This window comes from Strix uralensis, chromosome 1 (genome assembly GCF_047716275.1).
Source record: "Strix uralensis isolate ZFMK-TIS-50842 chromosome 1, bStrUra1, whole genome shotgun sequence".
NCBI lineage: Eukaryota > Metazoa > Chordata > Aves > Strigiformes > Strigidae > Strix > Strix uralensis.
Genome location: NC_133972.1, coordinates 148,677,357 through 148,802,307, shown reverse-complemented (window position 1 = coordinate 148,802,307; position 124,951 = coordinate 148,677,357). Strand labels below are relative to the sequence as shown.

General features: G+C 39.8%; 4 protein-coding genes across 18 annotated transcripts; 3 read left to right on the top strand and 1 right to left on the bottom strand.

Moving 5' to 3' along the window:
• Positions 1-5,234: 5,234 nt before the first annotated feature.
• On the top strand, positions 5,235-32,442 carry VIRMA (vir like m6A methyltransferase associated). The gene is made up of 24 exons (XM_074884681.1): positions 5,235-5,316; positions 8,073-8,188; positions 8,433-8,519; positions 8,924-8,972; positions 9,560-9,728; positions 10,654-10,776; positions 11,318-11,602; positions 12,318-13,470; positions 14,767-15,258; positions 15,993-16,147; positions 17,571-17,653; positions 18,099-18,192; positions 18,328-18,872; positions 19,455-19,690; positions 20,449-20,701; positions 22,402-22,619; positions 23,866-23,998; positions 24,597-24,749; positions 26,621-26,781; positions 27,022-27,118; positions 28,160-28,326; positions 28,492-28,823; positions 29,683-29,826; positions 30,280-32,442. The coding sequence occupies exons 1-24, from the start codon at positions 5,254-5,256 to the stop codon at positions 30,435-30,437; spliced, it is 5,466 nt and encodes a 1,821-aa protein (XP_074740782.1). The 5' UTR covers positions 5,235-5,253; the 3' UTR covers positions 30,438-32,442.
• Positions 32,443-33,823: 1,381 nt separating this feature from the next.
• On the bottom strand, positions 33,824-49,904 carry LOC141950137 (RING finger protein 151-like). 12 transcript variants are annotated; one of them, XM_074884658.1, is made up of 9 exons: positions 49,782-49,904; positions 47,758-47,859; positions 46,365-47,495; positions 45,325-45,440; positions 44,155-44,380; positions 42,780-42,919; positions 40,807-40,969; positions 39,546-39,666; positions 33,824-38,594 (listed from the first exon to the last, which is right to left on the bottom strand). In XM_074884658.1, the coding sequence occupies exons 5-9, from the start codon at positions 44,358-44,360 to the stop codon at positions 38,358-38,360; spliced, it is 867 nt and encodes a 288-aa protein (XP_074740759.1). In that variant the 5' UTR covers positions 44,361-44,380; positions 45,325-45,440; positions 46,365-47,495; positions 47,758-47,859; positions 49,782-49,904; the 3' UTR covers positions 33,824-38,357. The 12 variants fall into 12 exon arrangements, with proteins under 12 accessions (XP_074740759.1, XP_074740694.1, XP_074740736.1 ...); XM_074884593.1 differs by lacking the exon at positions 49,782-49,904 and adding exons at positions 49,287-49,454; positions 49,531-49,766 and having other exon boundaries at positions 46,365-47,859; XM_074884635.1 differs by lacking the exon at positions 49,782-49,904 and adding an exon at positions 49,531-49,766.
• Positions 49,905-50,124: 220 nt separating this feature from the next.
• On the top strand, positions 50,125-117,811 carry RAD54B (RAD54 homolog B). Of its 4 annotated transcripts, XM_074884526.1 has the most exons (15): positions 50,125-50,198; positions 53,707-53,860; positions 54,523-54,697; positions 91,785-91,985; positions 95,121-95,408; positions 97,937-98,099; positions 98,833-99,058; positions 105,876-106,083; positions 106,622-106,761; positions 107,356-107,646; positions 109,036-109,211; positions 111,571-111,832; positions 113,119-113,185; positions 113,506-113,706; positions 117,375-117,811. In XM_074884526.1, the coding sequence occupies exons 2-15, from the start codon at positions 53,723-53,725 to the stop codon at positions 117,590-117,592; spliced, it is 2,754 nt and encodes a 917-aa protein (XP_074740627.1). In that variant the 5' UTR covers positions 50,125-50,198; positions 53,707-53,722; the 3' UTR covers positions 117,593-117,811. The 4 variants fall into 4 exon arrangements, 3 of the variants coding, with proteins under 3 accessions (XP_074740627.1, XP_074740638.1, XP_074740651.1); XR_012630926.1 differs by lacking the exon at positions 117,375-117,811 and having other exon boundaries at positions 111,571-111,848; positions 113,506-113,530; XM_074884537.1 differs by lacking the exon at positions 117,375-117,811 and having other exon boundaries at positions 113,119-113,215; positions 113,506-113,597.
• On the top strand, positions 69,385-76,486 carry FSBP (fibrinogen silencer binding protein). Its single transcript, XM_074884562.1, has 2 exons — positions 69,385-70,708; positions 74,982-76,486. Exons 1-2 carry the CDS (start codon positions 70,338-70,340, stop codon positions 75,505-75,507), a joined length of 897 nt encoding a protein of 298 aa, XP_074740663.1. The 5' UTR covers positions 69,385-70,337; the 3' UTR covers positions 75,508-76,486.
• Positions 117,812-124,951: the final 7,140 nt, after the last annotated feature.

Sequence of the window (124,951 nt, the reverse complement as noted above, 5' to 3'; positions counted from 1 at the left end):
CCTGGGAAGCGCGCAATGGCTGCGGGCTTTTCAGCGCGGGGCCGCGGCCCTACCTGCCCCCCCCGGCCCACGTGGTGCAGGTAGCACACACCTGGCGCCGCCCGCCCATTGGCCCCGCCGAGCGGGGACGTGGCAGGCGCGGGGGGGGGGCGGGGGGCGGAGTGGGGTCTGTGATTGCGGGCGGGGCGCCCCGCGCGGGGCTGGGGGGCAGCGGCGGGACGGGCCGTCCGGAGCCGCTCCGGCCCTCTGAGCAGCCCCCACGTGCACCGACGGCGGCCCGAGCCCTGCCGGGCTGCGCCTCCGGCCGTCGGGGCGCGCTGCCCGGGAAGGTGGCGACTCCCCACCGCTGGGACGGCGGAGGGGAGCGGGGCCGCCCGCTCCTGCCGGAGCAGGTCGGCCCTGCGGCCGGGGGCGGCCCCGCGGCCCCCTCCGCCCCGACGGAAGGGGGAGGGCGGGCGGCCACACCGCCCGCAGCCGCCCCGGCGGGGGGCGGGCGAGCGAGCGCGGCCGCCGGGGCCGGGACATGCCGTGCCGGGGATGCCCCGCCGGGAGCGGCTCCTGCCGAGGGAGCGGCGGGCGGTTGGAGCTTTTTCCTCCGTCGTGCTGCGGGCAGCGGCGCGGCGGGTCTGGCCGCGTGGTGAGGGGTGGCTGGTTCGGACGTCGCAGCCTTCCCGCCATGGACCGTGGTGATGCGGCTCCTTGCGACAGCCCCCTCCCTCCTGGTGACCGGTGTTTCACTGGGAAGTTTATGTTTTAAATGCATATGGCTCAAAACACGATTTTTTCATGACAAATAACTGGAATGTCACAATGTAGGGTAAACACTTAACTTTCCCCGAGGAAATCCTGTACTACACCTCATTCTTTAAGACCCTGGTTGTGTATTTCCAACTTCACTGTGACGCCGCTTTTCTCAATTTTTACCGAGATGATGCTTTTCTTCATTGCCATTCCTTGTGCTGCTGCAGGTTGACAGCTTGCACTATCTTTTCTTAACACGTGCACGTTTGTTGGCTTGGCAGGAAGGGAGACAACGTGTTTCACAAGCGTTGGGGATCCTGTCAGCCACTGAACTGGCCATGTAGCGCCCAGCAGCCTCGTCCGGCCTTGCTGTGGTTTGGTGTGGCGCGGGTCTCCTTCCAGGGACTGCCACCAAATCCCTGCTTGATAGCTTATGTGCTTCAACACACAGCCTTGGCATGACGGAGGGTGGCTGGAGTAATTTTCTCCCTTTTTGGTATAAGATTTTGAAAATGGCATTCACTGATAGCAGATACAGCGATTTGAGGGGTAAAGATGGCAAACTAATTCCTTCCGTTTTTAAAAGTGGTAGCTAAAGTTGGCATCAGGAAACACCTGAGCTAATCGTGCTCCTTTTGTCAGAGGGTTAGAGTGCCTCGTTTCCTTTGTGCATTTGTCTTACGACTTTCAGATGCTCTGAGTAAAACGTATGTGAAGTGGAGCACTGGGGTGTGTGTCCTGTACTCAGCACCTGAGGAACGGGGCTGGCCCTCACACAGGGATTTTGCTTTGTGACTTTTGACTAGCCCAGAGCAGAGGGATTCGATGGTATAGAGAATTTCTTCGCACGGTTTCCCTTTTAGGTCTTAGTTTAGTACAACCTCTTCTTAAAAAACCCTTTATACTTTAGTAAAGAAGCCCCGAAGTACATTTCTGGAGTATGCCAGATAGATGGTGCTTGCTTGGTCGGCTGGTTGTCTTTCAGTGAAACTTGGTCATCCATTCTAGACAGTGTCCTTCCCAATGCCTGCTTGGCTTTGAGAGGCAGCCCTTATCTTTGTGAGAACGATTTTTCGATGGGTACCTGTTCCTTTACTTGTGATTTGTTGTGTTCAGGCTTACACATTTCTTCTTTTCTTCCCTCTTATTCCTCATTGTCTCATCCTATCTTGCCTCTTTCCATCTAGGAGCATCAGACTCCCCATCTTACTGCTGCAGCAGGCTGTCATTACATATAGGAACCCCTTTCATAGGTTAAGCTGTACCCTAAAAGTATTTTTAACGCCCATTATGTCTTTTGGGTTCTTGATTAATCTGTGGTTTATTTAGTTAGTTAGTTTAAAAGCCACTTGCCACTAATTGCTACTGTAGTGCCATTACCTTTTATTTTTCTCTTTCTTGGGTAACACATTCCCTAAAATGTCTGTTTTCCAGTCACAGTTCCCATTCCACCCTCTTTCTTTCATGCCTGCAGTATCTGGTCTGACAACATGCACCAGTTGTTCAGGTTCCTGTGTTGCGTTGCTCAGGCTCCTGGCGTTTGTGTACTCCCATTCCAGTTGCTTCTCCCTGGCTGTTCGTTATCCCTGGGCCTCATTAAGCATAGTCTTTACATGAAGTGTCACCTTCCAGATGACATCAGTGTTGTTACCTACAGGAATGTATACTAGGGCGCTTTGGGGCATGACAGCCTCTCAAGGCTCCTCCCAGCACTTTGTTGCTGTATTTCTCTCTGATATTCCGTTTCCTGCCTGCTGTCTGTCTAATTTCCAGTCCCTTTGCTAATCTCGGTGTAACTGTTTCCCTGTCATTTTTGTATTAGTTCTGGTTTCCCACCGAGTGTCCTTTTGTGCCACTTATTGTTTCAGGACATTTCTGAAACTACTCACACCTTCCCTCGTGCCAAGGAGCTGGTCTTAACACCACCCCGTGACAACAGCGAGAGACCCACATGCACTCTTATTTTTTTTCCCCCATGTTCCTGAAGCTTCCTCCTCTCATCCATTGACCCCATTCCTCCCAGTTTATTTTGAACAAACCTGTGACTTGGCACATCTCACTGTCTCCAGGTTTCTCCTATGAGTTCTGTGTCTCCCACCCTGCTTTATTCCTCTACAGGAGGGTTTTCAGTTCACCCCAGTACCACCTGCAACTCTGTTATCCTGTCCTGCACAGACCTTTGGTCCATGCCAGGTCTCCCACCTGTAACACTCTTCCCCATCAGTGCTCATGTTTTCTTTTACAATATCAACTTTTTACAACTGAAATGGGAGAATCAGCAGAGCCGTATTATTTTCTTGGAATGTGTTAATGGTTACCACCAACTGTTTTTTTAATCTAAGATAATTGCTGCTGCTAACCAAGTTCTGTTTTCTCCACTTTCATCGGTCAATAAATAACATTCTACCAATACCCAAATCGTTCCCTGAAATTGTGCAAATGTGACATTCAAACACTGCTGCTTTACCTTGCAGCAAAGAAATGCTGCTGACTTGTAAGCCCAGCCATGTGCTGAAATCACTGACATTGCATTCAGAGCCATCTGAATTTAATCCTGAAAAACTGATTCTTCTCACATCCAGAGCCATAGCTGCTACTGGCAGCGAGGGAGTCACTGCAGATAAAAACTGCAGGGCTCAAAGTCCCCTGCCAGTTACTGAAACTACTTGCGCTAGCTGACCTGGTTGCAATGCTGTTCCAGGCTGTCCCCAGAGAGAAGCCATCTGACTGGGACTGCGCTCCTCCAGCACAGTGGTACATGTGACAGTGCCCATGTTTGGAGTAGATCTGCAAAGCTACTCTCACATAGAAGTCTCCAAAGAGCCCATAAACATAACCAAAATAAGCCGTGGCAAGTGTCACTAGCAGCTGTAAGGCGTTGTGCTACTTTAGCAAAATACGTATAAAGTTTTTTGCTTTTCTGCATGAAAATTTTATATTTAACTCCAGGAGTTTATATCTATTTATCCATCAGGACGAGAGAGGGTCCCTGCTCAGAGCAAGAATGAGTGTGCAAACCTACCAGCACAGGCAAGGAGGCCCCTTGAGTCTCAAATTCTGAAAAGTTTCTGTGAAGGGATTTGCAGTATTTTAACTACATCTGTTAAGATAGTATGAGGAGGCAGTGCCATGTTTTCAGTGGATTTGGAAGCAATTCCAGTCGATGAGTCTCTGTGCACTGCCACAAAACGCCTCTTCAGGTGTGCCAATAAAACTGGTTGTGGAACTGCGCGTTGTGGCCCAGCTCTCCAACACGCAGTGTGGGGACAGGAACTTCCTGAACTAGTTTCACCACTGAAAATGGATATATCAAACTACAGCCTTGTTTAAGCTGATGAAATGTTTTCATGTAAAATCCAACCTAGAGGACTGCCACTCCTGGTGCAAGTGAAACTGGAGCGCTGAGAATGCAGCAAGCTTAGCTACCGAAACAAAAAGGGACTTGCCAATTCCTGGTGTGCACATAAAACAGCTTAGTTAATTAAGAAGCTGTTCCAGAAACAAGACGCAGATAATAAGGTATAATTATCACTGTTAAGGAAAGAGCAGGTATGTGGTGAGGCTCCAGTCGGCAGTTCAGAGATGTTACGCATCCTTTTCTAGACTTCCTCTAAAGGCACGTGGTGCAGTTTTGCTTTTATAGATGTAGATCTCGTACACAAAACTTGCGTAACCGCACACCGCTTGTGTAAGATCAATTCCCCATCGTTCTCCTGGCCACAGGCTGACTTTGGCTTCATGGTGTCTCTAATGCCCGTACAACTTGAAGTTGCTGTTGCAGAAGGGTATTGGATGCTAAACAAGAACATCAGGAGCTGTAGAAAGCTTGTGAGGAATTGTTCTACACGAACTTGAAAGAAGTGACCATTTCTTACATCTGCAAAGGGTTAGTTCAAAATACAGAAAGGCTACAAAGGAGATTTATCAAGCAGGAGTGAATTTAGTCAGTGTTGAGCCAGAGCTAAATCTTGTGAAACCAAGTAGAAGCGAGGCTTGGAGCAGACTGCAGTGGCGCCCAGACAAATTCACGGCGACGCACACCGAGCTGTGTCCCTGGAGAGCCGGGGCACCACCCCCCTGCTCACAGGCTCAACCTGCAGGCAGGAGTGCAGCGGCAGCCACCCCGTTCCCGTCGCTGACCTCAGCTGCCTCCGGCGGGCAGCCGTCGCTGAGGGAGGGGGAAGCCCGCCCGGCTTCCCCGCTCTCCTTCCCCGAGCCTTTAGTCCAGTACAGTTGGCAGCGCCACGGGTGACCCCGCACCCCTCTCGAGCCGGGGGGCAGCAGGTCTGAGGCCCCGCCCGCCAGGAGCCCCGCACGGGAGGCGGCGGCCGCCGGCTGCCCCCGCTCTGCTGCCCCTCAGCCGCCCCGCACAGCGCTGAGGGCGGCGGGTTCCGCGCTGGGGGGCAACTGTTGGCGCCCGCCGCGCGCCGCAGCCCCGCCCGCTCGGGCACGGCGGCGGCCCGGAAGCGCTCGCGCTGCCGCCCGGAAGCCCTTCCCCTCGGCCGAGCCAAGATGGCGGTGGACACTGCAACCGAGCTGCTGTTTTTAGACACATTCAAGCACCAGAGCGCGGAGGTAACGTGGTGGGGGTGTTGGGGCCGCCGCGCTGCTCCTCTTCCTTCTTCCCTGCTGCTGCTGGCGCCCTCCTACCCGCGCTAGGGCTTCCCCGGGCCGCGGCGGCTGCGGGGCGCGGAGCGCCGCTGGGGCGAGCGTGGCTGGGGTAGGCCCCGGCGGCGGCCCTCGCTTCAGCGGGTGGCCGGGCAGGAGGGAGCAGCCCCTGGCCAGGTGCCCGCTGAGGGGGGATCTCCGCCTTCTCCCCTCCTTGCCCCTGACGCCTCGCTCGGGCTGCGGCGCCGGACCCCGCCCGGGCGGCTGCTGTCAGGGGACCGTACCGTGGTGGGAAAGAAAGGAAGACTTAGAGGTATTGAGGAGGAGAGGCTAGCGGGAAGCAAAGAGGGTAAAACCGATTTAAGAAGTCCATAAGGGAGGAAGTCACAGAGAGCGCCGTACCTGGTGAGATACCTAATGCTTTTCTATAGCTAATGAGAAGGAGTATTTGTGTGTATGCGAGATGTTCACTTAAATCTATGCAATCTACGTGCATCGTGAGCAAAATGAGTATTTCAGACTTGGTTTCGCAGTGGGAGATTGTGCAAATATTCCTCTTCAAGGCTGTTGGGATCCTGAGCATCCTTGAAGCTGCTTGTGTTGCAGCAGGTTTGCCCAGGGCTCAGCCTATTGTGCTGTTCAGGAGGGGAGAAGGGGACCATCAGGGGGAAAATGAAAAGTGTAGTGTAATGTGAGAAAGATGTTACAGAATCACAGAATATCTCAACTATGTCCATAGACAGGCATTAGGGAAAGAAAATGAAGTATTTTGAGCTGATGTTGCAATTAAAAACACATGAGAAATTATTCTGGAGTCCTTCGTAGTTGCCAGGATCAGGGAGACCCAAAAGTGTTTTTAATTCTACTATTTAAGATAGTAGTGGCAGGAAATGCTAGCCCCTGCTGTTCCCCTGGGTAGGAAACACTAGCCACTTCTGTTCCCCTCCAGGACAGTGTGTTCTCTTATTGAACATTTTTAATTGTGTATAATGTTTTCTGTCACTTTCATTTTTGTAAGTGACATTTTTCAAACCTGAACCATTTTGAATCTTTATTAAAGAAAAAAACAAAATGTGTTTTACATGTAGAAAAGCTTTCTTTATGTTATGCTTATTCTTCAGCTAAATGGATCATGAATCTTGCCTTGGAACTTGCAGTTCTTGACAAGTCCTGCTGAGTTTGCTAATAAAACTATTTATTTGGCTTAGCTAACTTTAGCATGTTTTGAGCTGTTCTGATGTGGTTATTTTTTTGAATGTTTTGGAAGGAAGGTGGATGGAATTTGCTTGCCATCCTGATGATGTTGGTTCGTGGCTGTCAGGGCATAATCCTATATCACTTAAGCAGGAATTTGTCTGTCTTTGGGCAGTGCTGCTGGATGCCTGGATACGCAGCCTCCTCAGCAGCACGTGACACGTATACCTTTGTTAAAGGCAAAGCAAAGAGCTTCCACAGCCCTCACTCCTCACAGGCTACAGTCACGCCATCCCTGTTAATAAAGCTGTGCTCACTGTCATAGTGGGGTTTCTTTTGTTCTACCAACCTGCTTGTAATGCGTCAGCCCTTAGGGTGAGATGTATTTGTGTGCAAAAGGATGCGTGTATAGATTTCTTATTTAATAACACTGATATGTGCCCAAAAGCACACACTTATTCTTTGCTAGTGACTATTTATTTATTAGCTTTCTAAAATCTTAGTACTTTCTTGCCTTATGCTGGTAATTTTGGGGTTTCATTTGCTTTCTGATTGTGGTGAAAGTTATATAACTTTTGACTGCAGATCAATTTGGTTTTTCTTTTTAATTTTTTAGTTATGTTGGTAGACACTTAGATCAGGTGGTTTTTTTTCCTAGCAGTCTGCTCATTCAGTTTGTGAGTTGGAAACATTCAGTGAGAAATGTGATTCTGAGCTGTTTGAGAAAGTCTTTATATGCTTAGAGTTGGACATATAGTTGATATATGTGTACTGTTTTGTGAGTCTATACATGATAGAGATGATGTATAAATATAATAAGAACTAACATAGTGAGTTTAGTGAGAGGAGACTTTCAGCATTAATTTAGTGGCTGCTACATGGGAAGTCACCGACTTTATGATTACTTCCTAGTTTGCTCAAACATCTTTCAGGAGTGCTGAAACATAACATTTCTTTATACCTGCTATTTCTGTGTTGTAAACAGTAATGTTATTTGCAAAAGGTTTTCAGATGTTATTGCAAAATTGGAGAAATAAACATCATATGGAATTTTTGTACAGGTCTAGCAAAACATAGTATCTTTATTATTTCTAATAGTACATTTGAAATACAACGTTTGTTAGTGTTTAAAATTAAAGCGCGCATTTTCTTTTCTCTTTAGTTATAAATTTGATATGTTTTATTAAAAGGGAATTATATACTCAGTTTTTCTTTAGTAATTTAAGTTCCAGTTTTCGCCCTTACCAACATACTTTGTTAGAGTAAAAGTTGTTGCTGTTTAAAAGATTCTTGAAAATAAAGGGAACTAATGATGTAAACAAACCAGTAACACTTTGTATGAAAAAGTGTTAAATATATAAAAGTGCCAGAAGAAAAAAAATCTTTTTAGTTTAATAGTGTTTAACATTTTACGTAATTGAATTTTGTAATTATTAGGATTGCAACCTTAATTTGGTTAATAAAGAATATTGAGTACATTATGTTGTTTTCATTTTACAATTCTTAGACTTTCTTTTTTTTTTTTGTAGCAAAGTACCAATATAGATGTAGTTCGTTTTCCATGTGTGGTTTACGTAAATGAAGTACGTGTCATTCCTCCAGGAGTGCGGGCTCACACAAGTTTGCCTGACAATAGGGCTTATGGGTAAGTGAAAGATACTTGGTGTCTGATTCAGGAAAACCTTCCTGTTATTTTTTTCTCAAACTTGTATATCTCAATAGAACCTTCTATATAAAAAGGTAAAATGCATTTATGTATCTGCTGAACTTGTAATTATTTTGGGGAATTATTTAAATAGTATAATTTAAAGGGTTTTTTCCCTTGTTAGTCCTACTTACTCTGATAAGGAGATCAAAGGGTTTAATTTTTACTTTTGTTCTGTTTCCAGAGAGACATCCCCACATACATTTCAACTAGACTTGTTTTTCAACAATGTCAGCAAGCCAAGTGCCCCTGTTTTTGATAGGCTGGGGAGGTAAGTACTTTCAGGATTTGTGCGTGACTTCATCATCTACCTTTTCTTCCTGAGAATTTTTTATAGTAGAAAATGCGTGATAGACAATCTGTATCTCCCATGTTTTTCATGTTTGGTCTGGTTTTTGCTAGTTTGTGTTCTCGCCCTTTTCCTCTAGTCTGTGTGGGAGGACAGGGGATCATGCTTAAAAGAAGAGAAGATTCTGTTATTTTTAAACTTATAGAGCCCATATATGTTAATGAAAAATATTTTCTAGAAATAAGTGATTTCACACTCTTGTTTTTAAGAACATGTATTTGTTCAATGTTTTATTATTGGCTTATGTGTTTAGTACTGCTCTGCTTAATTTTTGTGAACATGCTTTATATTAATGGAAAAATAACTTTGTATATTTTATTTAACAGCCTCGAATATGATGAAAACACTTCAATTATTTTCAGACCCAATGCAAAGGTAATGCAATGTGATTTAAACCTCCTCTTCTTTTCTACATGTCTGTCATTTAGGTATAAATATGGTTGTGTGTGGTGCTTTAGCACTGTGTAAAGCATTTTTTGTATAAGATCTTATTCTAAAACTTGCCTGTAGTTCAGATATTCATTACTTTAGAGTCTGCATCTACAATGGCATGATTTGTAGAAGATTGGATTGCTTGGCAGTTCCTATGGAGATTACCAACAGAGCTATGAATCAGAACATTGTGGCTGCAGGCCAAAGCTAAGCACCTCATTTTCAGTTCTGTTTGGATTTATTTCATTCAAATCAGTGTTTGTGTGACCCACAGTAATGGTTTTTTTCATTAATAGGCTGTAGTTGATTAGGCCATATATTGCAAGGAATTGAATGCTTTCAGGGAAAGATTATTTATTTGTTGTAATGACTGATATATTTAAAGTTTTCTCAGTTTTCAAAATGTGGGGTAAAGAGATATTTTAATTTTGGGTATCTTTTATGCAGATACTGATACAGTGATATTAAAATAACTTTTCTGAAGTTGTCTTGTGTTAGTTTTAAGTGCTTTTTCTTTTTAAAAAAAACAGGTCAACACAGATGGATTGGTTCTAAGAGGGTGGTACAACTGTCTGACTTTGGCAATATATGGCTCAGTTGACAGGGTAATAAGTCATGAGAGAGAGTCACCTCCTCCACCCCCGCCTCCACCACCACCTCCCCAGCAACAGCCTGGTTTGAAAAGAAACCCGAAACATGGTAAGCGTTGTGAGAAGACATAGATTTTTAAATTATTTTTTAAAATCAACATCATAGTATCCCATCTGAAAAAAAACCCCACAATTCTTTCACATTTTAGATTTCAGTGGCTTTATTTTTCTAGTTTTATGTCTTTCTCCTTTAGTTTTGTATTTTCTTTCAGATTTATGTTGGATGATTCTAAGTGGATTCTTGTCTAGTGCTTTTTTTGAGAGTGGGTTATTTGATCTATTGCTAATTACTTATGATGGTCAAAGTGCAGTTTGATTTCTGTGAACTCATTAAAATTTAGATGATTGAGATCTCAAAAAAAGTGATTGGAATAGTATTAAAATCATAAGAAAATTTCACAGTCATAATTAACTTTTCTTTTGTGACTTGTATGTAAAGTACATTACAGAATAGTGTTTGCTTTCCACTGGTGTTAGAATGGCCATGAATAGAATTCACGATCAAGTTTCTGCTTCAATTTTGGTTTTAGATTTAAAATTAGAACTGTCTTGTTCAAGGTACAGCTATTGGGCTGCAAAATTTGAATACTCTGTGTAGTAAAAAGCAGTTGTAAACTATAAAAACAGGTGATTAAATTGTAAACTTTTAAAAGTAACTCAGATATTATTGGTAGAGTTAGAATATTGCTAGTGTCAAAGCCAAAAATGGCCATTACCCATGTTAATTTTAACCCAGTATTATATCAAAAAAACATCAGTGGTGTTAATAAGCTTGCTTATTGATGTAGTTCTTGTTTACATCAAAAGTGACTTCAGAAAACTGCCTCATACACTGCAGGTGCAGAATACAGATTAAATGACAGCTAGGAAATTAGGTGTTCTCTAGTCAAAAGTAGCACTGAAAAACTAAAATTTCCTGCTTCTATTCCCGTGATTGCATTAAATGCAAGTTTTTATTTTCACAATAAACATAGTTGATGGAGAGAAAGAAGACCAGTTCAATGGCAGCCCTCCAAGACCACAACCTAGGGGACCAAGGACACCTCCAGGCCCTCCCCCTCCTGATGATGATGAGGATGAACCTATGCCAGTGTCAGGTAGAATGAGAACAGACTGTATTTTATCTGCTGCGCTTCACCACTTCATGGAGGCAGAATTCTGTATTGCTGCCCAATGTGAGGTTGCCTGTCTGCTGTTACACTTGCTGGACAGATTCAGTTTTAGGAAAGGGATTTGAAAGCAAATCTGTTGGCTATGTTAAATTGTATCAGTTTAAAAGTTAGTAGATTTGAGAGTATCGGTTGACCAATACATTGCTTGAACATGCTGCTTATATTTTATATAAATGTTCTGTAGACTCCAGTATTCATTGTCCTTCCCCTCCATACTTCGGCAGAGTCTGCCAAGTTCTCTGGTCTCCATATGGGTTAAAAGTGCCAAGAACGCTTTACATGTTTCTTTATAATCTTACTGAACCTAAGTGATTGTTGCTTGTGTTCAGTCAAATCAGCTGAAGATTTTCTTTAAGATACTTTTTCTGTATCTCCACTATGTGTAATACAAAATTCTAAAACCTATTATTGAGCATTGGATTTCAGAGAAGTACTCTCATTTCTTAAATTTTGTATATGTTTTTAGTGGTTGGGGAAAAAGAAGATGATGTGGACCATAGGGAGGATTACTTTGAACCCATTTCTCCTGATCGAACATCCATTCATCAAGAAAGCCAGTATTCTGATGATGGAGAAGTGGAGGAAGATCAACCAGAAGAAGGAGAAGATGAAGATGATGTGGATGTTGAGGAGGAGGACGATGAGGATGATGATGATGGGCATACAGTAGAGAGTATTGCTGATGAGGAAGAGGAAGAGGAGGAGGAAGATGAAGATGAAGAGGAGGGTGAAGAGGAGGAAGAAGGTGAAGGTAAGTGAAGTTGTAAAAAGTTAAGGAATGAAAGTCAGTTTTATGAAATTTTGATGGCATTACCATTATGGTGACTAGGTGTGAAGAGAACTGGATCTTTTTCCCTTGGTCACTGTACCATTGCCTGCCTTATTTATGGTTCTGACATCTCTCGAGAACAGTATTTTGCTGTGGAATATTTATTCCTTTATAGTAAATCTTCCTGTCACTTTCTATAAATAGAGGAAAATAGATACAGCTTTTATAAGTCAGAATGAACATTCAGTCTTGTTATCTGTTTTGTTGACAAGCATAGGAAAGCGGTGAAAGACATTATTTCTTAATTAAAAATCAAATAAAGTTGTTTATGTAATAATGTCAGTAGTCATTTTCTTATGTTACTTAAAGTTCCCGTGCACACCTGTGCAAAATTTCAGGCTAGAAGTTTTATGATAGATGCAGTCATAGGAAGAAAGTTAGACGATGTTCTTGTAATACTTATTTGTACCCTAGTTCAACTTCTAGCTTTATATGTTCTTTTACATGTCTCTGTTATTACAATAAAAATCTATCAACTGGAGCTTTCACTTATATCTGAAGAGAGAAAGCTTTCTGTATGTAAGTGTATGGTTGTTCTTTAACCAGTAATATTTGTATTAAATTATTACTTTTTTATTTTGAGCAGATATGCGTTCATAATTGATTTTATTTCATAACTGAATCTTTTTGTTTTTAGGAGATGATGGATATGAGCAGATTTCAAGTGATGAAGATGGAATTGCTGATCTGGAACGTGAAACATTTAAGTATCCAAGCTTTGATATTGAATATACTCCTGAGGATCTGGCATCTGTGCCTCCTGTGACATACGAACCTTTTGAAAGGGAGCTTGGACCTCTTTTATACTTCAGCTGCCCTTACAAGACGGTATTTGAAAATGAAGTTGGTAAAATAAAGGACCAAGACCCAGAAAAAGAAAATTCAGGGGTGGTGGAAGCCTCGGTGAAATTAACTGAACTGTTGGAATTATATCAAGAGGAGAGGGGTGCAAAGTGGGTCACTGCATTGGAAGAAGTTCCGAGTTTAATAGTAAAAGGATTGAGCTACCTGCAGGTGAAAGACACAAAGCAAGACTATATTACCCAGCTAGTAGACTGGACCCTGCAAGCTTTAAACCTTCAGGTAGCTCTCAAGCAGCCCATTGCTTTGAATGTCCGACAACTCAAAGCTGGGACAAAATTGGTATCGTCATTAGGAGAATGTGGGACTCAAGGAATAACGGCACTCTTGCAGGCAGGAGTTATTAATGTGTTATTTGAACTGTTGTTTGCAGATCATGTATCATCCTCCCTTAAACTTAATGCTTTTAAAGCTCTGGACAGTGTTATTAGTATGACTGAGGGAATGGAAATGTTTCTAAGGGGTGGCGTAGATGTACATGAAAAAAGTGGTTATCAGAAACTCCTGGAACTCATACTGTTAGATCAGACTGTGAGAGTAGTTACTGCCGGTTCTGCAATTCTCCAGAAATGTCACTTCTATGAGATTCTGTCAGATATTAAAAAGGTGGTTGATCAGTTAGCAGAGAACACTCCTTCTCTTCCTAATCACACGGAGCCAGAACAGGACCAGGACTTGGCAGGACTTGAAAGGACCAATCAAGAATACGAGAACGATGTGGAGGCTCCTATGGACATGGATCATCTTTTGGAATCTTCTAATATAAGTGAAGGAGAGATGGAAAAACTTGTTAGTCTTCTTGAAGAAATCTTCCATTTGATGGAAACTGCTCCTCATACAATGATTCAGCCACCTGTGAAATCTTTCCCAACCATGGCACGCATTACAGGCCCTCCAGAAAGGGATGATCCTTACCCTGTCCTGTTCAGGTATGGCAGTTGCAAGTTCACTTTCTAGAGCGTATTTCCTCCAGCTTGATAGAGATTTTTTTTTAGGGATGACCTTGCTGACTAACACTTTTCTAGATGCTTCACTTTGTACTTTATTGGAGGGTTCTGGGTTGTGCTTATGAAGTTTGAGAGAGTTTGATAGCTAATGTACCTGTTATTCTGTTGGCTTTCAATTGACCTAGCATGCATATAGCAAGAAGTTAACCTCTTGTTATTACGGGTGCTCTGCTAGCACTTCAGTTGCATTCATAGATCCTGGCCAGTTGTGCTAGGTCTTGTACAAGTGCATATTTGGAAATTGTTATAGATCTAGAGTGTTTTCCCTTTGTCATCTTGGAACACGTCTGTGCGTATGCATAAAAAAGTCTGGAATATCTCTGTCTGTATGCTGAGTTGGCAAGATACAAGCCAGCCCTGGTTAGAAGTTGTGCAGTTGTGTCAGCGTAGCTCGCTGTTTCACAGCACAGCAGAAGAGCTGAGGCTTGCCTGCCTTCAGCCATTTAAAGGATCCCATGGGTTTTTTCTCTGTTAGCAAGTTTCTGTCTAGAAAGTAAATGCCAACATGTTTCTTTGGCAGTAGTGGTGTACGTCATGGCTAAACATAAGTATCTACATGCAAAGAGTCTTCAAATCACCTCTTACATACGCTGTAATGATTGATTTCTCAGCACACTTAGAACGTTTAATGCAGCATTGATGATGATTCAGATACAGCAAATTCAATAAAATATAAAGTGTTATTTTGTTTGTAGATAACCATAGAATGGTTTGGGTTGGAAAGGACCTTAAAGATCATCTAGTTCCACCCCCCTGCCATGGGCAGGGACACCTTCCACTAGACCAGGTTGCTCAAAGCCCCGTCCAACCTGGCCTTGAACACTGCCAGGGAGGGGGCAGCCACAGCTTCTCTGGGCAACCTGTTCCAGTGTCTCACCTACCTCACAGGAAAGAATTTCTTCCTTATATCTAATCTAAGTCTGCCCTCTTTCAGTTTAAAGGTGGTTTTGGTGAGGTTTTTTTGGTTCGTTTGTTGTTTGGTTTTTTTTTTTTTTGAGATCAGAACTTTAGGGATTTATTTCTGGTAAATGCTATAGCATTTTGTAAGATTAAAATTTTGTACTACGGAATTAGTTATTATTTCTTATAGTCCACAGAGCAATAAGTACTGAGGCTAAGATGCATGTAGTGTCATATAATGTTGTTATGGAGTGTTGACAGATGATTGTAATACTGATTAGTTTCCTGTTCATTGCTTTTTTTTTTTTTTTTTTCCAGATATCTTCATAGTCACCATTTCTTGGAATGCATTACTTTGCTACTGTCTATTCCAGTGACAGGTGCACATCCAGGCGTGCTTCAGGCTATACGAGATATACTGCGTTTCCTGGCACAGTCACAGAAGGGTCTTCTTTTCTTTATTTCTGAGTACGAAGCAACGAACTTGTTGATTAGAGCACTATGTCAGTTTTCTGATCCAGATCAAGAGGAAGGTCTCCAATCAGATGGTGCCAATGAGGATACTTTTGCCCTGTGGCTCCTGCATTCAACACAGACGTTACAGTGCATTTCAGAATTATTCTGCCACTTTCAGCGGTGTACAGCCAGTGAGGAGACTGACCATTCAGATCTGCTGGGAACACTTCACAACCTTTATTTGATTACCTTTAACCCTGTGGGAAGATCTGCTGTGGCTCATGTATTCAGTCTGGAGAAAAATCTCCAAAGTCTTATTACTTTAATGGAGTACTATTCCAAAGAAGCTTTAGGGTAATTTATGCATTTATTTATATCCTTTAGGTTTTTACATTTTAAAAGTATCTATATTTTATAAATAAATCAGTAAATCTAAAATATTTCTTTCCTTTTAGATCATGATGTTTTTATTTAAAAACAAACCAACTTTTAAGTAGAAGAATGTAACAGAAAATCAGGCCTGTCGTTTGTAATCAAGTACTTAATACCCAGAATCTGTGTAGGTCATCCACAAAGGTGTTGTAATATAGGTCAGACTTTTGGCTATATGAAAAAATCAGTAAGTAGGCAGTTTTCATTCAAGCATAAAATTTGTCTGTAAAACAAGAAAAAGATTTGACTGGGGAAATTGGACACTGCACACTTCTCTGGGGTGGGAATCTTTCAGCTCTTTAAGTTCATATAAGGGTTAAAGTCATTTTCTCTGAACAGGCAGTTTTACTACTTTAGGTAGCAGTATTTTTAAAACATCTGTAAAACAGACCAAGTTACGGAAAATGATTTGTATGCTGCTTGACTAGCTCTCCTCTTTTGTGGATGCTGAAATACGGAGTCGATGTAAAAGAAAGCTTTCACTCTTCAAAAAGCATAGGAGAAAATTGTGGTGGTGTTTTGGTTGATAATTATATGGGGCCATCCTTGGTGAAGGTAAAAGTTCTGTATGTAGATTTTTAGGGGTCAGAGTATGAAAATCTACATATCCAGTTGTATTAGCTGAGATCTAAAGAAAATCCTTATTGTTATTTCAGAGACTCAAAGTCTAAGAAGTCAGTTGCTTATAATTATGCCTGCATCCTTGTTTTGCTGGTGGTTCAATCCTCCAGTGATGTCCAAATGCTGGAACAGCACTCAGCGCCTTTGCTGAAGCTTTGTAAAGCAGACGAAAATAACACCAAATTGCAAGGTACAGTATGTGTCATTATCAACTGAATTGTTTGAATGTATAGAAGAAACCTTTTATATGTGGGTAATTGGTGCTTCACTATCATCTGGTTTGGATAACGAAATTCTTTTTCCAGCTGCATCTGATTAGTTGAGTCACTGAGATAATGTGTAATTTTTTTTTCTGTTAATGAGAGGTAAATAGGAAATTCTTTATAGCCAAATTATTTTTCAAGTAATATTAACTACCATGATTTTTGGATAACTACAGGAAGTTTGAAATTATTTCTGTGTTGAAAATAGGAGAGCAAATTTTAGTAAAAATGGACTAATTAGTCAGTGAGCTGACACTTATTTTTGTTGTTCCCTTTAGTGATGTAGCCTTATAGGGTCTTCATATACTGAAAAATAATCCTGGGACTGTTTTCTGGCACCAAGGCCAACTGTCATGGAATAGTCCGTGTTACCCTGTTACTAAATCTTTTGACCTCCAAACTGTGTCTTGGTGTGTTCCCTGGCTTATGTTGACTCACAGATCAGGCCCAGGTCATTTGGAAAAAGCCTTCTGGGGACTATTCTGACACCTCAATATTGCAACTCTGATGTCCGGAGTTGTGCTCTGCACTGCTTAACTGACTGACGTAGACATACCAATGATTTCTTACAAAACTTAAATGCACTCAGAGAAATCAGAATTCTTCAAATTTTTAGTTTGATTCCCTCCTCTGCTATGCTCTTATTTCTTTGCTCCTCACCTTATCATCAGATAGTTTCATGAGAAGTGGGGCTAATTTATTAAACCAAATCATGAAATCAGTCTGAGAGTAGTTGTCAATTCATATCCAGTCAACCTTGAACATTCACATTCTCTTAAAATATTTTCAGGAACAATGGGTTTTAAAACTTTAAATCTCTTGTCCCAGAAAATTGGGACTTTCAGGTTATTCTGGACAAAGAGATACTTAATCTGTAAGGATTTCCAAAGTGAGTATGTGTTACTGGTGCAGAGATTGGCTCCATTCGGGCATTTAATAGGAGATTTGTATTCAGTTTGTAATAACCTGTTATGTATGTTAGGGGGAATGTGCTTTGATCTTTGCTCTTCGTGGCTCTTTCTTTAGTTGACAGTGGGACCCTTAGTGTCTTTTATAAAATATGTTTGGTTACAAATAATACAGATAATAAGTTGAAAATGATTTGAGTGTTCGGGTTGACGTGAGTCAAACTTTGTGTACGTGAGGTGTATTGCCTGTTCTGAAGTCTTGTTTTTCTTGATGCTTTTCAGCTGGCTACAGCTGCAATGTATGCCTCACAAATTTCACGCTGGGCCTTAGTGTCTGTTTTGTAAATTAAGTACGTTTTTTTAAAAAAAAAGTTTTATGTTCATAAATGCACTGACAAGTTACTTGATTAACTCTCTTTTTTTTTTTTTCTTTTCCTCCCAGAGCTCAGCAAGTGGCTTGAACCTTTGAAAAATCTTAGATTTGAAATAAATTGTATTCCAAATCTCATTGAATATGTCAAGCAGGTTAGTAAAATACAGATAGGTGCTATTTTTTAGTTGTGCTCTATAAGCTTAGATCTTTTGTAGTTTGATATTTTATCTTAGGTATGTACTACCATATGATATAAAAAAATATATAGTATTATCCAAAATAGATGTTTTTATTAAAGCTTATGATCTAGGCTAGTTCTTGCACTCATTTATTGAAAGAAAATCTCAGCTAACTGCGTGATGCAAAGATCCAACTGTTAAAACCTTTTAGCCCCCTATAAAATCACAATCCAGATGTTGACCCTCCTTTTTTTGCTTCTGCTGTATTTGTGACTTCTTTCCAAAAGGTGGAATAATTGAATTTAAATTTTGTGATTTACTGTAATCAAATACAGAATTTGAACACTAAGCTAGTGATATACTTGTTTTAAAGTCCTTCCTTGTAATACAGCTTCTTTCCTTTTTTTTTCCCCTTAAGAATGTTGACAGTTTGATGACCCCAGATGGAGTTGGTCTTCCTACTGCACTTCGCGTTCTTTGTCATGTTGCATGTCCACCGCCTCTGGTAGAAGGTATGGCTGATGTATTTGTACTGCTTAACATAGAAATCTTAGTTTTCCAAGTCTTCTACTTAAACATGTGTAAAGTGTAACTGTGATTGCCCAGGAGAAATTAGACATACAGAAATGTTATTTTTTTCCATACAGGTCAACAGAAAGACCTTAAATGGAACCTTGCAGTTATTCAGCTCTTTTCTTCTGAGGGAATGGACACCTTCATCCGGGTATTGCAGAAGCTGAACAGCATACTTATTCAGCCTTGGCGACTCCATGTCAACATGGGCACAACACTTCACAGAGTTACTACTATTTCTATGGCCCGCTGTACTCTTACTCTCCTTAAAACAATGCTAACAGAACTCCTGAGGGGTGGATCTTTTGAATTCAAAGACATGCGTGTTCCATCAGCACTTGTTTCTTTACACATGCTCCTGTGTTCTATTCCGCTCTCAGGCCGCTTAGATAGCGATGAACAAAAAATTCAGAATGACATTGTTGATATCTTACTGACTTTTACTCAAGGTGTTAATGAAAAACTTACCATTTCTGAAGAAACTTTGGCGAACAATACTTGGTCTTTAATGCTGAAGGAAGTTCTCTCTTCAATTTTGAGAATTCCCGAAGGGTTTTTCTCTGGACTTATACTGCTTTCAGAGTTGTTGCCTCTTCCACTGCCCATGCAGACAACTCAGGTATAATTTAGATTTATTTAGTTTTTAAAGAATTTTAAATATGTATAACTCTTACACCATTTCCGTAGTTGTGGGGAAAACAGATATGTGAAAGGATAAATTAAAGTTTCTGTAAAGCATTTGTGTTCATATAGATTCTTTGAAGATACATCTTTATCAGAAACAAAATTATTATTATTTGGAGCATCTTTTAAAATTGGCAGTCATATGTTGTTCATTTTCCCCTTGCGAAATTATACAGACTCGCATTCTATTACTTAAATGATTGACTATGAAGCCTTTGAATTTAACCCTGAATGCCAAACTCTTGGTATATTAAGGCTCTCCTTTCTTTTGGCATGGATCTTGAATTTGTGGTCTCTAATAAATAAACATAGAAGGTATGTGACAACCGATGCTCCCAAAGGAATGCCTAATTTGCTGGAATTCTACCCTGTCATTCAGTGATAATAATGAAAATGGCATTCCATGTTTTTGATGAGGACAGTATTAGTACTTAGTCTTTGTTTACACCTTTTGATAGAATTTGGGTTTTATGATAAAAGTTGAAAGGAAAAACCTCCTGTCCTTCTGTTCCTGCAGGTAATTGAACCACATGATATTTCAGTGGCACTCAACACCAGGAAGCTGTGGAGTATGCATCTTCATGTTCAGGCCAAACTCATACAAGAGATAGTTCGATCTTTCTCCGGTTCATCTTGCCAGCCTATTCAGCATATGTTGAGACGTATTTGCGTTCAGTTGTGTGACTTGGCTTCACCTACTGCTCTTCTTATTATGAGGACTGTATTGGATCTGATTGTAGAAGACCTGCAGAGGTATCTTTGTGTTCTATTGCAAAGATTTCTTTAATGAACTCTTAAATTCACCTTGGTTCTGTGCAGTAGATTTAGCAGGAGGAAGATACTTTCAGAAATATTACTTACCCATTATGAACTGAATGAATTCTCAGTCCAGTGCTATATACTGTGTCCTGATAACTTAATGTTGCCAAGGAACCATCTCATACCTTTAAGTTTTGATGTAGACAGTTTCACATTGTATGTTTATGGTAAGTATTTTAGGAAGATTTTCTTCAGGCTGTCTCTATAAAGCCTTATCTTGTTTGTGAAGTGCTTCTAAAGGATCTGTCTGATATAAATAAGAAAAGCAGGCCAGTAAAGTTTGCTACAGTGGAATTTGCATGCTAAAAGGAGAATGTGTAGATGTTTGTAAGCTGGAAGAAGTTGAATACTACAAATTTTGTGCGTTTTGAACCAATGAGTACTGTTTATTATAAAGTGTAATTATCCACATAGAATTAGATACTGTTTGTATAAAAGCATATTTTTCCGTATACAATTAGATGCCCTATAGTATGTTAAATGCATAGTGGATTAGTTAATTTATGATGCAACCAGAAGTCATTTAGTGAAAGTTGAGCAGTTTTCAAAAAGTAAGTGAAACTAAGTTTAAGTATGTAAACTAGGTGGGTTTTTTAAAAATGCAGAATTATATGACTCCTATAATAGTTGTTTTTATAGTTTTTTTAGATCACTTAAAACAGCTTTTTCAAAATGCATTGATATCCTTTCAGCAACACAGAGGATAAAGAGAAACAGTACACTGGACAGACCACTCGATTACTTGCTTTACTGGATGCCCTGGCTTCACATAAAGCTTGTAAATTGGCTATTTTGCATCTTATCAATGGAACTACTAAAGGCGATGAGAAGTATGCAGAGGTTTTTCAGGAGCTCTTGGCTTTGATGCGATCAGCTGGGGACAATGTCACTCATCAACAGTGTGCTGAATATGTCACTTCTCTTTTGCAGTCCCTCTGTGATCAGGTATTTTCTATATTTAAGGCATAATATGTGGTGATAATTGTAGGAGACAAACTAAATGAGGTTGTTTCTCAGGTGCCTGCTTTTTTTCCAAAAGAAAAAAAAAAATCAACTTTGTTAAAACACAAAATGAAAAAATGTGTATGGTTGGCTGCTTTGGGAGACTTGGTGTCTTGTTGCTCTTGAATGTAAATACTTTCCTTTTATGCTATCTCTTTTGCGTTATGTGCACCATTTTGATAGCTCATTAGAGACCACAAACTGAATGGCACAAAGACTGACTGTCCCCTCAGCTGAGAGAGCGGTGTCATTTCTCTCTGTGGGCCACTGGCAAACTTGAGTTGTCACTATTCACCTCTTACCTGGTTGAATAAATATGTATCTCTCAGTTCGTCTAACTGAAACCTCTTGTAAATGTATTTCAAATATAAAGATATAAATCATGTGCCGCTACCATAAACCTCCACCGTTAAAAAAACCCCACATACGTTACTAGAGCAAGGTAAGAAGCGTTATCTGAAAACTGACTCATAGACTAGTCCCAGTAGTTTCTCATTACTGGGGTGCATAGATTTTCAAGTCATTATTTGCCTTACTAGTTGCATGTGTTTATTTGCTTTAGTGCTTACCCATTTACGCAAAGGACATTTGGGCATTGTTGGTCAGTAGAAATTAATCACCCATTTGTTTATAAACAAGAGCTCTTCGCCCATACAAATTTATTATGCAAGTCAGTTGGTTTATTTTATGCAAAATGTGGAGGAGGCAGTAGATCTTAAACCTCCTAGTTAGTGTCTGCAGCCTCTTAATTTTCATAAAACCACAGAATCATAGAATATCTCAAGTTGGAACGGACCCATAAGAATCATTGAGTCCAAGTTCCCTGTTCCTTGCAGACTACCTAAAACTAAACCATATGACTTAAGAGCATTGTCCAGATGCTCCCTGAACTCTTGACAGGCTTGGTGCTGTGACCACTTCCCTGGGGAGCCTGTTCAGTGACCAACCACCCTCTCAGTGAAGAACCTTTTCCTAATGTCCAACCTGAAATTCCCCTGATGCAGCTTCATTCCATTTCCTTGTGTCCTATCAGAGAGAGGAGATCAGCACCTCCCCCTCCACTGCTGGAGAAGTTAGCCTGATAGTGTGTCCAGTTCTGGGATCTGCAATTTGTAAAAGACTTTGAAAGAACACAAAAAAGCCCAACTCAGAGGATTAAAGAGTTAGAGAAAATGTCTTAGGAAAAACAAAAACTTAAAAGCATTTCCCCCTCCGCTGCCTGCCTTGAGGAAGCTGTAGACTGCAGTGAGGTCACCCCTCAGCCTTCTCTTCTCTAGGCTGAACAAGCCAAGTGATCTCAGCTGCTCCTTGCGTTTTGAGGAATGTTTTGAGATTAAGGGACAGTTTGACTACCTAGGCAAGAAACTCTGTGCGTGTTATCCAATGATTGTTACCACATTTCAGCCTTTTGAAGCTTTCATATTTTTAAAAATCAATACTGGCTCGTAACCCTTAACAGAACCAAATTAAAAAGGATACTCTGGATTAGTATTTTACTGGTCAGTAATAACTGAAATACTGGAATAAGATGATAAAGGTGTAGTGAAAGAACCTAGTACTTCTGAACTAATCTATGATTTATACTTATTGCTGGTATACAGAATGCATTTTTTACTACGTGTATAATAATAATTTTTTTCTAGGATATTGCACTCATTTTACCAAGTTCATCAGAAGGCTCTGTGTCTGAATCAGAGCAGCTTTCCAACTCCTTACCAAGCAAAGAGCTGATGCCCTTAATTTGTGACTCTCTGATGGAAACACTAACTAATTCTGAGAGCAGTTACAGTTGTCTGCTGACATGTATCCGAACAATGATGTTCCTTACAGAGCATGACTATGGCTTCTATCACTTAAAGAGGTATGGTATTTTAAGATATCGGTGAGAGTTTAAAATTATTTAAAAACTTCTGCAGTGTGAAATAATTTCCTACTCATGTAGTAGGAAGTGTTGAGGATAAGGCACTCGAACTTTCATTTCTCTTTGGGGCTTCAGTGTTTTACTCAGTATTTTGGTCTTCCTTCACTTGAGATTTTTATCTCTGAATCATTTCTGCAGTATGCACACAGGAGCACTTTCTTTCAAGAAACAAACAAAGCATTGAAAAAAGGTTTGTACCTCCATTTCTCCATTCCAAGGCTGGAGGATTAGAATGAGATAGAATGCTCGTGTCCTTCCCTTTTGAGTCACTCAGTAGTTAGAGCTCTTGTCTGGGACATTGGAGAGCCCAATGTCATTCCCTCTGTTTTGAGGGGATTCAGTTTGCACTTCCCCAGAGTGTTCTGACCTCCAGGCAATTAAGGCTGTGAAATGAGAATTTTTTTTAAACTACTCCTGTTGACTCCACTCCCTTTTGAACAGAATACATACATGCATTGGACAGTATTGTGTTGTTTTGATGCTTAATTCCTTGTATTTGGACCTGTTCCTGTCCACTGAAGGTAAGGTGCAGAGAGGCAAGAAAGTTGTGAGGTTCCTAAAGAGAAAAAGGTAGTACCTGGAGCCTTGTCAATAAAAGGTTGTTCAAAACACTCTTCTAAGCAGTGCTACAGAACTGTGCTGCTCAGACTCCAAGAAGCTATACAACCTGCAAATGAAAAATAAGCAGGTTAAAGATGCTGCTGTTTCTATGATCCTGTACGTCTAGCTGTCAGTTTTAGTGCACAGCCTTGCTATTTCTGTGTTGATGATTACCTTTCCAGTTTGTTTCTGCACTTAGGCATCATGGATGGAGGGAAATTGTAACATCAGGCATGATCTTGCTTTTATACATAATGCCCTTGTGCCAGCAAATATTTCTGTACTCCTATCCCTTTTCCGCCAAAGATGAAAATATAATTTCTTGTGGGTTTTAGAGGTATTGCTGTACTACCTATAGCTGTAGATGTGCAGTCTAAAATATCTGCAGACAGCACTGGTGAGAAGAACAGCTTAGTACAGAGAAAATAATGAAGCTCCAGCTTCGTAATCAAAACTCAACTTGATAGTTGTAAAATTTACCAAATCTATTTTGCATATATGTTGTTTTCTTATAACAAGTTACAGTGGAATGGTCACAATGTATGAACTAATAAAGTATTTTCTCTCTTTTTCATTATGAAAACAGCTCTCTAAGAAAACACAGCAGTGCTCTGTACACTGTATTAAAACGAGTAATAACTAGTTTTAGCAAAGACACAGGTGAACTGGCCTCTTCTTTTTTGGATTTTATGCGACAGATTCTAAACTCTGATACGCTGGTAAGTGAGTATGTATGGAATACTTAGACAAACTCAGCTGCATTTCTCTGAAATCTACAGTGTGAGACATGTTCAGGAACAGTTATTTCAGAAAGCAGTTGACTGTGCAGATTGCTGTGTAAGGCTTTTCCATGTGTAGTGTTAGTGCCATCTTTAGTTTTTAATGAAATCTGTGAAAGCTGGGCAGAATATATGTTTAGTAAATAAGAGGGTTTTTCAGTAGGAAGAACAGCATATTGATTCATATTGATTTCCTAAGCAGATAGCATGCTGTTGTGTCCAGGTTTTAGATTCATGGCATCCTGTTAGAGTCGCTGTATTGATATATAGTATAGAAAGGAATCTAAAATATTTGTTAATTCTGCGATACAAACCTCAGCTTATATAGGAATGGATTGCATTTTTCTTGATGCAGCATCTAAACTTGCTGACTGAAGTGTACTTTGTTAAAATATTTTGCGTAGTATATTTTTAAATTACAAGATTACTCTTGTTTTGCTAGATTTTCTCTAATGTATATTTGATTCTAAGGGGTTTTCAGTCCAGAAGTATAATGAATAGTTACGTGTACTTATTGCCCACTTGTCAAATATTTCAGGGATGTTGTGGAGATGATGGAAGCCTTATGGAAGCAGATGGATCTCATCCAGGCAGAACGCTGGGTCTAACTACTGCAGAGTTAAAACATCTACTGCAGAACAAAGAAGAAACCCCAGAAAACCTGCTGCTTGATCTAGAGAAACATGTTATGGTAAAAGAATTTAAATAATTAAGTTGACTTTGCAGTCTTGTATCTGAATGTGTTTCTAAAACAATATAGACTGTCTTTGATGAGAAGGGTGTGCAGTTCTGTGGCATACCTTGTGGAATTGGTAATAGCTGTTGCCATTGTTTTAATACTGATGTTCAAAATCACCTATTCGGATGCAGGATGGATTCTGACTTTATTGTTTGTATTGTGGTAATGCTAAGAAGTTTCAGGTAAGGTTGAGTTCACTTTGTGCTGAGAGTATTTGCACACCATAAGAGCATAAGCAGTTAACTGTGATGAAAGGCAGCGAACGCATACAATAAAGAGCACTGGATAGTGCTGAAGTTGATTGTTAATGTAAAAAGCAACGGGAACCATTGCTTAGCAGTGGCTTGATGTTACTGGTGACCAGTAACAAGTGGAATACCCAGGAGTCAATACTGGGGCTGATAATGTTGGATGTTTTCATCAGAGAGCTGAATGGTGGTTACATCTTCAGTGAATTTGTGGATGGCAGTAAGCTGGGGGAGTGTCTAATGTGACAAACAGCAAAGCCTCAATCCAGGGCAGCCTCAATAAACTTTTTAGGATTGATTTAGCAGAAAGCTTGTTTGTTAGGGAAAATGGAAAGTTCTGCAGTGAGAGCGGTATAACCCCATGCCTTGGTGTGGTCTGGGCTGAAAAGGGCCAGGTGATTAAGGTGGATGTTAGACTGAACATGGGCCAACAGTGCAAGGTCACTACAAATGAGGCAGACTGTGTTCTGAGCTGCCCGGGAAGGAGCAGGGTCAGCAAATCAAGGGACCTTATTGTCTCCCTCCTTGGGGTGCTGGTGAGCTCTCCTGTGGTGTGCTGCATTCACCTTTGGCCAGCTTTGCCCTCTCGCCAGTTTTAGAGAGAGGTAGAGAAACTGAAAAGGGTTCTACCAAGGTGGTCAGGGACCTAGAGCATGTGTGCTGTAGCAAGATCAGGGGGAAGCTGGGCTTGCTTAGCGTAGTGAAGAGGGCTAAGGAGCTATGTCAGAGCTACTTAACAGCTGTTTGGGGATAGTAACAAAGGTAGTGGAATCAAACTCTTTTTGTTATTCCATGTGATAAGACAAGGGGCAATAGCTCCAAACTGTGGCCTCAGAGATTCAGGTTGACATGGAGGTGGGGTGGGAAATCACTGAGAAAGTAGTGCAGCACTGGAACAGAGTGGCTGTGGGCTCTCTGTCACTGGTGCTTTTTTTAGATGCGGCTAGATAAAGTTATGGCTGACCTGATCTGGCTTTGATGATAGTCCTGCTTCAAGTAGGGGGGGATTGGACTAGAGGACATGCAGAATTCAGTCCAACCAATGTTTCTGTGATTCTAATTGCAAACTTAGCTCTGATATTCAAATCTAATCCTACATAATTGATGGCAGCCGTGCAGTAGATGACTAATTTAGAAGAGTCCATAAACAGCTGCTCCACAGCCTGTTGGTCACAAATGCCTTTCCAGTCCCTTCCCTGGCTGCCTAGATCTGTGGAAAAAGATTAAAAGCTACAGCTGTGCTGAAGGAGAAATAGCAGACACTTAGGACATTGGAATGCTCTAGCTTGTTAACTAAAACTTGGGTGATGCCTTCTTTGGGACTATGTTATGGATGTTACTGCATCAACTGGAAATGAGAATTAGAACGTGCGTGTGGTGACATGATTTGTTTTATAGTAGACTGAGGAGCTCTCCGCTGTTGTTTATGTACTCGGTGTCTGAGTTTCACTATTTGTGGATGGATAGACTGTTTTGTGTAGTACCCCTCCTTTTTTTTTTTTTTTTTTAATTATCAAAAGCATTTTTCCTTCTTCGGGAAAGGGAAACATTCTGACTTTTGCTGTGTTGACTTAGGATCGTTCTAAGGAAGATGATGGCCTTGAATCCTTACTGGACAACATTGTTGGAGTGAGGCAGATGTTGGAATCTGCGGGTGATTCTTGTCCGCTGAGTGACCAAGATGTAGAGCCTATTCTTTCTGCACCAGACTCTCTTCAGAACTTGTTTAATAACAGGTAAAATTGTTAAGTGTGTGAGCATACTACCTGCATGCAATAATTTATGCATAATTATATTACAAACAGGATCTAAACAGCACTGTTGTCACTACTAACCTACTAGTCCCAGTATATTTAATTTCATGCAGGTATCAAGGGTAAGGCAGCAACATTCACCCCAGGTTCAGTAATGCTGTGTATGCTTGCAGTTGGTTGTAATTCATAACCAAATAGGCATTTGGCATTGTTTTGTTGCAGGACTACATATGTGTTGGCAGATGTGATGGATGACCAGCTGAAGTCCATGTGGTTCTCACCCTTTCAGGCTGAAGAAATAGACACTGATCTGGATATGGTAAAAGGCTTCATTAACATAGCTGAAGTGGATTTAAAAATGACTGTTAACCTGAGCTAGTAGTATCAGAAATTCAGATGGCCCAACTGTTTGTTTTCCTGAGCTCACCCTTGTAAATTGACCCTGATATAGGGCTTGGCATTCATTAAAAGTTGTTACCAAATACCTTCAGGTTCACTCAGTGGCAGCCACAAAATTGGCACCTTCCACAGTGCTCTAATGCAGAAGTCGTCTCCTTTAGAGGAACATTTGTTGTGTCAGTCCTAATCTGCTTTTGCACTGCTGCTAGGGATTTTCAGCAGTTTGTGTTAAACATGGACAAAGAATGTGAATTATTTTCTTTTCCTTGTTTGTCTTCTGTCATTGCAGTAGCTATCAGGCTCTTTGGATATTACTTTTTTTTTATGTCTTTGCTCTGATGTGACAAAAGTGAAAAAACTGGCAGTAGTAAATGAAACCATTTGCACAAAAACTCTCCACAGTATTTGAAACTTGATTTTTATAATCTAAACTTTAAATGTAATTTTGAAAAATATACAATAACATTCTTTTGTTTTTTTAAACTAAGCAATCGGCAGTGTCTTATGTGAGAAATAATCAGTTTCTGTTAACTTCATTGCTTTAATTCTTTCTAGTTCAATTCTTTAATTTACATGCAAAGATACTTGTGTTTTAATTTCTTTAAGAAAAACAAAACTGTCGATTCCTGTATAAAAGCAGCATTAATAAATTTATAGGATTGTAGCTTAAGCCAAAGAGTGCCTCACTGTATGTCATTTCGTGACAAGACAGGTGTTCATACTTGAAAGCTATGCCCTTGACTTTGTTGAGATTCGGAACCATCAAGACAATTTTGCTGCAGCTCTGCTGCTTTTTGTTACTGCTGCTTTTTGTTTTGAGCCACACTACTGCAGTAGAGGATGGAGCTTTTTCACTGTGGTAGAAGGACCCTAACTGAATCTCATCCATGCTGGTACAGCATGTTTTCTTCAGAGATGCTAGTAATGATTTTTGTGATAAAACTAAACTCTCTCATTGCAGGTAAAAGTTGACTTAATTGAACTGTCAGAGAAGGGCTGCAGTGACTTTGACTTGCAAGCTGAATTGGAGAGGTCATTTTTGTCAGAACCATCATCTCCTGGCCGCACAAAAACCACAAAGGGGTTCAAACTTGGCAAGCACAAGCATGAGACCTTCATAACTTCAAGGTAAGATGAGTTTAATGAGTAAACAGTTAGTGTGTTCAGCACTGACTTGTATATTCTCAAAATGTCAAATACCTTTCAAATTGCATCTCCAATATGGAGAATGCGTGACCTTCAGTATGAACACATTTTTACATTAACTAAATACATTATGGTTTGTCATGACAGTGGAAAATCTGAGTACATAGAGCCTGCAAAGAGAGCTCACGTTGTGCCACCACCAAGAGGAAGAGGCAGGGGAGGATTTGGACAAGGAATTCGACCACATGATATCTTCCGTCAGAGGAAACAGAATACGAGCAGGCCACCCTCCATGCATGTGGATGATTTTGTTGCTGCAGAGAGCAAAGAAGTGGTTGCTCCAGATGGGATACCACCAGCCAAAAGGCCACCAAAAGTGTCACAGAAGATTTCTTCACGTGGTGGGTTCTCAGGGAATCGTGGAGGACGAGGAGCTTTTCACAGTCAGAACAGGTTCTTTACACCACCTGCTTCAAAAGGTATGTTTCCTGTATTAGAATTGGAGTAAATGAATGCTAAAAATGCTTCAGTAACACTAACCCAATTTACTAGCAGTTAATCATCCCTACTGTGAGATGTTGCTGAAGCAGTGTTGTTGAAATAAATTGTTTAGCACTAGAAGAGGTTCTCTTGAGTGCTGTGGAATTGAAACAAGGCTGCAAGTTCCTGTGTTGCCTCTCTCTCCCTCTTACAAAAGGAGTTAGCTGTTTTCTTTCAGCAACTATTGGAGTGCTTTAAGAGATGCAGTCAGGGGGAAAAAAAAAAGCACGCTCTACCATTTGTGATATGGTAGTTCCTGAAATCAAGCATCACAATCCATCTCTGAGTTTAAAAGAGGCTTTTGAATGAAAGGATGGAAGATCCTGACAAGAATAAGATGCAATTTTCCATGAACCTGGAGATTCTAGCTACAGTGTGTTCTGTTTCTTTCATATATAGACAAGATTGCATTCCTTTCCCTTCCATCCCATAATGAGGGCAAGTCCTTGCACAGTATAAACAGAAAATGCTTCCATTTAGTAAAGTTATAAATACTAGGATTTACTTTACCACAAAACCTTAGAGTATGGCAGTGTATCTTAATACAGTAGATAATGTGAATTCTTTTAAACTTGAGTTCATGTCTGAAAAATAGATGTTCTCCCCTGATTCTGTGTATAATACAGTAACTTGTAGACTTTGAGTTAGAATACGGAGGGTATGTTGATGCAGAGCAGCTTCATCTATTTGAATTATGTAAATATTATGCTTACCACCCTGAGTACTGTGAAGACTGAAATGAAAAAAAAAAAAGTGATATTTGCTCAACAGCGCGTGGGTTTTTCTCTCCCTATCTAGGAAATTACAGTCGTCGTGAAGGTGCTCGAGGCTCAAGTTGGAGTGCACAGAGTACGCCCAGGGGAACCTACAATGACAGTAGAGGTGGTCAAAGCAATTTTAACAGGGGTCCACTGCCACCATTGAGACCATTAAGTTCAGCAGGTACATGGTATTCATATGGGCATCGAACTATAGAAAATTCCTTGAATTTCATTTTTGCTTTACAAATGAAACCATGCAAGGATGCTGCAGACACCTTGAAATTCAGCAAATGTTTTAAGCATATATGAACAGTTGTCACTGAGACTGTGTCAAATACATGCTTTCATACGAACAATCCATAAAGCTTGCTGAATTGAACACTTGATCGCAGAATCTTAATTTTGCATTCAGATTTTTGCAATTCAGTTGTCTTCGTACCTACATGGTAATTATAGAGCAAATCAAAGCAAAAAATGCTTGCCTAAAAGAAAAGTGAAAATTAAAAGGAGAAAACAGACCCTGTTTGTCTCATCTTGTTTTTGTTTCTTATGCTTTCACAGCAGCTACTACGCCTAGGGCTTTTTTTTTTTTTTTTTTTTTTTTCCAACTGAGTATACTTTTCTTTGCTTTAAGGCTACCGACCGAGTCCTCGCGATCGTGCTTCCAGAGGCCGGGGAGGAATTGGACCATCTTGGACAAGTGCTAATAGTAGTAGCAGTGGTGGCTCAAGAGGAAAGTTTGTTAGTGGAGGCAGTGGAAGAGGTCGTCATGTACGTTCCTTCACACGATAAAATGAGACCTAATGGAACAGCCCAACCATGTGCACTTGTGTGAAGATGGCAAAGAAAGCAGCGGCACTAAAGGACCAATTCAGAGTTATTAGTATCTGGAGGACGCCAAGAGAATATTTTTGTCTGAAGAGAAGTTTTTGTTTGATACAAGACTTGAAATTTCAATAAAATTCAAGACTTTTTGTGTACAATTGTAAATTTTTTGTTCCTTTTGAAAGAATGTTTTAAATTTTTTGTGGACTTCGGTAGACAATACTCAGTAAAGAACCTCTTTGAGTTAAGGCTTGAAGGACTTCTAAAATATTCATTGTGCCAAAAGAAAGGTACAGGTGTTTTGTGCGTGACTTATTACTGCAAGAAAAATAAATATATATGTATGCAAGGCAATTTTAGTTTTTTCTTTCAGGTTTAGAGTCATTAGCCCTTTTTTTTTTTAAGTCAGTCTGAGTTATTAATGAATGAGGTCCATCTGACAGCAGTTGAAGTAGCAAGTAATAGAAGATTGAAATTAATTAATGTGTGAAAATACAAATGTAAATGTAATTTATGTAGGTTTTGTTGTACATCTTTGGTAATGGATTAGACACTTAAATAAGATCCCACACCTGTTAAAATTAGTAGGAAATCTGTCATTGACTTCAGGGTGAATAAAGTAACATTTTAGCATTTGCTTTACAACTCCAGCTTGTGCATTAGTAGCACAAGAATTATTTCACTGGAAAACAGAGTATGCTTTGAAGTTGAAAGGCAAGATACCCGTACCCTTGGAGAGCCTGGAGTTAATTGCCTGCCTCTCTGCTGGCTTACATAGTTGAGGAGAAGGCATAGAGACAGATGTATAAACTGAACAGCCACATAGTCAAGCAGTAATGCTTAAACCTTCCCTTTGAATAGATGGGTTAGATTTTTGTTTCTGTACTTAGAAAAGAAAAACTTTTAAGTAGTAGGAATTCATAAAGAAGTGCCACCACTACATTCAACTCTATATTTATTTTCATATTAAATTCAGTGATTGAAGTAAGCTTTTTACATGTTTGCATTCCATTGGGCTCCATGGGATTTCATAGAATTGGCTGATTCTAATAGCCTTTTATTGCATTTTTGGATGGGGTGAGGAGTGGAAGCTTTTTCTAAAGGCCATATACAATTTTTACAAATGGGCTCCACTGTCACGCTTAGCTGAGCTTGATTTTCACTTACGCTTTGGTCTCTTGACATTACAGAAGTGCTATAAAGGGGTCTTTGCCTACTTAAATAAGGCCCAGTTGTAATGTTCTTGTTTTATGTAATCTTAACTTTGGACAGCTTGTCTGCCTAGACTCAAACTTTAACACCCTAGTTTGAGTGCTTCTAAAGTATGATAATACTTCAAATTGAATTTTTTTTTTAAGCTTTATACTGCATGGCTAAATTAAGTAGGTTTTCATTTGAAGTGCAGAAGGCCCCTGTTATGTGTACTTTCTCTGTGTGAAGACTGGGACAGCGTCCCACTGTTCAAGAGGTGTTTAGTTTGCACAAAGTCAATTGACAGAACTTTTGAAAGTGGTAAACTTTTATTAATTGACTGGGTGCAGTTAAAGGGAACAGTATCGCTTCACGAATAACATGAACAAAGATTTGGATTGGAAGCCAAACAATTTTCTGAATGGTGAAATAACAGTAAGATGTACTTTTACTAATAATGCAATTGTAATGACTAAAATGGGTGGGGCTCTCACAGGCGTTACAGGTACTAATGCTATTTTTTTAAGGAGCACTGCATAAATATTTTTAAGCTGACTAGCTCCTTTAGACCATGTGTTTAAGGTTGTTTTATTTTTTTAGAAACTTTGTTGAAAACTAGCAGGGATATGAGTAATTTGTTTTTTGTCAGGGAATTTGAAATGAAAAGTGTCAAGCATGGAATAAATATGTAAATAGTACTGGTTCTTGAAAGTTTAAAATACACGGCATGTCACTAGTAATTTTCAAACTAGGAGGAAATAAAGGGTTGCTTAAATTGTTTGATGTATGGGAGCTCTGTAAATTAGATAGAAGTATAGTCTATCATGTTTTGTTTGGTGTGGTTTTTTTTAAATGAATTTAGTTCTGTGACCCTTCAATGCAAAGTGGTTCCTTCCTTGGGTAAATTCAACTTGAAATAATGCTGTTTAAAACTTGGGAGTTATTTGGTTTGCTCTTTTAAACGGGATTCCTACCATGCGTAAATAACACTTTAAGCATTAAATTTTGCTTTTTATACTCTGCCCAAAAAGAAATTTTCAAGTTTTATTTCCTGACTGAAGCACCAGAACGCTGGAAACAGCTAATGCCAATGTCAAAATACTGTTTAGTCAATCATATGCTTACCTGATGAGCAAAATACTTGGGAGGAGCAAGTAAGGCAAGACAGATCCCTGGTGCACTACAGTTCTCCCTCCTAAAGTCCTGCGGCTGAGTACACAGACCACGTGTGGGCAATGGTGTGTGGTAAAAAAGGAGACTGTCTTAACAGAGGGTGCGCTTCTGGCTGAAATGTGCAAGAATTGCCTTGGTTCAGTGAATGTCCCAGTTAACAGACAGACAAATGCATATTGGATGAGGGTGAGAAGTTGTGTGAACTTTTTTTTTTACTTCCAAAATCTTTAGCAGCTGTTCAGTCTGTATTATTCTGTACTGGCTGAATGCCAGATGCAGAGGGACAGGTATGAGCAGATACACAGGTTATCTGCAAGCTGTCGCGCTGCGCTCTGCAGTTGTGACGTTCAAGCTTTCAGCCTTTTTTCCCTGCTGAGTAACTCCTCCCGTCGGGTAAGAGAATATGCTCGTGCCAGTTGGTGCAAAGCACTGCATGCAACAAGCATGTGCTCTGGAGCGCCCCGTGTGCGGATCGTTCATGTTTAAGCAAATGCATCTCTGATTGCAACTTCTGAACAACTCTCATTTTCCTGTTCTTACATGTTCATATCCCACGTGGGCTCTTGTAGGGGCTATGAAAAATCTGCACTAGGGATGAGAGCTCTTCAGGTGATTGACAGTGAATTGATTTTTCCCTTCTTGCCTGTTTACTTTCCTGCTGTCTGTGCAGGACTGGAGTGTCATACTCTTGTAGTTGCTAGCTCTTTGCCTTCAAAACAGCTGCTCATGCCATTCAAAAACCCCCATCTGTGAGGCAGGAAAAAAATCCCTGGGAAGGGATACTGTTTCACTGAACGCCTGCCTTGTTTTTTGCTATATCCTCCCTCTATTTGGCAAAATACAGCCGTACCTACTCCAGTGCCTATAGTGTAGTTTATTCATGGGTTCCTGGACTGTGCAGCCAGCATACCTAAATTTTGCCATTTCATCTGACAAAGAGGGAACTCAAAACTTCTGTAACAGAAAAAAAGTGAACCAAACTTCATTAATTACAGTATAGACCCTTTATTAGTTCAACTTTTATACAAAGTGTACTTCAAAGTGATACAAATAGTGTTCCTGTTTTACAGACTAGAGATTAAGATCTTTTAAGCACTGTTTTATCCTTCTTGTGTATATAAAGGTAGAAAATGTAAATAGATTGGCAGTGAACCGTAATGCTGGAAGACAGCTCAATGTTTATTTGTTAATAGAAAGTTGCATAGAATTGTAGGTCTTTATAAAGGCATCTATCTATGTGGTAAAATCTCCCTGACCTACCATACTTCATCCGACAAGCAGTACAGGAGAAAGGCAAGGCTAGTACTGCTCATTTTAAATACTATCCAGCACTTCTAAGTAAAATGGCTGTAGAAAAGCACCATGCCAGAAACATCCAAGAGGACAGCACATGGAAAATTTCATTTGCAAGGCTACCCATTTCTATAAATCTTTGTAACTGTTTGCCACCTGAACACATTAAACTTCTTAAAAACACTTAGGAACATTTGAGATTAAAACATTCCTTGCAAGTCAAAATACTTCATTATATTAGGTATTTTGCTTGACTAGGTAATTCCATTCCCTTCTGTGCTGACAAGAAACTTTGTATGTGTGTGCTACTAAATTCATTTATCTCATATGAGACTGTTAATCTAGTACTAGAATCATACTAACTAAAACCTGCCACCCTAATTAGGAGGTCCAGCAAAATTCTTCTGTGCCACTCCTGCACCTGACTCAGATGCACATGTCAGTTCCATGCCTTCTGAAACTCATCTAAAACTTCCCAAACCTCTCCCCAAAATTACTGTTCCTGCTCTAAATAAAGTAATACTTGCAGCAACGGTCCATACTGGCCCAGCCCACCGACCATTTTTTGCTTTGGGAGGAGTGCAGAAGAACAGGGAACGTAGTTTTAATGCTGACTGAAACAGAGGAAACGGTATTTTGTCTTTGATTTGACCTCTCAAGTGGAAAATCAGTTTAAGGGAACTAGTTGCACATAACTGGCCACGAGTGGGTCTTCAGGATAAATATGTAAATGTTGATTTTTTTTCAAAGACAAACTTACCACTTGCTTTAAAATATTAATTTCTTTAAATACATCCTTATTCTTTTCACCCAATTTAATGCATGATAAGGATTTGCTCAAGACCTTGTACTACCTTGTAGTCTCACATACTTTACTTAACAGCTTCCTCTCTCGTGAGTTTTGTTTGTGAATCTCCCAGGTTTGGTACTATTACATTTTGTACCCACTTAACTGCAGATAAATATTTAATCTTTTAATTCTAACGGTGCGTTAATGGTAACGCCACAAGCTCGCAGTTTACACTGGTTTAGTTAGCTGGTGGCACAGGCTGGGGCAAGCCACATCGTTGCTCTCAGGCTGAAGGAAGAGAGTCAGACCACACTTACTCTTTCTCTCCACTCTCCTGGCTCCAGTCTTTGCTCTCCCTCTTAGCTGCAAAGTGCTATTAGAAGCATCAAAAAATACAACTGTTTACATGGCTACTGGTCCACTTGAGTAATAGTTCCGCTTGCTCTCAGCACGGTTTCACTTGTGAGGAAATGGAACTGATTAAAGTGTGATTTAGTATGAGAATACTAATGCCAGTAATTCAGTGCTGGAGCCCTCCTGTAATGCACTTTTAGCAGTGTCTCTCATATAATCCTAAATATGATCATGACTAGCACAGTAGCATTTCCAAGTGAATGTCTTCACTTACACCATCTACTATGATATTTGGACCTTTAGTTTTTATAAAAAGTATTAACAGACTATTTGAAAGAAAGAAAAAAATCTCTTGCTTCTGCCAGCTGCTATTAAGAGCTGTGTAATACATGAGACTGGAAAAGCTTAAAGTAGATAAAATATTAACATAATGGACTATTTAATTTCAGACTAGTTAATTATAAGACAGGTAAAATGATGACCATACTTCAGCATACGCCATCCTGTGAGTGGTTCATTAGCAGTGCAGAACAGTTATCAACACAGAGGAATGGGATTAAGTTTAAAGTTACTGGAGGGATCTGGTGCTATTAGCTACTGTGTGCCCACGTGAAGTATCTCTGCAAGTGTGTTTTTGCTGCTGAAGGAAAGCCAGGCTGACAGGCCATTCCAGCAGCAGCTGGGCCCAAAGTGTCGCTACATTTCAACACTGGAAGTTCAGACCCTCCAGAACTGGCAACTAGAAGCTACAAAGATTATGCAGCAGAAAGTCCTTCCTTACCACCTAGGGTGCATTTTCTCACGCAGTTTCGTGTCTGTTACTTAGGGGACAGACAGCAGACCAAATGCTAAGTAAATATTAAATAAACCCTACTTCCTATACTAGAAGGAATTTAATCATAAATAAGAGGATGAAATTCCTAAAACAAACAAATGCAGAGACCCTATTATGGAGAAAGCACAGAGCTAATAACTGGCTTTTTTCCATGGTCAGAACAGAAAAGATTGGGTGATCATTACTGCCCTCGAACTTGGGAAAGATGATCCAGCTCATGTGAGTTCTATAAGATTTTGAAGTAATTTTGTTCTTTCACATTAAGCAAAGTAGATAAAGTCACATCACAGAACCACACAGTTACAGTACACAGAAAAGCACTGACTGATTCTAATAGCATGAAATCTGGTGTTGCCAAGAAGCCTCAAAATTAGTGTGAATGCTGAAATCGTCTCACAGAAGACCACAGACACTTAACAGCTTGCTTATTCAGAACACAAGATAATAAAAGCATTCTTACTTTCTACCTACAGCTTTAATACGCACTGATGTATGTGAATTGACCACTGAATGTTTAGTGTGAATGAAGGTCTTCCCAAATTATAGCTACTGTTTTCCTGTTTCAGATTGTTAAATATGGCTACTTAAGAGATGTGCTATGTCAGGAATTGATGAGACAGCTATAGTGACCTAAATACTGTAAATGACTGTAATTTAATCTAGAATATAAGGACTGAAAACAAGTAAACATCTGGACATAACTCTTGCTATGAATGTTTTCTTTCAGAAAAAAGAAACTTTTACAAAAGAGTTATTTCTGTCAGTTTTTAAATGCACAAGACCTGAACATGTTCACGTCCGCTTCAGTGGTACTAAAGAAACAGCATCTTAGAAGGATTTATTAATGCCTGAAATTAAGACAGCTCTGACTGCAAGTCTTCATAACATAGTGTATGTGCTAACGAAGGTTTCTGCCTCTCTCTTTGGTTATACTGTTAGCCATAAAAGTGTTGCTCTGAGTGACAGCAAGGCATGCACGGTAATATATTTGCTTTCTAAACTATAAAATTAGCTTATTCAGATTGTTGCACCTGCACACATTTTCCTGAAAGTTCAAAATTGATTTAGCACATTCAGCAAACAGGAGGCCAGGTTCTTCCCTAGTTACTCCGCTGAAGAGCTGCAACAGACAGAATATGGCTTAGTTATACCACTGAAAACAACACGAACAGGCTGTGTGAGAAGTTTAGAGAAAAGTCTTTGAACTGTACAGATTTCTCTTGCAGTCCTTACAGGTAAATGCCCCCTTGATTCAGTGTTTGTGGGTCTGTTAAAAAATCCTAGCTCTTACACAATCGCAAACTTGAGTACTAATAAAGATATCTGAAGTCCAAGTGACTGTGCAAATATTCATCTGTTGTGGATATTAATGTTCACGTAGCCTTAAACCTGCCAAAAGAAAATTAAGGATACTCTAGGTGTATATATATATATGCTTTAAAGACACTGAGTATTGAATGGGCTGGTCTTAAGCTTAAAGGACCCTGTAGAAATAGTTGATACTTTCACATATAAAAGCTTCACATTTTTAAATAAAATGCAGATCCCTTCCCACAAACTCCAAATTACTCACACATCTATTTAAAAGGTTTTACATGACTATTACCTTGGACTTTGGTATTACTCTCTTCAGTGTGTTACCAACCTGGGACATTAGAGAAGCTCTAAGTAAAAGTCAACCTCACCTGAAGCTGTTACATAGCAGTAGAATTACAATTTAAAGTGCTTTCTTTCCACCCTTGAAATAGACCTTCCACAGACTACAAACAAACAAAAATCTATTAATTTCTATTACTGACTTTTCCCAAAATTAAGTACATCCCAAATGTCATTACTGATGATAACATTTTCTTTCTGTTTCAAGGATAAGCATAAACTAGACTTAAACAGATTATAGTGGACCAGGAAGGAAACAGCCTTTAAGTATCTTGGACTTTAAAAGGCTCCAGCTTTCAGGCTTGAAAGACTTCTGTAAATGATGCACTGAAGAGATAATAAGTTAAGTCTCCTTCCCCCTTTTTATAAAAACATTAGCTAAAAATGTATTTGCCAATTACCGGTTTTATTGCCTAGTGTTCCCCAAGAGAAAATTCCCCCATTTGTTTTTATGCCTCAAGAGGAAATAAAGTAGTAAGCTAGATTTTAAAAGAAAACAAATAAATCAGAAATTATATATTTTCACAGAAAGTAGAAAAGTTTGACAGATGGTCAGAGAAATTAGAAGAAAATGCTTTTTTGAGCTTACTCCTGTTTAGATAACTGTAACTTCCCTAGGTTTTCGTTTTACACTCTCTAGTCGAGTCACAGGGCGGAAATTTGTTGACTTCCTGCTTCCTTCTGTAGTAGTTAATCGACAGTCCTTCTGCAGCCCTTTCAGCAGCTCCATTAACTCCCGTTTTTCTAGCTCTGCCTGCTCCAGCTCTTGACGGTGCTGTCTCTCTGCAGCCATCAGAGAGCGTACATCCGACATCATTCGTGACATCTGACTCTGAAATGCAAATGCAAATTTACTGCAAGAATCAAACTGTTTTGTATGAAGTTGAACTGGCCATGTAGAGCGATGGATTATAAAGAATAAACGACACTGAAATAATTTTTTGATAGCGGAACAAATGTAAACAATTAGAGACACAATCGAGCATTCACCTTCTAAGGTGGTCTTGTTTCAAAGATTCCAATACAGTTTTCCTAAAAATGCAAGTAGTTTCTTATAAAGTATAATAAGAAACAGTGGATTTACCCAGTTGATACTTACATTTTCTATTTCAAGACCCCAACCAAAATAAGGTTTCGGTTATGTTCAGATACATTCTTCAAGGATTTAACATCAAATCCAGGAAAAATAGAAATGTAAACTATAAAGCACATCCATTACTTTGGACTTTAAAAATCATTATTCTGTGATATAATAAGAACTGGATGAATGAAAAGATAAGGTGGCCTTGCTCGTTACTTGATTAAGTCTACAGTGCAGGTTTCCAACCTTTTGACCACAGCTGAACCACAGTGTAAACAACCACTGTCTGCAGTAGGGCTCTGTGTCAGCACTGGATTAAGCCACTTTGGATGGCACAAAAAAAGGAGCTGGATATTTAATTAAATCTGATTTGTCATGTCTACCCTATGCTTAGACACTGAAAATGAGTTTCAGACTGGTTTGCCGACATGTTGTGTACCCACAGAACAATGCAGTCCTTGTACAGGGGTACCCAGGCTAGCTCCAGACGAATCTGAAGTAGTTACACCACATGAATACAGCACTCGGCCTGCTTCTCAACAGAGCTGATTAGCCTGGCAAAGCATTGCACTGACACCTGTTTTGCTTCCCATACTCAATGTAATTCTCATCTGTGTGAGACTACATTTACAAAATACTGGGAAAAGAAAAAGGTAGACTGTTAGGAGAGGAAAAAAAAGAAAATAAAATTATCTTATTTACCTTTAGTTCTTCAATTTCATTTTGCAGGATACTCTCTTTTTGGACCATATGCCTTCTCTGTGAATCTAACCTTGACTCCATCTCATGTTTTGCCTCCTCCACTCTGCAGATCATTTCTGACCTAAAAAGTTTATTTCTCCTTGTTAAGTCTTATAAAAGTGGAAAAAAAATTATTTTCAAATTCCAGAAAGCCTTCTTGTAGCCAAACAGTCTGATCTGATTCCCATCATACTCTACAGGACACCCCTCTAGAGGCATGATAGTACTATTTATTAATTTAAATAAAACTAGCATGAAAAAGTGCACTGTGCCTAGGGGGCACTAAAGTGACCATGCACAGCCTATATAGGGAACAACTGTATCATATTCCTGAATGGAGTATGTATCCATATTCCTCAAGAACATGCATTTATGATTTTAAATGATTTACTGCCTTTTACCTATAGTATGTGCTTGCTTAGTATTACTAAACACATGCAGTCAAGATAAAAAGTGAATACTATAGTACTGCTAAACATGTAATCTTGTCACTTTTACGGTGGACACTAAGCGATAGTATGCAGTAAACTATTATAACCTAATTATTCACACAGCTTCACAGCCAAAAACTAGCTGTTACTACATTAATCTTTTGAGTTCAGAAACTGGGTAGCAGAATCCCTTGTGTCTCAATGCATTTAAATGAGATTTGAGCCTGACTTCACAGCAATGTTCACAGCACAAGACTTAGTGAGTTGAAAGACAGAAATGGGACAGAGCATGGGGAGATAACAAGTCCAACTGGAACCTTGGAAAGGGAAAGCTACAGAAACATATATAAGAGGAAAAAGAGGATGTCAGTAAGAAGAGTCATATTCACCAACTGTTATTAATCTGTCAGGATTTTAATAAAAACGGAAAATCAGATCCTCAGAGGTTTAATCTATCAGTCTGTACCTGCCAAAATAATTAGAGGATTTTTATCTTTTGGATCTGTAAAAATATAAACTAAATATAATTATTAAACAGTGTGATTCTGGGTCTATAAGAGGCCAATGGAAAAATGAAATTGCCAGCTTCAGTCCAGTTTTCTTAGGTATACAAAAAGAGTCAACACAGTAAGAATTTAAAGTCTATGCTGACACATAATAATACTCTGGCCCATTAGCATCCAGTATCAAGACTAAAACATATCAGAACCCAGCGCTAATATTTGAAGTGCTTTATGCAGTGATTTTAGGCCCAGACTAACACAAACATCAAAGAAACAGAAGATTTGTACCGAAGCAGTTCTAGCTCAGTTCTTAGCTCTGCTACACAATTATGTTGCGTGTCTTCTGCACTGAGAATGGTGTAACCACAACCATTGGGGCATTCACGGCTCCGGTATTCACACACTGCCAGGTGACCATCTAAGTTACGTCGTTCAATCTGAACTGTACAGCCTGAACAGGGAACAAACAGTAAGGTAAACCAGTCGTTTACAACTAACAAAAGCATTTTAATTAATTCCAAACAAAAACACTCAAGCAAGCAAGCTGCAATATCCTGAGCTAAGCAACTGTCAAGCTGTTAAAGCAATGAAAAAAGTGATTTCTTTAGAACATAAAATATGGTAGTTACAAGACACATAATTAGTAATAAAACACTCTTTAAAAAATCTTATTATTTATCCATTAACTGAAAATAATAAAAAACTGAAAGTAGGTATTTTCTGTAAAGTCTCCTACTACTGGTCTGGCATTAAAGCAACTTCCATAATGACAACATTGATGCCAAGCTAAGACTCTAGCAGTTTGCCTGTGCTTCCACCAAGATTGCAGTGACTGGAATTGAAGAAGAATGCACACGTGTAAAAAAAATTAGGTTATCAAATTTAAGAAAAAAGGTCCAAAGACATGTAGTAAGAAAGATGTGGGCAAGATGGAATGTCACCTTGTTCTCCTGACAAGTGGTTGGTCTTGTGTATAATATACTAGGCCGCATAAATAAATGAGAACATTTATTTATGAACATTTAATAACTGATGCAAAACCAGAAACATTTCCACAGAAATTCTACGATACAAACATTACAAATCTGGTGTGATTAAAAGTAAAATGTAGAGAACCAAAAATGACCACTATATAAATTATTGCTACATTTATCACTCTAAACTTGAAGTTTGTAGTCTTAACGTTTAATCTTTGAGGCGCCGTTTGCTGTAATACATACTTGCATTTAATTTGAAGACAAAATTGATGTAAGGAAACTGGAACAATGGAGCAACGAAACTTGCCAACAAACCATACCAGAAAATTACAAAAGACAGCCCTCTAGAAGAGCTTTACTAATAAATATAATGATTTGTAATTGAGGTACTCTAAATACACTCCAATGTATTCTTAAGAAAGAGTTCAAGAGATGTAAGAGCCCTCACACCCTGAACACCAAGACATCAGAGGTAAGGTGTGGTCACTCTATAAATGCTACTGTTTCGGTAGAAAGTAAAACAGGTTTATCTGAAGCATCTGCAGGAGTCACTTACTGCTGAGAAATTATAACTTCCAGTGGAGCAATTCCATCATCTTAATCTTCTTATAGTTAATTACAATGGCAGACTTGACTATGCCCTTAGCATCATTAATTAGAAATCAACTTTGTCTAGGAACATACAACATTTCATATAAAACTGACTGGGAAATTTGAACAGTATGTTCCTTTTTAGCAGTATGTTTCTTCCTTGGGAGGTGTAGGATTGTTTTAAATAAAAAAACCTTAACATGAACACAACAATTCTAACCAGAATTTGACTTAAAAAAATTCTTATTTCCAAGATATGTTTTTGTTAAAACCACAAGACAGAGTGAGAAGCTGCACATGCACCAGGCAACCAGCTGTTTTATAAATAAATTCCAACCCATAAGCATTCTGTAGGTGCTATTACATCGATTCAAACATCAAAACGAGCAGTCAAAATTGAAAGACGAACTCATAACTTGACAGAAAGCAAAACAAATGCACTACTATATTTTCATAAATTTGAAGTCCATCACACTCCTTCATTTTGGTCAGTTCTTGGATAACAAATTGTTGCTAATGATTGCCATAATTGGCAATACATTTTATTCAAAAGCACTGCTGTAAAGAGTAGATCATGAAAAAGCTTTGAATTTCTGTTTGGAAATAATGGCCATTATTGCCATTCTGTTCACAGAAAGATGACAAACACGTTTTCTGAATATAAGGGATTCAACTTCTTTGAATGTTACTCACCAGCATTGGAGCAAGGTATCTGACTGTATTCACACTCCCTTTCATGCCTGTCTATAGACTCCAGAGAACAAACCATTTCACAGCCATGCTCTCTGTTTTTGCAATGTAGCTGAAGACGGTTTAAATCATTTTTCATATATCTATGTGAAAAAAAAAAAAATTTATTCTTAAATCTGGGAACGCTATTGAAAAATTTGTATTTTCAACTTTTGGGAAAAGAAAGTAAGCTTCTAATCTCCATTAGGAAAAATTGTGAATAATCAGTTTAATTTTTATTATTTTTTTAGAATTCAAGTGACCATATCAGAAAAGAACAGGCTTAAAAGAAACAATGTTAACAGAAAATTCACTCTCCGGAATTAAATTGGCAAATCAAATCTTTATTTTTCAATAAATTTTTAACCGTGACCTTTCACTAGCTCAGCAAATATTACCAATAAAAAACACTAGGGCTAATCATTCATTATTTAAGTTTTGTGTTTCTAAACAGGCCAAACCAAAATGACGACAGTGAGTACAGACAAAACAATCTATAAATTAAACTCTAGAGTTCTGCCTGCGCTATATTGCAACTTTCCAGACAAGGAAATCTTATTAGTGACAAAAATACTGGGAGCACTAATGGAGTTAATTTAACATCTGTGGCTGAAGGTTTAAACTGTCAATCTGAGCAAGATTAGACAATGCAGGGGTTAAACAGCAAGCAGTGTCTACTCCTGAAACTCTGAGTGCTGGCAATAGCAGGAACAGAACAGAACAGAACAGAACAGAATAGTTCAGCTGGAAAGGACCTGCATTGACCATCTAGTCCAACTGCCTGACCAATTATGGAAGACACTTGTGAAAACAACCTGCTTTACATGACAAGGTGGCTCAATACAAATATTCTTATGGCTACAGACCTTTTCAAAAAAGGATCTGAAGGAGACAAGTTTGGTTCATATCTACAGGAATTATTCATTACAAACTCCACTACAGTATCTAGGTAAGACTGAAAAGCAAAACAAAAGATATACAGTGTTTAGTGACTGTTTTCAAGAGTTGCTTTGCCTGCTTTCTCTAAAAAAGTACTGGAAAGTTTTGGTGCTGTAGGAGGTATTCAGAATAATATCCAGACAGATATCTAGAATCAGCACTGAAGATATAAAAAGGTGGAGAACAAACTAAGAGTTCTTTCTATTTTGAAATCTTAATACCTTAGAAGTTATTAAATACAAAATGCTAATGCTTTCATGCAACTGATCAGTTTCTGCTGGAGGCATATTGGAAAAAGACAATTTGAGTGACAGTAAATGACAAGAGATGAAGCTGTGTAAGCAGAGTTGAGAAATCCTAAATTCATGTAATTTCAACATACAGCAAGATTATTGTATACCTGTAGAGAGGTCGTAGCAAAGATACGTCAATCATTTGTCTGTCTTCAGGGCAGTTACTGTGATGAACAAGCCATCCATGTATACAAGCAGTACAGAAAGCGTGTTCACAAGGAGCCTGTAATGGATCTTCTAACACATCACGGCAGATGGAGCATAACAGCCCTTCATTAACGTAGCCAACGAAACGCTCAATATCATAACCCATGCTCTCTGCACACTTCCGAGCTATTAAAACAACCCAGAGAAATAAAGCAGTCTTCGTCCTGAGTCTGTATGGCTAGATCCACAAAAAGGCCTGGAAGCAATTCTAGAAACATGGAGAACTTAACATGCATAAAGAACTTCACAGGTGAGAATGCAAACATGTACTTTGGAGACTTTTTTAAGTAAGAATTTGAGGATTGTACTGCTGGATGCCAGAATCCCAGTTTTACATCAAGATTCTCTGAATTCTGAAAGCAAAGACTTCAACAGAGCTGTGCTTGTTCTGAACTCTGTTAACTGAACATAGTTCTAGCAGCCACTGTGAAACATAGTTTCTATTTACTTGAATTCTGCCTGAAGCAGAAACATCATAGAAGTTCAAATGCAAATGTTTGCTTTCCATTTGAATGCCTTTTATATAATGCCTAACAAACTTACAAAACAGTGTCCTTACAGAGAATAGCTGTGGCAGTTTCAGCTAGCAGATTTTGTATTTATGAACTGCGTATCACTTAATATGCTGCTTTCATACTGAAAAAAAGAAAGGCTAAGATTCTCTACTCATTGTAGACTTCCATTCCATGGTGAACAGCATGAAATCTCCACATGCCTAGAGAAATACAGAATGTTTGGGAAGAAGCCAAAACTACAGCTAACCCTGAAATCATGAGGAGCTACTGTCTTCTCCTACATGCTCTATTTTATAAAACTGAGTAGCCTTTACATGGATTTGAAAGCTTTGTGAAGAAGAACTAACAAACAACCTGTCTTCATCAAAATTCTATCGTGAAAAGCCTAGTAGAATTTGGTAAGACTCTGCAGAACTCGCTTAAAAGAATGTGTTTTAGGTTTCTCATTCCTCCTTAGCATACAAAATTACTTTTGTAACCCCACTGAGACTCGTGAAAGAGGTTTTCATTAGTTATGAGGTTTTCTAAATAAAACAGAAAAGGAAAATATCCTACCTTTTCAGATTTGTCTACATATATACGTAGTTTGTCCAAATACTTCAGAAAGTTTTCTGATCAGTAATGCAGGTAATACTTCCTTCCTCCAGTTTCTCTTCACTGCTTTATTATGTCTATGAGAAAAGTTAGAAAGAAAAAGGCTCACTACTGTTTCCTAAGTTACCAAATCCTATGTCTAACCAGCCAGCTGCTTGAATAGATGCTGTCCTAACAGCCCATTAAAACAAAGCTTTCCAAAGCAAGACACTGGAAGACCTACAACTCAACACAAGAGATCTGACTAGATGGGGGGGGGGAAATCATATCAGTTATTACTGATGCAGATACTTATCACATTTAATTTTGAAGCCTTACAGTTTTGTTTGTAAGATTGAAGATAACAGCATTCAATATTATTGAAAAGTAGCAACTGAAATCTGGTAAAGTTACATGCCTTAAAAAGATGAAAGTTTATCTAACCTGGTTTAATCCAGGCATGACATGCAGTTCATTTTAAAAACAAAACTGTCACAGTCAAGTTCATTGTATTGACAAATAACATTGCTCTGATGTGTAGCACAAGCAAGGCTGCTCACTTAAAAAATTAAAAAGGATGTCATCACTTAAATCCCTTAAATTGGTATCTAGCAATTGCAATATGACATTCAAAGAGAATCTCAATCTCAATTAGAACTGTGTAAGAACAGTAAGGATCTCTAAGGACTAATAACAAATTTTGCTCTAAAGGGAAAAAAGATATTTGCAATTCCTTTTCGTGAATACAATATAAAGCTGGAATTTGGAAGATCTTATATATCTGAGTATCAAAGCATATCTTCACTGATTATGAACGGTGCTTCTGTTAAAAGGGTTTTTGCTAAGATTAAAATTAACAGACCCTGTAATGAAAGCATACATAACTCCAGCAAGCATGCATACTACCTAAATACAAAACACATCTGCTACACAGTTTCCATATTGTTTTGTTTCTACTGGCATGTTTACCGCAGGGTTTGCAGAGATGCCTGAGCTAGCTCCAGATTAGCTGGGACACCTACTAGCTGGGTGACCTGGTGACAGCATTGCCACAGCAGCAGGGAGTGCAATCCACACAGACTCCTGACAAGGTCCCAAGCAGATTTCACAGACTGCATTTAGCTTTGTGCTTCTGTGGCTACACTGTCATCAACAGCACAGGGAAGCTAAACTTGCAGGTTTCTGGGTTATGCTACTCCTTCGGCCACAGCATGGACATTCTATGTCTTAAAAGAGTCTGCTCAAGAAAATACTGTATTATGAAGATAAACAATTCTTTTTAGACTGTTGTTTCCTTGCATGTTTTTCCAGGTCTCCTGCAAAGACAGGAAATTCAGGACTTTGCTAGTTCAGCATGAACAAAATGAGCATTATGTTTGCACAAAGCTGTGATTTTAAGGAAAACAAGGACCACAATGGAAAGTTTAAAATGTGATGAACAATGCTAATTATCAGTAGCAGAATGTGAAGTCAAGTACTAGTTCCCAAAACCAATGAAAGCATTGAAACATATATTATGTTTATGGTAGAGGATTGTTAAATAGCATATATACATTCTATAATTTGAATTGTGAGCCTAAAATTTTGATTTGGCTTGGTGGATCCCAGAGGATTCAGCTTTTAGAAAACTTTCATAGAGATACAAGATACATCAACAAAACTGAGTATTTTTGCTGTCCTGGGGTTTCTGCTCTACTGGAATTGTGGATGCTGTAACCTACATTTTGCACACATATTGCTGGTCCCCAAGCACTAAGTCTTCAAGACACTCCAGCATATTTTAGCAGTTTGAAGTCTATCAGAATACAGGAAAGAGTATTTTTATCAAGTGGGAAACAAAAACTTTATTTGTGCTTGACAGAAAAATGATGCGCAACAAATATATAAAGCCTCAACCAAAACCAGAGTTCAAATGGAGAGTGGATGGGAACTTTGAGGTAAAAAATACAATCAAGGGGGTTTCTGATGAGAACTTCAGTATGTTTTCAAGACTGATGTTGGAGCAGCACCATCCCGCACAGTGCCAGAATCCTTGTGGCTTTGAGTCTGAGCCCTACAACAGCTGTCACTGAAGTCCCAGACCTCTTCCAGTAGGAACTTCCTGACCTGAAGAACCAGAGATGTTTTATCTTCTGCCAACTTCAAAAGATGCACTTTACTCAACAGATAAGCAGAGGGAGAGCATCAGATGAATGCCATGCACTCACAGATCACTTTATTCAGTCCTTCCACCACAAAACGATATAATTTTCAACTTCTGCCCTTCCCCAGAAATTTCTCTCTTCTTGACTTGGCCTCAAAACCTCTTCTTCTATTTCTATCACAATTCACCAATTGTCACACTCCTTTTTTCTTTGCACCCAGAAACTATGTTATTTATTGCTGCCTTCCCACAATCCACTAACATTTCCAAACCTTGCCTTGTCTTTGGTTTCTCTGGTCCAGAATTTTGCCCATCACTGGGCCATTACCAGCCACACTGTCCACAAGGACATCTGGAATTTGTGGGTGCCAAATCTGGAAGGCAGAAAAAACACAGACTGTTACATGCTACTTGCTTTCCATCATTTCACACATTTTATTTCTCCCCATAGTTTTTGACAAGCAAAAATCTCCTCCGGACTTCACAGATATTAAGTCATGTTTTAGTAGCTGTCATCCCATGTTGCTTGCCAGGCAGACACGCACCTAAAACCAGCCCTGAGCTATGTACTGTACTGCCTTCAAACAGAGGTTTTGTGTGGATATAATAGGAGGGAGAATACAGATGGAATGTAGTTCCCAACAACATAATCACATAGCTTGCTAAATGTCTGGCACTAATCAAAGCTATTCCATTGTAAAAATCAGGACACTGGGATCAGATTAGTGACTTGCATTTTTTTGTCTACAGTAGTTTCTGATTTTTAAAAACTCTTTTGCTTCCATGTGACAAAAGAAAGCATAACTGTCTGAAGGGCTGGAGTGAATCAGGACAGATCTACAGATGTGCATCACTAAACCAGCATTTTTGGAAGTGCCACGGGGCTGGAAGAACAAACAATCTATGCACGGCCCCAGGATGAGGTGACATTAAAACACAACATTGTTTCAGCTTCTATTTTCACAAAGATACGCTGTGCTTTAAATCATGCTATACAGAAGCTATATTTTAGGCTGTCTTAATGCCACTCTGTCACAGTCACTGTAAGCCACTTCAAGCCAGCATTAATGCCCAGAGGCAGACTCACTTCTTCAACTGTGACAGTACAAGCTGTTTCTACAGACACTTGACATATCATACTGGGTGACTGACCTGTTTTAAGACTGAACTGGAAAAAAAAAAAGTTTTACCTTTGGCAGTTGTCCTACAGTAGCCCAAGCCAATCTATCCACTAATTAATGTCCTAGCCTCCTTCTACTTCATCCCTTGAATCAGTTAGAACAGTTAATTTGGCCCTTTCCTGAACTGACTCTGACAACTAACCATACAACTACTTGCTAGGCTTACAACAGATTTGCCAGGCTAGATTTTCTTATAGATGGCTCAGCAAAAGTTTCAGTGACTGTGGAAGTGGGGCAAGACAGGGGATGAGAAACTGCAGCCAGGGCAGAAAGGAAAAAAAGCGGCAGTGCCTGTGGTTAAGGCTGCTACAGAGCTACTCCCCTCAGCTCAGCTCCCCAGACTGGTACGTTGTGGAGTCTCAGGAACGTTCATGTAAGAGAAAGGCAACAGAAGTGGAAAAAAAAATAATGGGTAGCAATACCAGCTTACACTGATGTATGAGATAGACAACTAATTTAAGGCCTATGCCTCTACCAGGGCAAACTACCTAAGTTTAGCTTTACCCAAGAAACTAGAACTACTTTGTCAAAGAACATTTTTACATAACACTTCCACCTGCTGTCCTGCTGCAAAACCTATTCAAAACAGAGTGATACAAGATATGCATCTCACAGAACACCTTTAGGCTTCGCTGCACAGAGGCAAGGCCCAGGACAGAAGAGCTTCCCTCAGAGGCTCTGGGGTGGAGGGGGGCACTTTGCACAGGTGAGAGGAAGGCCCCCGGGTCACGCCTAGGTAGGTTCTTCAGGAGTGGTCAACGATCTTGGTCCCAGAAAACAAAACTGGCCTGGAAACACCCGGAGGAGCAACGTAACGCCAAGCAACTGCACCTAAGCAGACGCAAACAACTAACACACACTTACCGTTATCTTCTCGATGGGATGGCAAAGCCGCCACCAGCCTGGCACAGGCGCCAGGCCTGCCGATGACGAATGACCCCTGACAAACGCTAAGGTCCCCGCGCAACGCCTCCCGCCCCACGGCCGGGCTCCGCACTGCCATCCGCTCCGGTCCCGCTGCCCCCCGCAGCGCGGCTGCCCGCGGCTGCCCACAGCCCCCCCAGCCGCCCACAGCCCGCGGGCAGCCCTCACGGCGGCCGCAGCCACCCACTCACCCCACCCGCCGCCGCCGCTCGATGTCGCAAAACCGAGGTTACTTTTGCGGCCGCTCTTACTTGGCGGCCGCTCTTGCTTGACGGCCGCGCGGCACGCCGCAGGGAACACGGCCTCTCCGCCATGCTGTGTGTGACACCGCCGCCTCGCGCACGCGCCGCTCCTCGCAGCGCCGGCAGCCGCCCCGCGGGCCAGCAGGGCGCACGCGCACCTTCGCGTTTCCCAGCCGGAGGAGTCGCGCACGCGCAGGTGGGGTAACACCCCGGCGCGCGGCTCCGGAGCACGCGCCCTCGGCGGGAAGCGTCGCACCCGGCGGGCGGAGGCCTGCGCAGGGCGCATGCGCGGCGCAGCCAGCGGGCCGACGGGAGCCGGCGGCGGGACAATTGAGTGCCGAGGCGGTGGCGGGGCTGGTGGCTGAGGTATGGCCGCGGCGGGCGGCGCCGGCTTGGGTCATCGGCCGCGGGGGGTCTCTGGCCTCTCCTCGCGGGGGTCTCTCTCTGGCCTCTCCTCGCGGGGGTCTCTCTCTGGCCTCTCCTCGCGGGGGTCTCTCTCTGGCCTCTCCTCGCGGGGGTCTCTCTCTGGCCTCTCCTCGCGGGGGTCTCTCTCTGGCCTCTCCTCGCGGGGGTCTCTCTCTGGCCTCTCCTCGCGGGGGTCTCTCTCTGGCCTCTCCTCGCGGGGGTCTCTCTCTGGCCTCTCCTCGCGGGGGTCTCTCTCTGGCCTCTCCTCGCGGGGGTCTCTCTCTGGCCTCTCCTCGCGGGGGTCTCTCTCTGGCCTCTCCTCGCGGGGGTCTCTCTCTGGCCTCTCCTCGCGGGGGTCTCTCTCTGGCCTCTCCTCGCGGGGGTCTCTCTCTGGCCTCTCCTCGCGGGGGTCTCTCTCTGGCCTCTCCTCGCGGGGGTCTCTCTCTGGCCTCTCCTCGCGGGGGTCTCTCTCTGGCCTCTCCTCGCGGGGGTCTCTCTCTGGCCTCTCCTCGCGGGGGTCTCTCTCTGGCCTCTCCTCGCGGGGGTCTCTCTCTGGCCTCTCCTCGCGGGGGTCTCTCTCTGGCCTCTCCTCGCGGGGTTGGCGGAGTTGGCTGGGCGCTCTCAGCCCCTCTACTTGCCCGTAGGGAGACCCCCTCCCCCCGCGGCCGTTACCGGGCGGCTGAGGCGGGGTGGGCCGCGTAATAGTAATTTGAATAGCATTGCTTTTTGGGCCTGCTCCAAGTCCTTACAGTTCCTACTCCTTTGAATTGATTTTTCACTAATATTGATATTGCAGGGAATGCCCTCGCTGCATGGTTTAATTTTAACTGAGTAAAAGTTAATCCTGTGTCTCATCTTTGTAATTGACTACAAAAAAAGATTTAGCCTCGTCATCTGTGCCGGGAATGTTTCTTCAGATATTCATTAGAGCAGCCGGTTAAGTTTGTGCCAATGCAGGCATTGTAAGATGTGTAATGTAACTGCCTTCAACAGGACACCATGCATACTGTGTTGAGTTGAATGTGTAAAATTTTGAAATACTATTTGTATGTGTATTTCATTTTAATGCAGCTGTTAAGATGCCTTTAAGGAGAAAACTACTACCGAATTAATTGCTTGCAAAACTAGATGCATTCATGAGACGTTTTAGGCTGTGGTTTCATCGTACGCTTAATTTGGTCGAGCTAGGTTGCTAATAAAAGGCAGGAGCAGTGCTGTTCTTATTGCCTCTAGCTGCTTCCCTGCAACCACACCTGACGGTACTGCAAGTACAGGGCGATTCAACATATTGGTGACTGTCTCAAAGGAAAGGGCATATTTGCTTGTCAGTTGACTTAGTTGTAATGTGGAGCTATTCCTTGCTCTTGCTATGCCTACTCTGATGCCATCTAAAGCAGCTAGCATCAATCACTTGTTGCGCATGCATAATGGCCTTTTTTCTGTATAGTACTGTAAAAGTACAAAATGTAAACGTTTTATTTATTATTCTTTGTATTTTATGGTGTTATTATGTTTCATAAAACCTTGTATTTTGAAGACAGAGAGAGATGTATTGCTGGAAGCAATATTACATTTTAAAAACCATAAGCCCCTAATGGTTTTTGTAGTTGCAAATAGGTAATACTGGTATTATTCTTACATGCTCTTAAATTTAATGGGACTGAAGTTACTGGGTTATCAAGAGTCATATCTTTAAATTTCTCACTAATTTGCAGATTTCTTAATGAGTCTGGTTTTGTGGTTTAAGACCAGATGACAGTGCAAAATCCAAATGGATTTGGAAATCAGAACACTTTAATCACAGATACATGCAATTTACGAACTGCACAACTTCTCCTGTTCCATGGGAGGTGTGACAAGCTTTAGAAGTGGAGTGGGCAGGGTTAGTGTAGCAGTTCAGCCATGCTATGCATAGTCCTCATGTAGAGTTGCGGGGTGTCCTGGGTTGTCTTCCCAAGTGTCACCATGCATTACAGGGCTGGGGAGAGAACTTCTTCACATTCACGTGGCACCTGAAGCTGACTGTGGTCAGTACTGGTGCTTGCAGTGTGCTCCTCTGGAAGGTTCTTGCCACCTTTGCAGCTTTCACAATGGCTATCAGTTGTTTACACTACAGGTACTCCTGTTAAAATAACCCAGCTACTCCCTTACTGCATAGCGTTAACTAAAGTTCATATGTGAACACTGTTGTCCAGTAGGCCTAACTTATGTGAACTGCTGTTGGCACAGCCAGAGACACCCTTCCTTGAACTTTTAATAATGGCCACAGTGGAAGTGACAGTAGTTCAGGCCATTTTGCTGTTAAGGTTATGCTAATTGTTCAGATGTGGAGGAGATAGCAGAACTCACGTTAGTGTCTGCATATTCGCAAAGTATTTGGACAGTACTCTGTTACTACTTCTGTGCAAATCTTGGAAAGAAAGGTTGTTGTGCCCTAGTAAGCCACTGGAGTGCAGAGTAGCGTCAAAAAAATGCAGAAACGCAATGGCTGTTGCAACAGGATGTAAACATGCTGTCAAGATGGTAGAGAGGTAGAGAAGTTTGTGTTTGCAATCCGCATTATGGTTTATTTTAACCCAATTGTTAGGGGGGATCAATTAAAATGAAGAACCCGTGTACGAATGGAGAATTAAACCAAAATATGTTCCATAAATTGCTGTACTGTGCTTGTCTTCATCTTTCCAGCTGCTGGGTTATTCTGTTGGAATTTTCTCTTGTTTTGTTTCTTCTACTTTGAAATACTAAGATTATGACTTGTTATTCTCGTGGTTGCAAGGATGCTTTGTGATATTAACATTGGTATATGTTTGGTTTTGTTCTGAGGTTGTTTAGGGGAATAATGGTCTTCTATTTTGAGAGAAAACCTATAATATGTTTCTTCCACTGTTCAAGTGGACGTAACATGGAGTGATAATCTCCACTGTAATTTTGACATAATTTTCTGCTGAATTCTAATTTTATTATAGTGAATCTGAATGACCAATATAATTGATTGTTTAATGCAAAATACTACTCCTGAATATGAAACATACCTTCAACATTTGTTGTTTGTTGTCCACTAATAACGGGCTTTTCAAAATTATGTTTTAAGCATTTAGAATAGTTCTGTTTCAAATTGTCTTTTTTCTTTTATAAACGGGTGTAACTTTGTTAAGCAGCCCCACATTGTGCATCTTCAGAGCGTCTCTTGCTATTGTGAACTGCATTATTGCCTTTTCAAATAAAAAAGGATGTGTTCTGTAGAATTTGCTGTAGTTGATCCTTCTTAGTACTTAATTCATTGCAACAATGCTACTTTTTCTTAAGTTGTATTATGCTTGTGAATTAACATTGCTATTTGAAAATCTTTTCTGCTATTTTATTTTTAAATAGTGCTTATATTGTTATCTATGGATATATTTTTGTATTTAAAGCCTATTCTGACTGCAGCTGTCTTTATCTGCTTCCTTCCTTCCTCTCCACCCTTCAGAGCAGTACAACTAAATATGAGGCGATCAGCAGCTCCAAGTCAAGTGTTAGGAAATGTAGCCAAAAAGCCAAGGTTTATACCACCAGGAAAAAGTAACACAGTTTGTCTGAAGAATGAAACCAAGGAGATGGACCAAGAAATGAACTTAAAGGAGGTAAGTGCACTAAAAAGTGTATTTGTTCATATTGTTACTAAAAGATAGCATCTGAGCTTACCACAAACAATCTCTGCTTAAATAATAGATTTTGATACTTTTGCTCTTACTACATTTGATCTTGCTTCTCATGTAGGTTTCTCTCACTCTGAAGTGGATGCAGAAAAATGTTTTTCAAATAAATAATCGCTATTGAGCCCAAATACAATTCTTAGTGTAGCTGAGGTATGGATTGCATCTTGGCATGGGCTTTACTGGATTCAAGTGTTTGAAATGCTTTGTCAAAAGCAGTTAAAAAACCCAAGATACTTAGTAATGAAATGTCAGTATATCAAGTTGCAGTCTTGCTGCAAGGAGCTTTCTTTGAAACCTTTAATATCAACCAAAAAAAAGCATCACAACTTTTATTCATTTTATCTACAGAAGACTTCTACTAAATTCAATTCATAAACTACTTGCACAAGTGGTGTTTGGGATTGTGTGCATGTGCTTTCTGTTGTGAACACTGGGATGCATGTATTTTTGTAGGGATGTATATATTTATGTAGATAGTTTGATAATGAGGATTAATATCTATTAAGATTACTTCTTGTGGCTGTTTTCTCCATTTCTCTTCAACTGCATGAACAGCATGCTATTGTGAACTTGTTCTTCTTTTGCAGATGGATGAGAAAGGGGGAAGTGCTTCATTGCTTTCTAAAATATATAGCCAGAATCAAAATGCAAATTTTACACAGTCTGTGGAGTCATCTGGAAAAGTAAAGCCTTCAAAAGCACGCTCCAGCGCTAGTAAGAGTAGCAAGGTGGAAATGAAAACACTAAATATGCCCAAAGCTGGTAAGATGCTCTTTCTTTTTTACTGAATGATACGCTACTTAATAAACTTTTATGAAATACTAGTATAAGGGTCAGCAACAGTGCCATTATTTGGTGTTCTGCTGTGTAGAGAGTGAAAGAAACAAACATTAAATGATTTTTTTTTAAATGGAAAAGGAAAAAAAGTTGATGTTTTAGAAGTCAGTTGTTAGTGCTGCTATTGAGGTGTGTGTCTTCCAGAGAGTACTATAGTCAACTCGCTCTAATCCAGAGTAGTATCAGGATGAGAGTCAGAATACCCTAAATAGTGGAGAAGTGGTGTAATTTGGAGACCTGGTTGGCCTCATGCAGAGAATGCTAACCGTTCTGCATGGATTCACATCTTTCAGAATTCATGAGGGTTTCTTCTCTTCAGTGCAAGATCTGAGCTGGTTTTTTCAGTGTCTCCAGTGGGCGCTCAGGGTTCATGCATGGACTACTAAGTCTAGTGTGGCATCAGAGCAGAACTGGCTCTGTTCATTCATGTGTGTGCACTTACTCATTTGTTACTCCCCATAATGAATATTCATAGAACCACAGAATAGTTTGGGTTGGAAGGGACCTTAAAGATCATCTAGTTCCAACCTCCCAGCCCATGGGCAGGGACACCTTCCACTAGACCAGGTTGCTCAAAGCCCCGTCCAACCTGGCCTTGAACACTTCCAGGGAGGGGGCAGCCACAGCTTCTCTGGGCAACCTGTTCCAGTGTCTCACCACCCTCACAGTAAAGAATTTCTTCCTGATATCGAATCTAAATCTGTCCTCTTTCAGTTCAGAACTGTTCTCCCTTGTTCCATCCCTACACCCCTAATAAAGAGTCCCTCCCCATCCTTCCTTTAAGTACTGGAAGGCCACTAGAAGGTCTCCCCAGAGCCTTCTCTTCTCCAGGCTGAACAACCCCAACTCTCTCTGCCTGTCCTCATAGGGGAGGTGCTCCAGCCCCCTGATCATCTTCGTGGCCTCCTCAGGAGTCGCTCCAACAGGTCCATGTCCTCTTATGTTGGGGAGTACATTGCTCCAAAAAGCTAGGTAGTCAGCAGTGCAAAGATACTAAAGTGTCTGAACTGTAGCAAATGCACTTTGATGGACTTGAATGACTCTGTGGGGTTGAGTGTCTTCATTTCCCACTCTCCGTGTGCCCCAACCACAGATACAGTGCAGGGACGTTCTGCATTGTGCGAATGCAGGTGTACAACCTCGGGAGCCGAGCACATCTTGAAAGCGTTGCACTTGAACTGGGTTACTGACATTGCTGGATGAAAAACACTGCTCTTGGAGTCAGCTCAGGCATTTCAACATCTGTCTTACGGTTAACTCACTCTTGTTTCCTCATAATTAATTACATTGATAATGATCTTTCTCTTTGTTTTAGGGTTCATTTAACTGGTAATACTTTGTGTAATGAGTAGGGTTTTAAAAGAGCATTTCATGGCTGCTTATCACCTTGATTCCATAATGGTTGGAATTATAATTCAGAAGGCTTTAACAAAGTTATATTTAATTTTGTTTGTGATAAGAGCTGCTAAGTCTGGAAGCCCGACAGAAGCAAAGCTGCCATAGCTCTGTGTCCTAGGGTCCAGCCAATAGTGAGGCTGAGCACGTGTTCCCAATAGGCACGCAGTGTCCCATACATACATACGTATACACATGGCTGGTAACACAGGCCAGCACAGACAGAGAATACAGCACTTGCACAGACATATCCTGTCCCCTCTCTGCCTGACCAGGGTGAAAGCCTATTTGTGGAATCTAAATGAATATACATATATTTATATATAGATATACACACAGAGAGAATATAGATCCCTCCAGTAACTTACACACAGTCTGTTCAGTAACTGGCTCCTCGATTTGTTGGACACCACAGGTGCAGGCACATGGGCATATGAAACACAAAGTCCACAGGTCCCAGTCCACTTGCTCCCACTGGTAAAAACAATAGGTCCCTCCAGTAGTTGGTCTTAGACAGTTGGTCTACTTAGTGGTGGGCTCTTGGTCTCCCAGGTGCCTGGTGCACAAGTGACACGTACATACAAACACGTCTCTGGTAGCTGGATTTACCAGCAGCTAATCCCCCGATATCCTAGTCTCTCCAGTAACTCACTTGGACTTCCTGGACCCTCCCGTAGCCAACTCTCAGACCCTCTGGTCTCTTTTGATATCTGGCCCAGACTCACGGCTGTTCCGATAGTTGTCTCCCAAGCCTCTTAGCCTGCTTGCCAGCTAGTCCAGCTTGGGGTTTGCTAGTGATCACACACACTACCCAGGCAGAATACATGTACTCTGGCCTCTCCACTGGTGCATTAGGTACCTGGGCCCTATGACGTGTGTGTGGTCCAGCTTCAGCTGCTTGCATGTACCCTTCCATACATTTATGCATGCAGAAGAGAGTCCCTTCACACAGGAAAATATTTAGAAATGTAGTTTAGTAAGAAGATGGGACAGACTGTAGCAATAGAGTGCAGTGCATTGCTAGACAAGCATACTAACCAGTCACTTGTTTAAAGGTGGCCGCTTTTTTCCTTTTATTTCCCTGTGCTTGTTCCTCCCTGAACCACCTTCATCTGTCCCTTTTTGCTTGTTCTTGTTTTTTTTCCCTTCAAAAATCTCATTATAAGCCTCGTGCAAACTCCAGATGCACTTTCTAGCATCTTACGAGTTCAGGCCCCAGTAGGCAGCAACTCCCTTCATTCTATAAGGTGCTCTGGGGAGCCCTTCCCATTGACTCTTCTTGTTTGGTTTCACCCCCAGAAAATGAGGGTTGATCTGTCCCCTGTGATGGCCCTGAGAGGATGCTGCCATTATCATCTCATGTGACCCAGAGTATTGCACTCTGCTTGGCAGAGCTAATGTGGGAAAATGCAGCCTCCTTTTATGTCTTAAGTCCTTCTGGTCTTAGGGCTTTTGTGTTTATCTACCCCATGCTGTAACTTCCAGTTCTTCTGATGAAGCTCATACTTGCAGAAAATTTTCAGTGTGTGTGGGACAGGTTCTTTGAGTGGTCCTTCTTCCCTATAGGTACATCTGCAAAAATTTGTGTCTGCTGGTTCTGTCTAGCAGTGCACTTGAAAGATAACTAGTGGATTTATTTCCAAAATAATCTGTGAAATCAGCAGTTTTCCCAACAAAAAATGTTGTGACGTGGAAAAGAGATAGCAAATGCTTTTTCAGTATCATGAATTCTGGGTGCAGCTGGTACGGGTTCTCTGATTTTAGAAAAACAATCAAAAAGTTGTGGAGTGAGACTGGGTGAGCTGTTTCTGTTGACGTTGTTTGTGCTGTCTGAGTGACTGGACAAGCCATTTTGTGCCAAAGCCTTTCTATGTCTGTCGAATGGGGCTAACCCTGCAAGTCTTTGTAAAGCTACGATGAAATGTGGTATAAAAGAAGGATATCTAATGTCAATGTTAGTTGTGGTCATCAGGTTCACTGTGATGCAAGCACTGTACTGTGAAAACAAATCCTGCATGAGGCTCCGTTAAATCTTACATAATTTCTTAATAATTTAATATTTTCCAAGACAGCTTCTGCCCGTTACGTCACTTTGTCTGCTATTCATTACAGCTAATGTAGCAATTATGTAGATTGTGTAAACTGTAACCTCCTTTGTAGTGTGAAATTGTTTGGTCAAAGATGTTTTTGGTATGAAATTCAGAAGTAATGGAAACCAGTTGTGAAAGCCAGAGTCAGTTTGGGGTTTTTATTATTATTAATATTGTAATGGAATTATAACTGACTGCCAGTCTCGGCAGTCAAAGAAGAGTTCTCTGTTAAAGGGGCATTCAAATAATTTAAAGATTGAAAAAGTCTGGTTTATGCATTATTTTGGTTTATTGTCTCCATATCATTTAATGTGGATGATATACTGATTGTTAGCTTTATATCATGCTCAAAGATGCTGTGTTTGGGTTCCCAGTGCAGCAGTGGAACATGTAAATAAATACCCCCGTTTCCATTGAAATTCTTGTGAAACACCTGTGGACCATGGGACAACTGCACTGTTCATAGAGCTAATCTTTCTGAAACCCAGCCCTGAAAATGCTGCGCATTCTTTCAGAAAAACTTATCAAACACATGGTGTCCATTTCCTGGAGTAGGCAAGTAAGGATTTGATTAGATAGCACCAATCTAAAAATTATAGCATATCTGGCTTAAAAAAATGCTTGCTTTTCTAGGCTTCTTTTCAAAATAAACTTTTACCTAAAATTTCACTAATAAAAGTGAAGTGTGAGGGACTGAAGGCCTATGAGATGTGCTATTTCTAAAGATGTTTTAATAAGACTGTAGCAGCTGTTGCCTGTGTGTTGTAATTTTGAGACAGTTTGAACTGTAAGATATTGAACATGCTGTTCAACAGGCAGTTTACTAATGGTGATTATGAGTTGTGAATACTGGAAAATTATGTTTCTCCATAAATGTATGTCTTTGTAGGAAAATGAACTTTACTACTACTTTATGAATCGGTGTTTGCTTGTTTGTAAGAAGTAAAGAGCACAGCAATCTCTTTGGTACCTTTGTTTTGTATTCAGAATATAGTACTTGTTGACACTGACAACAGATGTGTGGATGGGAGGTAATTTATTTGACATTGTCATTAGTGCTTTTTCTCACATGCCTCCAGAGAATTCTATCAGATAGGTCTGCATGCTCTTTAAAAATGAGATTTACTTTAACAGTCCTAAACTATTTAACAGTAACTGAAAACAAAATCATAAATGTGTTTGGAAGGATATTATTGCAGCTCTTAAAAGTGCTTGGTTTCTACTTGTCCTCACTACATTCTGAGGACCTATAAGCAATAATAAAAAAATACAAATAATTTGAATTTGAAGAAACAATGGATGGGCAGAACTCTGAACTACACTTAGTATCTCCTCAGCATTGCTAGTAAGTGAGATTGGCTAGAACTGAGGTTTTTACTTACATTGCCACCTTCAACTTAATGGTTTTAATATATATATTTTTATTTATATAGAGCATACATAATGAATGTTATTTATGCTTATTATCTGAGTGTGCAGCTTGCTTTCTGTTGGTATTTTTAATCTAGGAGAATGTTGCTCTTTTTTTCTTTCAGGCTTACTATATCATGTGTGTAAATGACTAGCTCTTTCACCTGTACACTTAGACGCAACGTTCTAGTTGGACTGAGGTTTCATTGTTTGAACCTTATGTAGGTGAACAGAAGAGCTGGATATAAAGTTTTATTCTGTTACACCTCACCTCCTGTTTGGTTTTTGGTTCAGGAGTACTCTGTCTTTCATCCATCACTAACACCTGTTAATGCGTCTTCCAAGAGGAACTTTGTCAGGAGTCATACGCAAATACTATCTTTGAGCTAATAATGAAGACAGATTATAACTGTATTTCGTAACAGGGTTAATGTGTTCACCCTATGTCTCTGGACAGATGTTTCTGAATGTTGCCTATGATATTAACTGTATCTATTAGTTGCCTATAGTTTTAAATATACGTTCTCTAGAATGTTAATGTTTACTGAGTACATTGGTTTATAAGGTTTAGACTCTTTGCTCATTTAAGTTAGTTTTATTTTCGTAATAGGAACGTTTGGCTCCTTCAGCTTCCTAGAACATTGTTACAGGTTAGTCCGATATCTCCTGTCACTTGATGTGAATAAAAACACCCTTAACCAATTAATTTGAATATGGTAAGAGAAAATGCACTCCTCATGCAGTTACAACAGTAGCAATCAATTGCCTATCACTTTTAATCAGAGGATTAAAAAATGTTATTTTCAGGATTTGTCATATTGTCCGGTTTCAGTCTAACTGCCTACTCTGGGTTTCTAGATAACACAACTAAAACCATTCAGGCCTGATACCTCATAATGAAGCATGTTATTGCTAGAATTACTTGGATATCTGCAAAAGTAGACGCATTAATTGTAATTTCTGTTATTGCGCTCATTTCTATTACTGCATTTCACAGATTGAACTGGAAAAGATATTCCAGTCAGGAGTATTTTTACCCTCCGTCTATTTTAGTAGTGAAGCTGCGTGTATAGCTGCAGTTTAGTGGGCCCTTCAAATGTTTTTATAAACAGTTGGTAGAGCAGTTAAGTCTTTGGGTAAAAGACACTGCATAAACATCTGTAGCTCTTAATAATTACCAAGTACCTTAGTACAACTAAGGTGTTACTGGATGCCTGAGTGTAAATAATTTATTACTGCATTGTTTGCAAGTTAGATCTTACAAGTTTGTAAATTTTGTTGTAATTTCTTACTCTTCTTCTTGCCATGTTATAGACAGAATAGTTTATCATAGTGAATAGACAAAATTATAGACAAGCTGTTTCTCAATTCAGGATAGTTTCTTTGCTGTTTAGGTGTCATCTGTACCTGTTTGATCAGTTCATCTCAGGAGATGGGGATTGGTTAAGAAAACTGGATTGATGTAAATGTATCTGAAGAGAAACTGTCCATATCTCTGATCTGACACTGGTTCCAGAACTATTCATTTACACATCAGTCGTGGTGGGTATACATGCAAATTGTCACCTATTGGCCCAGTACCCCACTGCCCAGCAGTCAACGTGTTGCAGGTAGACTTTTCACTGAGACTTTTGTGATTATTTAGTCCTACATGGCTTGCCTCTTCTTGTCTGTAGCTTTGGGACTCTCTGCCATGTCCTGAGGACAACACCTTTTGCTTGGTACTCTTCCTTGGGATGTGAGATGATGTCTTCTATGCTGCTGGTGGCATAAGACCTTCCCTAGCATTTTCCCAGCTGATTATGCACAGAGTTCCCCCTGGCTGTGGTAATGCATTGTTTACATTAATACATGGAGATGGTATAATAGCAAAGCAGTATAGTCTGACATTGCTTGTTCTCATGACTCTTCAGGGGGTTTTGTGGTTGGGTTGTTTTTTTCTTTCCTCTTCCTATAGATTCGTCACCTTATGTATGGTGGTGACCAGAGCTACATACCGAGCAGAACACTGTTCTCAAGGGCTTCCAATTCTGTGCTCAAAAGCACCAAATGCAGCAGCTATGAATTCCCTACTTCTTTAGTTTTACAGTCGACCAGTGGAGAACCCATTATTGGATTGTAGCAGGTCAGAGAACGTGGAGTCAGTTGCCATAGACTGAAAGCAAGCAGGAGAGTATAGTGTGCTTATGTGATACATCAGCCTGTGGAAGAAGTTCACACCCTAACCAGTGTTACTCATCTTGAATTTGGGCTGCCCACCAGCTCAGTGGTAAGATACGCTGTGGTAGTAAAATTAGCAACCAAGAGATGGAAAGAAGGAACTTAAACCAGCTTCACCACCAAAGGCAACATACCATATAACATTCAGCAACTGCAAAGCTGCTTTCTTAGGGTAGCTGTCTGCAGTAAAACAAATCCAGACTTGCATAATTCTAGTGTGATATTTCCACTTACTGCAACGTAATTTATAATTTGATATCATATTTTGCTGTCATGGAACAACTAGGCTTTATGTAAAGATAGATGATAAAACCAGGATATTCACACATTTGAAAAAGGAGAAGTGAATTGACACTTCTCATTTGTCCTAGTTAAGCATGCTCCAATATGTGTATTTGACCTAATGGAGATAATGAAGGAGAGGGGAAGGAAACCAGAAATCAGAAGGGTATTACATGATCAGAAAGTAAAAAAACTCAGAGTTATATTAGATGTAAGATATTTAACATTTTCCAGAAAGTTGGAGGGATTAAAGTGAAAGTTTTGCAGTAGTAACTTGCCTATTGAATGGAACTGTTGTTCTTTACAATGAAAAGAATATAAACTGCTAGGTGTTTTATTTTTGAGTAGTGATATATCCACTACTGAAGAGAGCTGTGCTGCATGCAATGATAATCTCTTATGCATTTTTCTTTAACTTGTTAAGTTACTGAAAATTAAAATTTGTAAACAAGAAAAAAATACTTAGATACTCTTTCTTGTGCAGAGACAGAGACCTAATTTTGAAACTGCAAATATAATGCAAACTCCCCTTTCCAAGGGGCGGTGGGGGATGTATTAGGAAATGAACTTACTATCCCAATAAATTTCTTATAATTTAGCTCCCAGAAGTTGCATGCAAACACATGGCATATAGTCTGCAATATATAGAAAATGAAATTATCTAATACCGTAACTTTAAAAATGAGGAATTTAGGAAATACTCTGTATAGAGACTATTTTCAAGGATTCAGGTTTAGCAGTACTAATTTTTTCAGTTTCCTCATTCTGAGGGAAGTTGTACACATTCTTACTTTCTTCTTGATTATCAAAATTGATTATCAGGCTGTGTGTGTATGAGGAGTGAAAATGGGCAAAACAGAAATACATGGCTGTTCCAAATCTCTTGGATGTTTTTCTCTTCCACTCTCCCACCCTTTGGAAAGTCCTAGTTTGGGGTGTGGGAGTTGTTTGGGTTTCTTTCCTCCCTCAGGTTGGGGGGAAGGTGGATTTAAGGGAAGATGTAGCTATCAGATGGAGGGACAAGAAATGCCTTATTGAACGGAACTGGAAGGGTTTTTCTGAGCTATCATGAGTATTATTACAGACTTGGCCTGGATCCCTTCAAAGATAGTCGCCAAATCTTTCTGTGGCTACGCTCATTGTTTAGATCCCCTTTGTTGCCATGCCAGCATAACTAGAATTCAGTCCCAGCTTTTGGCTTTAGGCCTTAAGTTTTCCTCAGAAACAGAAGCTTTGTCACAATATGACTTTCCTAAAATCAACAAGTTAGTGATAAGATGGTTATCTCACTGTCCTCAAAACATCCACTAGGCAAAATTAGAAGAATGGAGAAAGCTGCCCCTATGTCAAATGCAGGGAATAGCGCATGGGGAAGTATTTTGAGGTTAGTATTTAAAGGATAATCTCCAAAATTTTAATCTATGAAAAGATGGGAGAATTGCAGAAACTTGGCTTCTCTTACAAAGTTTCCTTTTCTAGAGGCTATCTTGCTAATGGGGATTTAAGAATTTAAGCAAAACATCCTGAGAAAATCATACTTTCAAATCTTTCTGTATTTTTCAGCTGCTTCTGATCAGTCATCAAAAAACTTGTTGGAAGAGAGGATCAGAGAAAATACAAGCATGTATTAAGAACTGGATGCACTTCTGAATTTGTGAAAAATAGCACTCAGCTTCTCTTTTTTTAAGGATGTGACTTATAAAGTGGAGGGCTAATTCATGGTGCTGCACAGTCACTTAGTATTATAATTTAGAATCCTGTAGCTTTAAGCCAAACTTAGTTTGAAGGATGGTTACAGATCTGCATGTGTGGGCCCTGGAATGTAAGACTGAGATGAAGATAAATTCTTTAAAATTTGGCATGGGGGGTATTTTAATTGTCTAATTTAAATATTTCCCATTTCAGTGGGATAAATGTAGAGAGAATGCCTTACATCAGTAGAGGGGATGGACGTGTAGTTAGCTTTTATGCTTGGAATTTTAGCTTATAAGAGCTCTGGAGTAGGCCATGTGTAATTCAGGGTAGTTTCAAGAGAGCAGTTTAAAGGTAATAATTACATTGTTAAGGTCTGCGTTTTCTGTGCTTGTCATGAGATACATGCATCCTTGTTCTTGCAGCAGTTGCAAGAACTGTTAGATGTTAGAAGTTAATACGTGCTAGATGGTGATCACAGAAATAGATGCTGAAAAAGAGAGGTAAAGCTTCCCCTGTTTATCCCCGCCCTCAATGCAGGACAGAAGTTAGAAGTAACTGTGCAGGAGAAAGGAAAGGAGTGGTCTGAGAGGTTCAGCTACAGCAAGGAGAAGAACAAGAAAGTACAAAATTGATGGTGAAAGTGTTGATGAAGACAAAAAATCAAGTGAAATGAGAAAGCTATTTGAAACACAACTGAATCTAAAAATATTTCTAAGAAGTCTGGTGAGAATGTATTTAAGCACTGTAACTTCCAGGTGAAGTCATCTTGCAACTTTTGGCTCACGAAACTTTGTCATCCTCAACCTTCTCTTTAATGAATAATGCCTGCAACCCTCAGTTTTGGAGACTGCCCATGAAACAACTGTCCCTATGAGAAACCTTTGGAGTTGAAAACTTTCTGACCCACCCTTTGCTGCAGAAGGCTCTTAAGACAGGCAGATCAAGTGACTTGGCACTGTCTTGCTGTCGTGTCAGTAAAGAGGGCTATAGGATGACCTAATGGAACTTTTGCAGCCCTTACTACCTATAGACACTCTCAAGTCATCTTATGCAGCTGCCAAATTCATTTGCAAGTGTGAGCAACTGCCTCAATACTTGCCAAATGTTTCCGCTGCCAGTATACCCCAGTATATTCAGTGATGTGTAACATACCCCATCCTAGCTGCTGAATGTTCTTACAGTTTCTCATAAGCGGAGGGGGCATCAGGGTTTCACTTCAGCTTTGATTCAAATCTTGCAGTCATCCTCTTGTTCTTAAGATTTTCAGGCTCCTAGGTGATTGCAAATGCTAAGGCCCAGGTCTCTGCAAAGCTGGTTTGCTTGTACATTATTAGATAGGAGCAGATGTCCTTCAGACTTATTCTGAGGCTACCACTTTGTGGGCAGAGCACCTTCAGAGTTTAGCAGTCTTTTATCTGTTGATTTGATATTTTTTGCACTAGAAGGTCCCAGCCTGAATCTCTGAAGCTGGTGTCATTCCCTTCAATGTTCAAGTCTGCTGTCTGATCCAAACTACATCTTTGAAGATACGTTCTTTCTTAGGGCATCCTTAATTCTCTCAGATGTTTTTTGTCTTTGAATCATGTACCTTACAGTGATTTTTAACATTTTTTTAAAGTCTGTCATCGAGAGATTCTTTCTTGGTTCTGTGTAACAAAGGATCCTTCCTCTCTCTTCATCCAAGATGCTCCCCCCAATTTAAGATATTCTCCTTTACAGGGTGTTCTGTCTCGTAACATACCAAAATTTACATGGGCCACTTAATGCGGTTATTGGCCATGATACAAATCTGGCACTTGTAAAATTTGGGCCCACTGAACTTTTTCAGCAATTCATAGTCATTTGGCTACTTTAATCCCTGACTGTATTATAGCTGTGATTCAGTCATGTCTTGATAGCTCTCCAGGATGCACTATTTGTATCCTTCTTTTGGTATTAGTTCTAGACTTTTCCACAGCAAAAACCTACCTGTTACTTGTAGTTTTGAGTCTCACTTCCCAGCTGTTGGAGTTCTGCAACCTTACCAAGAGGCTGTTGATTGTTTTTTGAATAATCATGCTGATTTTCATTTCCCTAGAAAAACACTCTGATCTACTCTCACAGCTCCCCCTCTTCATGAACTTCCAAATATGATGATTTCATCCACTTGAAAATGGGGTTTTTAAATATTAACATTTAAATTGGGAAGCATCTGGGTTTTTTAAAGGAAAGCATCAAGCACATAAAGAAAAATGCTGAATCCAAGACTTTATTTTCAAAATTCTGAGTAGATTAGTGAATTCCATCTTGAAAATATGAAGGAAAAATGAGCTGTACCTTGTGCATAGGATTAAAACAAGAGGTACAGAAGGCAGTGATGTGAGGGGTGCATGCATGGCTATTTTCTTCAGCAGTGACCAGAATTTCCTCCCTGCTACCTGTGGTTTGCTGTTCCCACAGTTATGCTAATACAAGTTTTTGTAGGGTGCATTGCAAACCATATTCCTAAAACGATCCAGATAGAGTCTGAAGAAGCTTTTTCAATGTATTTCTTTTTTGCGAGTTATTTGTCCTGTGGCATACTGGATCAGGGAACTGCTGGTGGTTAAAACTTGCCCAGCTCAGAAAAAATGATTAATTTGCAGACAAATCAGTTCCCTGATCTGACTTGCTCAGAAGATTTGCGAGTGCTCATATCAGCACGGTGAAGGGACAGGAACATGACAGGGTTAGGGGGAGACAGAAATTCCTCTTTTGGCAATGTCTCACAATTATGTTGACTTAAACCAATTATTAAACTCTATGCTTGCCCAAAAAAATTAAATAAATTGATTAGTCTGCAGCTGGATCATCTCCCTGAACTGCCTGTGCAGTGTGTTGCATCAATGCCAGTGTTGGTGGAACACGTAGGATGAAGGGTGGACTGCAGTGACATTTCTTTTTTTGTAATTGTCTTGGAACTACACCTATTGTTAGTTATACACTATATAAGTCTATATGTAACATTTGCATCCAGGCTTCTCACCTTCTGTGATTTGGCATCCAAGTACGGATACGACCTTAGGCTGATGAGCAGAGCTATTTTAAAAAGGGGGGGTGGGGGGGAAATCTTGGTTGGCAGCAAGCTTCATTTTTACAAGGGTTATTTTACACTTCTGCAGAACAATATGTAATTCAGACTAGTTCCTTCAGGCACTTGCTCAAAAGAAATCTCTGTAGCGGTATTTTGCTGTAATTGCATGAGTACAGAAACTTGGTCTCTCTAGCAACATCAAGCAGTAAGGTGATAGAGTAACACAAGTTTAGATAGGTCTATATTAGGAGTTCCTGCATCTGGTATCCCAGTATAGAAGGAGATTGCTGCAGCTCCTTGTGGCCAGGTCCACAGGGATGTATTCCCAAGAGGTACGTGCGCACATGTACACACTATATATATGTATACGGCCAGCCATACAGAAAATGCAGCACTTGTGCAAACACAAGCAGCATTAATGGCCTCATCCTCTCCCTGCACTGTCTGACTGGGATGAAAGCCTGTTTGTGAAAAATACCTATGTATACAATATGGATCCCCCTGGCAAGTGGCCTTAGACTCTCATTCTGCTCAGTAGCTGGTCCTGGGCTCCCAGCTGCCTCACAAACCTGCACTGGGTCTCTCTGGCAGCTGGTCTGGATTTAGCCCTTACCAGTGGCTAGTCTCCTGGTGTCCTGGTCCCTCGAGTAGACAAATGTCAGACCTTCTGTCTCTCCAGTATCTGGCCCAGACACACAGTTGCTCCACTTCTTGGCTCCCAAGCCTACTCGCTGGCTAGTCCAGCTTGGTGTTTGCCAGAGACCACACACTGCCATAGGCACCCAGGCAATAGCATGGGCTCCGGCCTCTGCCCTCGGGCCCCTGTGACCTGTGGTACCACTCCAGCTGCCAGCAGGTACGCTTCCATCCAGAGTCATGCACGCAGAGTAGAAATTCCCCTCACCCAGGAAAATAGTTACAAATGTAGTTTAACAAGAAGATAGGAGGAACTGCAGTGATCAGGCACAGGGCATGGCTGGACAACCGTACTGAGCAGCCACCTGTTTACATGCACCTGGCTCCTTTTATCCCTTTTCCCCCTGTATTTTCCTATGCTTGTTCTGCCCCAAACCACTTTCATTCCTCCCTTTTCTTACCTTTGGTTGTTCCTCTAAATATCCTGTACTATGCCTTCTGCAATCCCAAAATACTCTTCCTGGCATCTCACCATGAGTCCCATACCCAGTGGACAGTTACCCCTCCTTCAGTCTGCAAGGTGATCTAGAGAGTGGACTCGGCCCACTGGGCTGCTCGTGTTTCTAACAGCCCTGGGAGCAGCTGGACTGATGGCTCACTTTCTTTCATTTGGGTTACTGGGGTTCCTCTGCCTGACATTGTTCGTCTGTGCTCTTTGTGAGTGTGGGAAGGAGCCTTTAATGACACAACCTAAAAGTCAAGAGACTGGGCACTGCACTACTGCTTCAAACAGCATAGGGTACAGCATAGGCTTACCTGTGACTCCTCAATTCTGATACCATCAGAGCTTAAACTATCTGAGGCATGTTCAATTTTTTTTCAGTTACTGAAGGACAACCAAGTGCATAAATTAGAAAAAAAAAAGGATAACCACCAGCTTTCTAGTCTTAATGACAGTAAAGTGCAAAGTGTGGGGGAAATAGGGAAGGATGAGTTGTTTAGAAGTGATGTTTTTCATACAGTGCTTCTCACCACATGAGTATTTTGTTTCTCAAATTCTAGTGTAATGGGTTTCAGGCTATAAAACGCTTTATTTAATCTTGGCTTGAAAGCAATTCCAGCAAAGTGGACTGGTCGCAATTTTGATAGGTGGTACAGACAAGCCAAGTCTCAGAAATGGTTCCAAACATGCTTGTTATTCTAAATGCTAATTGATTTTTAGCAGTTAAAAGTCTCCCTTTGTTTAGTTTGAATTTCATGTTTTGAATACGGCTTGTCTCTGCCTTGGGTTTTTTCCCCTTACAGCTAACAAGTTTCTACCTAGATCTTTATAGCCTTAAGATACTTCAAACTATAATTAGATTTCTCTTCCCTTCACCCCCCTTCTAGGCTCCCTTGTTTTCAAGGCTGAACATGTTAAGCTTGAGAAGCTGTTGCCACTATATCAAATGGTGTTTGTTTCCACCCTCTTGACTCTTTCAGCTGTGTACGTCATTTTTCAAACTTAGTTTCTGGTTTTTGTATTTGAGGGCACCTTTCCTTACATCTGCAGGTTTTTCTCTTTCTCCGATTTGTTGATTTAGTTTAGACCACAGAAATCTGAAGCCTTGTGTGCATTTTTATGCGAGGACTTGGCTTAAGGTGATACGTTTTCACGCAAGCATTAGAAACGCACACAGATAGCACGCGCGTCTCGTTAATAAAAATCCCATTTCTATTGCGGAAGAACGCCTGGAAGTATTATTATAAAAGTAGGTTGTTTCCTGGTGGCTATTACGAAAATCCCAGCCTGCTCCGGCTCCAAAGCACTCGGGAAATGCGTGGCGGCTGCCTGCAGCCTGCCCTGCGCGCAGCCCCAGCGCCGGGCGAGGCCGCCGGAGCCCGGAGGGCGAGGCCGGAGCCCAGCGCCGGGCGATGGCACCGGCGCGAAGGGGCGGGCGCGCTGTGGCAGCTGCGGGCCGAAGGGACAATAAAAGCCGACGGAGGGCCGGGGCGGCGGCGCCCGGGGCTCGCTGGCGGGCGCTGTGTCGCTGCTCCCGCCGGCGTTGGAGGCTCAGCCGCCGGGAGAAGCGGGCTCTTTAAGAAGCCCCCGTGTAGGTAGCTGAAGCCGGCTGCCAAGTGCAGGAGAAGCTCAGCTTTACTGCGAAGCCCGCGCCTGAGTGTAACCTAACCGGCTGGAGGATATGCCGCCCCTGATTGACAGCAGGACCAGCATTATGCAAATGGCGCCGGGCGCGCGGCGGCCGGGGGCTCTGTCAGGGAGCTCTCTACACACGCCGCCCTCGCCCTTCGCCTCCCGCTCCCTGTAACGCTCAGTGCCTTTCACAAAGCAATTGTTGCTTTTTTGGGGACGTCGTTACATGTAAAATCATCTCGAGCGCGGTTTCAGTTTGAGATACGTGCGAGAGAGCTAGGGAGATGTGTCAGAGCTTGTTACTCAAGCTAAATTAGGTAATTTTTAGCTGGGTAACGTGCTAATCTTTAAACCTTTATGTTTTTAAATCCTGCGTATGTCTGGTCTCTTCATACAAAAGTGTATTTTGCTTGTTTCTTCTCGTCTTCTTCAGTCTGAAGCCTTATGTAGGTCAGGCTTGGCTTAAGCAGATTTCCTGAACCTGCGTCAGCTTAAGCTGAAGGAATTTTAATAAACCCTCCCTTGTAGGCGTGGGCCTAAATGAGACTAGCCTAGTTAAGCCTGATCTTTTTCTGTTTGTGAAAAAGAGCTGAGCAGAGCTAGGGACTGCATGGTGGCTTCAGAAACGGCTTCCTTAATTCAAAGATAACAATGGTTGGGAAGGCCAGATCTTCTAATTTTACCTTATCTGAAAAGCTCGATTTGCTAAAACTCGTGAAGCCGTATGTTAAAATTCTCGAGGAACATACCAATAAGCATTCTGTAATAGTGGAAAAAAACAAATGCTGGGATATCATAGCTGATAACTACAATGCCATCGGAGTAGATCGCCCTCCTCGTACTGCACAGGGCCTGCGCACGCTGTACAAGAGGCTCAAAGAATATGCCAAACAGGAGCTATTGCAGCAAAAGGAGACTCACTCAGATTGTAAAAGCAGCATTTCCGAGCCAACCAAGAAAGTTGTGGAGATGATTCCACAGATTTCCAATGTGTGTTTAAGAGACAGGAGCGGTGTTCAAAGGTGAGACGATTCTTTTTATTTTGTTACTGAATGAAAATTATGGCGCCTCCTATCTACTCTGTAATGCTTTGCTTGTGTTCAGGCTCCTAAAGGAAATGTTTATCAGAGAAAATCCCCAAATGAGGAACAATGACAAAGTAATATTGCTTTTGTTTTATGGGAAGCTTTATGGTGACTTAGCACTGCATTCATTTTTTCAGCTCTCTTTCAAAGCCTGTTTCAGAGTCTTTGTCATACTCTGGAAAGTGAGGGTTAAGAGAGTATCAAAGAGAAATAGTAGCTCCAACCTCTACCCCTCCCCTACCTTTTAATAGGCAGATTATTCAAACACTGGCAAAGTGATGGCTATTCTCCTCCATTTAAGGTAATGCTGCAGTCATTTTGCAACATATGGAACTATTACTGGGTTAAATAGGATTTTTAATAAAGTTAGTTCACAGAGCTAAGAAACCTTACTCATACACCTTTTTTCTTTCATTTACTCTAATGTTTGCATGTAATGTTTTAACCGACCCCAATCCTTTTAAAAAAAATCTGACTCCCCACACCACAGTGCTTTGTGAGTGCAAATGTTTTTTTAAATTATACTTTTCTTGCATTGACAGTGGTTCCCTGAAACTGGAGCAAGGCTAATTGCAGTCTAAACTCCAAGCAGTTCTGTATCCTACGTTAGGTAGTTGAAATACAGACAGACACTGAGAGGTACAGCACTAGAAGTTTTCTTTTTTGGTAGTTTTTTTTTTTTTTACTGCTCAGTAAAGTGAGACACACTGTCTAGATTTGAGCCAGACATAATACAGGCAGGCAGCATGCAGGCTTTCTTCCACAGCTGGCTAATGCCCCTCATATCTGACTTGCAACACTCTGCTGGTTCTGTATTGGTCCTTGAGGGATCAAAAAATGCCTGGGTCAGGTTTTGGTTCCTCCAGATACAAAAACTAAGCTAGGGAGGAGGGGAAAAAAAGTCAAATAACTCCCCAGCAACCTTGAGAAAGCTCTGATTTCTCTTATTTTCCCAAGCAGATTAATGGGAAGCGAACTTTCTGTATTTTAATCAGATATACTGATAGTCGGTGCAGCAACGTAACACTCTTAAGAAAAGCTGGCATGCGCACACACGCTGAATTGGATACATGGTGCCACTGGTTGAACTGAATGGTAACAATTGTCTAAATCCCAACATGCCAGATGCTCTAAAAATATATGCTGTTGTGGGTCCTTTGCGTAAAGAAGTCTGAAGCAACTGGGCTGTGCTGCTGCTCCTGGTGAATGCCCCTGGAGGAACTGTTCCAAAGAATTCTCTGGAACAAAACGAGGCTTTTAATTGCGCTAATAAAGGTTGCAGTGTCTTGACTACCAACTTTTGTAAGGAGAAAAAAAAAAGAGTGTGAGAACTTTGGTTTGTAGATCGGCTTATAAAAAGCACTGACGCTTTTCGTGGATGATTAAGAGCTAATGATCTCCATAGTTTGTCTCCTATAATTTAAACATTTTTTGCAGTCCCTCATGGGTCTGGGAACGTTGACTTGATTACTGCTTACCCAAAACGGTTGTTCCTAGGAACAGCCAATATACTGGGCACTGAAGGAAAAAGAACATAATTTAAAAGATTACTTTTTTCCCTGCCCAAATACATCATTATTTGATAGTTCTAATTTTAACTCTGAGTTGCATTTTACCCTAATGTTCAAAACCCTGTATTGGGTTTTAATTCACCAGGATATGGCTTAGGTTTTGTAGGAGGGAAATACAACTTATAATGAATCCAAATTCTTAGACGCACCTTTAAGCAATTTCTAGCTTGCTGTGATTAAACAAAACCTGGTGAATCATGGGTGCCTGCAGGGTTATAAACACCATCCCCCAATTGTGGTAACTACTGTTTGTCTTTCTTTCAGTCAAGTTGTCAGAAACAACATTAGTAACCACCATACAGGCAGCTCTTTTGTTTCTCAGTTTCTTCTTTCTCTCTTTGCTGTCTAATTGTTTTCCTCTTAAGAAACTGATTCTAAGAGAAGAAAAAGAGCCTTATCAGAGTTACCTGAAGATTTGGTAATTTTCTAGTTCTGTGGATTACACTTTAAGAGATGGATTTTTCACTGTTTGGAGGCTCTAGTCTATATTAGACTAAATCTTACCTGTCTTCTCCTTAACCTCTCTTGCTTTCTCTTTCTGCTCTCTCTCTCTCTGTTTCCTTTTGTCAGAATGACCTGCTTCTCCTGCTGGTTGTTTCCACTTTTCTCAGGCTAGAAGCTGGCGAGGAGCCAGCAAATAAGGAGGGAAGCTGTATTAGAAGCTGTGGTTGTGAGGAGGGGGAAACCCAGAATGACAGTCAGCACTGGGGAAAACAAGTGAAAATCTGTGTGGAGGATAATACTTCTGATGCTCGTGAGAGGAGTAAAAGGAATGTGAGAAAGAGGTATATAGTAAAAGGTGAAGCTTTGTGGCACGAGGAGGAGGGAGTAAGGTGATATAATTGGTACTCTATAGGCAGCTCAGGTAACAGTCAATAGAATTAAGATTACCCTGACGTTTTCTTCAGAGAATAAATGAAAGGTCTATTTTCAATACCTGCTTCAGATGGACCTTTTAAAAAAATACCTAGTTAAATTAGTTTGGGTGGTTGTCAGGATTAACTTTTGGAAAATACATTGCTCTGACCCTACTGAACATTTTTACAATTGAGTATTGAGAAGTTTTCATGCTTTTATTCTAGAAAATGCACTTTCATGTTAATGGATGGCAGGCTAGATCAGGGTTCTTTGGAAATTGCAACCATGACTGCTCATTTCTTTTAAGCCAAGAGTTTTAGAGACCATGGGAGATGCAGGAGAGATGATCATGCCACCTTTTGATTAAAGAGTTAGTGATGCATTTACACAAGAAGTAGGATGTACAAATTAAATTTCTCCTTTGCTTCTGGGAATTTGAACCCACATCTCTTGCTAACCAGGACAGTGTTTTAATAATCAGATAGTGTTTCTCAGTTTGTGGCTTGTAAGGCTCACACGGAATTAAAAAAGTGTAAACACCTCCCACCCCCCAATTTAATAGACAGCAACTCAGGTCCTCCAGGGTTGGGGAGCATCTGTGAATATTACATTAATCATGGATCCACTCGTTGCCTTTAGCTGCTAGCAGCAGCTCCGTTCTACAAGGGTTGGGGAATGTCTTGTATCTGCAACCACTAGTTATATATAGCCTGTTGTTTTAGACAGTCATGGCCATGATGATGCACTGTCTTCGGTATCGGTAGCAAGTTGATATATTCCTGTTCCCATGTTACACTGTACTGCCTTCCCAGTCATGCTGAAAGTATTCTTTGTAGATCTGTACAGTAAAATAGATCAAGAAGCTGATCTGGCTTTAAAAAGCATTACCTGAATAAAGGAATGATGTGCAGAAGTGTAGGGTTTCAAACACAACTGATGGTAGAGAGGTGGCAGGAACAGCTTGAGCCAGTATTACCATGAAAGCCAATGTAATGTCAAATCATGATTTGAGGTGCTGCTGACTCAGGGGTTTACACAAAGACAGATGAGTCAAGTGGGCGTTGTACTTTCGAAAAGAAATGCACAGAACTATAGGCTATTCTTAATGGAAGCATTTCTGTGCCTTCTATTGAAGCTTCAGTAAAATATTGAGATCACCGACTCAAAGAGAAGGAGCAGGGATTAGCTTGATTCCCTAATCTACTGGCAGGGTCATCATTTGAGCTCTGGTCTCTTCTCCCAAGGCTCTTTGAGTAATTTTATTCAGTGACTGTTTTACATTAAAAAAAAAACGAACCACCACATACTTGAGTGCATGTATTGGAAACAGGGAACACATTAGAACAGGAGGAGATGAATAAGTTTGGAGATGGAAATGTTTCTGCCACAGTCCACTCAATCTAAATTAATGCCCTTCTGAAATCACATTATATATTATATAAACTCTTTCCTCTGTCAACTTGCATGACCTGCTGCTGCTTTGTTTTTATTCTCATTGGTCACTAATAGCCCTTCTTGCTTCTCCAGTGTCAGAAGAAGGGCCTACCAGGATAGTTCTCTGTTGGCTCTACTGCCTTTATAGCAATAGAACCTGAGTAATACACAGGGCAGTGCATGTGTGGTGGAAAGAAGGCTGTGTACTTGTGGTGCTTGGGTAATGAAGTAGAGTCCTAGGCAGAGATAGCAGAGTAGTATTTCAAATGAAGCTTTGGTTACTTACAGCTGCACCTTTTAAAAATAGTTTTTAATCGATTATTTAAATATGATTTTGTGTGTTCTAGTGCTAGTATCGATAAAGAAACAATTGCTGGTACCAGTTCACCACAGGCAATGTTGGATCACCATCCTGCGACAGTCATGATGGAATTGCAATCAGAAGAGGATGTCAAACCTCCTCCTTCTTTGGTTATAGACTCACAGCAAAATGAGAACTTAGAACAAGAGGAAGAACACCAGCTGGTGCATATTATGGAAAGGTCTCCTTCAACATCAGTATCTTCAGTTGATATGAGAGTGATGATGTCTCCCTCTCCTGTACCAAGAAGAGATGAGTTTTTTAGGCTTGAGGTTGGAGAACGCTTTAGACCAATGTGTGGTTATGACCCACAGATGTTACAAATGCTGAAAGAAGAACATCAAATAATATTAGAAAATCAGAGAAAAATTGGTCTTTATGTCCAAGAAAAAAGAGATGGTTTGAAAAGAAAGCAGCAGCTGGAAGAAGAACTGTTGCGAACAAAAATCAAAGTAGAGAAGCTGAAGGCAATACGACTACGCCGTGATCTGCCAGAATACAGCAATATCTAAATATTTTATTACTTTTGTCACGTTCTTTGAAATACTTAAATGCTTTTGCCCTAGCAAAACTGTTCCTTATGTTGATATGGATGGATCAAAATCTGGGCTTGGGGGATGAAAGCGTATTTTCCATGTGGTTGTTTATGTACCTTAGAAAAATACCTTGTATGGGTTTGAATGCACCAACTCTTCTGGCCTGAAGTATAATCAAATCCTCTATATTTAAGTGTTTAGGTTGATAAAAATCCAAACTTTTAAAATATTTCCACTTATCTCTGTTAGAGTTGTGATGAGCTAATGGAAATTTAGCTCAGCTTTTTTTAAAAATTTTGATCATACGCATTATTTTTTCAAATAATAACCTATCTGTTAATACCTTAATGAAGTTACAGGTTAATAAATACATATAAAAAGGAGGAATAAGAGGCTATGTTTAAATGTCTTATTCTTTTCAAGTTGGTAAATCTTATGACAGTGGTGAGATTTTGCTGATGTATCAGCTTGGAAAACAAAATTACTGGATTGTTATATTTTTTTAATGTTCAGTAGACAGTTGAATAAATGTACATCTTTTTAAAAGTTAATATTTTTTATTGTTTCCAGTGGAGTGTTTCCATAGGGCGTTATCAAAATAGAGACAATGAATGCAACGCTTGGTTTTTAAAACTGCATGCATGTGTAATTTGTGTGTACAGTTACCATGATTGTATATTCAGTTATAGTAATTATACTGGTGATCAACCACAAAAAAGTCTAATTTCCTCATTTGCATGCATAATTACTACAGTGCATGTGCAACCAAGACAGTTGCAGGTGCCTTTGATCAATATCACTATGACTATAAGCTACTGAAATGAAATAGTTTCTGTATGTAACACGTGACTTGAAATCAACAGAAGATTCCTTGTCATTCTGGGTACCTTTTATAAATGCTGTTGTTCTGGTCTTTCGATTAGTTTCAAATAAAAAGCCCCAAATGAAAAAGAAATTGATTCTTCTGTCTGTCCTCGTAGCAGCTGTTTCCTCTGCAGTTAGGATCAACGTTCATAACTGGAAGAAAAATACCTGGAAAGCATAAGTCCCAGGTGATTAATTTCTTCATAATTCTTAGTCTCCTGCCTGTTATGAATGAATTCACAACTGCCTTAGACCTCTGGCTCCTTATTCCCTGTAACAATACTTTCTCCTTCCTCTAACCTTTAGCACAAGAGAAGGAAATGAAGCACAGTGTCAAGGAAAAAGAGAGAACAAAGGAGATCTAATTCCTCCTGTGCCTCCCATCTCAGAGGACCCAAACAACAAAAAGAGTAAAAGCAATAGGAAGGAGAGTATTTCTTCTTGCAGCTGCTTGTAACTGTCACTCTTGTCACCACTGTTTTCCCAAATTTGCTTCTTTCTCCATTCCCACAGAACCTCAGCGTGCGAGCATGGGGCACTGGTCTGCATCAGCAGACTCTGAATGAGGTAAGCCTCGCACCTCCTCATCGGTCTTCTGAGTGAATCAGGTTACCTTTGTAGCCACAGGGGTGAATGCTTATTAAAAACTGAAGGCTGGAAGCATGTAAGTGTAACTGAGGTGCTAGTGGAGCTTAAAGAATTGTAGTTAAAATTCTATGATAGTGATACAAGAGAAATAATCGTGACTGTCGGTGTCCAGGATAACTTTAACAGGTTACAGGTGGGAAGAGCACAGGAAGCAAGTCTTTTGGTTACAAACAGGAAAAATACAGACAGTGAAAACAGATGTTGTCAATATGAAGTTCCCCAATACTTTTCCAGTCGTTTTCTAGAGAAGAGAGCACTGTAAGTGTTCGTTCTGCTGGGAATTTTTGTGTGTGCTGAAAATGATGATGCCTGAATAAATGGCCTCTCTTTCTGTACAGTCCTTGGCTTTCTGCTGTATTTTTCAGTTCAGGAACATCGATCTGTTTTTGTGGAGCTGGAAACACTTCAATGAGATACTCACTTCCCTGAGTTTACAAGAGTCAAAATATTTGCTTTAATAAATAAATAGGGATTTTATTTGTTCTACATCTCAGAAATGGGAAACAGCACTAAATTCTCTGCACTCATCATATAATTTGGAAATGCCTGATCTTATTCTTTCAGTTGAAAATCAGAATTCTGGTTTCCACTGGTAAGGAATTAATTTCTATTTGTTGTTTCTGTCCTTATACGTATTATGCAAATGAACAAGTTTTTAATAGTTCAGAAAATAATTCCCATATGGCTCATCGTCTTGCAGTGGTTTTGAATTATAGCTACGCTTATGTTGGCCACCAAAATGCTCTAGAGACTTTAGAATATTTTCTGTTGAATTCTCCATTCTCCTTGAGCTAGATGAAGAGGTGACCTCCAGGGTTTCTATTGGCATGATATTTTTATTTCGAGGACTAGAACCAGAGGACTCCAGCCTTTGAAAGCTTGCAGTCCTTTCTGAAGTGACAGGCAAAGTAGATGCAAAAATAGAACTCTTGAGTAAAGCAAAGTCTCCCTTGTATTCTTGATATTGAAAGGGGAAGGATGTAAACGAGTAAAGAAAATACACTGGCCTGGTCAGAACCATCTCTGTATAGTGAGTGTTCTTCCACGTTTGGTTGTTCTGTCTTTGTCTCATTTCTTAGTGGAAAGCCTTTCATTCTTACCAGCAGACAGCACGTCTAGTTCAGAGATCTCTGGTGCTTCTCATCTCCTTTGTTCTCAGTTGTGTTTCTTTTGGGTTTTGGGGAGCTTGGGGTGGGGGGAAACATCTTGTGAGTCCCCATGGAGCTTGCTTGTTTCCTTACCAGTGACATGAGATTTATTTCCTTTCAGGACAGAAATATTTCCTCCTTCAGTGACATTATATTGATCTGTCAGTGCAGTATGGTGCTGACTATATAGTATACCTCTCCATGCTGGTGGATCTGTGTTTCTTACTCCACATCTGCTTTACAGTATTGGGTTATCAGTCTGAATTGGACTTCTCACTTCTCAGTGCCTGTTCCTGGGTTTTTTCCATGTATTCGTAATGTGGGTACATGCATCACAGCTGTGGCTAGTCCTTCTGGACGTTGAAGTGCTGTGAATTTTTACTGTTCCAGCAAATGATACTTCATTACCATGTGTGAAAGGGATGGTAGGAAGCCCTTCCCTCCTTCACCCCTGTCCTTATCCTCTTCACTACATCTGGCAATGCCATTCCCTGCCTGCATGTTTATAATGTACATAGTAGAAGCAGAGTAATTTTTAGCCAAGGACAAATTTCTACCATATGTTCGTGTCCTTCTAGTAAGATAACTGAAATAAACAGGCTCCAGGAGTAATTCAGTTCCCAACATCTAATGGATTTATGTTTAAGATTAGAGTAAAAAACTGTAACTATGATAACGTTGTAATAATTGTGATAGCATCTTGTGTAACTTCATCTATCTGAGTAATTGTCTAATGATCAGTCTGTAATTTTGTCGACTCCTCCCTAATTATCTTGCTTTTTTTGTCCCTTCTGACTTCCCCCCGTAAGCTTATGACTCCTGTGGAATCATCTCAGTTGATGTGCTTGCCTTAGATAAGAATTCTTATCAGGTAAAAATGGTAGGAGAGAGGAGTACTCCAAGACCAGGAGAGATTATTTATAGCTAATCTTGCTTGTCATACTCCTGTTTTCTAACATCTTCCACCTCACTTGCTTCAATTCCTTTCTTCCATTTATATTTCTACACCTTTTCTGGCTTGGAGTTTTTCCCCCATACAATGAAAATGCATAGACTAGAGCTTGCATACTATCTTCTTTGGGCAGACTTTGTGTCCACTGGATTTCTAATAGGCAAAGCCACTAAGTTGCTTATAATTGAGAGAGCTGTTCCTACGTGGGAGGAACAAATGAGGGATTGTGATACCCAGGCTGGCTGGCTAAGCTGTCTCTTAAAATTTATTGTATCTTATTTTAAAGTGCTTTAGGATGGTTCCATATGAATTTTAACTTTGGTACAATCATATAAAGGTTACTCACGAAGATGATAAAGTGTTGTTTTCCTAGGATGTTGATTACTGTTCTATTTTGCACATGAAAATAAAGAGAAGCCTTTAAAAATAATTCTTTTTAGCATTTTTGAAGGTTTTAAAATACGTGAAATGTAGCTTCTCGGTGTGTATTTGTAACAAGTCATGCTTTTATTCTGTTTTCAAATATCCAGGTCTTAAATCATTTGAGAAATCTCATTGTCTAAGTCTTAATTTAAAAAAAAAAAAAGTGTGCTCTTTACAGTAGTTAAAATAATAGTCTGTTAGCTGGGTAACACATGACTAAATTTCAGTCATGCTGTGGCCTATGTTTCTGTGTTTTATCTCAGCTAATAATGAAAGCATTCGCCTCAATGTCGGCCAAGTTGCCTGTGTAGTGATGGTTACTCTTAAATGGCATCCAGTTTATCTGGGCAAAGTTTCTTCCATCATAAAGATACAATTTCCTAAAGTTTTATCTAATAGTAGTTAACCAAATTAGTCTCTCTGAATTCTTTCTTGCAAAACCTACAGTTGCTAAGTGTGAAAGTAGTTGAAAGCCTCAATTGTGATTCATGTGTAAGAGGGGGTGGATAAGAGTCCGAGAACCCAAGGAGAGCTCAGCTGGCTGCAGATATTGGCATTCCCCACTGCTCCTGCCTTTCTTCTGTGCGATGGGATTTCACACTATTTTATCCTAGTGATTACACGGAATGATTTGTTGATGTATCCAAACATCTCTGAGTGAACATAACACCTTGTTTGACTCTATTATTCACACAAGAATATCATATAATTTTCATTGAATAGTTAATCAGCAGTTACTCCACATAATTTATGACTTATATTTGTTGTTTAGCAAAACTGCAGCTTGAAAAATCCTACTTAATTTTTTGTATTTTATGTATGCAAATAGAATTTGAAAAAAAGAAGGTCATTGTTTCCTGGCTATTTCCTGTTGGCTCTCATCTATAGTTAGCATAATTACAATAATTAGTATAATTTAATGTAAATGTCAGCTAAAAAATAATTCTTCTGCATTATGGTGCCCCTCCATACTTGGTTGAAGTCAGGACCCAGTTTGGTTAAGGCTCAGTCACTTTGTTTACAGTATTCTGTGTGTTGCCATTTTCTTACTTGGCATGTCTTTGTATGATCCTTGTTTATATTGCTAATGCTTTCTCAAAAATGTCTGTTTTTAAAGCTCAGAACTTTCTGCATGTTTGAAATAAGTAAATCAATTTATAAATCACCATTTTTTTCTTTTGCTTTAATTTAATAGTGAAACAATAGGAGAAAACATTTATCTAGTTTGGGTATGGGGAGGAGGGATTTTGGACTGCCTGTCGTTAGTTACTACAATGTTGTTTCCTGTATTGTATCAGATAAAATCTGTTGCAGTAGTCTCAAGTTGTATCTATTATTAATCACTGAAGATGTCATGTGAACGAAAATAATTTATCATAACTCTGTGGCAGTTTGAAAGTAAATTTGACTTAGCCCACTTGTCAATACTGTTAATAGTACCATTCTGTGAAGTCTAGAAATGTTTGTGTGGCAAGTACCAGAAATAGAAAAGTAAATTTGGGTATGCATAACATTACTATTACTGTTGATACATTCTCTGTCATAATATGGCATTCACTTAGGTGTGCACATGTAAGCAAAACCCCATTATTTTTAACTTGTAAACTCTGCAGCTTTCACCCAGGTGTGATGTTTGCATTGTTTTGTGTTGTAAGGAAGCTTTGGCAGTGAGTTGTACATCATGATGGACTTCCAGGTGACATTGGTAGCATCAACTATCAGTTTGGCCAAACCACTTTCTGCTGGGTTACCTCCTCTCAGGCTATAGTGTATGTGTATTTGTGTTTGTTTATGTCTTTTTGAAGTAACTCAGCTTTTTTCTGTGAGCTGGATTGAGGGGGAGATTACACTGGTTTGGATATATTGAATTTTTATGATCTTCCCTTTGTAGCGTTCTAGTTTCTCTGTGCTTTTGAAAAAGTACCTTGAAATTTGGCATCAAGCTGGTCTTTGGCCATCCCTGTGAAACCTCACTCAAGTTTGTCTAATTTATAACTTATTGGCAAACACAGAATTTGGTCATTTTCAGTCCAAGTTTGTCGTACTTCAGATATAGTCCCTAACTGAATTCTTAGGAGAGTCTGTCCAACCTGGGTACATTGCACTGTTGAGAGCAGAACAGGGATTTCTCAGCTGTGAACGAACACCTTCAATGAAAACAGGAAAACGTGTCCCTAGTTTTGCTGCTAGCAGGACAGCCACCCTCAGTGTGGAAGCCACTATGTTCAGATCCAGAGAGGGTGACAGATGGACAGCAAGGATCTCGAGCACAACTGCCCTTTTTTCAGGGGGGTAAGGATTTCAGAGCTCTTGCACAGCTGGATAGGTAATAGCCCAGCTCTTCTATGAAAAGTTCAAGACCAGCAACAGCCTGGAAAATAGGACTTGTAGCTCTGTGATTCAGAGTACTGCATAGTGTGTGCACAAGGGAGGTCTGAGTTAAGCTTGCTTAGGGAATTTAGCCGTTGTTTGTTATAATTATTTCTGCTAGATAAAATTTGTTCCTTTCTGAAGAGGTTTTGTTATATAGCTGTATGTGCTAATTTACTGTAGTTGAGTTTTGAAAATACATGATTCCTAAGTCAACTTCCAAGATGGTACTAAAGATGTTTTTCAACAGCCCAGAAATTAAATATATTTTGAGAGTTTCAGACACTTTAGCTCTGAAAATACAGTGGGCATCTGTAAAGATTGTTTTCAGATGAAATATAGTAGAGATAAATTTGATCTTTTTAAAAATCTCATCCTTCTCTGATGAGTATGCACATGTACATATGTATGTACACACACACACGCCCAGTGAGATATGTGTACGGTAAGTTGATAAGAGGTGTGCGTGCTGCAGAGGCCTTCAGGCAACACCAAGGGTCAAAGCAGTCCCTTGGGAATAGCAAGCGGACCCAGTCTGCTAATGGAAAGCTGCCACATCTCCATGTCTTCTAGCGTTTCCTTATATAAGTGGTCAGCTCAGACCAAAAATAGGCAGGGCTGACATGAAATAGACTGTTTAAAGGCATCCCGAATTTATGGCTCCCTGCATGGAATCATCTTACTAATTTGCATTGGAATTTCTATGCAATTTAGGTTGTATTCAATTTTCTTACATCCAGAACCAGCAAAGGCAGCACAGTAAGCATCACTTTCCTCCGCAAGGATGAATTTATCTTCTTTGCTCCTCCCGCATCTTTCCTGTTCCAGTTTTGCTTTTGTAGTAAGAATTAGAACTAGAGCTTTAGGTTTTTGTGCTTGGGCCATAAATATTACTTTTCTGCTTGGACTACTGAATCGATTACATTTATGTACATCAAAGTTATGTAACTTCATTTGGAAAGATTACTCTCTTCTTTTCCAAATATTCCGTCAGCCACTCCGCAGGTAATCATTGCTGCATAACACATGAAAATTCTCAAAAATACGACTCATCCTTTGTGTGCCTCTTTCCAGGGTAATGTCATAAATTTTAAAGTCCTGTTTAAATAATTTAGGATAAGAATATATTGTGTTTCATGCTTATGAGAGTGGGCATAAGTTTTATTTATTATTTTTATTTTAAGGACTCTTTATTATAATCCAGGGAAATCAAAGATGGCCATCAACAAACAAACAGTACATTAAAATATTTTCCTTCCAATTGTTCTAAAACATGTTAATACAAAGGATAGATAATCATAATAAATCTCTTTCTGCCTGGTTGCTTTCTGTTAACAGATCTAAAAGTTTTTCATTTTAGGAACAGCACAGAAATAGAGTTTTGTTTTTACTAAAAATCAGCGGAAGTAACAACAAATGATTAAGAGAATGCCAAACTATGCATTTTCAAAGTACCACCTATGAATTTAGCTGTGTAGCTGCCATTGACATTTAAACACAAAAGGATGCATACTTGCATCTCTGAAAGCTACTTCAAAAATTGACTGCTTTTTGAAATGGCTACAATTGGCCTGTGATTGTGTAATAGTCTAATATCTATTTCTTAGTAATTTGGGGTTTTTTGTAATTTAAATATTTGGAATTTTTCCACTTATATCCCATTTAGATTATAATTTATTGCAATAACATTCAATATTTACAGAACCTAAGTATAGATGTTGCTTTCTGACATGACTTTTGCATTTATTTTTTGAAGTAAAAGAACCTTTACTTGACAAATTATTCAAAACAACTTGTGGTGTGGATGGCAACATTAACAAGTGTAGTAAACAGTCAAGTTGGATGGCATTTGACTGGTTCCAATGTTTTACCGAGCTGATCTGGCTCACTGCACCAAATCATGCCTGCAGCCTTTCAGAATTCTCAATGATGCTGCTTTTTCCTTTGATAATAGGAGTTGCACATCTATTTCTGTGGACTTGACAGAAGCTTTCAGTTTAGTTCATTAAATTTTTACAGTGGAAGCTGGAGTCAGTTGGATTTTTAGACAGTTGAGAGGTTTAGGAAGAATAGTTTTCTACCATGGAGCTATAATTTGGAAAGTACATGCTTTCCATCCTTCCTTCTCTGCAGCTGATACCCTTAGGAGGTAAATGTTTCATTAAACGATGATGAGAGGATTGTTCCTGCTTGTTCAAATTAAGTACATCTACCATCTCTATTACTGTATGTAGAAGGTTCCTATTTGAAAAGAAAATTAAGGTTGCAAATTGAAATACCCAAAAACTTGCAAATACACACAACCTGAATCCAGCCTTCTCCTGCTGTTGGGTATAGTCATTAATTACATGATTATTGATTATATTTCTGTAGGATTCCTTACCAGTTTCAATTCACAGAATGGACTGTGTCCACATAGTGAGCCACTATTCAGTATTTTCTTTCCACTACTTTGTTCCATTACAGACTTATGCCTTGTTTTCAGCACACTATTCAAACTATTTTCAATTAATTAGTTAATTTTTTTTCCTCTGGTGCCCATCATGATAGTACCTGAGTACTTCACAGATATAATTACATTTCACAACATCCTTATGAGATGAGAGGTTGGTATAATCTCCACTTTCTAGGAGATAATGCAGGAGTTAAGGCACAAAGAGAATAAAAACAAAAAGCCCTGTTGTTATTATTGAAGGTGCAGACTGAATCAGCTAGGACTGCATTATCTCAGTGCTTTAGTATACTGTACAGTTAATCTTTCCAAACCACAACTTCTGTTTGCACCTGTGAGTGTTCCCTGTTACTACAAATGAGACTGAATCATAAGTCAGGCGCTCAGACAAATGTTTACTGCTGAAAAGTTGGGGTTAATGACTTTCCTTACACCACAGAGGAACTCCAGAAGACATGCAAGTAAAATCCAGTTCTCTTCAGTTTATCCAACCACAAGAGTGGACTTTCTGTCCTTGCAGTCTTGGTCTCCTTCATCACACACCTTTTGCAGTTTGCAACAAAGCAGCTGAGGGATTGCATAGGCAGCAGCAGCCTCTTTTTTTCCTGCTGCTGCTGAGCAGTTTGGTTCTCTGCACTGAATGAGGAAGAGGTCCCATGGCAGTGTAATGCAGTATGTTTTCTGTAAAGACTTTATAATGATAACTGCATATGCATAGTGGGGCAGATCACATCACTGGAACAGTCTTAGTTTTGACATCTCCAAATTTTGCTCGACTTCACAACCTTAAAACTATTCACTTAGTGGAAGCTGGGATCTGGGGGTTGGCGTGGGGGTGTGGTGTAGTTTGTACTACAGGATTGTAGATGTTAATTTTTTAGCTTTTAGAGCAAATAACATTTCTAAACAGATATACCATATAATTTGATGTTTTCATGTATGCAAGACTTGCAAGGTTGAAACTCTTATCTTTACCCTTTGGGATAACAAAGTGCATTAGGAGGTCGCTGAATTCAGTGTAGACCCTTAACATAGTGGCATGCAGTGTTTTGCTCAGTGAGTTTTGCAGGTGTTTGCTGACAGCAAAGAAACTGAAAGACTGGAAATTTTTCAGGTTGAAGAGCAGAAAGTACCAAAGGGATTTTGAGGAAAATGGTATGACGTTCCAAGCTTTAGCTCCTCCTTTGCTTTCACTGACTTGTTCACTAGAAATTATATCCCCAATTCTGGGTTCTCCACCAGTCCTAAACTCAGAATTGATTTGGGTTTGTCTCGCAGGGTATGATGAGTCAAATGGATCCAGTTAAAAGTTTAATTGCCTCTATTTCTCATGTTGCACCTAAATCTCCTTTTGCTGTCTTTCCCCAGCCCTACCCACATAGAGAGCAGCTGCTGAATCCCGTTATGTAAAACTATATGGAATAGTGTAACAATAATACTAGTTTTATGTTGACTACCTTTAAGACTACCTTGGTAGTCTCAAAATTTGAATTAGGGAAAAAGTTAAACTAGAAGGATGGGGGAAGAGGTGTGGGCCCTGTTTACCAGGAGGTTGGATTGCCCTGAGTGCGCTTCTGGGCTCACGTGCTTGACATCTTTTATGTTGCAAAGCCATGTTGTCCTTAGTTGGTTTCTCCCACTCTCACTTTTCACTTTATTTTCCCTATCACTGTCTAATCAGCTCCTGTTCTCATTTCTTCCTCCCAAGTCTTCCCTTGATTTCCCTTGATGGCTTCCAGCCATATGTTTTTCAGTGAACCTCAAATTTTGAGGGACAGCGGTGAGGGGCAATAAATTTTTCTTGCCCCAGTTCCTGCTTAGAAAATCCCAGCTCTTTATCTGCTGCTTGACTTTTATACTGGACTCCCATCCCAGTCTGTCCCAGTTATTTTCCCCATCCCTTCTCCTAAAATAATCTGTTGTCTTCCTACTCTTTTTACTCCCTGCTTGGTTTCTAGCCTTTCCCTGGCATGCTCTGATTCCAGCTCTGACTTATGGTCTTTTACCCAGTTGTCAGTTTTCCACCAGTTTAACATCAGCCTTCCTTTTCTGTGGTAGTCTTTCTTTTCAGACTTCTTCTCTCAAATTGCTCTTCCTTGTAGCTGGTCCTCCCCTCTGCCATCTTTCCCTGTTTGGTGTCATGAGGGGAGATGATGTCTCCAAAGGAGAGGGACCAGGAGAAATTCCCTGCAGGCATGCTTGGAAGAGACCCAGCTTTGGTGGTCTGAGCAGTGAGAGCTGTGACTACAGAGAAAGCTATTCTCGGCCTCAGTTAGAGCATGTCCAGTGTGTAATCCTCAGGAAATGAAACTGCAGGGAATGTGCAAACTGTGTGTATTTCCAAGAGCTTTAGTTTTCAGGAATGGAAAAAGTTTTACCCCAACCAGAAGAAGAAAGAAGTTCTATCTTCTCCCCAGATTTTTAGATTCTTCTCCAGAGTATTGAGTTGTAAGAGCTTCTACAAAGAGTAATAGTTTATTGTGACTAAAACTCTATTAATCTGTGATTTTAGTTCTCATGAACAATGATTTTTCTTTCCCTGAAAGTTTTTATGGACGTTGTGCATGTGTGTGATTATGTGTGCTTAAACTGAGACGGCTAGCATGGAAGATATGTGGACTGATGAAGGCCTGGCAAAGTTATCAGCTGTGTAAAGTAAGATCTACTAATGGAGATCGCCTTAGTAATGCACAGTGAACAGTCTAGAGGCTAGTTTGATTGGAGTTTCAGATGAAAGCTATGCATGTAAAGTGTCTTTGGCACAGATGTTAACAACTATTAAAATATATTTGATCATTTGCATTTTTCTTCAAAAATATTTTTGGATGTAAAACAATTATGTGTTTCTCGAAGAAATATTCCTGCTTGAAATAGCAGTCTTTAGGTGAGTTTGCTAACGACACCGATATGTGTGAGATGAATTACATATACATTTTGTGTTTGACAGAGGGGTACAAAGCACTGGATTGAAATCAAGAGCCTCTGAGATGTAATACTAGGTGTCATTAGGGTTTTAGGACAGGTCAGCTCGACCCTTGCCAGTTGCACTCCTCATAGAAGTCTTATAGAAGTGCTGTGAGAAGAGTTATTACATATTTTTCTATCTTCGAGGCACACTGATATACATTTACATGTTAGCCTAGTATTAAGTTTATCATTAGACTGAAATTGCTTTTCAAATGAAGGATGATGCTATCTCTGCCTCATATTTCTTTAAATATTCCAGGGATACATTAGGAGTGTTTAACATACAGATCTTTCATATGGAACAAGACCTTTAACTACTGTGTAAACATCTGTTCTCTAAATATTATGAATTAATTTGATTAAGGAACTTTTTGATTACTTCCTCTGCTCCAAAGACAGAGATGACGCTGGCTCTACGGAGCAGATTGATGGCACACGTGCAGAGTGGCTGCAGCAGAGCACTGCCATTGAATTTTGGCTGTAATTCATTCAAAGCCCAAATCTTCTTTTACCTCAGTCCAGATTTTTTGCTCTGCCTTCCTCTCTTTTTTAATTATTCCTTAGTGCTATAGAGCGCGACTTGAATCAAAGTTGTCTTCTTTAAATTGTAATATTTGCATTGTGACAGTGCTTCTTATTTAGAAGATTCAGAGCAGTTGAGGGAAAGCTCCCTGTCGTTCCATACATGCTTACAACGTTGAAGTTCAGGTATGGAGGTGTTGGGTAACTTGACAGGTCCCATGGTTTCAAAATCGCCCCAACCTAATAGTAGCTGCCATAAAAAAAAGGGGCAGCCTCCCAGTCTGCTTGTTCCAAACCACACATATCCCTTCCCTGTACTGACTGTAGCTGCTGATGGGATTTGTTGAGCTGGCTTGCCTGCAGCTGGTGGATGAGAAGCGGAGCAGGGAGAGGGAAAGAAGGGTGAGCTTGTGGGCTTTGGCAGCAGCCTGGGGTTAAGCCATCCATTAAACCACACCTCAGGCTGAGGTGTCTAGTGCCCTGCTCACTGGAGTACCCTACTCCTTATGGTAATGCATACTTACAGTGCTGCAAGCTACAGGGTATAGTTACTGAAAATGCACGTTTTAATTACCTTTTGTAGTCTTTCATAATGCTTCTTTCTTGGTGCATTGGGAGTAACCTAATGCACTTAATCGATGCGTTTTCTCTAAATCCTGCTCATCAGAAACTGGTTAAACTAGTTTGCCATTGGAATGCTCCCGTCCCCTCTCCTGGATTCTGTCCCACTTTCTGTAAATCATCACCTTCCTGAGGCTGCTTAAACTTTTCCTCATATCAACTAGGCTGTGGTTTATATCTTGAAACTTAAACCCTTGCTTTCTCAAGCAGAGAAAGCTTTTTTTTTTTTTTTTTTTTTTTTTTTTTTTTTTTTTTTAATTTGTGGAAGCTTTTCAAAGCCATATTAGCTGTGTCTTTAAAGTTCTCAAGCCCTTCATTCTGGGAGGAAAGACATGCCACTTGCTACAGTTTTTTCATGGTTAAGAAAACTGCACTCCCAAGCTGGGTGGTTTGCTGTTTGGAAGAGAAATGAGTGGGCATGATTTCCTGATATTTCTCATACTGTGGTGTACACATAGTTCCTGTTACTTATTATTTTCAGTCCCAACTGATTAACAGCAGAGCTCAAAATTTACAATTGCAGTTTATCTTCTAGGGTCTCAGCAAACACAGCTCTATTTCAGATACTGTCTACGGTCAGTGAGCAGCAAGGGTTTTACTGTTGAAACTGTTGCTCTCTGTACCCCTGTATTGAACTTAGTCCCTGTGCGTAACATACCAGTCTCATTTCAATTCCTGAAAAGTTCCTGACACTGTATTTATTGAACTCATATATTCTACTATTGCACTGGAATAAATCTTTGAAGTTAAATAGGTGTGATGCTGAATACAAACAAAAATTGTAAGATAAAAAGAAGGTTGAATGCAAGTACCTAATCAGCATTGTTGGTGAACGGGTTTAGGTTTTCTATTCAAGGTAATTCTGTGGAAGATAATTTTGAGAGGATCTAATTATTTTTACATTAAAATGTTTAATTTTTTAAAAAAGAAAAATACCTTAGCACTTTTGTCTGAAATTATACTGTAGTTATAGGTAAAAGAAAAATATGTAGCATAGAAACAAATCGTTATTGGATATTTTTATAAACAGAAATTATGCTAATTCAGAAAACAAATTGAGGGGAGAAATCTGAGCATTGCAGAGGCTGTTTTTTTTTAGTTTTCCCATAGGAACATGGTAGTATTATATGGAATATTGGTGCCCGGTTTGCTTCTCACTGGAGGCAGGTTGCTTTGGAAGTCCTTTTTGGCAAAAGTCACTATTAGAAAACGCTAGTGGTTTCCAGCTCTGTTTCTATATTATTGGTTTTCTTATTATTTTAAATGAAGTAGGGATAAGAAGAGTTTGAAGAATTGCTAATGACCTGAAGGTTAATCTACTGGTGATTCAGATAACACCATGCAGGACTCCCTGAGTAAAAGAGCAATGACCACAAAACAGATCTCAGGGGTCACCAAACTCATGTGGAAGGTCACTGGAGGAGACAAGGAGGTGGTCATTTGTTTATGGATGGCCATCCTTCAAGAGAGAAGAAGAAAGTTCTGCAATGGAATCTCCAGTTCTTGCAGTAACAGTTACTTAAAATCTTAATATGGGGAAGGAAGGTGCTGATTAAACTAAGAGAATCAGTCTGAAAAGCAAAGAGAAAACAGTCTTATATGTATCTGTTGAATCAGTTTGCAATTAGAAACTCAATATAGAATCAAAGTAATCTTTTGTCTTTTTAGTAGCGTATAGGTGTTCTTTCTTGCCCCCCTCCGCTCCTCTAAATCTTATCCCTTGTGATGACTTGAGATCCAGTAGAGCCCTTGTACTGTTTTGCAAAACTGCAAGGATTTATTCTTGCTCTCTGGCTCATTTCCCAGGTTTCATCTACAAAGAATCCCCTGCATTTCAAAAAGAGCTGCTCTGTTCTGTTTTCTCATCCTTCTGTGGTGTGTCAGTGCTCAGTAGCTGCTTTGTTACCCCTTGGAGATGGGGGCATCTATCGCATGAAACACTATAGATGTTGGTTAATGCCCTGAAGAAAACATCCACCTATGGAAAATCCTGTCTACGTTAGGCACTGTTAGCACAGAGTTCTATACAGACAATAAAACTTTTAGAGAACTTTGGGAAGAAAACTCTATTCAATAAATATAGCATTTTTCATTTAGATAGTACCTTTTTAGTAAATGTTAGTCTGAAAAATTGCACTCATTTTGCAGTTTTAAGAGTATGTAGACTTGATATAGAAGTGATAAAGTTGCCTCTTTATGGGATCATTATTGTGAGCAAAAGTTTACTCTTGCCGCTTCTCCTTTAAATACCAGCACACTTGAAAATTGGAAAGGTTAGTCTGTGACATAAGCATTTTTTTGTAACAGATTTGTATAGTGTTGAATCCCAGATGGAATCAAGGGAGCAAACTGATTTAAGCCTTTAACCAGCATGCAAGGGTATTTTAATGAAAATTAGTCTGATTCTCCCTTTGAAGCTGTGCATTTGCTGAAAAGGAATGCTACAGATATTCCTTTAGGTAATGCTGGGGACTTATCTACCATTACTTATGTCAGATTGCTAACTCCTGAAAGCATGTGTTTATTCTTAATCGATATTATAATCAACTGCTGTCTGTTCTATTATGATTTCTTAACTTTATTAACCTAAATATTTCCTATTAATATTTACATCTGTGACACTTATAATTAGGTAACTACTACCAAATCTAAATCAATCTAAGCCTAGTAACAACATTTAAGTTGCTGCAAACTAAAGAGATGGTCTGTTTCAGGATTTGTGCAATTACTTATTTTTAAAGGGTATAAGGAGAGGAGTTGAAATAATGTTTTGAATTATTACAATTACGCTTATTCTGACACTTAGTACTAATGACTTCAGTTCCAGATCTGGGTACTGGCCTCCTTTGCTCCCTTTCCTGAGTTCTGTGTTCCTGTCCTTGCTTCCAGAACATTGCCCAGCACCACCCCACCTGGACTGTGTTTTCATTTTCTCTTATGCTCATTTCCCTTTTGTTTTTTTACAGTCTTTCCTTTTATTCTTTCTCTACTCTCATCATCTCCGATGTTAAATCAGGAGCTCTCTTTCTAATGTACCAAGCAACGTGCCTTTCCTGAAAGTGCATACTTTCCAAAAGCGATTTGATGATTCCTATTTCAGGATGAGTCCTTATGTGCTGTTCTGTATCAGTCCAAACTTACCATAAGTAGTCCAGGACAGGAAATACACCACTTTGTTTATAGAAGATGAATGCATAGATTGTCCTTGATTTGTTTGAAATGCAAATGACTCTACACTTTGTCAGAAGAACCTGAGATATTCTTTGTTATTTTATTTCCCTTTTAGATGCACTCTATTTGCCAACATCAGGGACAGCAAAGGAGGAAGCAGTTCAGAAAGAACCTGACTGCGTTGTGAAATATTTCAGTGTTGTGTGGTGTAAGGCATCAAAGAAAAAGCACAAGAAGTGGGAAGGCGATGCTGTTCTTATTACAAAAGGAAAGTCAGTAATATTGAAAGATATGGAAGGCAAAGACATTGGAAGAGGTACTGTACATTTGCATACTGGTGTAAGTGAACCACTGGCTTAAAATTATTGTGGTTTGAATAACAGAGACACAGCTCTTCAGATAATTTAGAGTTCTCCATACCAATGTTGGCCACAGGATGAAAAAATGGTCGGTTTCGGGAGGAAGAAGGAGATGGAAAGAAAGCTTTAGATTTCTTACATATAAGGCAGATGCATGGGGGAGGCTGGGGCAGGCTGAATAACATTATTCACAGAAACACCAAATGCTAGTCCAAGGAAAGGATCTGGAAATGAACGGCTGTACTAATTCAGCAGAGATGCCAAATGAGGGACGAGTAGTTGATTTCGGTGGCTCACATAATGCATTGGAGAAGGTGTCAGAATTAGGGGAAGATGTACAGGTAAGTTTCTTGTAGATATTCCCGTCAGTAGTATGGCAGCTGGGAGTGTCAGAGGTTGGATCTGTACTTTTCAGCCAGTCAAACAGCTAAAAATATTATCTTTGTCAGAAAGACAAGCAAACAGCAACATTTTCCAGCCCAGCCGAAGTTAACTGTGTAGCAATTTTTAGTCTTGTAGTTTTAGCAGCAGCTGCTGCTGTAAGACACAGTTTGGGTTGATATCCGAGTTAAAAATAAGACTTGCAAACTATAGGCTTCAGTCAACTTGAAGCAGTAATTTTTTACTGAAAGCAAAGCAAGAATTAACTTTGCTAGCTGAGCCAAAGATATTTTGTAAGGGAGTAGGATTGGACAGCGTTGCTACAAAACATAATTTGATTAATTTTAGGGCTGAGATGGCTTCTCTGGACATTGTGAGCCTTGCTAGAACCAGGCAGTTTTGATTTGCAAATCAGCCTGTGACTTAGAAGTTAATTTGAATTTATTTATAGCAAAGCAATATATGTACAGACTTGCTTGTTTTTGAAAAAGGCAGAGAGAAGGAGAGTAATGCCTGGAATGCATCAGACACCACCCTGTTGTTCTCGTGGTTTTTTCAAGTCCTGTCTTCTTGAATTAGCAGAAAACACAATAGAAAAAATGAATATTCTGATTTTTGCTGGTGAAAGTCTTTTTGCTGTGTTTGATAGTGTCAGGGAGCACAGTGATACCAATGTCATTGGTGCTAACTTGCCCATTTAGAGTTGCTTTCAACGCTTGTTGATTCTAAGAAAATCATAAATTGACCAATTTAAACAGTGTAAGTTTTGAATTTGCAATTATTCTACAAGCCCATTGAATGAGAAGGAAAGGTTCAGTAGTGGTGCTTACCTCCAAAATTGTATTTAATACTAGGAAGTTTACAGTGAATGTGAATGAGCATCCAGGATTATTATTTTTAAATGGGAAGAAAAGGGCAAAGGAAGATTTGTTTATTTTTTCCTTAGGCATACCAGGGCTGGATCTAAGAAGGGGCATGGGAACCTAAAACCAGCACAGGCTGTTGCTTGTTTTCAAGGCAGCAGAACATCTTGCTTTACAACTCTGCAAATGTCTTAATACCTTAATAAAGTATTACAAAGTATTTAGGAAGTGCTTGCTTGTGATTTGCTCTATGTTATAGAAACAGTTATTTCTGGGAGCTGCATAAACATGTGAGCTTTGTAGGTTTGCTTTTTGCCTTTCCTAAGTTCCCATTTACCTTTAAAGCCCATCCTGTCTTAGAATTAGACTCTTCAGACTGGAATCCAAAAGATCCTGCACAGGGATATACCTGTATTCAGTATGTTCAGCCTGAAGCTATGTAGAGGTCGTAACAGAAAACAAAAATGCAGAGCAAAGGAGAGGTCATAAATGCCCTCTCCAGGCACCTCATTTAGGAAGGCACGTTCATTTTCTTGTGTTCAGGCATCTTCAGCTCTTTCCTGAAAGCAAGTGTTCTTCTTTCAAGAACCAAACAAGGTTTGCTGTGTGCTTTTTGAATACATTTAGAGTATGGGAATAAAAATACCTCCCTTTCCCTTTTGGCCAGATTCATTTTTCAGCACTTGCTTAGACTGTGAAACACCTCAGTAAATTTTTTCTCTTAAAGGAGTTAAAATCCAGATCTTCACCTACCAACCTTCCACATTCCTAGAAATGGGAGACCTGAGCTATGCAAACAGCTCCCAGCAGTCTTTATATGTACTGTTTGTTGGATAAAATATGTGTAAAACCTTGGGAGGCTTTGCCTTTCTCACAGGTGAGTACTTTAACTGCTGGTCTACACAGTCATGCTTTTTATTTTTTTGGCCCAACTGAGGATCCAAGCCTTTTTATCCAAAGTGGCACAAATTCACCAACTGGGGTAAAGAACATGCCTGATTCTAATTCTGAGGTAGAGATGAGTCTTTGACCTCCCTGAGTTAAGAAAATAAATTATGTATGTCTCCTGTTTCTTATGTGAGAGCTTCAACCACTAGAATGAAATTTAAAAGAAGAAACCACCACTTTTTCCTATATCTTTATCTTAAAAGAAAGCAGTAGCTGTAGCTGTATTTTGTAATGAGACTAATAGTATGTTGTAGCTGCACTGAGAATGTCCACCTGATGGAGTCCCGAAGGGGATATAGAAAAATGCATCACCTCCCTGGTAAGTTTTTGAATGAACAAACTATTGAGCTGATTGATAAATCCAGGCAATAATCAGAGCATATATGGTTCAGAACATGTACAGAAGATTTCAGATGCATATGAATCCTTAATTGTAAAAAGCTAATTTAGAATGATTTTAAAAGTAGAATATTCTGTTTAGATAAATAGCAAGAGGGGCTAGTGGCGTTCTTGTTGGGGCATAAAAGAAAGAAAAAAGGACCTCAAATGGTCATTAGTTTTGAGCAAGTTTAAAACTAAGGCAGACAGCTAGACATTATGATATGGGGCTGGTTTTTGTAAATTCCCTTAAATGAGTATTTGACATTCAGTGGGTTGTGGATGAGGATGATTGAATATTTGCTCACATATTCCACTATCTAATTCTGATTATTAGCACTCACATGTCAATCCCTGTTAAGCAGGGAAAGGCTTCGTAAGTTCATATGTATAACTGTTCAGATGCTTAAGAATCAAACACCTGTTCACAGTTTTGTTTTTCCTTCCTGCAGATGAGTACTGCTGTTAAGGAAGTAGTATTTGCCATATTGTCCTAATTGATAAATTTTTACATTCTTTTAGGTACTGGATATAAATCTAAAGAGCTAGACAGTCTTGATGAAGGTCAAACACTGATGGTTGGAGGAAAAGAAATTGAAGTGATGGGTATAATTTCCGCAGATGACTTCAGCAGTGGCAGGTGTTTTCAGGCTGGAATAGGAACTCATGACACAGTCCCAACTGTTTTATCTCAAACTAATATGAAACCATTCTGTAAACCATTCAAAAGTGTCTGTCAACCCAATGCTAAAGAGAATGTACTCAGAGATTCTCAAAGCTACAAACCTCGCCATGATCCAAATGCTTCAAGTAAGATTTAGATTTTTAAGTTTCCTTAAGCATCCTCCGGCTCTCAAAAAAAAATGTTGAATGTGTAACCAGAGTTTTCATGTTCCCCAATGTATTACTGAAGTATTTCTGCATACAGTACTACTGTTTCTATAAATACTATGTTGGGATTTTATCGTGTGTGTTTCTAACAAGTGAAACACTTTGCACTGCACCAAGTTTCTCATAGTTGTTACAGTTGGCTGTAGAAACAAGTTAGAGTGGTTTGTGAGAGTTTTGCCAAGAAAAATGAGTTTATTGATCAGAGAAACAGTCTGACACATGCTAGAAGTTCTAGATGAGTCCCAACTTCCCACTGGAGTCAGTGAAGCACCGACATAATCTGGCAACACGGTGGAGGATCAGTAATAAAGAAGTTAAGCCAGATTCAAAAAATTGCTTCTGACAGTGCCTGATCCCTCACAGCCAGTGAGTATAATTACACTACCCAAACTCAACCAGATACATTTTGGAATAAAAGTTTTGTTTTATAGTGCTAGAAGTACTATGTGCTGAAGAGCCATGAGAGTTCACAAACTGCATAGAAACAGGCTGGTTAAGCAATTGTGTAAGAGGGATCCTGTAAACATCCGATAGCTGCAGGAAGCAGCATTGCTTATCTAAACGAGAAGTACTGTTTTGTCTGTCAATAGCAAACCATGTAGGAGCTATATTCTGCTGATGGCTTTTATCTTTCGGATGGAAGATAAAAATGAGTTTAAAGAAATTTTACTAAGCAGAGCAACACATACTTAAAAAAAATGCAAGTTTGTTCTACATTCTTACTGTAGTTATACCTCCATCCTACTTCTTACCTCATATCCTGATACTATGGGACTTTTTGAAGCTGCTACCTGGCTGCTATGTAAATAAACAACAACATCTTAATCAAGTGATAATTAGTGATATAATTGTCCCTTTTATAGAACAGCCTTATTAACACTAGCTTCTGGTCTGAATTCAACTTGATTATCTAAGAACGTTCCTTCCTATGGTTCCAGGATGATACTGCATTAGCTTTCTAACCTAAAATCTGGCAAAGAGCTCATATATTCAACACTCAAATTAACTTCTTTGCTGTTTCTACACTACTCTGTTAAAAAGCTACATTTTATTCTAGTTGTCTCCCGTGACTTCTCTTCTGGTGAATTTGAGTACCTCATATGAGATTTCAAGAGCCCTGAACACATCAATAGGTTGGACTCTCAGTCATTAGAGTTGCTTACACAGGAGAATCACCATCATTTACGCATTTACTCAACAACGCCTTGTTGCGTAACCTCTTTCAGAAGTAACAGAGATACTTTACAAGACCAGGACCTTGGTATTGAAACAGTGAGAGGTTTTCATGTTGAAGTCTATGACTATAGTTGATTAAAATGCAACTTCTTCAAAATGGAAAGCCATTTATCCCCGTGCTCAGCATAACAGAGCACAGTGACAAAGATGTAAAGGCACAGGTTCCATGTATGATTTCTAAGCTTTTAGTCCATTGCTCATCCAAGCCTTGTTTCTTCTCCATCTCTGAGGCTGCAAAATTTTGTCAGAAAAGTTACCTTTTGTCACCACTGGCTCATATATATATACACATGCAATTTGATGTAATCCATCAGAACTCAGCCCTTTGTCAGTAGGAAACAACCTCCATGAATGATACAAGCCTTCAGCCAACCTATTCCCATGAATACATTATCAATATAGATCTGCTCTAGTGACATAAAAATACCAGTAACTATAAATTGCTTTCTTATTCTGTGCTCTGACAGTACAACTTTTCAGTGAAGGTATGTATAGCATCAATATAAGCAACCCAGTATGGATGTTGTCTAGCAAAATTATGGTAGAGTTTGTAAACAAATTATGGCAAGCAAAACTGTTATTCAGATGTAGCCCAATCCTTCATGCTCTCTTTACCTCTGTATGTCTTCAAACCTGTCAACTTCTTTTATTCGAGCACTGTGGCAGCCTTTGTCAGCTCAGTCTCAGTCCTTCTCTATTATTTTTTTTAACAAATTGTTGTCTTTTTATCTCTGTTTCTCAGGCAGAAAAGTCTTTCTGGACAGCTGCAAGAATATCCCCTTGAAATGTAGTGTCTAGACTTTATATAGGTCATTGTTTATGTTCTTTTTCTTAAACTTTACATTCAGAGGCCTTTTAGAACTTCTTCTGATTTAACTCTATGCGTTCAAAGTCATCATGCAACATTTATTAGGTAGGCAGTTTCACCTCATAATAAAAAAAATACTCAGATTTTTCAGTTTGTCATCTTTACCTTTGAGAAAAGTGCAAACTATTTAGGAAACCTCTGTAAAAGGATTTTTTATTTAGAAGGCTATCTAGGTTGGTAAAGACATTTTCTGTCTGAGAATGGCCAATATATTAAACAGTATTTTTAACAGTCATTAGGTCATTGACTTGATTCTGTAGCCCAGTTAGAGAAATAATACCCTTTGCTAGCAGACTAAAAATAATGGTTTTGTGCAATACTTGTGTATGTTTTGAAATTAAAGATTCTCTAGTTATGCCAAGACCAAATGCAAGTCATCAGTGGACGTTCAATAAGGCTGGTTTACCTATGGTGGATGTAGTTGTGGATCCTTACATTGCAAATAATCTCCGACCACATCAGAAAGAAGGAATTATATTTCTATATGAATGTGTAATGGGAATGAGGTAAGATGATAATTATCCTTTTGGCTTTCAATACCTGTAATATTTTCATGCCCATGTTCGAAATGAGACAATTTGAACGGGAAGATTTGAGAAATCATTCAATTAATTGATATTAGTAATTTTCCTCCAGTAAAGGTGGCACAGGTTTTTTCTGACCTGTATATAGCATCATGCTTGCTATGATTTTGCCAGATGTATTCAGAAGCTAGTGCACCAAAAGGCCTGTCAGTTCTACTGCAAATACCAAGTCTTGTAAACACGGATACAGTCTAACCCATGCTAAAGAACACTGCTTTCTGGGATTTATAATTCATATAATTCATAATTATTCATATCATTTATAAATCAGGTATTTAGAATAAAGAAGCTGTCATACCAACCTGTTGAAAAAAATACAGTACTATTTTCAAAAATGTTTTCTCAAGTCATAGATCAAGTTGTAGATTCCTTAAGGTATATACGGGTTTTAAAAATATTAGATAATAATTTTAATTCTAAAAGCAAATTTAAACTATTTGGTTTTGGAGGACTAATGCATTAATCTAGAAAATTAGGAATTTTACTCTAAAGTCTTCTGTTATAACTGAATGAAAACCTGCAGTAGAGCATAATAAATATAAGTAGGTTCTTTATACTTCAGAAGGCAACAGCAAAGAGCAATTCCCTAAACCAGTTGTAAATAATTATAGATATGTCTTTTAAAACGTTACCACTGCCTAATTATATCTTACAGAGTTAGTGGCAGATTTGGAGCTATTCTTGCTGATGAAATGGGCTTAGGAAAAACATTGCAATGCATTGCACTTGTCTGGACTCTTCTGCGTCAAGGGGTCTATGGATGCAAACCTGTACTAAAGCGAGCACTAATTGTCACCCCTGGGAGTCTGGTAAAAAACTGGAAAAAAGAATTTCAGAAATGGTTGGGAAGTGAAAGGATCAAAGTCTTTACAGTTGATCAGGTAAGGATTATTTCCAAAAGGGGATTACATCATGTTTGGCTCAGAATATAGGATTTGTGATTTTTTTCCCCTCTTTTTTTTTAAACCAGAGACCAAACCTAATAATTCTCTATTAATATTTATTTATAATACTTTATTTCTCCTTCAGGTAATTGTGCATATGGGCATTTAGCTGTCAGTAACTGGGTCATAACTCAGGCTCACCTGCCTGTGTAGCATATGTCTGTCTTCTCTTTCCTCAGGCTTCACCTTTAAAGATATAAAAGGAGACACGCTCCTCCGTGTGCCTCTTTGGTTTAAGGAGCTTTCTATTAAAGTGTACACCTTCCCTGCTTTAGGTACCAGAGCATCTACCTTGACTGACTTGTAATCCTTTTCTGTAGTAGTTGCTTTTGTTCTGTACTGAAAACTTTTTCCTCTTTGCTTCAGCTGTCTGTTTCAGGTTACTTCAGAAGGTTATTCCTTTACTGTCACTGTCAAGAATTAGGTTTCTGTAGGGATGATTTGAGTTACCAAGTCTAGAGTCTGTGTTAGATAATGAGAATATCTCTCATCTCTAGAAGAGAGCAGGCAAGTACAAATCTTAATAATGAAGCGGAATGATGCTGATCCCTGTCTCCTCCTGTAATGGAGCAGTTCCTGCTGGTGATGACACTCCCAAGTTCCTGTAGTGCCTGGATGAATCCCATGTGCTGATGAAGTATTTAATCTTTTAATCTCTTTGGTATACCTTTAGGGTCTTGCCTTTGTTTTTGAAAAACAAAGCTCTCTCCGCCCTTTACTTCAAAGACTAAAAGTTCTAGTACAGACTGTGCTTCAGTGACCTTTATTGACCACATCAGGCAGGAAAGCACCTGGTCAAGTAAAAGACAAGGGAGTTCACAGAGTGAGGCTGTAGCATCACTGACTGAGGACCTTCTCTGGAGAAGAGCCACATCTTGCTCTGGTTATCCAGCAAGGCTTTCTGGCCATATAAATTTTCCCGTTAAGCATGGCTCAATATCTCAGTGAGAGGGTTGGGTCCTCTCAGGACCGGCACTCGTTAAGCTGTGAGCAGGAGACTTGCCCATGCCTTCATTAATGCTTATGAAGCTTTCAGATTCAAGCTCTGTTTTTTATAATTTACCATCCAGTATCTCTTTTCCTATGACTTCTGGTCCCCATGTCCATATGGAGTGGGCATTCATAGCAAAAAGGAAAGAGAAGTTGTTTAGCAAACTGGTTTCTATATGTACATTCAGCAATCTGCTGTACCCCTACTTTTTCCTTGCTCCTATATTTGAATTGTGCCAGTGGGAAGAAGTGGAGAGCTTACACTATCTGCATTGGTGCTTGCAACAACGATAAAGATATTTATTTTCCAAAGTTATTTTTTAATCTAATAGTTCCACAGAAGTAGATTGAAGAAACAAATGGTACTTCATTCTAAAGATGTCCCGATTCTTATATCAACCAGATTTGCTTTTAGTTTCTTGTATGATCCTTATTGTCTGTGTGAAAGCGTGCCTATTTCAGATGAAATGGAAGTTTTCAAACTTTTTAAACTGTAGAGCATACAAAATTTTGTAACAATAATTATTTCTTTGAATTCCACTCATTATTGTCAAACCCTTGAAACTGTTGAACCTACTCATCTTCCACTGAGGACAATCCACACATAATAGGTGCTCTTTGCATCATTTGCTTTTCTTAGTAACTTGTTTCAAGATGAGGGAATGAAGCAAACATGACTTGTCAGGAACTGTAATGTAATATAGGTTAGGATGAGAAATATGGAATTTTCTAAAAGAAGTGGATACAAGACAAAATATAATATGGCAACATTTTAACCTGAAAAGGTAGTTAGAAATAATTGAACGTTTTCTTGCAGTTTTTGTCAATAATGTTGGGAGGAGAAAACCTGAATTTGCTGACAATTACTATGACCCAAAATCACAGTATTTTTCATTTTCTTTTAATTTAAATAATTTAATATTCTTACTCATCTTATTGGAGCCATTTGGATTGAGGACACTCAGCAGCTTTTAAGACTGTGTTCTCAAATAACAAGGAATACATTGTCATGCAAAAGGAGGACACAATATGACTTGCCTGGGATATAATGAGGTATTTCAAAATAATTTACTGTCTGTCTTCTTCAGAAAAGCAGCAATTACCATACTGTTATTTCTCCAGTATAACTTAAAAAGAAGAGCTTGTCTCAAAGTTTTTTTCTATTGTTTCCTGTAAGGAATGCATTCAAAGAACTGGCAGAGTTTTAAGAATCTGTTAGGCATGTTTTCCTCACTTTCACACTGAAACACCACGAATTGATCCTAACCCTTCAGTAACAGACTCTTCAAAAAAATTATCTGCTTTTAAAATGTGATTACTTTACTCCTGTTAAAATGCAAATGTCATGTAGAGGACATTGCTTTTAAAATTAAGGCATCCCCACAAAGGTTGCATTTAAGTCTTGTTAATCCATGTTATCAGCATTTGAGATGTGTTTGAGAGAATAACTCCTTTATCTGATTGCAGAGTATCACTTCTACTGGGGTTGTTATGGTTTGGTTTTTAAGTCAAAATATCTGAAGAATTAATTAATTAAAGGTTTACATTGCTTCATGATTTAGCATTTTTAAATTTACACTTCACTGGCTACATTGGATTTGGACTAGTGCAAAGAAAGGTCTGTTCAAAGAGTAAGTCTGGGACATTATGAAGGACTAATACTGGTTGATAATTGCTCCATATGTGGCTCTGAGCAACTCGCTTAAACCTGTCAAGTCACTTTGGGTAATTGTGAAAATGGAGGCTATAATACATACATATCTTGAAGCCAGTTAAGAGGAAAAAATCAATTACGTGAAATTAGCTTGTAAATTTATTTTAATTTTTAGTCCATCATCCACTGCTGTTGTTATATACAGCAGGGAATATATTAAATTTGGCTGCAGGGGGCTTATAATATGCCAGGATTCTCCTGCTTTGTTTTAAGGGGTTCAAACAGTCCAGAAGAGTTGATGGGGAGGGATGTTGGAGGCAGTTCCCCAGTGCCTCAGCACTTTCCCCACAGTCTCAGCTCACAGCCCATAAGTGTAGGAAAACAAAATGATTTCTGAACCCTGGGCATCTTCTCATGCTTGACCATCCCAAGAGAAGGTCAGAGACGCATTGCCTCTGTCTTCAGGACTGCAATATGGAGCCTGAATACTGAGCAGGGACAACTATTGGGTATTGCCTACAGGGCTCCTCTGTATCTCTGTTCCTGTGTTGGGAAATTTTCTGCTCCTATTTTGAAAATGGCAGTAAAACTATAGCCAGAAAACAAGCAGTTAACTGCAGTCCTGGTAACAGCAGGAATGCTCAAATCCAGTCCAAACACCAGGGGAAATCGGTGCATGCCCTTGTCACCTGCTCCTCACTACTCCTTGCTTCCTCCAACATGTGCTGGGCCTCTTCATGAGTAGCATACAGGGACTGATCTACTTTGTGAGATTAATGTGCCAGATTTGGCCCATAGATTCATCTGAATCACCTGCTAGGAGGTTCTAAAGGTTGTGATAATTAACTGGTGCTGCTTTTACAGTGTATTACACCATATGGCTCCAGACTTAGTTGTCTGTGTTTGGTAACTGATCTTGTTTGGAAATAAAAATACCTTCTGAGGCTCTTAGCTTGATTTGCTTTCACAATTAAAGAGGTCCTTAGCTTTTCAGCTGCACCCATAGTCTGCTTAGATAGTGAACACCATTAGGAAATAGGAAGGAGGATGCAGGGAATTAGCATCTGGAGCCAGGCAGAAACATGAGGGATGTACCCACAGTAGATTTTTCCATTTTTATGCATAATTACAAGTAATTGCATAATTACATTCACAAGTCTTCACAAAAATGTAACTATTTCTAGGAAACTTTTTTGGAAGAAGCTCCCTGTCAAATTACAGTGACTTTTTATTTAGTGTGTCTGTTTCCTTGATGTCTATTGAAGGAAAAGCATTTGAGGGATATATGAGCAGAGGGGATTACAGACATTTTCTGACGAGTAATACAGGGTTTAGAATCAAGTGCTTTTATTTACCAGTATACAGGCATGTTTTCTGTGGCTGGTTATGGGCTCTGTTTTCTGAGTCCCAGGCTGCCCTTACCTGTTGGCCAACCCATCAATATTAAGGGCTTGTAACAAAGTTAATCATAGAATCATCATAGAATACCAGGTTGGAAGGGACCTCAAGGATCATCTCATCCAACCTTTCTTGGCAAAAGCACGGTCTAGACAAGATGGCCCAGCACCCTGTCCAGATGAATCTTAAAAGTGTCCTATGTTGGGGAATCCACCACTTCTCTGGGGAGATTATTCCAGTGGCTGATTGTTCTCACTGTGAAAAATTGTCCTCTTGTGTCCAATCAGAATTTCCCCAGGAAACACTTGTACCCATTACCCCTTGTCTTTTCAATGTGACTCCTTGTAAAAATGGAGTCTCTATCTTCCTTGTGGCTACCCTTTAAATTCTGGAACATGGTGATAAACGTTCTTTTCTTAAGGCTGAACAAACCCTGTTCTCACAGCCTTTCCCCATATGGCAGGCTTCCCAGTCCTTTGATCACCTTTGTGGCGCTCCTCTGGACCCTCTCCAGCTTGTCCACATCTTTTTCGCACAACAGGGACCAAAACTGAACACAGTATTCCAGGCATGGCCTGGCAAACGCTGAGTAGAGTGGGATAATGACTTCTTTGTCTCTGCTGGTGATGCCCTTGTTGATGCAACCCAGCATCCCATTGGCTTTCATTGCCGCTGCAGCACACTGTTCACTCCTATGGAGCATGTTGTCCACCAGGACCCCCAGATCCCTTTCCACAGAGCTGCTCCCCAGCCGGGTAGATCCCAGCCTGTGCTGCACTCCTGGATTATGTTTTCCTGGGTGCAAGACCTGACACTTGTCCTTGTTGAACTTCATAAAGTTCTCATTAGCCCACTCTTCCAGCCTATCCAGGTCTTCCTGCAGGGTGGCTCTCCCTTCCAAAGTGTCCACTTCCCCGCTCAGTTTGGTATCATCAGCAAACTTCATCAGGGTACACTTGATCCCATCATCCAGATCGCTTATGAAGATATTAAGCAGCGTTGGGCCCAATATCGATCCCTGGGGGACCCCACTTGTGACAGGTTGACAGTTTGAACAGGAGCTATTTCCCACCATCCTCTGGGAGAGACCTGTCAGCCTGTTCCCCACCCACCACACAGACCTCTTGTCTAGACTGTAACGCATCAGTTTCTCTAGGAGGAGGCTGTGGGGAACTGTATCAAAAGCCTTGGAGAAATCCAGAGAGACAATGTCCACCGCTCACCCCTCATCAACTGAGCAGGTTACTTTGTCATAGAAGGCAATCAGGTCAGTCATGCACAATTTGCCCTTGATGAATCCGTGCTGGCTTTTCCCAATCAACGTGCTTCAGTTGACTTGTTATAGCTCCCAGGAGAATTTGTTCCGTAACTTTCCCAGGGACTGAAGTAAGACTGATGGGCCTATAATTTCCTGGATCCTCCTTTATGCCCTTCTTGTAGATGGGGGTGATATTAGCCTTCTTCCGGTCTTCTTGGGACACCCCCCATCCCTTTAAGGCTTCTCAAAGGTTATGGGGAGCAGCCTCGCAATGATGTCAGCCAGCTTTCTTAACACACATCGATTTGCAGGGGTCAAGCTCCTGTAATAGTTCACACACCAACTCTTCCATCTCTGACAGTGGGTCTGTGTTTGCATCGACCTGGATTTTGTTCCCAAGGCCTGGTGCCCAACAGTGCTGGTAAAGACAGAGCTGAAGAAAGTGTTGAGAATCTCTGCCTTTTCAGTTTTGTTGGTGTCTAATTCAACTCTCCTGTTTAACAGCAGGCCAACATTTTCCTTCTGTTTCTGGTTGTTGTTTACGTACCTGCAGAACCATTTCTTGTACTTTTTGATGTTTCTGGCCAATTTCAATTCGAGCTGAGCTTTTGCTTTTCTAACTGCATCTCTGCACACCCTGGCAATGTCCCCGTAGTTCTCAACAAGTATTCATCTGCTTTTCCACCTTTGGTATGCTTCTCTATTGGTTTTGAGCAGACTTAGAAGCTCACAGTTAAGCTAAGGGGGTCTCTTGCTCTGCCTACTTCCCTTACCTTTAAAGGGGATTTGTGCTTCCAGAAGAACATTCTTGAAAAACTCCCAGCACTCGCTCTCTCCTTTAGCCTCCATAGAAGCTTCCCACAGAATCCCTCCCAGCTCTGAGTGAGCTGAAGTTTGCTCTTCTAAAATCTAAAACCTATTCAGTAGGTTCAATAGTATTCATATAATATCATATTCCGTAATAGCATATTCAATAATGTATTCAATTCAAAACTACAATGGGAATTTTGGTAGAATGTGGTAACTTCCTACTGGACCACCTTACTGTGCCTTGCAGCTTGAGATCCCAAAGTAAATGTACAGGCAGCTACTTATGCCTCTTCGTTATCTTGGCTTCAATTATTAATTTGAAGCTTACCTAAATGCCAGGACTGGGAAGCTGTTACAGGGAGCCTGTGCTTTTCACCTTCACGGTAATGTATCTCAGAGGATTTGAAAGCTTAAAAGAATAATAAATTTTCTTTTAATGAGGTGGTAAAACTCTAAATTGCTATATCAGATCCTATATTTCCTTTGCAAATTAGGAAAGAATCAATAATCCAAACTCATGAAGGAGATAGTAAATGTCTTGTGTCATGGTAGAAAAAATTTCTGTAGCCACCGGATGTTTAAGGAATATGATGAGTGTTCTCCAAAGAAATAGTTGTATGTTTTATTTTCCTTTCTGCCTGCAGGACCACAAAGTAGAAGAATTCATCAGTTCTCCACTTTATTCAGTCATGATAATCAGTTATGAGATGCTACTGCGATCTTTGGATCAAATTCAGGCTATAGAATTTAACCTTCTAATCTGTGATGAAGGACATCGTCTGAAAAATAGCTCTATTAAGACAACTACAGCCCTCACTAGTCTGTCTTGTGAGAGGAGAATTATCCTTACTGGTTAGTATCTATAGTTACTTTTAATATTTCGCTATATTAATAGTGCTAGATTGGGGTAAAGGAAAAAGATACTGTAAGTATGGTAGGAGCACAGTATAAATTTTGGCAATGGGTATTAAATGCAGAAATCTTGGGTCTTGTAAAGACAGAGTATTTCAATTTTTTTAAAATAAATGCAAAATTTGTCTATCTTCAGGGACAGGCAAGGATCCTGGGGATTTCTGTAAGGGAATTGGGACTCTGCATACACTCTTTGTTTTCCTTTGTAATTATTTAACAAAATTGATTTAGAACTTGACTTTTTTAATTCCTTTGTCAAAACAATTAGATATGCAGTCTGTTTAGTTAGGATGACAGTAGTTTATCAATCATGATAAAGTTTTAGATTAATTCAGAACTCTCAGTAATTCACATTGAAACAAAACATCCGCTTTCAAGATGCATTCTCAACATTAAACCCTGCATTCAACAATTGTACTTCTATCAGTTTCAAGAAAAAGTTACCAAATGCAGAATTTTTTTTTATTTCTCTTTCCAGGTACTCCAATCCAAAATGACTTGCAAGAATTTTATGCATTAATAGAGTTTGTGAATCCAGGAATACTTGGTTCTTCATCCACATATCGAAAGATATATGAGGAACCAATTGTCAGGTCTAGAGAACCTTCAGCGACAAAGGTATATTTTTTTAAAAAATGCAGTTATAGAAGAAAATTCATAGACAGCACTGTGGTATTTGCTTTCTATGGAATAAAATGAAGTTCAGGACTACTAATAGTAGCAAAAGCTTTTCACCTTCCTGTATGAAATAAATTCACTTGTTCTCCAAAGGAAGCAGAAGGAATATATGCATGTTGATATCATGTCATTTCAGCTGCCTATTAATTAGCAGGCAAAAATTGTTCTTCCAACACCTTGCATTCCCAAAAATGCCATGTGTATTACCATGTGACAGTACTTTATTCATTCTTAATGCTCTGTGGTACTGCAAAATCTGCATGATTTTGTTGTATCTCGAGAAATTCTAGAATATAGTTCAAGCCTTGGATGTCTCCTGGGACATTATCTTCCTTTCTTTAAGCCTTTAGAAACCGGACCTAGAACTAAGCTAATGCAGTGGTACTAACTGGAGAAGAATTGGTTGTTACATTCCCATGTCAGAAAGTGGTATCATACTTTTAAAATGTTATTTAAACACCTAATTAAAATCATACAGAAAATTATTGTGATGAAATGCAAGATTACCATTAATTTTGTGCTTTGTTCTTTTAGGATGAAAAGGAATTAGGAGAAAAAAGAGCAGCTGAACTCACACGCCTTACTGGACTCTTTATTCTAAGGAGAACACAGGAGATTATAAACGAATTTCTGCCCCCCAAAAAGGAGAGCATAATCTTCTGCCGACCAACAGCACTGCAGCTTGAATTGTATCGAAAACTGCTTAGTTCTCGAGTTATTAGGTCCTGTCTGCAAGGCAGGCTAGAAAACAGTCCTCACCTAATATGTATAGGAGCTTTGAAAAAGCTTTGCAATCATCCATGCCTTCTGTTTAAAGCTATAAAGGTATCTATTTGCGTGGGGGTGGGTGCCTGCAATTAGTCCTTTCAGCAGGCAAAGGTCACTAAAAATAAGTTACGGTCAATGTGCATGTTACTTAAGGTCATTTCCATACTCTCTTCTCACATATAACTTGCTTTACGAGATCTGCTTTCAAAAACATAAATGTTAGGAAGTCTGAATGTACACAGGGAAGGTATCTCGTTGGTTTCCTGTTGCCTTATGGTATTTTCTTGTTGTTCATGTATTTGCTCTCTTAATCTTGTTTGTGAATATGTGTAAAAATACATATAAATGTGAATTTTACAAAGAACACTGTTAGCTAGAGATCATTCTGTGTACTCTGTCTGCTGGTTCCTCTGAAACCTCCCAGACCACATGATAATTCCACTCTCAAGCTCAGTGACACTGGGAGCTGCAGGCTCAAGATGACAGTGGTACTAGATGTCTCCATTTCCACTTCTTCTGAGATCCTGTCACACTGTACACCTTGCTATTTCTATAGAAATGTTCTCATTCCTATAGGTTAATAATGTGATAGCTAGAACTTGGTAATATTAACTTCTATGGCCACCAAAGTCCACATAAGGTGGGTGGAAATGTAAATCTTTCTTAAAAGACATAATTCATGACTGTAGAAATGTCCGCAGCACAGATCTCCCTGTATCTTTCAACACTGCCAAGTAAAGTTCATTGCCTTTACTTAATAGTATAAGCATTAGAAATTTTTCTTATGTGAAAGCATAAGCCTTTAGAAACTACAGGGATGGAAAGGACTATATGTGCAAGTCATTTATTGCCATTGTGGTTTTGGCGTTTGAGTAGTTAGGGTTTTTCCTTCCTGTGAAACATTGATTTTCAAATCAAGCAAAATATTACTTGTATTTCTTCTATTTTATTGTCTTTACTTGCTAGTTTTTCTTAATTTCCGGTTGCATAACTGAATCTTAATGACAGCATCTTCCAAAAAAAAGTCAGCGACTGGGAAGTTCCATAATAAGGTATTAGATTTAGAAAGAATAACCAGGGTATTGATTTTTTTTTTTTCCCCCCCATGTTTTAGATATGGCTTTGCTGTGGGTGTACATCTATGTGGTTGTTTAAGTAGAGAAAGAGAAGTAAAACACATATTTCAGTTTTAAGTATTTCAACTGTCTACTCAGCTGCAAACAACATCATAGAATAGAGGGTGTAAACCAAAATAAACACTATCAGCATTTTAAAACTGCTTTCAATCTGGTATTGGGAGGTTGTCATGCTCTACTACTTTGTACACTACTTTGTGGCAGCTTTTGATGTCTCCTTTTGTCTTTGTAATAAAAATATAGGAAAGTTTGAAAAAAACCAAAACATGTTAGAGGGGATATGGAACTTGAATCCTTTTATTTTCAATAGGAAAAAAGCTGTGATCCTATGTCTGATGAACATGATGAGTCCAGCCTCTACGAAGGTCTAATAGATGTCTTTCCGCAAGATTATACTTCAGACACTTTCTCTGAAACTGATTCAGGAAAATTGCAGGTGCTGGTGAAGTTGTTAGCAGCAATCTGTGAGCTCAACTCCTCGGAAAGGCAAGTGTGAAAGAAAAGTAAAAGGGAGATAATGGGAGTGACCTTCTGGATATTGTTTTGCTTTTCAAATGCATTGGGATGTAATATTCAAAATAAAGGCATTGCAACTGTTTGCAGAGGTGCCAAGCATATTTATGCTTGTACTCCTGTCTCTTCCTTGTTAAATTAGGAAACTAGCATTTGCAGTTGACATAATTTTCAAAGATGTTCTTCACATTTTTTCCAGATAAAGATACTTGTATTTTTCATAGCGAGTTCCAGCAAGTAAGATAGTTTGCTACAGCCCCTATACTGTTACATATTATCTTTAATTGCAGAAGCTTTCCAATGCTTTGTATCTCCTGGAGGAGATGTATTAATATATGAAATATTTCAAATTGCACTAAAATAAGTTATTTAATCACGTTTAACTGCTCAGTGCTTGCTTCCTTTTCTGTTCAGGGTAACCAGTCTGAACAGAAGAACTGTCACCAAAACTGCTTATCTCCCCTGTGGTAAATGCCACTGACATGTAGGAAAACCTCTGTTTATTATGGGGTGATAGGATGCACATGCTTAGTTACCATGCGATTGCTGATTCATGGAAATCTCATGTGACCTTGTGTCCCATGATAACTTTTTTATGGACTCATGCCTTAAAGCCCAGCTATTCCAAAAGTATTTAACTTTTAACTTTTATTTAAATTGATGCTTAAATGCTGTAATTCACTAGTGGGAAGTAACAGCAGATCTTTTGGCACTGAGGTAGTGGAATTTGAAGATGCTCTCTTTTTACAAAACAGAAAGCTGAGCCTATTGTTGGAGTTTATATGCCTAACATCCATTGAAACCAATGATAGCTAAATATCTAAATGTACTGGCCTTATTTCTTGTAGGTCAAAAGAAACAGGGGTATCAGGAAAAAGCACTTCTCCCTGTTTCAGTGCTATAGGAGCTGCTGAGTTACAGCAGGTGTCGAGGCATTATTTTACACCTTTAAAACTTTTGTTGCTGTAATTCAGTGCTGTTCATGTTTCTTCTTTTCTCTGCTCTCATTAGTACTAAATGGTTTTTGCAATATATAGATGCAATTCCAGTCCTCTTCTGAAGTTCGTAGTGAAAACAAAGGTGTGAATTTGGTGTTGATTGACAAAAAAAATCAGTCTTGCAAAGTCTTTGCAAAGAAGTCTTGGATGTAGTTCAATTGAAAAGTGTAATAATAAAAATACTTTCAAACAATTTAAAAATGTTAATTTAGCAGGTTTTCCCTGAAAGTATTTGTCTTGTTCTTCAGTACTTGTTTTTAAATTAAAACATTAAATTAAAATTAAAGTGTTTAAATTAAAACTTTAAATTTAAAATTATTTTTAAAAATGGAGCTCCTTTGATGGAATTTGTAGTTTAGATTATAAAAGACCTCCAAACAAGATCTGGCAGAAAACGCCCTGACTGTCCTTATTGTTTATGGATTACATTCAAAAGATCTGTGGCTGCCCCCTCCCTGGCAGAGTTCAAGGCCAGGCTGGATGGGGCTTAGAGCAACCTGGTCTAGTGGAAGGTGTCCCTGCCCATGGCAGGGGGGTGGAACTAGATGATCTTTAAGGTCCCTTCCAACCCAAACTATTTTGTGGTTCTATGATTCTGTGATCTTTTTGTCCACTCAGTAGACTCATCCTCAACATCTAGGAGGATAGAAATTCTAGATTTGCAGATCTCTGAAACTTACTTAATCAAAATTTCAGAAGAAAAACACTGACATAGTATGGATCATTAGTGTAAGGGATCAGACTTATTTTGCTTTAAAAAAATAACAAAAATCCAGACTATATTGTTTGTGATATCTTTCACTATCCTTCATCCCAGTTCTTTGTCATAAAATGTAGGAAAGAGTCACTGCTTTCCTATTTGACTTTCATGATTTTGTTTATTAGAATTTTCCAAGGTTGCCTATAGAAGTTCACAGTAGCTTTTTCAGTAAGTAGAGTCATATATATATTATTTATTAGCTGCTACAACACTCTGCAAATGCAGCCTTAACAGCAGCTATTTTGTATAAATAGAGATTTTTTAAAAATTCTATCTTTGTGATTGGTTCTGGATCCCTGGAATCTGTGCATTAAGCCAAATTCTGTTGCGAAGGAAAACATTCGTTCTTTAGCATTTGAATTTTAATGACAGTATGTATAATGCATCCAAATCTAGTATGTGCTTCAAATTACTAGGAAATGTTTTATTTCTTAGGAAATGTGAGTAACCTCAGGTTGATGTGTAATTTTTGCTTGACTTGTAATTTCATTTTTTTAGATGTCTTCAGTAATTTGTTACTGGACTTTAATTTTACCAAGGTGTAAGATGATAACTTTGTTTTACTGTTTGACAGAGTTGTACTGGTATCCAATTACACTCAGACGTTAAACATATTACAAGAGACATGCAAACGTTATGGATACTCTTATACTAGACTTGATGGACACACTCCTGTCTCCCAGAGACAACAGATTGTTGATACTTTTAATAGTAAATTCAGTCCAGCTTTTATCTTTTTGCTGAGTTCAAAGGCTGGTGGAGTAGGACTGAATCTGGTCGGAGCATCTCATTTGATCCTGTATGATATCGACTGGAATCCAGCTACGGATATTCAGGTCTGATAACAACTGTGTACGTGTGCGTTGGGATGGGCATCAAATGATTTCTTGGTCGATTTTGAAATGCCTGACTTTACATGTCTTAGTGCTACCCGAGTATCACATTGCATCTGAACAAGCACAACACTGAAAGAGAACTCTTTCTGAGAAGAAGAAATATTTCACTGTCATATTATATATATTGGGATCATTAGAAGCCCTCTTGCAGTAAAAAATGAAACGATTAAATTCTGGTTTCTGTGGAGGAGGGAGTCATGTATCCCTTTCATCTCCTGACCTCTTTTTAACTGGAAAGTTGCTGTGTTTTGAAAAAGAAAAGAAAAACATGATTAGACTGCATAGCAAATGTGCTGTCAATTTGCAATATCTGAGAAAAAGGGAGAGGTTCTGATCAGAATTGAGAGAATGAGAAAATCACATGGCAATGATGCTAAAAGAAAGAAAACAAAGCCAGTGCTGTGCTATTCAGTAATGACACTGTTGGCCTCAAGGGATTATTTAGTTGGCATAAGAGTGTTCAGTTAAAATAGTCCTTAACAATAACAATTTAAAAAAAAAATTTATAAACATTTTTAGTATAGAGTAATGCTGTGTGCTTAATACCTGAAAAAAGCTCTGATTCTTGGCCCTGCTCCTGTTCCAAGTGTGAATTAGTACCCTCATGTGGTCACTTGTCTTGTTGCCTGAAACACAGTCTGCTAAATCGGTCAAAATTGCTACAGGTTGCCAAAGACCACAAACCATGTTGTGGGTACTTGTACCCAGTATGTAGGTGTAACCCTTACATTTTTGAAAAAAATCATATAGCAGTACTCAGTTACATTTTACTTGTTTAAGAATTAAAGGGAGTGTGAAACACTGATTTTACAATTTTAAAAGAAATAGAAAAATAATTTTTAAAGATGTATTGTGGCAAAAACCAGTTTTGGAGATGGAGGAAATTATGAGTATTTCTGAAATATTAAACAGTTGCTAATGCTTGGAAAACATATGAAGAAGGCAGGAAAAAGTTGAAACATTAACTTTCCTACTATAGTACACAGAAAGAAAGGGGAGCATGAATGGCAGAAAGTAAATAATATTTTCAGAATTATTTACAGGTAATACCAGAAGACTTTTATAAAAACAGTCAAAGACAGTTATTGAGGAATGCTTTCTTTGGACAACATCATTTTGAATGAGCTAGCAGAACTGGTAATTCGATCAGCAGAGGCTACAAGTTTTAGTTGAAATACCATTGCATAGTAGACTGTTAATGCTCTTTATCTTTTTGCTTTCTTCAGGCAATGGCTAGAGTGTGGAGAGATGGTCAGAAACATACTGTATATATCTACAGACTGCTAACCACAGGTCAGAGATGGTGCTCAAGCATACCATAGAGTGAGACAGCTATTGAAATTTTGTCTGTAAAAGAAAGGGAGGGAGTGTTTTTGGAAATAATTCGTTCTTTAAAATATATATATATTATGTGTTCTGAATTCAGTTAAAATAGAGACATCACGTTGATTCATTTGCCTTTGCTTAGCTTGAATAACTGAAAATAGTGGTTTAGTGTTTCCTATGAATATTGTTATCAAGAAATGGATTTGACTTTTTTCTTTTTGACAAATAGTGGTCAAAAATTATCCCAGTGTATCTTTTTTTTTTTTTTTTTTTTCCCCCCAATACAGGCTCAATAGAAGAAAAGATTTATCAAAGACAGATCAGCAAACAAGACCTTTCTGGGGCAGTTGTAGACCTTTCCAAGACATCTGAACACATCCATTTTTCCATTGAGGAGCTTAGAAATCTCTTTACTCTTCATGAAGATTCCAGTTGTGTTACCCATGACTTGCTTGAGTGTGACTGTATGGGAAAGAAAGACCATCAAAGTGAGTTTCTTCATTATGTCTGGCCATTGCTGAGGAAGGCATCCATTCTGAATATATAGCCTGTCACTGGAGAAGACTCCAATGCTCAGTAAAATAGGATTGAAGTAGTGAGGTTAATTATGGGATTGTCCAGATACTGGCTGATTTTTCTAATCCATAGGAGCTCTTCACAAGATGAAGAGGAGAAAAGACTCCTTGCAGTACAACCATTTTATGTATTATGACACTATATGGTGTTTTGTTTCTAAATATTCAAGGACAGTAATGAGTAGCTGGTAGGGGCTAGTTCAAAAGCTGTTTATCTGAGGACAGCTATATCAGATCTCTGAATTTAAGCCTTCATTTCACAGTTATTAACTAAAGCTGATGCAGGATGATTAAAATAGCTCTTTGAGAAATGCAGGAAGATCCCATGGCAGTTGTAAAGCCAATCTGCAAATATTCGCATCTATTCTTTCTGTAGGAACCTGTCTCTTCTTCTTTTGGCATATCGAAATTACTTTTATACCTTACTGCATACAGGTATATAGGTTTAAGTTAGAAGCAGGATTAGAAAAAAACAAAGTTATGTTTACATCTTATCCATTTTAATTTTTATAGCTCATCTACTTTCTTAAAGGAAAGAGTGTCTATTGCCCTGGTATGTTTCTTTCCTTTGGGCATAAAATACCCACATACACCATTTATAGGTGTGAAAGTGAGGTACCAATACTGATATCTTCTAAATGCATACAGATGCCACAATAAAAAGAACCAAAGAAGTGGGTACAAGAGTGCATGTTCTCAACAGACGTGGGCAAGAAATTAAGTAATACAGACCCAATGAGACTATTTTGCTTGATGGTTTGCATGTCTCCAGGTAATAGGTTAAAGTTGTGTTCCTTTCTTATTTCATTCTACCCCAAACGGGGAGGAATTGGCTAGTGAAAGCACAGTGCTTCTGTAGCCATAGGAATTGACTTTCTCCTTTATTTTTACTCTACATACTGATTTTATTGTCTTTGTGTCTTTCTTTAGTGATTGAAAAATTAGACCTGTTTTCCCATGAGTAAGTGACATTCTAAAATACATCAGCTTCCACTTAGGTACTATTGCAGGATCTGTGTGGAAAAGGCACCTTTAGTGTTAAATGTTAGCCAGATTTTCTCACAGGTGTGCAGTGAGGCAGGTAGAGCTCCTGGATGACAGAAATCCAGAGAAATTTTATATTGTTACTGTGATGAACACTGGTGCATATAATTTTATTTAGCATTTTGCAATTGTCTTAACACTCTTGACTGCTTATCTTATTCTTTGAACATATATTGGTTCCATCAATTCAACCATAACATTGGTCTCTTGGATCCTGAAACAAGGACATCCTTAAGGGTAATTATATATTGGTCCCAATGAACAGAACGTTTTGGCAGTAAATCAAGGAAAAAACTGAAGGTCATTCTGAGATTTAAGTGTTGGAAATGATAGTGAGGGGAAGGTTTGATTTCCTAAAGAGCAGAGGACAAAGTGGCTCATCAGTTCCCTAGTCAAATTGTTGTGAGTCATGGTCTTCAATTTGATCACCCCAGAATGCAGCTACCATTAGTGGGTTTCTTTGCTTTTCCTAAGAACAAAAAACTGTCAAATTACTTCATCAGGGAACCAGATTTCAGGTTGCTGGGGATACTGGTGCACAGAAAAGGCCAAGAACTTTCACTGATTTGTATCTTCCATTTCTATCAAGTGTGATTCAAAAGATAAACTAAAGAGAAGCCAAACAATATAATACAGGCTTCACAATATATGAACTTTTTTCATAATGATCTCCATTAGATATACCAGTGAGACGATATTCTTGATCAAGCACCTCTTGTCCGTTCGCAGTGGGGCCATCTTTAGGAAACTACAGGAGTCTTGAAAGGAGGACATTAACTGTGCGTGGGTCATGCAGATGGGTTGTCTTGCTATTTTACCGGCTTTCAATTCAGCTACAAAGCTGTAAGCCTATTGCTTTACCTGATCAGGTTGTAATTTATGGAGTTAGGAACGTAGAATCTGTAAGGACTTGAGAAGTGCATCTATCCTAAATTTTCTTCTGGCCAGTAAAAGAAAAGGATCTGGGGGTTCTAACTGACAAGCAGCTGAACATGAGCCAGCAGTGTGCCCAGGTGGCCAAGAAAGCCAACGGCATCCTGGCTTGTATTATGAATAGTGTGACCAGCAGAAGTAGGGAGGTGATAGTCCCCCTGTACTCTGCACTGGTGAGGCCACACCTGGAGTATTGTGTCCAGTTTTGGGCACCTCAATACGAGAGGGATATCGAGGTGCTGGAGCAAGTGCAGAGGAGGGCAACGAAGCTGGTGAAGGGCCTGGAGAACAAATCCTATGAGGAGCGATTGAAGGAGCTGGGACTGTTTAGTTTGAGGAAGAGAAGGCTGAGGGGAGACCTCATCACTCTCTACAGCTACCTGAAAGGACATTGTAGAGAGGTTGGTGCTGGTCTCTTCTCACAGGTAATTAGCAATAGAACAAGAGGGAATGGCTCTAAACTGCAACAGGGGAGGTTTAGACTGGACATTAGGAAAAAAATTTTCACAGAAAGAGTGGTCAGACAGTGGAATAGGCTGCCCAGGGAGGTGGTGGAGTCACCATCCCTGGATGTGTTTAAGGGTCATTTAGATGAGGTGCTGGGGGATATGGTGTAGGGGAGAACTTTGTAGAGTAGGGCTGATGGTTGGACTCGATGATCCCAAGGGTCTTTTCCAACCTGAATGATTCTGTGATTCTGTGAAAAGAGTCTGTTTTAAGTTTAGTGCAAATGTGCATCATATGTCAGTCAAAAGGAAAGTCTTGCATATATGTGTCTTTGTGGGCTCTCCAGGACTTTAAAAAACTCAAGAATACTCTGAGTCATCATGGTGCTCATATCACTGGTCTTTCCTAAGGAGCACATAACACTGCTATGAAAATATTTGATGTCGGGTTTTAAACCAGTAACAGCAGTGATGCAATTTTTTTCCATCCAAAATGGTTTCTTCATTTCTCACATGCGTCAGATGAATCATGAAGCCAGCAATGTGTGACATAGCCTGCAATGACCTGGTACTGTTTGGGGCTTTAGGATCCTTTGCTGAAAGTGAATTCTTCTCTTTGTGCTTCACAGCAATAGTCTTTTCCTTACTGTGATATACAGTATACAATATTGTGTATAGTGAACAACTTGGCATAATCTGGATGTACAGAGTGCACAGCTCTAGTGTGCTGAGTCAATGAAGTAGCTATTCAAACTATTTTTAGCTGGTTGGAATTACTCTTCTGGGAGGAAATAGAAGCTAGTATGAATTTTTCTGCAACATACTTCTAGATTCAGATTTACTTAAAGAATGGGAGAAGCCCAAATGTCACAGAATTAAGAAGACAGAAGAAAGGAAATTGCCAGATATTTCCTTTCCCATCCATGTGTAAAAGGGTTTGTCTTTATGCTAGCATATGGTGATTTTGATAAACTCAATGGGTAAGAAACAGCCTTTCACCTCTTACTGTGGATACTTATGTTTGGGTTTCATAGACATAGAAGGATTATATATGCTGTTCTATTTTCTCTCATTTGTTATCACCAACTGGCTATTGATTCAGACCGAAATTTTCTGTCTTAGTTTTCTCTGATTAGTCCACTGCATTATTTTTTTCAGATCCTTCCTCAGAAAAGCATTCTATACCTAGAGGTTGCCAGCTTGGACAAAACCATGGGAAGCCTAATTCAAAGAAAACACTCTCCATGTCACAATTGATGCAATGGAAACATTTCTCTGGGCAACATCAGAAACTCCCTGATTCTTTCCTGGAAAGAATAAGAGAGAATGTTTCTTTCATTTTCCAGAATGTAACCAGTCCAACTTCCCCCACCTAATAACACTTGAGTGTCTTTCCCTACAACTTGCACCCTCCTCCTCATAGGTACAGTAAACAACTGATGTGCAGTTACCTTTTGTTCTTTTTGCCAAGTTCTCTTTTGTGTATTTCTGACAAGGTTTCCTGGTAAATGTGATTCCTGGTGTTTATACAAAGTTACAGTTGCTACTAAGTTAATCATACTTACTGTAATTATAATAAAGATTTTTAAAACTAACTTTGCTTTCCAGTGTTCTGTTCCTTTGATATCATAATTAGTAAGATTGTTTTTATGCACATTCCTATGCACGTTTACTTTGTTTTATAGTTTTAATTTGATCATAATGATTTATTGCTTGTAAAGCTGGCAATTCTTCAGCCAAATTTTCTAAGATTAGGCAATGCTATATACATGTATATGCTGTTAACAACACTCTGGTTGGATTTTTGTTTTGACAATGAAAAGTTATGTATCTGTATAACTGCAGCTTTATAACAAGGTAAGTGTTAGTTCCCTCGAATTTACAATTTAATGACTCTCAGAGCAATAGCCACTGAGGTCCAAAATTCTGAGACCACAGCCTGATACTGTCAAAATATTCTGAAATTCTCTTATTGCTTTTACTCGGAGAAAAAACCCCCACTTTTTTTTCTCAGGCATACAGGCTTATTAACATTTAGCTAAGTCCTTTTAAGGACACTTTTTGCCAAACATGGGAGTACTGAGCATATTTTCATAGTATATTTTTTTTTATTACTATATTTTCTTTCTTCTTTGAAGGTGCAAAAGTTTGAAATCAGTTCACAGCTTTTAAGTGACGTACTTTGAAAGGCCCAGAAGAACAGAAGATTGGATAATTTTCAGAAATACTGCAAACTTACAGAATTTGAAAGACCTTGAGCAAAAATAGGGCTCCATTGTCGTAATCCTGCATTGTGCCACATAATATACAACCTCTTGATATTGGTACATGTGATAGCAGCAGCTAAAAGCCCAACCAGCTTTCAGAAAATAGTTAAAATTGGTTTGTTCTTCGTGTTATAAGTTAGTGCTCTCTTTCTCTAGACTGTCCCTGAGTTCACAGTCTATCCTAACCCATCATCAGACATTTTCCTTGCATTTTGATACAGTTTGGGAACTGATAGCCATGTGCACTGACCTCTCTTCACCATCCACATCTATTTAAGAGGGTTTTTTGAATTTCCTTTGACTCTAAACGCTGAATGACACCAGAAAATAATGAAGACCAAAGTGAGAAAATGATTGACAAAGTCATCAGTGACTAACATTTTTTTGACATGCAAACTGTGTTCTTGGTAACAATTAGAATTATGTTAATGGGTAGAGTTTAATTCTTTAACGTTTTAGGCTGGCTGTTAAGAGCCTGTTCTTCACCCTGTACATGGTGGAGCATGGTGGTCACGCTTACCCTGGTGCTGTGCTGCTGTGGTGCTCGTTTGCTGTTAGACAAAGGCTGTCTGATATCTTACAGCTCCCACAGCTTATTTTAATTAGCAAGGGCAAGGTTTGCCTGCAGCTTTGTAACTCAAGTAAGAGATTCTAGCCAATCTGTATAGTAATGATGATTGTAATTAGTAATTATCTGAGGCTGATTATACTTAGATCTGTGCTGCCCATAAGTTTCTGTAAGCTGTGCTCTTGTCCCTGTCTGTAGTAAGCATGCTGGCATTCTCTGCTCTCTACTGATGCTGATCTCATATGTGACTTCTTGCATCTGCGTGAACAAGTAGATGCCAGTTTGGTTCCATTGCTGGTTGGTTTGTGGGACCCTGGTCATCTCCACTGAACACACATAAGCCCACTCTGGTGTGGAGCAAACTGACTGGCAGTGCCGTTGAGGAAACCTGGGCATATAAGAGCAGGAAGTTTGCTCCAGAATCCTCACCATGCCATGTTTCATCTTCTCTGCCTAAGGCAGTCCCACAGGGGTATCTCAGCAGGCCTTCTCACCTCACCTGTTGAGTCCAGCTCTCAGATAATCCCACTTGTTGTCATGTTATGCACCACTCTGCACAATACAGCTGTAGCTGCATGCTGGTAGAACACAGGTCTGGCAGAGAAGCCCTTTTATTGTTTGGCCTCCAGGGTAGTTTTATTTTGGCAGTTTTTAAATAAATAAAAGCTGGTGCTGAACCACCATGGAGCTCTCAGGGGGCCAGAGGAGATGAGCCCCCAGACACGTACTGCTGTATGAGGTGATCCAGTTCTGGGATGGATTTCTGGCAGGTGGGCTATCATACTAAGTAATGTTACTTCAAGGTTAAGAAGCCCAAAGCGGCCTATACAAACACACGCAAGGCCAGTTACAGCTTCAGTATAATTCCCAGCCTGTGCCTCACCACACCAAGCTGTCCCAGCTCCCTGGCCATGGCAGGTACATGGTGATGCTCAGGGGAAGGCTCCAGCTGGCCAGCCAAATGTACACCTCTCGTTAACCCTTCATGGCTTCTGGGCACGATGGAAGTATGCATGTGCTGCTTGGTTGTTTAGGTAGGACAATACTACCCAAATAACAGGTTGCACATGGCATTACACATGATACAGACTGAAAATCTCATTCTGAAATTTGATGTATCCTGGAAAATTAAATTTCTCATTGGAAGAATAGGTTGGGAAAATATAAGAAGCATAAATACAGACTCTTAATTTATAATGCCATCTGTGATTCTCCCACAGTAGTCTACAACAGCCTGCAAAATGAGACTAGCCCATCCTGCTCATGTAATCATAGTATAATAATGTGTTTTCATACAGAGTGTAGCACGTGGACATGTGAATGTCTTCACCCATAGGTGAGAATTGTCTACTAGGAAAAGTCCCTGTGGTGAATTTACCCTAATCTGGCTGCTGACTAATAAGGAATAATGAGGATTTCAAGTCTTTACAAGGTCACGTTGCCCCTTCTCTTAACAGCTCTGAAACCCTAGAGGTTGGGGAAGGTGGATGGTGCTGAAAGGCAAGTATCAGGTCCTAGCAGATGGTCTCAGATGTGGCTTCTGGATTCACTGCCAGTGATGCCAGCTGTAAAGCAGTATGTAGTTTATGGTGCGTGGTCCCACCAGTCAGTCCTAGTCTCCTAGATCCAAGACTTGCTCTGCAGAAACGGGGGAGCAAGGCCTGCTGAAGCCACAGCTGTGTTCTAGTGCAATGCTTTAAATAGGAGGTGTTGATTAATGTACTTGGTTGCCTTTTCCAGTTTTTGAAGGATGCAAGTGTTCATCCACCACGTTGTAGTTCTTATGGACCCATGCCAAAGAATAAGGCAAGTCTGCCTAACAATAGGTCTCAAATGGTGGCTTCTTCCACGCAGCACGAAGAGCAGCAGAAACCACAGATGTAAGCACAATGACAAGAAGTGTATTTTTTCAACAAATGCTAAGCAAAGATTGACAGTAAGTATTTGACATTCATTAGTGCTACAGAATCAGTGTAGAGGTATGCCTGAACAGCAAGCGGCAAGTGCAGTGCCAGCTAAACATCCCAGCGCCCTTATAGGTGTGAGATGTCGAGGGTTATCAAGTCAGGGTGTGTTCCATCTGAGCTGACACCTGTTGTAGGGCACTCCCTTGAATGACACCGATTTGTGCTGGTTTGCGCCAGCGGGCCCAGAGAGGACCGTTCACTCTGTCAGAAGAAATCACGAAGACACGTGCTCTTAGGTAATGGTCTGCTAATCTTAAAACGGCTACTGCAGGTCTCTGAATTGCACTGGGCAGGGAAGGTTGTCAACCAGCCCTCAGATTCAGCAATCAATATTGTGTTCCCTTCCAGCTCTTAGCTGGGAGGAGGGGATTTTGGAGAAATTCTGTTACTTCTGGTACAGGGCACACTGCCAAAGAGACAAGTGTACTGCATGTTCTCCACAGAGACCAACCCTGATTTTAAAAAGCAGAAGGGGTGGTGTTTTATTTATTTTTGTATCTTGCAGCAAGGGTTTTTTTTAACTGGTTTCATATGATTGTTTTTGTTGATTCAGCTTTTACCCATCCTGGCTCAGTTTTTTTTGTGATTGAGATAGTGACCCTGTATCATTATTCACTTGCAGAATAGCAATCTGAATTATAACTCTATTCACTGATTGTCAGACAAGGAACCACATAGCAAGCTTTGGGTGTCATACAAGTTTGTGTGGCAACTGCAATAGATATATCTTGCATTCTGACAAGAGGTTGACATCAAGTCCAGTTAAGGGTCTGCCTTTTTCAGAGATCATGAAGTTCTTTGACTCATCATCTGGTGCAAAAAAGGTGCCAAATGGTGACTGAATGATTCTGTAATGGAAAAAAACTCACAGGAATTTCTTAAAAAGCCAAATATGGAACAAGCTTTGACAACTGCTTGGAATTACCACCAGGAATTTGCAAAGAGAGACTGCAGCCTTTGCAGGCAAGTAACACACAGAACGAAAGTAGTTCTTTCATGTGCTTTCCATTGAATGCAAAGTTGATGTAAATGATGGTTGTTTATGTGTGGCTTAAATAAATGATGTGTTTGTGGCTAGAAGATCTGGGAAGGTTATAAAAAACAATGAGGAAAACCACTTTTGGCTTTATAGAGTAACTGAAGAATAAGCTGAATTGAAATCTGTTTTTAACCAGGCCTTGTGTGCTATTACTTAGTACAAAAGCAAGACTGCTTTTGTAAGACATAGGTACTTAAAAGACTTGCAACATATGATGCAGCGTTCCACTCTTGAGGGGCAGTATGTGTTTGCACAAGCACCACAAGTCAGGACTCAGACAAGGAATACTGAACACTGCAACTAACTTGCGGGTATTCTGCTAGAAACTTCCCTGGTTGGGTACATTGATAGCTGCTAGCTTTCACCTGTCTTTTCAGCAACATGTGGAAATCTAAGCTGATTTGAAGGAAATATGTCTGTCCAAAAGCATCTGCGGCTGTTGTTGCTTTCAGCCTCTTCTCAGCCTTGATGTCAGCCTGAGTTCTCCCTGTGCTCCTCCTTTGTTTGCTTAGTTTGATTTACACCCACTTGACAACATATGCTCTTCATTCTCCTCTAATTAATTTCCTTCCGAATAGGCAAAATTCAGCCACTGTGACAAAAGTCTGTGCCCCTGCAAGCTAGCTTTTTGGGTATCTTCTGTCAATTAGCCAAAGATCTTTTCCCTCTCTTCATTATGACTCTGTTGGCCCAAGCTTTGGTTTTCTAGAGTGTGAGTTATGTCACATAACAGTGAGCTCCCTTGTGATCCTTGACTTTTCAAGGTTCCTTCTGCGGGATGGAATTTGCTCAACAATTGAAGTTCATCCTGAAATTTCCTCCCTCCAGTTGGAAGGTGTTGCCTTTGGGGTTTTTGTCCTGTCCTGTAGGTAGTTTGGATACACAGGTCTCCACAGCCTCATTGAGTCAACATAGTTCTGTGCAGAAGTCAAGGCTTATCCAAAACCTTGTAGACCTGGGATCTGGCTTAGATGGCCAAATCATTGAGTTAAGTAGATCAACCTTTGTGGGTTGCTCATGCTAATGTCGTATTTGATATATGTGCTACAAATATAGAAGGGCTTAGCAGTACTTTCTAACAGTAAAGCTGGCCAGCACTTCCTGCTATGCAGCACTTTTCTCAGTCATTTGTTACTTTTGAAACTTACCCTGTTTGGATTAAATTTTTCCCCCATCAGTTTTCTGCTGCCAGGCTGATTTATGTTTGTGTTGGGTAAAAAACTTCAGCAAAAATGGCTGATCTGTTCCTAAGACTGTGTGTACAGACATTTGCCCTTATTCCAGAACTGGAAACTCTTCTGCTGAAATGCCTTCTTGCCTTCATATTTTGGATTAGGACTTAAAATAGAGGTGGGAAGAGATGGGAGGAAAGGGCATGACTTCTGTATTAGCATGTTTTTCGCTGTTCCCCTTATAATCTGCACTGGTTTATAAATATTTGCAAGAAAAAGGCAGTAGGAATATGCATGGTAAAGACTTCTTTCTTTTGAGCAGCTAAAATGTCTCCTGATTTCTTCCACACCAGGCTTGTATGAGACTCAGAACTGTTAAGTTTTACCAGTTTGAGCAAGCTGCATTCCTTCAGAGCTTTTACCTGTGATCAGGCCCTGAATACACCACATCCCACAGGGTGACTAAATGCAGTCCAACCTGAATTGTTTCAAGGGATTCCTCCTGTAATTGTTGCTTTCAGTTGCTCTCTGCTGGGCAGGGCACAAATGCAGCAGCTGACAGCAAGGAACTGTCTCATCTGTATGCTAAATCAGCCTACCAGCATCCCATCCACCTCAAGGAGGAAGAAGGACAAGGTCAGAGCAGTAAAACTAGACCCAAGGCAGTATGGATAAGGAAATTGGTGAGATCAGGAATGTCTCAGAGAGAGAAAAGGAAGTGGAGGGGACCTAGGGGAGCAAGGAGATGGAGAAGTAGGAGGGAGAGCTGAGAATGGGCAGACAAAGGTTAAGATGGGATCCTGCTGAGTGAGGAGGGTGGGTGGGGATGAGGTGGTGAAGAAATCACCGTTGGAACCAGATAGTGCTACTAAAAAGAAAGAAGCATCGAGTTTGGTGAAAGGAGGGAGGAAGCTTTCCTCCAGATCCTGTAATGGACCCTGTGATTCCCGAGTCTCACCGTTCTCCTGCTCTTGGTAAGTGCCCATTGTGGTGGGTTGACCTTGGCTGACCGCCAGGTACCTACCAAGCTGCTCTATCACTCTCCCTCCTCAGCAGGACAGGGGAGAGAAAATATGATGAGATGCTTGTGGGTCAAGATCAAGATAAGGACAGGGAGAGATCATTCACCAATTACTGTCACAGGCAAAAAGACTCACTTGGGGAAATTAATTTAATTTATTGCCAATCAAAATCAGACAGGATAAAGAGAAATAAGAACAAATCTAAAAACACCTTCCCCCACCCCTCCCTTCTTCTTGGGCTCAACTTCACTCCTGATTTCTCTACCTCCTCCCCCTGAGTGGTGCAGCAGGATGGAGAATGGGGGTTGTGGTCAGTTCATCACACGTTGTTTCTGCCGCTTCTTCCTCCTCAGGGAGAGGACTCCCCACACAGTTCCCCTGTTCCTGTGTGTGGTCCCTCCCACAGGACACAGCCCTCCATGAACTTCTCCCGTGTGTGTCCTTTCCAGGGGCTGCAGCTCTTCACAAACTGCTCCAACGTGGGTCCTTTCCATGGGGTACAGTCCTTCAGGAACAGACTGCTCCAGCATGGGTCCCCCACGGGGTCACAAGTCCTGCCAGAAAACCTGCTCCAGCATGGGCTCCTCTCTCTCCATGGGTTCACAGATCCTGCCAGAAGCCTGCTCCAGCGTGGGCTCTCCGTAGGATCACAGCTTCCTTCAGGCATCCACCTGCTCTGGCATGGGGTCCTCCATGGGCT

What these genes read in the sequence shown, in the direction of transcription:
- VIRMA (XM_074884681.1), top strand. Translation starts at nt 5,254, where the DNA reads ATGGCGGTGGACACTGCAACCGAGCTGCTGTTTTTAGACACATTCAAG. An exon ending in AGAGGAGGAAGAAGGTGAAG is followed by an intron (nt 11,603 to 12,317) that starts GTAAGTGAAGTT and finishes TTTTGTTTTTAG; the next exon opens with GAGATGATGGATATGAGCAG. An exon ending in GAGACCATTAAGTTCAGCAG is followed by an intron (nt 29,827 to 30,279) that starts GTACATGGTATT and finishes CTTTGCTTTAAG; the next exon opens with GCTACCGACCGAGTCCTCGC.
- LOC141950137 (XM_074884601.1), bottom strand. Translation starts at nt 44,360, where the DNA reads ATGGGTTATGATATTGAGCGTTTCGTTGGCTACGTTAATGAAGGGCTG. An exon ending in ACTGAGCTAGAACTGCTTCG is followed by an intron (nt 39,667 to 40,806) that starts GTACAAATCTTC and finishes TAAACTTTTTAG; the next exon opens with GTCAGAAATGATCTGCAGAG. An exon ending in ATGAAATTGAAGAACTAAAG is followed by an intron (nt 38,595 to 39,545) that starts GTAAATAAGATA and finishes TTTGCATTTCAG; the next exon opens with AGTCAGATGTCACGAATGAT.
- RAD54B (XM_074884526.1), top strand. Translation starts at nt 53,723, where the DNA reads ATGAGGCGATCAGCAGCTCCAAGTCAAGTGTTAGGAAATGTAGCCAAA. An exon ending in GAGAACCTTCAGCGACAAAG is followed by an intron (nt 106,762 to 107,355) that starts GTATATTTTTTT and finishes TTGTTCTTTTAG; the next exon opens with GATGAAAAGGAATTAGGAGA. An exon ending in GAGCTCAACTCCTCGGAAAG is followed by an intron (nt 109,212 to 111,570) that starts GCAAGTGTGAAA and finishes ACTGTTTGACAG; the next exon opens with AGTTGTACTGGTATCCAATT.
- FSBP (XM_074884562.1), top strand. Translation starts at nt 70,338, where the DNA reads ATGGTTGGGAAGGCCAGATCTTCTAATTTTACCTTATCTGAAAAGCTC. An exon ending in GACAGGAGCGGTGTTCAAAG is followed by an intron (nt 70,709 to 74,981) that starts GTGAGACGATTC and finishes TGTGTGTTCTAG; the next exon opens with TGCTAGTATCGATAAAGAAA.